General features: G+C 36.5%; 8 protein-coding genes, 2 long non-coding RNA genes, 1 other non-coding gene and 6 pseudogenes across 14 annotated transcripts; 13 read left to right on the top strand and 4 right to left on the bottom strand.

The window, feature by feature from the left end:
- Positions 1-1462: 1462 nt before the first annotated feature.
- LOC125204471 (Nucleoside diphosphate kinase family protein) lies at positions 1463-4105 on the top strand. The gene is made up of 5 exons (XM_048103135.2): positions 1463-1684; positions 2619-2843; positions 3109-3216; positions 3335-3444; positions 3739-4105. The coding sequence occupies exons 1-5, from the start codon at positions 1608-1610 to the stop codon at positions 3765-3767; spliced, it is 549 nt and encodes a 182-aa protein (XP_047959092.1). The 5' UTR covers positions 1463-1607; the 3' UTR covers positions 3768-4105.
- Positions 4106-7878: 3773 nt separating this feature from the next.
- LOC148922987 (protein DEEPER ROOTING 1-like) lies at positions 7879-9002 on the top strand. The gene is made up of 4 exons (XM_089060215.1): positions 7879-7942; positions 8090-8625; positions 8728-8899; positions 8983-9002. Exons 1-4 carry the CDS (start codon positions 7891-7893, stop codon positions 9000-9002), a joined length of 780 nt encoding a protein of 259 aa, XP_088916341.1. The 5' UTR covers positions 7879-7890.
- Positions 9003-9723: 721 nt separating this feature from the next.
- On the top strand, positions 9724-11624 carry LOC148922986 (sm-like protein LSM1B). The gene is made up of 5 exons (XM_089060485.1): positions 9724-10124; positions 10782-10850; positions 10935-11050; positions 11127-11189; positions 11271-11624. The coding sequence occupies exons 1-5, from the start codon at positions 10064-10066 to the stop codon at positions 11346-11348; spliced, it is 387 nt and encodes a 128-aa protein (XP_088916611.1). The 5' UTR covers positions 9724-10063; the 3' UTR covers positions 11349-11624.
- Positions 11625-13842: 2218 nt separating this feature from the next.
- On the bottom strand, positions 13843-16091 carry LOC148922985 (exocyst complex component EXO70A1 pseudogene; annotated as a pseudogene).
- Positions 16092-20747: 4656 nt separating this feature from the next.
- On the bottom strand, positions 20748-24274 carry LOC148922984 (uncharacterized; annotated as a pseudogene). The gene is made up of 2 exons (XR_016132626.1): positions 23485-24274; positions 20748-22102 (listed from the first exon to the last, which is right to left on the bottom strand). The product of XR_016132626.1 is annotated as an uncharacterized LOC148922984 (transcript).
- Positions 24275-26953: 2679 nt separating this feature from the next.
- On the top strand, positions 26954-29249 carry LOC148922983 (uncharacterized). The gene is made up of 2 exons (XM_089060198.1): positions 26954-27574; positions 28338-29249. Exons 1-2 carry the CDS (start codon positions 27005-27007, stop codon positions 29016-29018), a joined length of 1251 nt encoding a protein of 416 aa, XP_088916324.1. The 5' UTR covers positions 26954-27004; the 3' UTR covers positions 29019-29249.
- An 8988-nt stretch (positions 29250-38237) lies between these two features.
- On the top strand, positions 38238-40222 carry LOC125208203 (uncharacterized). The gene is made up of 2 exons (XM_048107786.2): positions 38238-38979; positions 39403-40222. The coding sequence occupies exons 1-2, from the start codon at positions 38419-38421 to the stop codon at positions 40075-40077; spliced, it is 1236 nt and encodes a 411-aa protein (XP_047963743.1). The 5' UTR covers positions 38238-38418; the 3' UTR covers positions 40078-40222.
- A 10543-nt stretch (positions 40223-50765) lies between these two features.
- Positions 50766-51357, top strand: LOC148922982 (uncharacterized). The gene is made up of 2 exons (XM_089060360.1): positions 50766-50858; positions 50974-51357. Exons 1-2 carry the CDS (start codon positions 50766-50768, stop codon positions 51355-51357), a joined length of 477 nt encoding a protein of 158 aa, XP_088916486.1.
- Positions 51358-64281: 12924 nt separating this feature from the next.
- LOC148922981 (uncharacterized) lies at positions 64282-65412 on the bottom strand (annotated as a pseudogene).
- Positions 65413-67886: 2474 nt separating this feature from the next.
- On the bottom strand, positions 67887-72144 carry LOC148922979 (uncharacterized; annotated as a pseudogene).
- On the top strand, positions 71636-71742 carry LOC148922980 (small nucleolar RNA R71). Its single transcript, XR_016133082.1, has one exon. It is a non-coding gene; the product is annotated as a small nucleolar RNA R71 (small nucleolar RNA).
- Positions 72145-83487: 11343 nt separating the features above from the next.
- Positions 83488-91491, top strand: LOC148922978 (uncharacterized; annotated as a pseudogene).
- Positions 91492-103215: 11724 nt separating this feature from the next.
- On the top strand, positions 103216-112233 carry LOC125205094 (uncharacterized). Its single transcript, XM_048103909.2, has 2 exons — positions 103216-103773; positions 111397-112233. Exons 1-2 carry the CDS (start codon positions 103216-103218, stop codon positions 112075-112077), a joined length of 1239 nt encoding a protein of 412 aa, XP_047959866.2. The 3' UTR covers positions 112078-112233.
- Positions 106747-108544, top strand: LOC125204150 (uncharacterized). The gene is made up of 2 exons (XR_007173499.2): positions 106747-108136; positions 108241-108544. It is a non-coding gene; the product is annotated as an uncharacterized LOC125204150 (long non-coding RNA).
- On the top strand, positions 108711-110369 carry LOC125204151 (uncharacterized). 2 transcript variants are annotated; one of them, XR_007173500.2, is made up of 5 exons: positions 108711-108838; positions 108942-109003; positions 109799-109871; positions 109980-110022; positions 110101-110369. It is a non-coding gene; the product is annotated as an uncharacterized LOC125204151 (long non-coding RNA). The 2 variants fall into 2 exon arrangements; XR_016132789.1 differs by lacking the exons at positions 108711-108838; positions 108942-109003 and having other exon boundaries at positions 109597-109871.
- A 6375-nt stretch (positions 112234-118608) lies between the features above and the next one.
- Positions 118609-120663, top strand: LOC125208349 (uncharacterized). Its single transcript, XM_048107941.2, has 2 exons — positions 118609-119252; positions 119757-120663. Exons 1-2 carry the CDS (start codon positions 118683-118685, stop codon positions 120438-120440), a joined length of 1254 nt encoding a protein of 417 aa, XP_047963898.1. The 5' UTR covers positions 118609-118682; the 3' UTR covers positions 120441-120663.
- Positions 120664-135494: 14831 nt separating this feature from the next.
- On the top strand, positions 135495-136891 carry LOC125205090 (uncharacterized; annotated as a pseudogene). The gene is made up of 2 exons (XR_016132788.1): positions 135495-136090; positions 136680-136891. The product of XR_016132788.1 is annotated as an uncharacterized LOC125205090 (transcript).
- The last annotated feature ends 7288 nt before the right edge of the window (positions 136892-144179 follow it).

Genomic DNA, 144179 nt, shown 5'->3' with positions numbered 1-144179 from the left:
GGGCTTTATTCTTAAACTCTTTTATGTGCAAATTTATGATTGTGGAGAGATAAGGGTGGTTTAAACTGTTATGCTATGCCTGTGATTGTTTTGACGATGTTGTGCGCCTGATGCCTAGTTTGTGAGTTCCCTCCATTGGGCTATAGGGCTGTGGATATGTATAAACGAATTCGGGTCTGAGTAGGGCCGCAAACCCTACCAGGCTAGTGTACACGGTGGGATCGGGAGCCGTCCTTGCTAGTCGGCCGGTCTCGTGGGCGAAAAGTGTGGCCACACTTTCGTCGCACTATGGAAATGTTGTGATTGATGGATTGTTGAGAAAGTGGGGAGTTTGTTTGACTGGCCAGTCTATGAAAATATTTTTGTGATACTCGATGATCTTTCTTTTGATAACTGCAAAACTCGAGTTCACTATGGTAAGAGAGGCATAAGTATTAAAATGTTTTGGCACGAGTCCACTGGGTATTTCAAAATACTCAGCCCTGCATGTGTTTTCCTTATGTGCAGGTTGAACGGCGACGAGCGTTGGCGGGCGTTGAGCAAATTTAATTAAATAAGATGGATATTTTGAGCTTCGAGTGTGGTCGTGTCTTCATACATGGCTTCACTTTCTCTTGGTTGCTTCCACTGAATTATGAAACTTATTATTATCATTTGGTTGTTTTGAACTTATTCCTTTTGAATTAGAAGGTCGAGACATAATGTGTTTTGTTGAATTTATGTCAAACCCTTGACTTTAGATCATAGTTTATGGTATTCATCCTTCATTGATTTTCTTGAGTAAACCGTTGACTTACTACTTTGATAGTTCGTTTAATACCTTGGTCAAATCTCTTTAAATGAAACCCTAGCCTATGTTCTTAGTGCTTTTAAGTTCGTCTTGGTAGCAGTCGCCGTATTTATTGTACCCTAGAAATTCGGGCTGTTACAGTATTGGTTAGTTTGATTCGATTATTTAAATTATTTGTTCACACCTAATTTCATGTTCAATTTTATTGAATGAAGATAATCCCATATATTTCTTCATTTTTATACTTTGGGTTTTTAGTTATCACGTATGTAATTGTTAATCTTCAAATTAAGTATTAGGATCTCAGGATGAGAGGTGTGCGATCAAATACTAACTAAGTTACAGTATATACTAATAACTAATATCAATTTTGTATGTTAAAAATATCAATACAAATACATCAATTTATCAATTTTCTTGTGTTAATAAATTTATGTCTTTGTGTTGATATTTAAATTGTATTGATATAATTATACTTTTATGTCGATAATTTTAATACATAGAATTAAAAATTATTAGTTATTACTATAAATTAGTTAGCACAACGTAATCATAGTATGAGATCAAGAAAGTTATTAAAGGCCCAAACAAAGGTGAAAACGGCCCAAATGGTAAGGCCCAAAATGGAGCTTTCAGCCCATCACTGGAATCTCGGTATGGTGTCAGTCATCAGTCATCACTGATTCTCTGAACTCTCTCTTTCTACCTTCTCTCCCCATCGGAAGATAATCATTTGATTTTTCCCGCTCTCGCGTATCAGTATTTCGTGTTTGCTGCTAAAAGCAGTTTGCTGCGTGTGATCTCGGTTTAAGTTTCTATGGCTATTCGTTTTGCGGCTTTCTGCTCAAACAATTGCGTTCTCATCTGCCTTCTGGCTCTGGCTTTCACTTGCAGGTGAGCAAACATCTGCTGAAATTGCTTTATTATGAATTTAATTTTACATTTTTACTGGTTAGTGAATGTTGATTTATGTTGCTGGTGGTGTTTTTGATTACGAGTTGAATCTGATACGATCGCTCGGATTGGGTGAGATTGCTCATTAACTGAATTGAACTTGTGAAACGGCTTAGAGAATGGAAGATTTTTGTTGTTTTAGCTTTTGACGTTACTGTTCTAGCTGCGTTTGTTTGATTCCTGATTTGCTGAATCGGAAAGGATAACAAATGTATGATGATTATTGGTCCTCAGTCCTCACATCGTCTTTCCACTAACAATGGAGGCCTTTGATCATGTAAATTACACGGAGATTGCTGTTCGTGGAATTGCAACGGGGAAATGCATAGTATAACCCCTATTTGTAGATTACAATTTAGCATTTGAATTTCCTTGGCATACTTTCTTGCCTTTTTAAGACCAGCAGCTAAGCAATTAACACTCACAGAATATTGATTATATTGATCTCAAGAAAAAAAGGAATCATACTATGCAGCAGGCTGTGGCGGTGGTGGAGATCCTAATGTTTGGCGCCTCTTCTGTTAATTGCTTTTTTCTCCCGGGGCTTCTTCCATTCTTCGTGCTTAGTTTTTGGATGAGATTAGGTTTTAGCTGTAAAGGAAGAGACATCATAGTGCCCGTATTATATGTATGCATATCCACTTTGTTGTGCACAAAAGGTTGATAGATATAGTGCACGGTAATGTATGCACTGCTCTTGAAATGTTTGGGGATCATCTGTGGCTTACCATAGTTGTAGTGCATATGATTAAAAAAAAAGGCTTTGTTGATAGAAGCATTTTTACTTGGCTGGATGTTACTTTGTCTAAAGTTTCTTTTTAGTTAAAACTATTTCCGTTTGACTGTTTATAAACCTTCAAATGTTGGACTCTAGAGCATCATCTGATGTGGATGGCTTCAAAGAGAAGACCCTGGCAATGATAAAACCGGATGGAGTTGAAGGTAAATATGTTGATGCTATAAAGGAAATTATCTTGGATTCTGGCTTCAGCATCACGCAGGAGATTGAGCGCCAATTAGATGAGGATACAGTGAAAAGTTTCTATGCTGAGCATGCTTCAAAGAGTTTTTTCTCAAACCTTGTTCAGTACATGACCAGGTAAACTATCTTTTTTTTTTCTGACTTCATTTTGAGATAAAGGCATTCAGTTTAAAATCCTAAACACATCAATACTGCTTGTCAAGATTAGCTGGTCTGACCGATAAACAAACAGAATGGTTCATATAGTTTAATAACAGGCATAATATTTTACATATTTCTGAGTTTGTGGAATATGCCACAACAAGGAACAAATAATTACTTTCATCAGTTTTACAATCTTTCCTTATGACAGAGACTCCTCTTAACTGTCATCTTTAACCAGTGGGCCAGTGCGGATAATGGTAATAGAAAAGGAAAATGCCATAGCTGATTGGCGTGCTTTGATTGGACCTACAGATGCAAAGAAAGCTAAGGTGACTGATCCAGACAGGTTAGTAGCTTTGCTAGTTTATCACAGTGCTTTGTATTGTCCAATGAGGAATTATGTTCCGTTCCTTGTTTCCATTTTCTATTTTCTGTTTATTACATTATATTTCCTTTTGACGCAGTGTCCGAGCATTGTGTGGACTCAACTCAGAAAGAAACTGTGTGCATGGTTCAGATTCACCACTATCTGCTGCTAGAGAGATATCTTTTTTCTTTCAGAAGTCTGAATCAGGTGAAGCATATGTTGTATCTTATACAATCTTCAGTGTGTGTGAATACTCTCCTTATTCTAATATCTTGATGTTCGTTAGCATTAATTATCGTTGCATCGGCTTTATGTTGGTTTTTATGGTGAGAACGTGTTTTTCATTGTGTATCATGCATTTTGCTATGCGGTACTAGTACATCTAATAAGCGTGTATCAACAAATGAGGACTGCAAATGCATCTATTTTCCACATAACGACTGTCTGTCAGCAATTCTGAGCTATATAACTCTAAAGCTGTATTTGTGTTTCTGGCTGCAGGTTTTGTCCCAACGCATGATGAGTTATAAAACTGGAGAAATCATATTCAAGTTTCTATCGGCAGCGCCTCTTTGCTGATAGAACTCACCAATTATTGACCAACTCTTGTGATTAGTTTGGGTAATATCCATAGGTGCCTTGCCCTAGGCTTTTCATCACCCGTCCCATTTTTTCTTGTTTTCTACTCCTTGTGTTTATTGGTGGAAATATGAGAGTTACATTATCAATCCATGTTAAAGAACTGTTGACTTGCATAGTTGCATGGATAATCTATTACTATTGACTTGCATAGTTGCATGGATAATCTATTACTACTTGAACGAATACAATGACCAGCCGTGATTCATGTGGATAAGGCTGGAATTTATCTACTAGATATTATAAACCATGTATCCAATTATGATAGTAAATGCAAGAACATCACTCCTCTTTCCGTTCGAAAAGTATTTTATCGTTGTGTGGTTGGCATACAGGCTTGAAATGTATTTTCTGGTTTTTACATCAACTGTTTGCATTCAGCATTTATCTCTCTGTCCAAACACCAGTTACCATGTTCGTGTAGTTGACCGCTTTCAAACAATGGACTCAATATGTACTTGAGATAGCTTCTTGGTTGAACCTGATCTGTGTTTCAGCATTTTATGTGTGGACTAAAAACATTTTAATTTGGACTCGGGCAAGGCTTTATTAGTAAGAATGTCATTATATATATAGTTTTGATAGTAGTATATATATTTTGTATTGTCCTCTGTTTCATATTCAGGTGATGATCTTACTTTCCATGTACATATAATCACTGAGGCTTTCCATGGTAGCTTGGCCATATCCTTCCAAGTAAGTCTCTCTCTCATATTCGGCCATGCTTCATTCATCTACGGAATACTGTCTAGGTACATTAGTCTTGTATACGCGTAAGGGAAATGAACTGTTGCCACATGTTATGCAGTACAACTTTGTGAGCACAAATCAGGCCAAGTTGATGCAGAAGTACATTTTTGTGATCAAAGATTATTTAGCATCCAAGATCCAATGAGATTTGCACTGTTAGTCAACTAGCATTAGAGTAGCCACTTTATGGAGGGTAGTAGTCCACATCATTCAGCACCCTTTGTTTAATCAAAGCTAAGGTGTTGAAACAGCAAAACATTCCATATTTGGCAACTTTTCGAGTTTCGATTCCACAACTTATGGCAATGGGGAGTTGGATTTTCTCAAATTCTAGACATTTGCTAGTTGTACTCATTCTCACATGGCTGTGGCTTCTTTTCCTCTTCTTTGTTTATAGAGGGAACGTATAAAATAATGGGATCATTTTTTCTTTCTTGATTGGTGTGATTTCTTGAGGTTTCTTTAACCTTCCTTTCCCCTTCTCTTTTTACATGCATCTCGAGGGATATCTGCAAATTCTATACAGAAGCTTAAGGAAGTTTGAATTAGAGATGGTGACGGTGTGCATGACGTTTTACTTGCATTGAGAGAGAGAGAGAGAGAGAGATAGAGAGAGAGAGAGATTATGTAGCAGCCAATGTGAAGCATTTGAATATTAGTTAATCTTGTTAATTGTTGTATGCAATTAGGATGAATTTTGTACTATGATTGGATCTGGAAAATGAAATTCGTGGGGTCAGAGCTGCTGGATGTGGGGTCGATGACAGCTTGAAAAGCCGGATTTAATAGAATATGTAAGTACTTATGGGGTCGATGACAGCTTGAAAGGCCTGATTTAATAGAATATGTAAGTACTTGTGGGGTCGATGACAGCTCGAAAGACCGGATTTAATAGAATATGTCAGTACTTGTGGGTCGACCCTACGTGACCCCACCTTTGTTCGTCTCAGGTGAGAACCCCCGTCCGCTATCTTTGATGTGCACTAGATAACCCTTCATTCACCCTCGTCTGCTACTTTTTCATGTGCACTAGATAATCCTTCGTTCTTGTTAAATACTAGTAGATTGCAAATCATACATAAGTATAGGTAAATTTATTTGTAATTGTTTGTAATTATAGGGTGGTTCAAAGTTCAAACTAATTTATCAACTAATTTGTGGAAATTCAGTGCTATAGTTATTTCATCATATGTAAAATGTAAACAATATTTATCAATATTTTAAAGGGATGAAAAGAAAGATCAAATTAAGCATTCTCAAAAGTTAAGGAGCACGATTATTTATTTAAGCAACGCGATTAAGGGCTTAAAGAATAGCCATGTAAATAAGAAATAACAAGGTTATTTAGTAATGTTATTATTAAATGGGTTGAAATAATCCAATGATCTGCAAGAGTGAAACCACACACAAGAGCAAGACAGGTATTCATCGTAAATCCAAAACCAATACATTAGACTTGCTTTAATTAAATTTAACTTGAATTGATTAAGAATTTTTGCTAATATTGATGACACTTGTCCTTCTTCCCGACCTATTGGGACACGTGGAGATTTTGTGTCCCACTTCTTATGTTTTACACTACTTATCATATCTCATCTCTAAATTAAATATTTAGAACAATTGAAATTTTAAAGATTTATTAATCATATTTTTGAATATATCTTTCATAATTAATATCCTAACATAAGTCATAATATATTCTAAAAATAGTAATCTTGATTTTTTTTCCATTTTTTTATTTTATATGAATAATAATAACAATAACAAAGTGGTAAATAAAAGTTAGTAATTATAGTATAAATATTGCGTTTATATAGTCTACAGCACATTTAGTTTAAGAAAAACGTTTGAAATAAAAAAAAATTATTTTTTGAAATATAGAAAGAGAGAGAACATGAAATATCCTACATCAAAGCATAAGATCACTTTTAGAAGTTTTAGGATGATTTTGATATAGACATATCAGATTCTTGTGATCTTAGTTGGTCAAAATTAGCTGCATATATATTGGTTTATCACGAATTATAAATGCATTTTTTAATTTAACATTCGACCTTTTCATTTTTATTTCTTTAATACTTCAACTCCAAAAGATGTGATTTTTCAATTTCCAAGAACTCTTAGACACCAATTTCTGATGAATTCACCTGCCTCTTCGGATTAGCTAGAGATTAATAGTAATAACCCAAACCATGGGCTGTATTTTCCATTTTTGAAGTTTGTAATGTTCTTGGAGCTTCTAGTTCTATTCCTACTACAGTTTTATTACAACTAGGCTTGGAGAAAAAATATATTTTTAATCCCACATAATTCTTTGATTTTTTATTTTTTTTATAGCCTACAAGTGCTAACAAATATGTAAAGTTATTGATCAAAATTTGAGGGAAGAGTCCAGCCACAAATTAATTTTAAAGTAAAACTTCATGAATTTATTAGGAAAATTAAAACTTTTCGTAACTTTTGAGATTTTACATTATCTAAGATTGAAACGATTCCTAATTTTTTATCATAAGAGATGTTTTCAACTTGAAACCAACTCAAAATGATTGTTCATATAAGAAGAACCAAGTCAAAACATTTTCTCCCAATCAAGAAGTCAACACCTGAGAATATTCCTCTTGTTTATTCTTTCTTAGTTGAGATATTTGTAGTTGTAGGCTTTATTAGTAATTTAGTGGTGATTAAGAGCTTAATTCCACAAGATTAGGACGTGTAAAATTGGTGGCCTTGTCTCACGTTTCGAGATTTTAAAACACTAATCTTTAACTTAATTGCCTCAAGATTAGCACTAATCTCTTGGATTAGAGAAGTGCCACGACTGTTTATGTTGCCTTTTGTCACAAAAGAAACATCCTATATTCTTAAAACAAAAAAATATATTAATAATCTAGTTATATATACACATATATATAACGTTGTTTTTGCATGGGACTTGAACATAGTATTTTGACATTGAGCTTTGATCTCCTCTCTTGCCAAAAAGAATTCAAGATTGACTTTTTTATACATATATTTTGGAACTTGAACCAATAGAAAATCAGCTTCATATTTGTTAGTGCTAAAGCTCAAATTTCATTGGCTTCTAGGATCTGCTTATTCAAAACCTTCTTTTTTCCCTACCAAAACCTCTTCACCCCACATCTCTAAAGTCATTCTTGAACAATGAAGGTAAAAGATTGATCAATTTAAGTATATATCTTGACTCTATTTTCCTCATTTTGTTATGTGACAAAATATGTTCTTTCTTTGCAGTTCTTGAACTGGATGCAAAGCAAGTTCCATGGAGAAAAGAGACATAATTCAATTCCTACTACAAGTTAGTGTTCAAGATCCAATTTTTATTCATATTGCAAAAGTAGAATTTTCAATTTAAAGATTCAATTTTTATTCAATTGTGAAACATGTCATACTCCTTTATAGAAGTACATTTTTAACCAAAACTAACACCAATTTTCTTTGGCAGATCATACAAAGAAGGAGCCTCCAAAGGAAGAGTTCAACGACTGGCCCCACGGCCTACTCGCCATCGGGACATTTGGCAACACAGCCCCAAGAGAGAGCAAGCAAGAGATCCAAGACAGCCAAATCCCTCAAGAGGAGCAATGCTCATCTCCTGATCTCTCAGAATTCACAGCTGAGGAAGTGGGGAAGCTGCAGAAGGAGCTAACGAAGCTCCTAACGCGAAAGCCAGCTGCTGAGGATCAGCCGGCTGATCTCCCATTGGACAGATTCCTCAACTGTCCTTCTAGCTTGGAAGTGGACAGGACTAACTCAAACAGGTTCAGCACGTACTCAGACGACAAAGATGAGGATGAGATTGATCGGACGATCAGGATCATTCTAGGCAGATGTAAAGATGTGTGTGAGAAGAAGAAGAAGAATACGACAATTGGGAAGAAGTCATTATCCTTCCTTGTCAAGAAAGTCTTTGCTTGCAGAGGTGGCTTTGCACCGGCTCCCAGCATTCGAGACACATTGCAAGAATCAAGAATGGAGAAGGTATGAGCCTTAGAAACATGTTCTTGATCAAGATTTTGTGTCAAAGTTGTCCTTTTTGGACAAAAATCCTTACTTTACATGTCTGTTTTTTTTTGTATGCAGCTTATGAGGATAATGCTGACCAAAAAAATGAACTCTCAAAAGCCTTCAAGAATGGCTTCATCAAAGAGATGCATAGAGGACTACAGGGCTAAATCCGATGGAGACGAAGATCAAGAATCGCGGTATGAAGGTGGAGAGGGATCATCTAAATGGGACAAAACTGATTCTGATTGTGAGTTCTCTTCTTGAATTTTGTTCATGTGTTTATAAATATGAAGATTGAAGACTAATAGTTTTAGTGTTTTTTGTCTGCAGTTATTGTGCTAGAGATTTAGAGACTGCTGAAGTTCATCAAGATTTGAAGAGATAAAGAAGGGGACTTAGAAAATACTATAAATATGGATCATGGGAATATATATAGGCAAATATTTCAATAAAATTGAATATTTATTTTACAAGTGAACATGTATGTGTTCTTCTTGATGATGGGAAGGAAACTTTCTTTCTCTTTTTTCATGTGTGTGTTCATCAATTTGGATGGATGCAACACATGTTGTGTAATATTCTCATCGCTTTTTCTGTAGTTTACAAAGGTTTTGATCTAATCCCTATTTTCATCCTCGTATTTAATTTCATTAGTATCGGTTACATGTTAAATTCGTCTATAGACATGTTGGATACATTCGATGAAATAAAATACGAGATTGAGAAACGGAACAAATAGAGGACATGGTGTGTGTGGGGACATTTTCTTCATTTGTAAGACAATGTATACAATTTTCTAAAGCCCTTTAAACATTGTAAGTTCCTATAATGTTCTTGTTTTATTATTCACATTTTTTAAACATTCAAATGATTTCTTATCATAAATTGCACACAGCCTTGAGGTTTGGTGCATTTATATATCTTAGAACTCACTCAAACTTCCATAAATATGAATTATAAGTAAAAGTACCCAATTCACTCTAAACAAGATTAAAGCTCAAGAGATATAATAATAAGTTAATAAACAAATAAATAACTGAAAAGGATCAAATACAGCTAAAACTATAGGGGTCAAAATAGAAAGTCACGAATCACAATTAAAAACGAGAGCCTCGAAATAAATCAAGAAGGGGGCTTTAATCATCAGCTTCTCCACATTGATCTCAGCCTCCCCCCTGAATTTGGGGGATTAGGGTTTTTCCCAGATCAGATCTTCAACGAGTAGTCATCATTGCATCTCCCCGATTCAAATCTTCATCCAATTTCACAAATTTCTTGAATTAGGGTTTCAAATTTCCGATTTCTACTCAGTTGGGGGAGAGTGGATTAATTTCGTTGGAATTCCTGATTTTATTCGGTGGGTTTTTTCGTTTATAACGAAAAGGTTCGAGCTTTGATTTGGCGTTCATCAATGTCGTGGGCTGGCCCTGAAGATGTCTTTCTCTCGACTTCTCTTGCTAGCTATCTTGACAGTGAGCTTCTCATTTTTCCTTTTATTTTCTATAAAAAATCAAATTTATTACCCAACTCTGGCTTTGGTTTAATTCGAGTGAAATTTTGTAAATATATCAAATTTGGAGATGAAGATTGAATTTAGATTTAGTTTTGCATTGGTGGAGCTCTTGGATTTGCTGTTTTTGTAAAACATTTGTCGAGGTTAATTTTTGTAGCATTATTCTATGATTTTTCTATGATCAATGTTATGATAACTACCAATTTGTGAAAGGATTAGTATCTGTATAGTGTATGCATTATGCTATAATCATCAAAATTTGTCAATTCCTCCAATGCCGTTTGAGGCGAGTGATGTAGTACGACGAGCATATTACACTCGTAAAGTGCATTCTGATCCATACAAATCCTAGATCACTTGGTATATGCCATTGTGTTTCACATTTTTTTGCTTAATACAATGAGCATTTTACTAGTCAAATGCACTCTGCTATGTGTCATTTCGTTTTACATTTATTTCCTTAAGGTTCTTGTAATATGGTTTGGTGATTCGCAATTTTTTGCTATTCTAGTTCTAGGATGAAGGCGGGAACGCTTAGATATAATATGTTTTTTGGATGATAACACTTGTTTAGATTGAGTTCTTACCTTTTGACTTGAAATGTTTCTCTCCACAGAGAAACTTCTTGTATTACTTCGAGATGGCAGGAAACTATTAGGGATCCTTCGTTCCTTTGACCAGTTTGGTATGTCTGTCTGTCAATATAACACTAGAATCTGGCACAATTGGATACTATTTCGTCTAACAAATCTTGATATCTTATATGTAGCCAATGCTGTCCTTGAGGGCGCGTGTGAGCGTGTTATTGTAGGCGAAATTTATTGCGATATCCCATTGGGTCTGTACATAATTCGTGGAGAGAACGTTGTCTTAATCGGGGAACTGGTACATACCATTGAAAATCGCTCTCTCGCTTCTCGTTTTATTTTACCTTTTACTTGAGCATGGTTGGTTTGGTTAGGACTTGGACAAAGAGGAGCTTCCTTCTCACATGACTCGCGTTTCATCGGAAGAAATAAAGAGGGTAAGTAAGCTCCATTCTTGATATCTAATTATCTATTGATAGACGTCAAGTTAATATCCGACTGCATTCCTCTTTGTGCAGGCGCAGAAGGCAGAAAGAGAAGCTTCGGAGCTCAAGGGTATGATGAACAAGAGGATGGACTTTCTCGATATGGATTGATTTTGATGTATCTGCAACGATCCAGTTCCTCAACGCTGGGGCTGCTCTTCTGCAAATATTATCGCGGATGCTGGCTTCGTGGAAGTATAAACAGGCCGGATGGTTGCGATTCTGCTTTCGTGTAGAATCTGACCTTGCTAGTTTTTGTTAATGGTGGATTTGGATGAGATGCATCAGTATGGGATTTGGAAATTATTTACTGCTAAAAACGCAGCTTAAAAATGACTTTTGTGTACTATCTGAAATAATATTTGAATATATTTCTAGTTCATTTTATTTAGGAGACAAAAGGTAAGCAGTTGTTGAGAAATATCGATCCATCAGAATATATAACTCGGAAAATGTTGACTAATAATACGAAGAATATAATCATAGTATTATTTTCGTGATCACCGGCAGACATGCATTCCATTTCCTTTATATACGACAAATAATAATCACAATAAAATAATTATGTCACAAAGCTCATCTCATCAAACTATACAAAGTCAAAATTAGATGAAGTCTTCAGAATATTTACATTACAATAAAACATTAGAAAAACCCACGAATATAATGTGGTAGCCCCAAATAATAGTGTTTTATCATGATTTCTTTAGTTTAGTTTTTTTTTTTTTGTAATTATTAGTGTTTAAGTATAGAGCATATTCTTTTGTATAGATTTACTTTTTTATTAGTGAGCTAAGTTGGTTGTTTTTTATTACTAAGATTTATGTGATCTAGTAAAGGTTTAGTTTTTAATTCCTAACTTAGCAATTGAGGTTGTTGGCTATTATTATTATTATTATTATTATTATTATTATTGGGTCTCAACAAAACAAAAATAAAATCGAAACATATTTTTAAATTATTCGATCCATAACTCTCCCTTAAAACATCAATTCATTGAAAAGAGAAAACGTGACGCAACTAAGCCTCGTGATAAATTTTCTATACCCATTTTTGAGATATTGCTTTTCTTATGCATATGGTCGTATTCAAACAATCCAAGAATATACGAAACCTAATCTTTAAAATATGGCGGCTTATCTCACTTTCCACTTTGAAAAGTAGATTAAAGTTGCATATTTTGAAAATAGGATATGCACACAATCACTTAAAAAATCGAAGATATTGGATAGTGATTCATCCTATTCAAATGGCCGATGAAGCATCACAATCATTCGAATTTTAAATGAACTAATTAAATTCCCACGGTTGGACTAAGCCATTGCTAATGAGGTCCCTCCCGTTTTTGTCCACCCGCGACGGGGGCGTGGGCCCACCGGGACCGGACTTCTATCTTGAGAATGAACAGACGAGATCATATCGGTCATCTCTATAGAAAACTCGACCAACATATACACATGACATGCATTGATACAATTAGCAATCAAGGCAAAACAAGAACGAACGAGTGAAGGCCCACCGGGTGTATATGTCATCACGAGGGACCCCGGGCTTCTATCACAGACTATGAACAGATGGGATCATATCGGTCATCCCTATAGAAAGCTCCAACAAAACAAGAAAACACAGGCATGGACCACCGCGTGTATATATATCACGTAAGGGACCGGGCTTCTATCTCAATTACGAACATACGAAAGCACATACGTCGTCCCTATAGAAAATTCTGACCAACATATACACATGACATGCATCGATACATTTAGCAATCAAAACGAAGCAAGAACGAACGGGTGTGGGCCCACCGGGCAATATTATCATCTTGGGGACCGGCCGGCTTCTATCTCAACGATGAACAGATAAGATCATATAGGTCATCCATGTAGAAAACTCGACCAACATATACACGCAACATGCACCGATGAATCTAGCCACCGAACAAAATAAAATCGGAAAAAAAATCACAAGTCAACAAGAACATTTTGAAGGAAGTCAATGATCATCAATATAGTAGTAGTTGATTGAGACTAGTCTCTTGTATTGAAGAGAATAGTCCTCTACCCTTTCTAGTCAGCTTTGGGCTATTTAAGACTATCATAAATGAATCAACACTTGCAATTAGTCAACAAAAAGAGTAGAAGAACTCAAAGTCTACTTCAAGTTTATATTGGTCAGCAAATTTACCAAACTGGTATTCCACACTAACATAGGTAATACCTATGAAAATTTGACAATCTACATAGTAAAGAAGCCTATTCCAGCAACAAAACAAGAAATGATCTCTATTACACTAGGCTGTATTAATCCAAACTAACCATAGGTATAAAGAGCTAAAGTAACCTAATAAAGAAATATGTTCCTAAGTGAAAACAACTAGAGAGTTAAGCATCATTTCATATATGTAGATATGTACTAAGCGAAATTCGAACCAACGGAGCAGTAACTGAAGTGATAGAGATGAGCAGGTAAGGAAAAACCGAGGTTTATAATCCCGTGAAACGAACTCATCAAATAGTCACTAGAGTTTCTAAATCAATGCTTGATTAAATACTGTGACTTCATATCAAATATATCAAACCAAATGAGAAGATAATAGAAGCTCATCTAATCATTCAATGGCTTACTAAATTTTCTTTGCAGATTATAGCAATTGCATGTGACAATTCATAAATTACAACAAATACAACCAATTTCACATATAAACAGATGGAAACAAAATCTAAAAGCTGAAGTACAAACAACACATGCTTACAGGGCAGAAGCATTTGAGAGGGAGGCTATGGACAGTCCGAAAACAGCATCTTTGGAGACGATACGGTCGCCTCATCCCATAACACTCCACCAAAAATTCAAAGAATGTCGTCCTACAATCTACGTGGCAAGTAGTTCCACTCGGGTCACTCAGATCGCCTCCTCAAATGCTGCGACACAGGGGACCCCTCGAAGAAGTCCAAGACTGCATTTTCAAGATCCTCGACTGAGTATTTGATGTAATTCTCGGGGTGCCTCCCACTCTCAATATGACCTCTGAACCTCCCAAGAAACGATCTATACGCGGGGATGAGCTTCTCCGATATGGAAATCCTCAGCTCCTCCCGGAGCTGGATATCGGGTATCAACCACATCGCCTGAGTTCTATGCACCTCATCGAACATGGAATTGAAAGCCTTAAACCTCTCTCTCAGAGCACTCTTTGACACACCGGAGGAGAAACTCCCAGTCACGTGCAAACCCTCGTCTCTCAAGCAATACAACACTCTCACCCACGTTGCCCGTTCGTAACTAGTTGCAGAGAACCGGAACTTCCCCGTCATCTTCCTCAAGTAATTATCCCCGATCATTTCCCTCAACTCGGGAGACCCCTTGATCTTTTGCACAATGTAATGAACATTATTCATCATAAACAGATGGGCTAATGAAGTATCCTTATAATGCTTAGACTTTCCATCCAAGTTGAACTGCAAAATCACAATGATCCAAATCAAATGAAGCGCCAACGTCGAAGTCTGGCCTTCGTACTCGGAGAAATCCATATCCGGAACATTGGGATCGCTCGAGTACCTCGGCCCGGTGGAGGGCTTCGACACGATCAATTCAATCAAAGTCTGCTTATAATCAGAAATCAAGCTTATGTAATTCATCACATATCTAGTCAACGGGTGAATCGTACCGCCGGGAACCGGAATTCGAGAGGGCTCGCGAAGGATAGCGCTCTCGAATTCCGATAGTATCCCTCGGGCGGCTTCGGCTAGCCTAGAGAGGATTTCAACGGCCTGAACCCTAATTGACTCGCTAGATTTCGATTCGAAGACGGAATCAATATCAGGCATCAAATCGGATAAAGCATCGTGCAAATCGAGGATTTTAAACAGTTTCTCAGGCGATCGCTTGCTAATACTAATCGCTTCTGCGAAATTGAAGAGCTGAATTGCAGGACCTTTGATTGTTTCCATGAAGCAGGCGTCGTCGGCGCCGGGGGATCCGGAATCCTCGAAAATCTGCTCGCAGAGGCGGCGCTCGCTGGCGAAGAGGACGCGGACGGAGATCCTGGCGGCGCGGATCCAGCGGCGGATCTTCGTCTCGAGCGCCTCCCACTCGAGCTTCTGGATGTCGCCGATGCTGAGCTTCTCGACGCTGAGGCGCCTGAGGCTGGCGTCGACGGCGGATTTGCGGACGCTGGCGTAGACCTGGATGCACTCGCGGAGGTAGCCGGCGGCGATCATCCGCTCGGCGATGCAGCGGAGGTCGTAGGCGGCGGAGGCGGGGATGAGATCTATCTCGCGGATGCTGCTGGTGGACTTGTAGCAGTAGCTGCTGGCGGTGCTGGCGTTGCTCTCCTGGTGGTCGAATTGCTTCACGCTCTCATCCTCGTCCTCGTCCAACTCGGAGTGAGTCGACTCGGAGATGGAGAAGCGGGAGTGAGTCGACTCGGAGAAGGAGTCGGAGTGGATGGGGGAGGTGTGGGAGAGGAGGATGGAGCGGAACTCGTCTTCGAGGCGGGCCATGGCGATCTGGAGGGCGGGGGAGGGGGAGGGGGAGAGGGAGGCGGCGGACATGGATTTCTGGAGCTCGTCGACGGCGTCGAGGTAGCGGTCGATTTCGGGGCGGTGGGGGGAGGAGAAGATCAGCTTGTCGCGGGAGTGGGAGGAGGGGGAGGAGTCCCAGCGGAGGATGAGGTTTTCGGCGGCGGAGAGGGGGGATTCCGGCGGCTCCATGGGTGGTCAATGGTGGGGAGTGGAGAGAGGAGAGGTGTATAATTTTTTTTGGGGAAAAGGAAGTGATGATTGATTTTGATGGTGGAGACTGGAGAGGGAGAAAATTGATTGTGGACTATGGAGAGAGATGGGAAGGCGGGCTCTGCTTCTTCACTGGCGGGCCCTGCTGCGGGCTTTATATCTCTTCTCTTGTAGAGTGGTAAATTTCTATATTAGTTTTTGAATTTCTAAAAGATAAAATTATGTTTCTTTTTGTAGTAATTTAGAGCGTCCTCGTCCGTACTCTTGTAGCAAAGGTGATGCGGTCACCCTGGCCGCCCCCACACAACCCACTGTCCTGACAGGAGCCCATCTCCCAAGGCCTCACACTTGTGCCTGAGAGATGGAAGCTCCCACACGCCAGCCCGAGAGATGGAAGCTCCCACACGCCAGTAGTGGAATTCGAACCCAGCTCCTTGTAGCAATATCTGCTCCCTCGGAACCAACTGCACTAAGCCCTTGCAGTCAGTAAAATGGGCAATGGTTAGGTAAGTAATTAGGAATAAACCCCCCCCCCCCCCCCGTCCGTACTCTTAGCTAAGAGCATGGAGGTGCCCACTTTTACTCCTTGTCCTTAACTAAGAGCACAATACCCACATTCGTGCTTTTAGCTAAGGACAAGCTCAATGGTCCCACTATTCTAGTATTCAATTTAAATATTTCAATTACTAAAAACATTTTTACATTATAAAAAATATATTAAAAAATAAAAATTACATAATTAAAATTCTAAAAAATAAAAATACATTATTAAAATCCTAGAAAATAAAAATACATAATTAAAATAAATTAAAAATTTCTATAATTAAAGTGTTATGAGAATTTTTTGTATTGAAGTGGGGGTATTTATAGATGAAAATGTGAATTTTGGGGGAAAAAAATTGAAAATAAATTAAAAGTGGGTAGAAAACGGATATAATTTGTTGGGAAGTGGGAAATATTGTTTTTTTATTTAAAAATATTTTTTTAAATAAATTTCGAATTTAAAAAAAAAATAAAAATAAAAAATCGAATTTAGCCGTTGGCCAATAAGAATACGCCACGTAGGGCTGCTCAGCGGCACGGACGTGCTCTTAGCTAAGAGCAGCACCATGCCGCTGGCACGGACGGACAGCTCACAGCAGCGGACAGACGAGCTCGTGCTCAGCGGCACGAACAGACGGACGCCACCGCTGCGGATGCTCCCACATTTGCGAATAAATGAGTTTGTAGTTAGTAAATTAATTAAAAAATGAATTTAGTAGTCAACTTGTAGCAGGAGGCCGACACTCACACGTGCAAAAATGCTCGCACGTACACTAAATGATTTGCTTAAAATAACTTTTGTTTCAATATTTTATTTATCATCAATATTAAAATGAGATGATTGTAGTGTTTGCCCAATTCCAAAAATAAAACACAAAATTATACTCCAATCTATCTGTTTTTCGTAAATTGGTAATCCTACCACTAAGTGGAGTGATGGATCTTATTTATAAGTACATATAATGTTGAATGTTGCTTAAAGAATTCAATTCAATTCAATTTCTTTGTTTTAGTGAAGGTCATTGGTGATTTTATTCATAACTCATAATTTTTCTCACTATAGCCTCACATATAAAGTGATGAAAGAATACTATTGAATTCATTATTTTTTTCCTTGGATAATTCTAAATACAAGTTGCAATTTTCTTACTATATATAGCCCTTATGGTTTCATTACTTTTATAATGGAATGGCGTGTCTTGCAAATAGATTGTTGTATGTACATATATAGCTTGACAAGCATGGAAGGAGAGGTTTTACATGGAAACATATAAATGGGTTGAGAGAGATTGTAAACAACATTTGCAACATCGATCATTTCTCCTTAACAGTTCTGAATTCTTTCATGTCGATCATTCTTTTACCGCATTTGTAGAGACATATACGCACAGTAAAATCCAAGACGCTCATGCCTATCGTCACCACAAATGTCGCAGTAGAAATCACCAGGACGGTTGAGACTTGAGAGTGGCGTTGTATGTCAGAGGCAGCAGGTGGTGCTCGTCCCATCTAGCGCTGGTGACTGATGCCGGCAGCAGAACGCAACCAATGTGCACAATGAAGTCACATGAGCTGTTGCTGCACTTGTAACAATCGCAGCTAAATGCGTCATTTCCACAATCAGCAGCACACGGTAAGCGTCGCCCTGGGTGCACATCTTTTCTTAGAGAAGACTTAGTAAGCACGTGATTCAGGAGATGTTGCGGGTGGGCTGCGTGATATATGGTATCCGGCATACATACGCACTTTATGTCTGCTTTGAAGCCGCACTCTCCACAAGCGTAAAACATCCCATTCATAGGATATCTACAGACACTGCAGTCTGCAATTCCAAGGTTTAAGGTTGTCGGAAGACCGGAGAAGTAGGTGGTGGCGACAGTCTCGGTGGAGGTGTGGAACGGAGGAAATGTGAGGTGGCAAGTGAAAGCACGCCACGTGGAGATTATATTTGCATTCACTGCAACTCATATAGTAATACTTACTACTTGTTGAACAAGAGATAGGAGTGATGCACCCGTCACATATTAATTCCCATCTTCTTTCATAATTCTCCTCATCTTCTTCTTGGTTTTGATCGTCGTGAGGTGAAGATGGGACTAAAGTGAGTTGATGTTGGTGATGACGGAACTCATATTTCACATTCACCATCTCATCATCATCAATATCATGAGATATGGTAATGGGTGGTATTAATGTTCCTTCTCCTTTTCTCATCACAAAAGGTGTAATTAGCTTCTCGGCTACCTCATTAGTCGGAAGATGGATAATGTTTTTTCCATCTGCAACATTTCTGTTGGACATGACAATATCATAGACAAGTGCAGGATTATATATTAAGTATCTTTAATATTGTTCATATTTTTTCAAATTTTGAGTGATTTATTTCAGATGAAACGTAAATTCATTATGCAAATAATAATGATGATCATATGTATATAACACAATTATTTAAGTATATAAGAAATTGCCAACAAATCTTATAAATTCAGGAAGAAATTCATTGCAAATATGCATATTTAAGACGACATTATTGATTTGTTGCAATTTTCGATTCATCAAAGGAAAACAAATGACTGAATTTCTTAAATGGTTAAATTTTGCTCTAGATATATATATAGATGATTAGAAAAGTAGTAAGTAACACATACTCAATGGTCGGAGGCAGCTTGTTGAAGACACACTTGACGTGGACAATAAATCTGCAGATTTCACAATGATACATCCAATTTCTGGGCTGCAGAAATTTGCTGCATACATCACATTTGTAGTAAAATTTGATATATTCAGCCGGCATATAAAATGAAAGAGACAGAACGTGATGGTGGTCTTCCCTTTTGATGGTTAGAGCCAAGGATGCACATCTCTCGTGGATCCAGTATTGACAAGCTTCATCGGTGCATGTATACGAACTCCCCTTGCGTGTGGTGCCACAAGCATCACAGTAGAAGGAACACCTTCTCCTCAACAACTTCAATTCATGTTTGGGGTGCCTTGGATGGCGTATGATGGCGCGCCTTTGTTCATGATCATCATCGCCTATGATGGCATACATCATGCCACCATCTTGCGCGCATCTCAGGTGCAGCATGTACATTCGAAACAAATGCAATAAAACATCCGTTTACATACTCCACGATTCATAAAATAAAACCAGAACGAGGGACGTGGGGGGTGTTGTTGCATGAGTATGTGTTGAGGATGCAATGGATGGCGCATCTTTCTCGCCATCACTGCACATTCTTCATGTAATAATTTGGAATACTGACATGCCTTGACGCTGCATCCATAAGCTTGCTCTCCGCTACTGAATAGCTGTTCACAACCATAACATGCCTCTCTTCTTCCACGAGTTTCCACCAAAGTAAGCGGATGCTCGTGGCTCCAATGATCAATCATCTCTCTCTGCTTCTCCTCCTCCTCCTCATACATCTCCTTTTCTTTTCCTTTCACACTCATTATGTGTTGTATTGTTAACAGACTTCTCTGATAGCTGACAAAACTATCTCTTACATACATTTTAAAGGTAGCATTTTAAAGTATTTCACTCAAAGAATCTCCCTTTTCTTTAATTGCCATCTCTTTGGCTTTTTTCATAATGATTGGTCTAGTTTCAAATTGTGGGATACTTCTTTTAATGAAGCATATATGTGACTAAATGTTTATGAATTGTGCTTTGAGGATCTCTTTTTTTTAAAGAGCACAATCTGTAATATGTTCTCATTAGGCCTAATATAGAGATTTTTTTTTGTTTTCTAGTCATACCTTTGTCATCATCTCCCAAAAGATAAAAAAGAAAAAGGTAAAAGAAAAAGAAAAAGGAAAGTAATGTAATCACATAAACAAATTTAATGAGAGCAAAAAGGCAAAAGAATACTCATGCACTTTTGCTCTCAAGTTTTGAATAAATAGATTCGCTTTGGAACCCACTCCATTTATTTATTTATATACTCCCTCCGTCCCGGATAATTTGATCCAGCATTCCATTTCGGGCCGTCCCACATAATTTGTCCCATTTCACTTTTTACCATTTTTGGTAGTAGACCTCATATTCCACTAACTCATTCCTACTCACATTTTATTATAAAACTAATACTTTAAAAGTAGGACCTACATCCCACCAACTTTTTCAACTCATATTCTATTATATTTCTTAAAACTCGTGCCGGGTCAAAGTGTCCCAAATTATCCGGGACGGAGGGAGTAATTCTCTATTTGCAATAGAATAGGTTTTCATATTGATCAATTGTATTTTACCTCTAGGTTTTACTCCTTGTTATAGGAGAGAAATACGTGTACAGAAATGAAAAGATCACAACCAAAAATACAAAAACTATACTATGATAACCAATCCCTGATTTAATGAGTTTCTGTAACATCTCCATTCTGGTGATTGCTTCAGAATCACTTGAAACTGAAACTGATATAATGTCTTTCATGTTGATCATTTTTTTACCGCAGGGAATGAGACAGATGAAGAAGTTGCACGATGCACAGTAATATCCAAGAAATCCATGCTTGTCGCGCTGACAAATGTCGCATCGGCGTTTTTTGGTGAGAAGTTGAAAGGTGAGTGCGTGTGGGTGAGCTTCCTCATTCACATACTCCTGCCCCAGCTTCATGTTTCTGTACCTGCCCAATGTAGTTTCAAAGCATCTGGGATGGAAGGATACATCGCAGTCGCGGCAGTGATACATCCATTCCTTGGGATTCATCCCTGTTTCGCACTGGTCGCAGTAGAAATCACCAGGATGGTTTTGAGCGGCGTTGTACGTCAAAGGCAGCGGGTGGCGCTCGTCCCATCTGGAGATGGCGACGGATGCCGGCAGCAAAACGTATTGTGTGTTCACAACGAAATCACATGAGCTGCTGGTGCACCCGTAACAATCATAAAAATACGCGGCAACAAAACTGGAAGCACACAACAAGCTTTGTGAGTACGGGTCTTTGGATATTGAGAATATGTTGCGGGTGAGCTGCGTGATGTATGGTATCCGGCATACATGCGCACTTGACGTCCGCTTTGAATTGGCAATCGCTACAAGCGTAATACAGCCCATTCGTGTAATATTCACAGACGTCGCAATAATGGCACTCCCAAGGTTTAAGGATGTCGGAAGATTGAAGAAGTAGGTGGTGACCATCTTCGTGGACCGAAAGAGAGGAGACCTGAGATGGCAAGTGAAAGCACGCCATGTGAAGATTGTACTTGCATTCACTGCAACTCATGTAGTAGTAATATTTACTATTACTACTACATGAGATAGGAGTGATGCACCCATCACATATTAATTCTCTTTTTTTCCCATAGTTCTCATCGTCTTCTTTTTTTTCTTGCTTTTGATTGTCATCAGATGATGATGAGACTAAACTGAGTTGATGGTGATGATGAAGGAATGTATATTTCACATTCACATTCACGTTCATTTCATTGACTCATCATCATCATGAGCTTTGATGATGGGTGGCAATAGTGTCCTTCCTCTTCCACCTTCTTGTCTCATCACAAAAGGTGTGATTAGTTCCTCTGCCAACTCATTAGTTGGAAGATGGATAATGTCTTTTCGACTGGACCCACTTGCTTCATTTCTGTTGGACATAAAACTTATATAAGTAAATGATTGATTATAAATGATTAAATATTCGAAACGTTTCTTTTAAGTACAATATTTAATAAAGTAGTGTCTAGTGAATTAAATAAAGAAAATAAAATAAATAATTGCAGAGGGAATAGAGTAGAGTGAGAATTTGGTTTTTGTCCAAATTGAACTGAATCGGAAAACTAAAATTTTGTCAATTTGAAATCAATCTGAATCGTAAAATCTGAAATTGCACAAATAAATTGAAAAAAAAAAAATCCAAAAATCAAAACCCAAACTACAAGAACTGAATCAAAAAACCGAAATTGCAAAATATATATAAAAAAAGGTAACCCAAAAATAATTATCTATAATAACATAAAACAAGGGGCATGTTAGAGTGCCACCACCCCTTAAAATAACACCATACCACCATTCATAGCCAATCATTTGTACACGTGGACGAATAATAAGCTGCCACGTGGCAAAAAAAAAATCTGAAAAAGACGGTCAGCAATTTGCTGGTCTTTATCCAGCAATATTTCTTGTCCAACAATATCCGACACACTATACAGCAATCTATAGATTGCTGTGTAGTGTTTGTAATATTGCTGTTTAGCGTTTACTACCTCCATTCCTGAAAATTTGATACAGTTTACTATTTTGGTCCGTCCTTGAAAATTTGATACATTTCACTTTTTACCATTTTTGGTAGTGGACCCCATATTCCACTAACTCATTCCTACTCACATTTTATTATAAAACTAATACTTTAAAAGTAGGACCCACATCCCACCAACTTTTTCAACTCACTTTCCATTACATTTCTTAAAACCCGTGTCGGATTAAAGTGTAGCAAATTTTGGGGGACGGAGGTAGCATAATATTACTGTATAAGTAGTGTCACGGTGTCATTTTAAGAGGGATTGTCATTTTAGCACAACTAATATATCTAAACAATTATAATCTTCATAATAGCTTATGTGTAGATATTAGAGCGTAGAGTTACTTTGACGGAGGGTCAGAAGATTGGTTTATTTATGAGTAGATATTAGAGAAAGTTAACCTAATTGATTCTGATTAAGTAAATAACTTATCTTAGTCCCAACAGTCATAAACGGCTAAACCTAATTAAAAAAAAAATTCTAAATAATAAATTGAATATTTGGATAATACTCAATGTCTCATACCCACTTTATCTTAAGTTTCATTGCCCGGTCCCATAAAATTGACTATTGTAGGTATATCCAATACCCCGTTACGAGTAAACTCAATATTCGGTATCCATATTCACACCCCTAATTTCGCTCATACAGTAAGAAAGAGATAAAATGTTGTTTTTTGTTATAAACAAAAAAAATGACTAAATTATAGCGGAACAATAGCACTTACTCAGTGGTGTGAGGCGGCTTGTTAAAGGCACACTTGATGTGGACAATATATCTGCAGAGTTGACAATGATACACCCAGTTTTCAGGCATAAAAAGTTTGCTGCATACATCACATCTGTAGCTAAATCTGATATACTCAGATGGGACCTGAAATGAAAGTGAAAGAGAGTGATGGTGGTCTTCCCTTTCGACTGTAAGAGGCAAGGACGCGCAAGTCTTGTGGATCCAATACTGGCAAGCTTTATCGGTGCATGTATACGAACTCCCCTTGCGCGTGGTGCCACAAGCATCGCAGCGGAAGGAACACCAACTCCTTAACAACTTCAATTCATGTTGGGGGTGGCTCGGGTGGCGTATCATGGCGCGCCTCAGCTCATCATCATTGGCTGCCACATCCACCACTGCGCCACTTCCTCGTGCGCATCTCAGGTGCATGCTGATCTGACATCCCGAGCTCATACCTCCGTAACCAAGGCCAAATATACGCTTATCGCAGAATTCACAAAGCCACTCGAATGGGTCTTCGTATTGTTGGATGAGCATAAGTTGGGGATGCAATGGATGTTGTATCACTACCGCCATCGAGACACATTCTTCGTGTAATAATTTGGAATACTGGCAGCCCTCGATGCCTCTGCATCCATAACCTTGCTCTCCGCTACTAAACAGCATGTCGCAGCCATGACACTCGTCTCCTCTACGAGTTTCCACCAACGTAAGTGGATGCCTGTGGCTCCAGTGTTCAACCACCTCTCTCTCATTTTCTTTCTCACTCATTATGTGTTTTTACTAACTTCTCAAAATACAGATATTTCCCATTTTTCAAACATTTTGGAGCAAACATTTATATAATACAAAACTTCCAAACTCAGCAAAGTACAATGTATAACAATTACAAAGTATTTCACTAAAAGAATCTACTTTTACTTTGGCATTTTCTTTGTCATTTTTATTCATAATGATTGGTCTACTTTCAATTTGTGGAAGTAATCCTTTTCTTGATGATATGTATTCTCTATTAGTAGTATTATATTTTGCTTTGAGGATTTCTCTTTTTTAAAGAGTACAAACTGATGAATCACAGTCTGAAATATATTTCTCGATCGAGCAATTCAAAAATGGTTTAGATTGAATGTATTCTCGCTTTCATTTATGATCTTTCAGTGATGGATAGTTCATCTTCCCAAACTAAAATCCTGCTCATCTTCCGTCATGCCATATGCCATGTGTTCATTTTGTTGGAAATTGATGTTCCCGATGCAGCTACAAATTACAATACTCGCTCCGTCTGCCATTGAATGTCCCATTTTTCCATTTTGAAAGGTCCATTACACGTGTTGTTTCACTTTTTATTAGATTCCATACATATTCCAATAGTTTCATTTCAATTACATTTCATTATAAAACTAAGGTTAACGTGCAATGAAGGGAAGGTATAGTAATGCTATGAATGATCCCATATCGGAAACCGGTAATAATATATACCCACAACAGAACGTTCTCCTATGCTTCGCTTCCCGTCACACGACATACTCAGTCAGGTCCACATGTTCTTGTACAATCAAGGGATCGATTCCTTAAAATATGAGATCGGTAAAAGGGAATCACTGTGGATCTTTAGTAAGTACTCATGTTAGGATTTTCAATAATGTACTCACGATATATGAAGTGGGATCCACGTTCACAAACATTTTGAAGAACATTGAACGAATAAAAAAGAAAATATTTACAAGAATATGTTTTTGTTATCTTTTTACCTCTTTTTCTTGGTGTATTTGAATTTTGAAAATGATACACGTGTGCGTAACTCAATATCCTATTTGCCCAAAAATCGTTATGGGACAATTGCAAATTTTTGAAACTTCATGATTTATCTTTCAAATTTTGAAATGTGTTGACTAAACTAAAATTTTACTAATAAACTTCAAAATTAAGGCCGTGGAAACTAAAGTAGTGCATACATATTGGGTTCAAATCAAATATCTAGCATAACATTTCTTTTATATGTACTCCCTCCGTCCCATTAAATATGCAACATTTGCTTTTCGGCACAGGATTTTAGGTAGGGTTGTTTTGTGAGTTAATGAAGAGAGAGTAAAGTAAGAGAGAAGAAAAACTAGAGAGAGTATTGTTTCCATTTTTGGAAATGTTTCATTTTTAATGAGACAAACTAAAAAGGAAAACGTTTCATTTTTTAATGGGACAGAGGGTATGCTTATATAACGTATCCAAGAGATGTAACTTGTGAGGTCAGAGCACATACGTGGGGTTAACGGCGGCTCAAAAAAATAGATTTTAATGAATTTTTCTGATACTCGCAGGCTGACGGTGGGGCCATCCTAGCCCGCGCAACCCCACCTCGTCTGTCCCATAATGTATATCTATTTTCCTTTAAATAAATTTAAAGGGAGATTTCCGATTGGTTGTCTCTAAATATTATCTCATTCACTTTCACATTCTTTGTGTGCCTTCGTAGAGAGTGAGTTAAGGGTTAAACATGGCGGCTCTGGTTTGTCTAATTCTGATGTGGAAAAAACTTGCACAATGATTTGATCGATCAATGTAATATCATCTTGCCCACATATATAGATTATATTTTGTTTATTTGGTTGTGTTTTTTTTGTCCATTTCTTGAATAACTTGAACATCTTCTTTTGAATAGTCTCCTAGGGTCATATCCTTGAGAAATTGGAAATTAGGCAGAATCTTCTTCTATATCTGCCATAATAGGTCTTTTTCAAACTTTCCTAGATTAGTTTGTTGCATTTGCAAGTGTGTGCGACTATGCATGTCATATATAGAAGAGATCAAATAGAATCTGTCTTCCTAATAACTTTATTTGTTTGATAATTCCTTTTCAGTTTAATACTCCGATTTATGATGTATTATTTCTGCGGTATTATTACATCAGCTAGGGATATTAGTTGCATACAATCCTATCTATAGTGCATGATTTGTGTTAAAATGACAACACCTCTTAAAGTGACACTGTGACACCACATCTATAGCAATATTATAAACTCTACACAACAATATTTTAAACGCTACACAAAAATCTATAGATTACTGTATAGCGTGTTGGATATTGCTGGCCGAGAAATATTGCTTCATACAGTGTTGCATATTGTTGGCCAAGATTTTTACCCTTTTTTTTGCCACATGGCAGCTTATTATTCATCCACGTGTACAAATGATTGGCTAGAAATGGTGGTATGGTGTTATTTTAAGAAGTGTTGTCATTTTAACGCACCCCGTATAGTGCATATTTTATTGTTCTCATTTGTAACTATTTATACATTACACAATATAACTTATGGTTTTGTATATATAGAGACAATGGATTCTTGTAATGTTGTGAGACTTAAAATACTTTTCTTCAGTCAATCTAATTAACAACATTTCCTAGTTCTTTCTTGCATGATAGAGGGAGAGCTTGTACTCTATATATATGTGTGTAATTAAGTGCAAGATGCATTCACACATCACTACCTTGTTATATAAAAGAAAAAGAGTGAAAAAGAATGGCAGAAAAGGAACTGTACGATGCTGCAACAATTGGAGATGTAGCAACACTCAAACAACTCCTCCAAACAAACCAACACCTTCTTGATGTAGTTTCATTAACCTCATGTCTGAAAAACGTGTTACACATTGCAATAAAGAAGGGACACGAAAGCATCGTGGCAGAGGTGCTGAAGATCAACCCGGAGCTCGCTCTCGAGCTCGACTCCAACAGCTCCTCGGCTCTCCACCTCGCGGCCGCAAGAGGGAACGCGGGGATCGCGAAAAGACTGATGGAGATAGCCCCGGAGATGTGCTGGTGGCGAGACGGCCATGATATGAACCCGCTTCATGTCGCGGCCGTCAAAGGGAATGTGGCGGTGCTAGAGGAGATGCTAAGGCTGGAGTCCTTTGCGGCCACGGCCAGGCTGCATCGCGGACAGACTGTGCTGCACTTGTGCGTGAAACATCGTCAGCTCGGGACTTTGAAGGTTTTGGTGAAGGAACTTGGAGACAAAGACCTAGCGAGTGCAAAGGATGATGATGGAGAGACATTGTTGCATTTTGCTGTCAGGACTAATCAACTTGAGGTAATTTACTTTTTTTTAATTATATTGTCGGAAAAATTATGAGATTAAGCCAAATTTTAAGAATCATTTACTCCCTTCGTCCTAGATAATTTATCCCATTTTTCCATTTCGGTCTGTCCCACATAATTTCTCTCATTTCACTTTTACCATTTTTGGTAGTGCACCTCATATTCCACTAACTAATTCTTACTCACATTTTATTATTCCCTCCGTCCCCCATTAGGAGTAACACTTTGACCGGACACGAGTTTTAGGAAATGTAAAGAAAAGTTGGTTAAAAAAAGTTAGTGGAATGTGGACCCATTTTTTTATATTGGTTTTATAATAAAATGTGAGTGAAATGAGTTAGTGGAATGTGGGATCTACTTACCATTTATGGTAAAAATGAAGTGCTATTCTTAATTGGGGACGGACCAAAATAGAAATTAGTAACTCTTATTCGGGGACGGAGGGAGTATAAAACTAATATATAACAGTAGGACTCACATTCCACTAACTTTTTCAACTCATTTTTCATTACATTTCTTAAAACCCGTGCCCGGTCAAAGTGAGACGAATTATCCAGGACAGAGGGAGTATTTGCGACTATATCTTCTGGTATAATAGTAGAGAAATCATACGTGACATCACTATCGATGAGTTAAACGATTGATCAGTCTATTTATAAAGAAAACAACGTCGTTTGATATTAGAACATCAACAACATATTGCATGTAAACTGCTGTAGAATTTAATTTGAAGTAATGAAATGATCCTATTTCAGGTTTTAGATTACTTGAATGAAAATGTGAAAGGACTGAGGCTGACAAAGAATTCCGCTGGCAAAACAGCACTGGATGTGTTGAACCATAGCTTTCGAGAGACAAGTGCATATTCCGAAATGAAATCAATCCTGAAAAGATTTAACAGTCGGCCAATAGCCCTAAGCCTGCCTCGGTTCGCGGAGATGACGATGGTGGCGGCGGTCCTGATAGCGACCATGGCCTTCCAGGCGGCCGTCAGCCCCCCAGGCGGCGTATGGCAAGAAACCAAGCCCCATCCAACGACGGGCGTATTACTGAAAGCCGGGCAGGCAGTAATGGCTACTGAAGAGCCCGGTAAATACAAGCAGTTCGTTCGTGTTAACATCGTGTCCTTCATTTCGTCTCTCGTGGCGATCTTGTTCCTCGCCACCACCGGCTCCTCGGACCAGTGGATCTTCCCGCTGCTCGCGACGTTCTCGATGCTGGTGTCGATGGCATCTATCGGAGTGACTTATGGAGCTTCGTTCATCATGACCAATCCTTACATGGAACACTTTGGACTGACAAACTCTGTTATTATATCAGTGTGTGTGTTTGTTGGAGTCATGTTATTTATCTTTGTTATTAGCTCTTTAAGAAGTGGGAGGGGAAGAATGAAAAGGTTTGTCAACAAGGCTAGGCCGACCTACAACTTTGTGTAGCTAAGTCTTGGATTGTGTGTTGTTATCGAGTAGTGGGTTACCATTACATGTACTCCCTCCGTCCCTTAAAATTTGGCACCATTTGACCCGGCACGAGTTTTAAGAAATGTACTCACTCCGTCCCGCTTAAGATGACACGTTTTCCTTTTTAGTTTGTCCCAATTAAGATGACACATTTCCTTTTTTGGAAAATTTCTTTCTCCAATTAATACACTCAACCACTTTTTCTCACCCCTATTAAAATATTCACCTTTCTTTCTCTCTCCATTTTAATACTTTCACCCACATTTTCTCTCTCCAATTAAACACATTAACCAATTACTCATAAAACCCCGTGCCGGCTAAGAAATGTGTCATTTTAGCCGGGACGAAGGGAGTAATAGAAAGTAAGTTGAAAAAGTTGGTGGCATGTAAGTCATACTTTGAAAGGTGACAAATTTTTGGGGACGGACAAAAAAGGAAATAAGTGACAAATTTTCAGGGACGGAGGGAGTAATTTGTTTTATGTTTATATGTAACTTTAGCATTTCTAATTTTGAAAAGAAATATTTCTATCCATGTTGTTTGTTTTTTTTATTTATTGAACAAAGAGTCCAGGTATTTTGGATTGTGCGGTAATTGGTAATTGCGTTATCATAGGTGTTCGGTTTACAAGATTGTATCCGAGATTAAATTTGTAGTGCGTATGGTTTATGAGATTCATCCCCACGACTCAATCCTAGATGAATAATCATGAGATAATTAGTCATAGCTAATCCTTGATTGTATCTTGGTATTATTTAATCTTGCTAACCGAATACCACCTTAGTGTAGTATAGCACTGAAAGGACCTCAAGATATAAATTTTTTGTTGGTTAATGCGTATAACAACATGGAGATCTCTCTGAACGTCTCTGGTTGGTTTGAATGGGGTGACATTGCCGATGATGATACCGGTTTGTTTTCAATATATTGAGGCTCTACTTCAAGAAAGCTGCGAATTGGGCAGCAAACTTGACTGGAAAGTTCACTGTTTAATTGTAGGTCTTAGTCGAGAAAGGTAAAGGGGACCGAGAAGGGATTAGGGCAAAGTATATATGTTAATCAAATAATCTCTTTTTTCTAGTCTTTGTCTTTTTTCATAATGATTGGTCTAATTTCAAATTGTGGAATGCTTCTTTTCTTGATGAAGGTGACTAAAGTGTTAATTGATTCTCAACTATTATGAATTGTGATTTGAGGATTTCTCTCTTTTTTAAAGAGCACAAACTGAATGCCATCGCATCTCAAATGAAAAAAGAGAAAAAATATGACTAGTTGCGAGTGACATTAATCAAAATTTGTCATGAAGATATTTGGTTCTATGCATTAATCACTCTACGTACCACTTAATTAACACACATTATAATGCAATGTTGAGTTAATTATAGTTATACATCTCAATTACTCATCCGTTCCATAGTAATAGAGGCGTTTCATTTAGCGCACTCGTTTTAAAAATTTAATTATAAATAGTTAAAGTAGAGAAAAAGTAAAATAAGAGAAAAAATAATGTAGAGAAAAGTCTTATCTATAATAATTTCTCTCTTACTTTACTTTTTCTCCACTTTAACTATTTATAATTATTTTTCTAAAATAAATGCCCAAAATGAAATGTCTCTATTGCTAATAGAATGGAGGGAGTATTTGGTATTCAAGTTTTACATAATCTAAACCCAGTAAAAGAGAAACACATACTCCTACCACTAATAAAATAAGTTGAGATAAAAGAGAAACACATACTCCTAGGAAACATAGTAAATGAGTTGAGAGATTGTATACAACCTTTACAATATCATTTCTCCATATATAAGAGTGCCGAAAAAATCGGTTGAATAGAACTCCATTGTATGTTACATCTAGGTTTCACTCCTTGTTAAAGGAGAGAAAATATGTGTATAGAAATGAAAATGTGACTACCAAAAATACAAAAGCTACGCTATGATAACCAATCCCTGATTTAATGAGTCTCCATAATCTCTCCATCCACCACTGCTGTAACACCTCACTTTTTCGAACCCTAATTTTAGAGCCGTTAAATTTCTTAATTAATTTTGATGACTTAGGAGACGCGAATTAAATTAGGAACGACTTTATGACCGAGTTGTGTCTAGGGTTGCGTCGGAGTTGAAAAGTCAACTCGTTGAGTATATGACGTGGCTTATGAATATTTGAATTAAAGGTGAAATTATGTGGTGAATTATTTGTTTAATGATGAGTGAGATTTTTTATGATATTTCCATAAATACTATAACCACATTTTTATTCTTGAAATTTTCGATCCCTACCTTATTGGAGAAAATCCTATTTTTCCGGATTTAATTTAATTCTTGGGATATTTATCCAAATTTAATCCAAAACCCAATTATTCTCTATTTCTTATTGAGAAATATCGACACCCTATTGATTCTAGGTGATTTTCGAAAATCACCTATTTTTGGGAAGGAGGAATTATTTTATTTGCTTAATTGATCCCTTATTGATTTCCTTCCATACCTAAAATTAAATATTCTAGCAAATCTTACCATACCTCAAGGAGATCTTGCCATATCTTATTTTAGTTAATATTCAAAATCCATTCCTTATTGAATAGCTATATTACACGCCTATTTCCTACTTGGATGGGAGGATTTTTATTTTTTTTATTTTGCTCCGTGATATTTTATTCTACTCCGAAAAATATACCAAACAAAATCTTGGCTAAATAAAAGCCATAGATTTCGAAAATTTCCATGCCTTGAACTCTAGTTCACTTTTTTTTATTTCTTCTTCTCTACTCCACAATATTTGTTTTATTTAATTGTGTAGAATCAAATCTTCCCAAATATTCTATCTAAATACCTAAAGAATTTATTTAACCCTATAAATAGGAGAGAAACCTAACCCTAGCCCCCAAAGAAATCGCCCCCCCCACCCCATATCACACGCCCCTCTCTCTCTCTTCTCACTCTTTCAATTTTCTTCTATAATTCTTCATCTTTTGAGAAGAGTTAGAGTTTGAGCCTCAAGATTTTTTAAGAATCAAGTCTCTACTTTGTTTCTACCGTTTGTTTTGACAAGAAAAGGTACCTACATATTTATCTTCTTCTCCTAACCGATTAATCGGTATTCTTGAACCCCCCATGCATCTAGATTGAGTGAAAGTGGGTTAAATGGGATATGAAAAATATGTGTGCGCGCGTGTGTGTGTATGCGTGCGTGCGTGTGCGTGTGTGTATGCGTGACATGTGAATAACCCTCATGTGTGACATAAGTTGATGTTAGATCTAAGATTGTTGAGTGAATAAACATATATGATGAATATGTCTTGGTTTGAATGATAAACGTAAACTGGATTGGTGGGAAAAAAGGGAAGCGTTGGGACATGCATGATTTAGGAGTTGATGTTGAAACTAATACATGATATGTGCATATGTGATCAAAAGGTGAAACCTTGGTTGCGAAGCAGGATAACAAAATGGAGAAACATACTTGAAATCTAAGCAGTCAAGGTGGGCTTTACTCACTAAACTTCTTTATTTCCAAAAATATTGATTATGGTGTTATAAGGGTGGTTTAAACTGTTATACCATGCCTGTGATTGTTTTTTTATGATGTTGTGCGTCTGATGCCTAGTTTGAGAGTTCGCTCCAATGGGCTATAGGGCTATGGATATGTATAAACGAATTCGGGTCTGAGTAGGGCCGCAAACCCTACCAGGCTAGTGTACACGGTGGGATCGGGAGCCGTCCTTGCTAGTCGGCCGGTCTCGTGGGCGAAAAGTGTGACCTCACTTTCGTCGCACTATGGAAATGTTGTGATCGATGAATTGTTGAGAAAGTGGGGAGTTGTTTGACTGGCAAGTCTATGAAAATATTTTAGTGATACTCGATGGTCTTTATTTTGATAAATTGCAAAACTCGAGTTCACTATGGTAAGGGTGGCATAATTAATAAAATGTTTTGGCAACGAGTTCACTGGGTATTTCAAAATACTCAGCCCTGCATGTGTTTTCCTTATGTGCAGGTTGAACGGCGATGAGCGGTGGCGGGTGTTGAGCACATTAGTAAAATAAAATGGATATTTTGAACTTCGAGTGTAGTTGTGTCTTCATACATAGCTTCACTTTCTCTTGGTTGTTTTGAACTTATTCCTTTTGAATTAGAAGATCGAGACATATTGTGTTTTGTTGAATTTATGTCAAACCCATGACTTTTGATCATGGTTTATGGTATCTATTCTTCATTGATTTTCTTGAGAAAATCGTTGACTTATTGCTTTGATAGTTCGTTTAATACCTTGGTCAAATATCCTTAAATGAAACCCTAGCCTATGTTCTTAGTGCTTTTAAGTCCGCCTTGGTAGCAGTCGCCGTATTTATTGTACCCTAGAAATCCGGGCTGTTACAACTTCGCCACTTCCTCGTGCGCATCTCAGGTGCAGGCTGAACTGACATCCCAAGCTCATACATCCGTAACCAATGCCAAATATAAGCTTACAGCCCTCGATGCCTCTGCATCCGTAACCTTGCTCTCCGCTACTAAACAACACTTCACAACCACAACACTCGTCTCCTCTACGGGTTTCCACCAGCGTAAGTGGATGCTCGTGGCTCCAGTGATCTACCATCTCTCTCTCATTTTCTTTCTAACTCATTTTGTGTTTTTTACTAACTTCTCAAAATACTTGTATTTCCCATTTTTCAAACATTTTGGAGCAAACATTTATATAGTACAAAACTTCCAACCTCAAAGCACAATGTATAACAACTACTAAGTATATCACTAAATGAATCTACTTTTACTTTTGCATTTTCTTTGTCTTTTTTATTCATAATGATTGGTCTACTTTCAATTTGTGGAAGTAATCCTTTTTCTTGATGATATGTAATCTCCATTAGTGGAGTATTATATTTTGCTTTAAGGATTTCTCTTTTCTCTTTTTTAAAGAGTACAAACTGAATGAATCACAGTCTGATCTCTCGATCCAGCAATTAAAAAGTGGTTTAGATTGAGTGTATTTTCGCTTTCATTTATGATATTTGAGTGATGGATATATTATTTTCCTCTAAAGACAGCTCATTAAATCCAGTTCATCTTCCCAAACTAAATTCCTGCTCATCTTCGGTCATGCCATATGCCATGTGTTCATTTTGTTGGAAATTGATGTTCCCAACGCAGCTACATTACTCGCTCCGCCTGCCAGTGAATGTCTATTTTTTCCATTTTGGAAGGTCTGGCATTACGTGTGTTGTTTCACTTTTTATTAGATTCCATATATATTCCAATAGTTTTATTTCAATTACATTTCATTATTAAACTAAGGTTGGCATGCAATGAAGGGAAGGTATAGTATGCTATCTATGAATGATCCAATATCGGAAACCGATAATAATACCCACAAAAGAACGTTCTCGGCCTATGCTTCGCTACCAGTCACGCGACATGCTCGGGTCCACATATTCTTGTACAGTCAAGGGATTGATTCCTTAAAATATGAGATCGGTAAAAGGGAATCACCGTGGATCTTTAGTAAGTACTCATGTAGGATTTTCAATAATGTACTCACGATATATGAAGTGGGACCCACATTCACAAACATTTTTAAGAAAAATGAACGAATAAAAAAGAAAATATTTACAAGAATATGTTTTTGTGATCTTTCTTCCTCTTTTTTTCTTGGTGTATTCGAATTTTGAAAATGTTACACGTGTGTGTTAACTCAATATCGTATTTGCCCAAAAATCATTATGGGACAATAGCGATTTTTTGAAACTTCATGATTTATCATTCAAATTTTGAAATGTGATGAACAAACTAATACTATTAAACTAAACTTCAAAATTTTAAAGGAAACTAACCGAATAAATAAGGCCATGGAAACTAAAGTAGTGCATACATATTGAGTTCAAATAAATTATGTAGCATAACATTTCTTTATATGTTTATGTAACGTATCTAAGAGATGGAATTTGTGAGGTCAGAGCACATACATGGGTTTAACGGCGGCTCAAAAGATAGATTTTAATGAATTTTCTGGTAATTGCAGGCTGGCGGTGGGGCCGTCTTAGCCCGTACGACCCCACCTTCATCCGTCCCATAATGTATATCTATTTACATTTAACATAAATTTAAAGGGAAATTTCCAATTGGTTGTCTCTAAGGCCATGTTTGGTTGGCGAGAAAATAAAGTTGGCAAGAAAAATGATTTCTGGGAAAATGAATCCCGAGAATATGATTCCTAGTAACTTTAGTTTCCTATGTTTGGAAAATATCAAGATTTTAAATTTATATTTAATTTAAACACCAACTAAAAATATACTTATAATTTTTTATTTATAAAAAAGAATAATATTGTAAAGTTTTTAATAAATTATTAATTATAAATAATAATTACTATATTATTATATTTATTATTACGATGGATAGTTTAAATATGGATTATCCATCATAATATATAATAATATAATTATAATTATAGTTACATGGAGTATTATACTCATTTATTATAATAATAAATATAATAATCATTATATTACAATTTTAATATTTATGGATATTATAATTGAATAAATTTTATAAATTAAAAATGCACTATGACTTTATTGTTTAATTATTAATTTACAAAATATAATAATTTTTATTTATTATATAATTGATATTATATAATTATATTTTAATTATTAATTATTAATAAATTATTATTTACTATTATGAATTATATAAAATATAGTTATAATTATGATAATTTTAATTATAGTTATTTATTATAGTGAAATTAAGTATGATTATAATTTTAAATTATTTTTAAAACATTATAATTAATAATAATAATAATAATAATCTATACAATATATAAAAAGGGAGTTGTGGGTGTATTTAGGGAATATCATTTTGAAATAAATATTAGTATTATTTAAGTAAAACTACTTTTTAGTAAATATTTATTGCTATCGGTTAAATCAGCAGGGAGTTATTTAAAGTTAGTGGAGAGTTATTTAAGTTAATAGGGAGTTAATGGGTGGTTACATCCGACAGTTATTATCTATAATAATTTATTTATATTTGCCAGTTATGTTCAGGCAACAGCAGTTTATAAGGTTGCATCAATCGCGGCTGAGAGCGCTGTGCCAGTGATTGGTTCCAATGAGAAAAAAATTTGAATTTTGATTAAAAAAATTCTCTCTTCAAAATTGGATGCTACTGAGATCACATCTTATGCTTTGTTCCACTCCACCAATGATCATTTTAATACATATTGATTATTTATTTTGTTTTTAATTTTATTGTAGTTTTATGACGAATTGTGAAAAATTGAAGGTTTTAGTTTATAATGATGAGATTGATTTTAATTTTAAAGTTAATGTAGTGTATAAAGAAGTTTTAAAAATGATGAATAATTATCCATTGTGTTTAATTCTTTATTGTGATAGAATTTTATCTTCCTACTTCATGATTTAATGTTTAAACATTATGTTATGTGATTTGTTTCAAATTTATTATGCTTCAATGTTGATTTGTATAGATTTTTTATTCTCATATAACTAAAATTGTTACTCATATTGTTCATTGTTAATATTGATTCTAATTTTGTTTAATTAATTTAAAATTTAAAATTAATGTATTAAAAATATATTAATCTGTGCATAGCACAGACGTGATACTAGTAATAATAAAACCATACTATATTGCTTAAATATGTAAGAATCCTAAAACTGGTAAAAAGAATACCTAAGAAAAGTTAGGATTCAGAATCCTGGAAAATTGTACTAACTTTCCTTGTTTTCGGATTCTGATTACTTTCTCAGTTTGATTAAAAACCGAAACAAATACAGGAATTTAAAATTTAAAGAATCAGATTACTTTCTCAGACAGAATCCTGACAACCAAACATGGCCTAAATATTATCTGTTTCACTTTCACATTCTTTGTGTGCATTCGTAGAAAGTGAGTTAAGGGTTAAACATGGCGGCTCTGGTTTGTCTAATTCTGGTGTGGAAAAACGCCATACAACTTGCACAGTGATTTGATAGATCAATAATAATATTACAAGTTGTAATATCATCTTGCCCACATATATAGATAATGGATAGTATTTTGTTTATTTGGTTGTGTTTTTTTTGTTGTCCATTTCTTGAATAACTTGAACATCCTATTTTGAATAGTCTCCTAGGGTCATATCCTTGAGAAATTGGTAATTAGGCAGAATCTTCTTCTATATCTGCCATAATAAGTCTTTTTCAAATTCCTAAAGTAGTTTGTTGCATTTGCAAGTGTGTGCGAATATGCATGCCATATATAGAAGAGATCAAACAGAATCTTTCTATCCTAATAACTTTATTTGTATGATAATTCCTTTTCAATATAATACTCCGATTTGTGATGTAATATTTCAGCGGTATTGTTACGTCAGCTAGGCTTTGGAGCTATGGATATTTGTGTGCAATATTCGGGATCGTATATTTTTTATTTATAAGGATTCTGTATTTATAATATATAGCAATTAATGATTTTAATCATATGATTACATATATTCAAACATAAATAATTTACCATTATAAAATATAAAGAAATGGCATTCGATAAGAATGTTGTTAATAAATCTTGAGTTTTTGAATGATTTAACATATAAGAATAATTTATGATAAATGATGTCATGTTAAAAATTTAATTCAAGATTTTTAAATTAAAATATAAACATATTTTGATAAATTTAGTATTTCAAATTTGAAATAATTTTCATAGTGAACTTGGATTTATCAATTCATTTGTCTATTAAACAAAACTAACCCCCCACACATATATGTATACATAATAGAAATTGAATGGTTAGTTTTGTTTGTGCAGTCATTCATTTTTATCAAAATCTATCATTGATGTGTCGAATCAGCTGTCAAACAATATGAAAAAAAGATTTGCAATAGCTACACGTAGAACCAACCTATCAGGTTTTATGGCTGCCTTACTTGAATTGCGGGTTAATCAGGCTGGAATTTTGTCGGGTTCGAAATTTCCAATTCCAACCCCACTCACATAAGTCGGGCTGCACTAGCATCCCTACTTGGAGTCCATAAGCTTTATCTATTTTATCCCTATTAAATGCAAGAATTAGGGTCACGTAATTGGTGTAACTTAAATGTTTGTGTAATACTATCTCTCTATAAACAATTCTATGGTGCATATTTTATTGTCTTCATTTGGAGACTTAAAACTTTTCATCAGTCAATCTATCTTAACAGATAGCTAGCTAGACTTAAATGATCTTTCTTTGAACATTTCCTAGTTCCTTCTTCCAAAAGAGATGGAGAGCTTATACACTGTATATATGTGTGTGATTAAGTGTAAGATGCATTCATACATCACTAGCTAACTTGTATGCAAAAAATAGAGTGATTTAAAAAAAAATGGCAGAAAAGAAACTGTACGATGCTGCAAGAATTGGAGATGTAGCAACACTCCAACAACTCCTCCAAACAAATCAACATCTTCTTGATGTAGTCTCATTCCCATGTCTCAAAAACGTGTTGCACATTGCAATAAATCAGGGACAAGAAGGCATCGTGGAAGAGGTGCTGAAGATCAACCCGGAGCTTGCTCTCGAGCTCGACTCCAAGAACGCGTCGTCTCTCCACCTCGCAGCTGCAAGAGGGAACGTGGGGATCGCGAAGAGACTGCTAGCGATAGCCCCGGAGATGTGCTGGTGGCAAGACGGACATGATATGAACCCGCTTCATGTTGCGGCCATGAAGGGGAATGAGGCGGTGCTGGAGGAGATGCTTCAGCTGGACATTCTTCCGGCCACGGTGAGGCTGCATCGCGGACAGATTGTGTTGCACTTGTGCGTGAAACATCGTCAGCTTCGGACGTTGATGGTTTTGGTGGCTAAGTTGGACAACTTAGTGAATGCAAAGGACGATGATGGGGAGACATTATTGCATTTTGCTGTTATGGTTAATCAACTTGAGGTACTTCATTTATTTTGATGTATTTTGTCTTGTGTCATCAAAATAAAAAATCATAAATTTTAGCACATAAATGAGTTATATGTGAGTCAAATTTTGACCGAAAAAGAATCATGAAATTAATTTGTTCGTAGCTGTCCCTGTGGGCTCGAAGCTTTAGTGGCGGACATATTAATAGCCCTGACAATTCTCCTTGGTACTCCCTCCGTATATGAATTGTCTCATATTTGATCGGCTCAAATTTTAAAAAATTATTTGACTTGTAAATAAAAAAGGATAGGAAAGTCAGCGGAACATGGATCTTGCTTTTATATATTAGTTTTATAATAAAATGGGAGTGGAACGAGGGATCCGCCTACCAAGGAGTATAGTGATTTTATTGCCAATTTGTCCAACTAATGAAATTACCCTATGAAACTATTTCAGATTGTAGAATACTTGAAGGAAAATACCAAACTAGAGAAGCTGACAAAGAATTCTACTGGCAAAACAGCATTGGATATCTTGAACGAAAGCTTTCGATACACAAGTACATACACAAAAATGAAAAAAATCCTCAAAAAATATTCTTATCAGTCCATATTCCAACACTTGCCTCGGTACACTGAGATGACGATGGTCGCGGCCGTCCTGATAGCGACCATGGCGTTCCAGGCGGCCGTGAGCCCCCCAGGCGGCGTATGGCAAGACGACACGAAAGACGAAACAACCGGCCTCATAACACGCCATGCTGGCTTTGCGGTCATGGCTACTAAACATCCCAAAACATACAAAAACTTCATTGCTGCTAACGTTTTGTCGTTCATTTCGTCTACCATCGCAATCTTGTTGCTCTCCACAGCCGGCTCGTCGGACCGGTGGCTTTTCGTGTCAGTCTCGACGTGTTTTGTGTGGGTTTCGATGGCCGCTATCGGAGCTACTTATGGAGCTTCCTTGGTCATGACCAATCCTAATATGGTAGAATTTGCATTTCGCAACGTTGTTTTTATAGTACTCTCTATATTCGTTCCAGTCATATATTATCTATTCATCTCTAAGGTAATGGGGAAAAGGGTTGACAAGATCAAGCCCAACTGTGTCAATGTGAGGGTTGATCAGTAATTATGTTACTACTCCCATAATGTTGGATATATTGATGAGCAGTTGGGTTTTCTTTTCGGTTCTTTCCCATAATGCTTTTGTTGAACCGATGTGTTTGTGGTATTTCTCATGTTTAATAAAGTAGATTTTGACTTATTTTTTAATCTTTCTTTTGTGTGTTTAGGCTCTATTGCAGTCTAGAAACACTGCCTTGAATAATGGGCCTTATGGGCCTAGTCCCAATCAACAAAAAGTAATGGGCCCATAACATTTCCAGTAATTAAGTGATAGTGTGAAGATATTATTTTTTAAAAAAATACTCTCCATCTCATTATAAATAAATATTTGCTTTTATTTTATACTATTATACTAGAACTAAATATATGGTCTAACACAGAACGGAAAAAGAAAGTGGGTTATTAAAAGAATCAACCTTTGGAAAATGGTTTTGCATTGAGTATTACCATTGAACATAATATCCGGAATGTATTTAAAAATGTAATATAACATATGATTTGAAATTAAAATTTTGAAAATAATAATTATATATATATATAGGGGCATGTTAGGATGCCACCACCCCTTAAAATAACATCATACCACCATTCCTAGCCAATCATTTGTACACGTGGATGAATAATAAGTTGCCACGTGGCAAAAAAAACCCCAAAAAAAGACGGGCAACAATGTGCTGGTCTTTAAACAGCAATTTTTCTTGAACAACAATATCCAACACGTTAGACAGCAATCTATAAATTATTGTCTAACGTGTTGGATATTGCTGTATAGCGTTTATAATATTGCTGTATAAGTGGTGTCACAGTGTCATTTTAAGAGGAGTTGTCATTTTAACACAAACCTATATTATATATATATATATAGGGATGTATTCATATCCTTTTTTTCTTTTTTTGTTCTTTTTCCTTCTCAATCTCGGTCATTCAATTCCAAGATCTAATGGCTCAAAATAAGGTTGTTTCTATTTAATTAAAATGATTTAAAAAATCCGAAAAGGTCAAATTGGGTATACACTAATTAGTTTGTTATGGTAATTCCCTTAATTATCTCTATTAAAGTTACAGCAGTTATTTTTCACGATTACACTCTGCAATCTTTCTTCTCTCCCTAAACTTTCAGTGTGAGTTCTCCATTGATGACATTCGCATTCCTAATCTTTTCTCTCTTTTCTAAATCGAATAATTCTGGGTTTATATTTCTTCTCGAAATATACCGATTAGTGAGAGCAGTCGTTCATTTCTCTCTCTTCTCTCCCGAAATCTGGTGGTGTCCCTTGATTCCTTTCGGTTTTTTCAACAATGGAAGAAAGTCATTTAATTAATTCTTTCATCGATTTTGAGAATTATTGATAAATTTTGGTAGAAAGTTATTGTATTAGTCGTGTAATTGACATCAATGGTTTTCTGTATTTGTTTGTGATTAGTTCGTTCTTGTATTTACTATTATTTTGCATCAATTGTCGTTTTATTTTCATGAAATCTGTCTGACATTTACAGATTTTCATGTTTTTTTTCGTAAGTTACAGCTTGTATATGTTTGCTGAGAATATATTTTTTGTGATTTTTTCACAGTGGTTGTTGTCTTAGTCTTGTTAGTCCATCCTCCGGATGTGGTCAAGACCAAGGGCCACACTAGCAGCTCCGCGAGTCGTCTGATTTCCAAGAGGGAAAAAGACTATAAAGGAGGCTACCAGGCGTCTTAGACGGTGTGAGGCGTGCGATGAGATGTGACATCACGACCCTAGAAACTGTCCAATGCTTAAAGAGATGGTGAAGGAGAAAGAGCTTCGTAAGGGCAAGAGAAAATCTTGATGTATCTTGTTTTTCGGTTTAGTCTTATTATTCAATTCGTTGTCTTAGTCTTACTAGTACTACCACTGTCAACATTTTATGCATAATAATTTTACATTTTTACTTTGTTAATGTACATTATTGTTAATGAAGTTGTACGTTATTGTTTACTACCACTTATTCGAGTATAGTTCATTGTTAGACGCATTCTGTACATTAAACATAATAACTTTGCATTATTAAACTGTTAACGTACATTATTATTCATGAAGTTGTACATTATTGTTCACAAGGACTCAACTTACTGTACATTATTATTCCAGTTCAGTTCGTTATTAAGTCCATTTTGTACATTATTCGGTTAATTACATCCATTATACAATTTTTTTTCATTTTGTTGTACATTAATATTAAAATCCAGTTAACTTGTTCTGCATTATCTTCTTCCTTTTTTACATTATTAACCAGTAACGTGACATTATTCGATACTTTACATCCATTATATGTTTTGTATTAACAACATCATACGTACCAAAATATGCTTCTTTTTGCAAGTAAACATGCCCATTAAAAATTGTTCAAAACAGACCAAACCAAAAGTCGGCTATTTTCCCTTCCAACATCAATTATAAAAAAAACAGAGAGTTCAAAGTAATATAAATATCGTATGCGATCATTATCCGTGGAGTCAGGGTTTTTAAACAGCTCAAGAACTCGGATGGGGTCCGTCGACAATAGAGATGGTCGACTTTCTACCCCCTCGGCTTCCTTTTCTCTGCGCCTTCATGAGAGGTACTAGTCTCGACCCTTTGCTCAGCCAATCTATCCCTGAACATTTGCACAATCGCAATTAGAAGAACATCATCACCGCTTCGTCAATGTCCAACCTTGGCTGCTTCGCTGCTGTCAAAAAATCAGTTATACATCGCATTAATGCACAACACTAACTATATAATGTACAAATATAATTAACTAATGCACCAACGAATATTACATTCTCTCAACCATTGACCTTTTTTAAATCCAATGCATCTGAATTAAAACTGATATCATAATGTACACCACTCCCTACAATAATGTACATATAGCAGCAAATAATGTACAAATGAAAATTAAAACAACAAAAAAACTTTTGTACACCACACCAGACTATAATGTACAAATGACAGCAAATAATGCACAAATGAATATAAAATTCATTCATTTACATTCATGTTATCAAACAGATAGATGTAGCTTCAATCAAAAACATAATGCACAAAACTTACTACAATAATGTGCACATTCCATCAAATAATGCACAAAATTATATAACGTTTACTCAACCAAAAACCATAATGTACACCAATCCATACAATGTACAGAACAAATAATGAATACCAATGGCAAAATCCAGATTTATCTCACCTGAATTCTGGGTGGGTTGGCTTTCATACGGTCTTCCTCTTTTCGTCATACATGTTCTGGCAGAAAAAACACAATAAAAAACCAATTAGATTTCCTCAACAAAATCCACCAAACTATATGTCTGAAGGAATAATTAACTACTACATTGTTCAATAATGACAGAACCATAACAAAAAATCAATAAAATTTAATGAATTACGCAAACATCGACCAAGGGTTTGTGAAAATAATGACATAGTTCGGGAGAATACAGTGAATCGTCGACTAGGTTGTGTTTTAACGCCGATAATCGATGATTAGATGGGAATCTTACCAAAAGTTGAAGCTTTTATAACCCTACTCGGTTGTCGAACACAGTGAATCGTCGACTGGGTGGTCGGGCGCGGAGGGAGACACACTTCAACGGTGAACCGTCGACCGGAGGTTGTTTCCGCAGCGGGGGAAATTGGGGGCGACCGATTTCAGTGGTGTTTCGTGTATTTGGGTGGAGGCTAGGGTTTTGATAATGGGGAGAATTGGAGGCGACCAATTTTGATCGTGGGTTGAGGAGTGAGAGGTTTGGAAGGGGAGAGAGAGTGAGAAGATGGAAGGTCAATCATAATACCGCTTAATTTTCGCACCTGCCATTTTGAATCGTGTGTCATTCCATGTTTTTTTACAGTATTACCCTTATAATGCACCAAATATATGAAATAATGCAACACGAGATTAGTTATTAAATCATCATCTGGACCGTCCATCATTTACATCTAATGGTTGATATTAAGAAGGAAATAGTATCTAAAGAGGTAAAAGGAGCTTAAGCTCCCCTATATATATATATATATATATATATATGGATGTGATCATATCATAACCCATATTTATGGTGATAACCTAATAACCCTCATTTTATGGACGAAAAATATCATTTTATGGAATAAAAGTATCATTTTATGCATGCTGAAAAAATATCATTTTATCATGTATAAATATCATTTTTAGTAAAAATGATACTTTTAACCATAAAATGATAGGGTTATTAGGTTATCACATAAATATGAGTTATGATATGATCGCACCCCTATATATATATATATATATATATAGAGGAATGCTATGTTGAGCGACTCAAAATGAGCGCCTCCTTCATCATCAATTTTTTTCCTTTTTCATTCCTCACTATAAGCCACGTCGTTTCCTTTTATACTCTATACTATCGTTATTTTTTTTTATTGATATTTACATTTATTTATTTCTGGAGTACTTTTCTTCTTTCCCCTTGCTTCTACTATGAAATTGTCTTTCCCACCTCCCTAATTCACTCGTGCAGCTCCATGCTTTGGCCAACACCACCCTCTCATTGACTTTTTTGAACTCAGGAACTCATCTCCGTAATCTCTCCTCCATTCCTTTACCAAATTGAAGCTCCACATATTTACAAAATCAATCCTCTACTTCTTTGCTCAAATTCTATCTTTTTTGCTCACTCACTCAGATTTTTTTCTTTTCTAAACACATCATAATCAATAAACACCTCCCTTACTTCTTTGTTACAATGAATGCCTCCACAATCCAATTCACCCAAATCCGGAATTTCAACGCTGTCACCCGAATTCTCCCCAAATTCCAGACTCTTACAATTTCAAATCTATGACTTATGAGCATTGAGTTTGAATTTGGTATACCAACAATTTACCTCTAACTAAACTTTTCTGGAGTATTCGTCCAATATTTCGTATCAAGTAGGCAAAGACACAGATAAATCAGAGCAAAGACATAAAATTTTTTACTACTCCATATTATCTAAAGTGAATCTGAAAATAACGAATAGGATTAAGATTGGCTTTAGAGAAAGAATGATTATGTAATGTGGAATTTCATTCGGAGGACATTGACGGAAAGGAATTGAGTGAAAAAGAGTAGTCGAACTCTGAAAACAAATGCTTTCCAAGAAAAAAAAAAAGGTTGGGAAAATTAAAATGCATAACAAATAGGGAGACGATTGAAACTTTAATAGAATCATTAAACTGGGGTGGAGGCTTGCCGAAATTATGAAGGTGAGAAACCATGGTGAAATAAAATTAGGAGTGATGGGGATTCTCAATCATGGAAGTAATCGATGAAAACGTAAGAGTGGTAAATAAAAAAGGAAAAAAATTGATGATAAAGGAGGCGCTCAGCTGGCGCTCATTTTGAGTCGCTCAGCAGAGCATTCCTCTATATATATATATATATATGGATGTATTAAGATGACAACACTCTTTATTGTAACATCATGCCACCATTTTAGGCCATTTGATCTGAAAATCGTGTGCTTGTCATGCTGCCACGTGTAAAAACACGGAGGGGTAAAATAGGAAATTTCTAATTTTACGTTACCAGATTGCAGTGCTGTTCATTGAATATTGCAGTCTTACCACAACAATATTGCAGTTTACCACGACTGCAATATCTAATACAGTAGACTGGAATATCTAATACAGTAGACTGCAAACCCGTGGTTTTTCACGAAACTTAATCCTAGGCGTCCATAAATGAGATCCAAGGCCTAAAATGGTGGTATGGTGTTACAATAAAGAGGGTTGTTATCTTAATACATCCATGTATATATATATATATATAGGGTCTTGTTAGGTTGAGATTATTTAGCTAAATTGAGAAATGAGATGCAATATGGGCCACTAATCCACAAGCTAAACAAAATGTCAACAAATACAACATTATGTCAACAAGGGGGTAAAATTGTAATTTCATAAATAGAAAAAGCTTGAAACATCAAACTGATTTCAAACTCTAAAATCTCTCGTCAAAAATCTCTCTCGCTGATCTTCATACACTTCGAATCCTTCAAAATCTGCAACAACTCGGTGATTTTCAAAATTCAAACCAAAAACATTGAAAATCTCGCTGATCTAAATGACGAACGAAGAGGAAAATCGGAAAGAATCGGTTGAAAAATCGATTGAAGCTGAGGAACAGCAGTCAAAATCGGCGACGCATGAAGCTACTTCTTTAGGTTAAGAAATTGATTTATATTTTAAGTATATTGCTTTGATTTTGGTGTTTTAATAAACATATCGATTTCGTTTTTTATGAATTCGATACTTGCTGAATTTTTTTGTTGATTTGCGATTGTAGAATCGGAAAAGATGCCAACGAAAAATGCTGCTGTAATAAAAGGAAGAGAAGAATCTTCATCTTCCAGTTAAGGATTTGTTTAAATTTTTAAGATTATTGACATTTTAAATACTAGCTATTGACATAGCTATAATAATATACTGTTGACAGTAATGACAGTAGTGTATGCTTGTTTGAATAGGTATTGACATAATAATATTGACATATTGTATGATTGTTAGAGTGGCTGTAGAAAACTTTCAAATGTATGGCTGTAGTTGTATGTCAACAACTATTGACATAGGGTATGCTTGTTTCAATGGCTATTTGGATGGCTGTAGAAAACATATGTGTGGTTATAGTACTATATCAATAGCTATTGACATATTCTAAGCTTGTTTAAATAATAGTTGACATAGTCATATTTATATAAACAGAGTATACTTGCCATAAACTTTATAAGATAATCAACATGTTATGTCAACTTTAACTGTTGACATAATAGTAATAATATAATTGTTCTAACTATACATGGAAAATACCTTTTAATGATAGAGCATACTTAATGCCTGAAATTCTGTTAATTGTGATTGGTATATCTAATGAAATAATTTTAGTAATATACACACACTTGATGTCAACAGAGTACACTTGTTATTGTCATGATACTTTGTCTAATTGATATAGATTTATTATGTTTGATTTTAAACCAGAAAACAGAAGAACATCCAAGCGAAAAAGGAGTACCTCAGTATCTCAGAAAGAGTTAATTATTGTTAAGAAAAAGCAAAAGAAAAGTGTAGAAGATGGAAAACAGATTGTTATTGCTGAAAATCTATCTCAAAGGCTTCTAGTGAAAAGGAAGCCAATGTATTTTGTTGATGCAATAAGCAGACTGAATGAGGAACAGATTAATTCTGTGAAGGAGTTGGGTTTCGAGAGTGTCCTACATTTCAAGATTGATTACATTCCTAGCAAATTAGCATTAGTATATTAAAATTTTTTGAAGAGAATAAGTGCAAGATAAAGCTTAACAATGGTAAACAAATTCATATCACTGAAGAGGATGTGGAGCTTGTATATGGATTCCCAAGAGGTGACATTACTTATTCTAGAGATAAGTGTAAAAGTAATGCAACTTTCATGAGGAAGATAGCAAAGAAATGTGGTACAAAAAAAGAAAGTGTGAACCATAACGATGTTTTAAAGGTTATGTTCAATGATCTTCAAGGAGGAAGTCAGTTTAAGACAATGTTTTTGTTATTGCTAGAATCAACATTGATTGAGCAATCAACATGTGGAATGGTAAAATCTAAGATTGGAGAGATAATTGATGATCTGGATAACGTGAGAAATGTAAATTGGTGTTCGTATGTAATATCTGTTCTCAAATTTGCAAACAAAATTGGTCAATCGCAGAGAAGAATGCATTTGCTGGACCACTTCCCTTCCTTATGGTATGTTTTACATTTTGCATTGTTGATTATTAACATAATTACATTAGGTTGTGTGTGTAGTTGATATAGCTCGTACTATAATTAACATAGACTGTATTAGTTATTTTAAGTGGCTTTTGAATTTAGTTGACACGACACAATAGTAATTGACATGCATTTTTTAACATATGCAGCTCTGCTACTTAGACAGAGTTATACAAGACAAGCGTCCTGTTCCTCGGATATTTCCATTAATGAAAGGATGGAAAAGTGAGCATCTTCAGGCTAGAGAAGATAGAGAGATCAGTGCAGGAGTTTTTGGTTTAGGAAATGTAAAGAAGAGATACATTCGAAATGAAGAGCAGCAGCAAGAAAATGAAGAACAAAGAGTTGATGTAGATGACAGTGGGGTGGGGTCTTCTTCTCAGAACATACTACCATCAGATATGGTGAAAAATGTTTTAAAATACATCAATCAGATAAATGATGGAAGGACCAATCTTGTTAGAGTCCTCAAAGAAGCTTCTTCACAGATCAAGAATAATGATTTATTTGGATTTATTTGTGACATTGCTAGAAGTGCAATTGGAAACCAAAAATCTCTGGTCGTATCTGTGAGTGACACTTTCCTGCATTTGTCCCAGTCATTTCATATAGACGACAATGTTGGTGTTGATAACTGGAAAGCGGTATTTGACTCAATACGGAATGCTGAAAAAGAAAACGAAACACTTGAAGATTTGAATGAATTTCCAACTTTCAGAATGGGAGATTTCTTCGATAAAGTAAGCACATAAACAACCTATATTTAAATTAATACATCATTTTGTTGATACATTGTTGAACTAATTTTTGAACAGGCTGTAGAAGAAAGAAATAGAGAAAATTTACCTACATCACCAGTTGATAATCCTGAAGAGGTTAGACAAACTGTTGAAGGAGATGAACAAAGCAAGGAGAACATGATGTGTGATGGTGATAATGAATCAAACTCTCCTATCTTGACAGCCGTATTAGGATCTCCACACACAGCATCCCCAGCTCTCCAACAACAAGAAGCCAATGCTTCAGAGCATGTCAACAAGCAAGCATCAGTTTTAGGATCTGAGAAAAAAGGAAGTGAGATGGAAATTCAAGTACAAGTTCAAACTGATAGGGCATCACCAACTGCTGAATATGCTGGACATGTCAATACTCAAGAATCAATTATGGAATCTGAGAACAGTGGAACTAAGTTGAAAATGCAAGAAGAAGTTGAAGCTGATAGGGCATCACCAACAACTGAATCTCCTGGACAAGTCAATAATCAATCATCACTTATAGAATTTGAAAATAGGAGTAGTGAGTTGGAAATTCAAGCAGAAGATGAAGCTGATAGGACATCACCAATAAATGATCCTCCTGCACATGTCAATATTGAAGCATCAATTATAGGATTTGAGAACAGGAAAATTGAGTTTGAAATTCAAGCAGAAGATGAAGCTGGTACAGACTTAAGAACACAAAATGCCTTGTATCTATTATCAAAAGCATGTACTGACTTTGAAATCAGCAACAATGAAGAAGCAATCAAGGCAACAAATGTTATTGTTGATATCATAAATGAACAAGTACAGTTTATAATGATTATATTAAACTCTTGAATATTTTTATATGATTTTATATTAGTTATTGACATTGTGGATATCATAGTTGACATAGATTAAAATATAATTGACATGGTATAGCATGGAGTTTCAGGAAGACAGGGAGGATGCAGCTGCATGCTCAATTGTTGAGTATATGATGAGAGAGGGTATTGAAACACTGGATGACACTCCTCCTGAATCCAACATACAAATACAAGAACATAAAGGGAAAGAGAAGATGCATGAGGAAAAAGAAAAAAACTGCTGAAAACACGGAAAAAAGAATGATTGTTTACAAGGTAAAAAAATGAATGAATTATTGTTTACATTGCTTGTAATAGTTGTTAAAATGTAATTGACACTGTTATTGACACGATATGTAGTGCAGTTGACATGATATGTACTGTAGTTGATATAATCATATTAAATATTGAATCAGTTAGTGTAATATATTTGACAAGATTTGTAATTGCAACTAACATTAAATTCACTGACAACAGCATCTGAATCCTGTTCCGATCTCTGAGATTCCACTGGTTGAAGTTAGAGAGAAATGGACTCGTGCAGAAATACGTCCTAGCCCAGTGCTACGCTCACCATTTGAAATACGAGCTGTGCATATGAAAGCAACCCTGAACCCAGACGAAAGAGATATGTACTACTACATAGTAGAAACTGAAGGAACAAAAGAGTATGCATAATTTAATTCTTTGAATAATCTCTACAATCCTTTTATATTTACACACAGTTGACATAATTTATGAATGATATTTAAATGTTGTCTGCATGCTTTCATGTCAGTGATTTATGTGTCTACACTAATGGCTTTGTTTGGGCAAGCAAAGGAGTGTTTTCATCTCTGAAACCCCATTCAGAAATCAGTACTGGTGTAATTGATGTATGGGCAGCACACCTGAACTACAAGGAAAGAGAAAGGGCAAAATCGTCACCTCCGCGCCTGTTTCTGACAACATCCCCATGCGTGAGTAATCTAAATTTCTGTGTCAACTATTTTGATGACAAATTTCACTAACAAAAAAATGTTAAATGCAGTATTTGAATATAACAAATCGACAGCCTCATTGGGATCCATTACAATCCCAGAACAACTTTGTGTCGCGAATTCAACAGGAGATAAGAACAATAGAAGATTTCGACTGGAGAAAGATTGATTTGGTAAAAAATTTATTTTTGTGTTAAGATCTCACAGTTTCACCTACATAGTTTTCTACAGGAGTTGTCAAATTCTTTTCTCTAATTTTATCTAACATACAATACAGGTATTCTTCCCTGTTTTTAAAAGTGGCTATTACTATCTTGTGGTATTCTGGATGAGGATGAACAAAATTGAGATAATTGATAGTGCCAAACCACCTAGAGACAAGAATCCCTTGGAAAAGTATAGCTTTGATGTTGCAATACTGGTATGCTTTTTTAAATATAGCTAACATTATGTTTAGATTTTTGTTGACATAATTTATGTATCTTGCTAAAATGCTTTGTATGCAAATTTTAATTTAGTTGTTTATATATTTGCAGAAAGATATGTTTGAGGCATACTTTGTAGAGAATAACATGACAGATCTATCACAGAATATAAAGAAGTCTCCTTACAAGGTTATTCCTTTAGATTGGGCCACAAGCACCAATAAAGAAGACAACGGTGTTTATACGATGAGACATATGGAGACATACTTTGGCAGGAAGGGAAGGGATTGGGATATTGGCTTTACTCCACGCGGCTTAAAGATTCTACAGGTACTCAGAGGAAGATATTGCGAAGCAATGCTTACATCAGAGAGCAACAAGAAGTGTATGGATATGATATGTCATGCTAACATCTGGATGAATGCAAACAGTCAAAGATTATCTGCGTTACAGAACAAGTATAAGGAATGGTTTAGCTGTAGAACCAATAAGTAAACAGCTGTTTTATTTTGATTTGAACAAAGACTCGTTTGAATATTTGATATTATAATGTTTTTTAGATGGATGTGTGAAACAATTATTATATATCGATTTGAACTACGCAGCCTGTAATAATATATCAACTATGAAATGAGTAAAGTAACTTCAATAGTAATGTCAACAACTTGAATTTTATGTCAACAGCTCAAAAACAATTGTTTTAACTAAAAAAAATGTACAACTATTTTTCTTTATTTTTTAATTTTAAATATGTAATGGCATCATTATCATAAAAAACATGTTAATAGTTTCCATATAAAAACTCAACAAAAGTGAACAGCTTGTCAATAGGCTTCATATAAAATTTCAGATAACTCAATATTTTGAAGATATTGATGAATTATGGTCATACAATACATTTCAGTATAGAGCAAATTAAACGTGAAAAACAAAAAAGAAAATATAAATAAACTCTATGTAATGGCAATAACTAAATAATTGTCATGTCAACTGCCTTTTTTACAAATATTAACAATGTCAACTGCCTTTTTTTCTAATAAAACGGATGAAAAAAAATATAATTGAAAACCATCTACCTTGACACCTATTCTCTCACACATAGATTACCGCTAAGTCATAAAAAAGCAGAATAATAAATATTTCTCTAACACCTACTCTCTCACACATAGATTACCGCTCAAAGAAATTTCTGCTTCTCTCTAATATTCAAACCCTTCGTCTAACCAATTTCATCTATTTTCTAGGTTTCTAAATCGATTTAGTGTATTAGGAATGTCAACAGAAGAAAGAAACACAAGTGATTCAGTGTCGTCGACCGTTCCTGGTAAAACGATGTCAGAAATGGAGGTGAACAGTAAATCAACAGATAGTACTGAAATGACTCATTCAGGTTAAAGATTTCTTTGGTTTATTAATTGTATGACTTCAATTTCAGTTTTTAAAAAAAAAGTTTTATTATCTAAAAGATTTTATTTTTAGGTTTCATTATTTAATAATCTGATGAGTTCGACTTTTGCTTTTTTAAAACACCAGAAGAATAATTTTGAGGTTAAGTAGTATGTATTTAAATTTTTATGATTATTGACATTAGAAGAAGTCTGTTGACATAGTAGTATTGACATTTTATAAAATAAATGTTAACATAATGTATGCTTGTTTGAATTGCTGTTGACATAGTCATATGGTTCCTATAAAATAGATATGTTCTGTAAAAACAAACTTGAATTCATATGTGAAGTGTCAGAGGATTACAAAGTATATCAATAGGTTATGATGGCAATTGTCATATGTATGATTGCAGTTGCTATAAATTTTGAAATGATAATACTGTATTGTTGACATTTTGTTGAAATAGTGATATTGAAATTTTATACAATAATTATTGACATAATGTGAACTTGTTTGAATGGTTGTCAACATAGTTATATGGTTAACATTATATTACTGTATTTTTAACATTTTTATTATACTTGCTTTTAAACCAGAAAAAAAGAACACAACAAAAAGATAAAGAAGTACATCAATTGATGGGGATGAGTTGACTAGATCTGAGATTAGAAGTAAAAGAAAAAATGACAAGAGACCATTAATTGCTTATGAGATTAGAAGTAAAAAACAGAATGAAATGTATACAGAGGCTAAGGAACAGAAAAAGAAAAGTAATTTCTTTTCTAAAAGGCTTCTAGTCAAAAGGAAGACGTGGTATTTTATTGAAACACTGAGAAAATTAAATGAGGCCCAGATTAATGCTGTCAAGGACATGGGTTTTGGGAATGTTTTTCATTTCAAAATCGATTACATTCCTACCTATTTGGCATTATCTTCAGAAGATATGTCCGTAATCTGGAGCAGGAGCAGGAGCCTCAACAACAGATTCCACACGTAGTTGACAGTGGGGTTGGGTCTTCCCAAAACATTGTCCCAAAAGATATCATGCAGAATGTAATGAAATACATTCTTCTCATAAATTATGGGAAGACAAATCTAGTAAAAACCCTTGAAGAAGTTCCTACACACGTCCAAACTAATCATCTATTTGGATTAGTATGTGATATTGCTAGATCTGCAATTGGAAGCCAAACAACTTCTGTTCAATCTGTGGAAGACAAGTGTGTAAAATTGGCAGAGTCATTTCTTCAAGACAAAAATGAGGCATTTGACAACTGTAAAACAATCTGTGAAGCACTAGTTACTGTTGAAAAGAAAAAGGAAGAACTTGAAGATTTGACTAAATTTCCAACTTTCAAATGGAGAGATTGCTATAACAAAGTAAGTACATCATTTTGTTTATATACCTTTTCTCTAAGTTGAAATTAATATAATATTAATTATAAATAACCTTTTCAATAGACTGCTGAAGAAGAAGTACGTGAAAAACAACAAAGTAAAGGACAAGAAGAATAAGAAGGATCAAAAGAGGACAACACATGTGGCATCAATAATGAAACATCGTCTCCTATATCACCTCCTGTACTAGAGTCTGATAACAAGGAGAGTGAGACAGAAAACCAGAAAGACCTTGAACAGGTACAATTTACAATTACTATCTTAAACTATAAACATATTATGCATTTTATAGAAAAAAATATAATTAACATAACATAATGTGTTTCAATTGAAATAACAGGAAGATAAGGAGAACCAAGATGACACACATGGTGAACCGGACAGAGAAAATCCACTGGATAAAGAAGATAATATTGTTGAGGTAACTAAAACTAAGATTAACCTGTATATTATTTTTATAAAATAAGTGAAGTGTTGTTGACATGACTTGATAGTGTAGTTGATATAAGTTATAATAATTATTGACATGACTTCTACGTGTAGTTGACATGGACCATTTTATTTACATACATTTCTCAAAGCTGAAATTAATTTAATATTAATTATAAATTACTATTTCTATAGACTGCTAATGAAGAAGTACATGAAGAACAAGATAATGAAGAACAAGAAGAAGGAGAAGCATCAAAAGAGGAAACAACATGTGGCGTCAATAATGAATCAGTGTCTCCTATGTCAACACTTGTACTAGAATCTGGTAATAAGAGGAGTGAGATAGAAAATCAGAAAGATCTTGTACAGGTACAATTTACAATAATTATCTCAAACTCTAAAGATATTCTGCATATTATAGATAAAAATATAATTGACATAACGTAATATATTTCAGTTGAAACAACTTGAAGATAAGGAGAATGAAGATGACACACATGTTGAAACGGACAGAGAAAATCAAATGGATAAAGAAGATAATATTGTTGAGGTAAGTATAACTAAAATCCATTATATTATTTTTATAAAATGAAAGAAATGTTGTTGACATGACTTGATAGTGTAGTTGATATGATTTATAATAATTATTGACATGGCTTTTACTTGTAGTTGACATAACTTATAAGTGTTGTTGACATAGCCTCTATGAGTAGTTAACATATTATGTACTGTAGTTGACAAGAGAAAGAAACAGAATCCATATCCCTACATTGCCAGTTTCTGATCCTAAAGGGATGAGCCAAATCTCGTCTTTTGTTATTTAGAATTAATTATAAATTACTAATTTAATAGGCTGTTGAAGAAAAAGAAGAAGAAGGAACAAAAGAAGACACAGTGGGTGATAACAATAGTGAATCAGCCTCTACTATTTCACCACCAGATGCAAGTTCAATGGATGACGCACATGTTGAAATGAACAAAGCAAAGCAACAGGAGAAAGGAAAAGAGAAAGAAGAGAATATTGTTAAAGTAAAGTAACTGAAACTAAAATTAGATATTGTATTGTTTTTATGAAATGGCTTGAAAGTGTGGTTGACAATTGGTTATTATTGTTATTGACATGATTTGTATGTGTAGTTGACATGTCTTATAATTGTTGTTGATGTGAATTTTATTTGCTGTTAACATGTATCTATGTGTAGCAGACATAGTATGTACTGTAATTTATATAACTCGTATGTGCGGTTGACATGATATGAACCATACTTGACATAATTATACTAGTTGTTGACATGATTTTTAATTGAAACTAACATGAATTTTATTTGCACTGACAGAAGACTGTTGTTCCATGCTCTGAGATTCCACTGACAGAAGCTAGTGTGAAAGAGTCTGATGATAAAATGCATTCCGACCCATTCCTAGGCTCTTCAGTTGACATAAGAGCTGTAGATACAAAAACATACCTGGAATCTTATGAAAAAACTGTCTACTACTACATACTAGAAACAGAAGGAACAGATGAGTATGCATTATTTAATTATTTCATTGATCTAAAAAGTATTTTTATTTTTCTATGTAGTAAACATAATTTATAAATATTTTTCACATGTCATTTGTATAACTTCATTTCAGAAATGCATGCGTTTATGAAGATGATTTTACTTGGGCGACCAAGGAATTGTTTTTATCACTGAAGCCCCATGTTGAAATTAATGTGGGTGTAATAAACGCGTGGGCTTCACACCTGAACAACAGAGAAAATGAAAGGCCAACAACATCACTTTCACGCTTTTTTATGAGTACATCTCCATGTGTAAGTAATCTTAAATTATATGTAAACTGTTTGAGTCACATGTCTTCCTAACCAAATATGTTAATTGCAGAACTTTAATGTAACAAATCGGCAGGAAAATTGGGATGCTTTGACAGCAAAGAGAAATTTTATTTCTCAGATAGATAATGAGGTTGAAAGAAGACCAAATTTCAACTGGAGAAAAATTGATTTGGTAATAAGATCTAAAAATGATATCTATGTTAGAATATGAACAAGTATTCTATGTATATAATTATATATTTCATGTCATACAGGTCTTCTTCCCAGTTTGTGCAGATAACCATTACTACCTTGTAGTATATTGGATGAAGAAAAACATCATTGACATCATAGATAATATAAAGCCACTTAAAGATACAGATCCGTTGAAGAATTATGATATTGATATTGGCTTACTGGTATGCTTTTATCTATGTTATAGACATATTCTCTACATTGTGTTGAAATGCTTTATACATGTAGTTTAATTTAATTATTTATATATTTTGCAGAAAGATATGTTCGAAGGATACTTCATAGAGAAGAAATTGCTAGATCTTTCAGAAAATATAAACAAGTCTTCATTCAACTTTCTGAATTTAGAATGGGCAACAACCACAAACATAAAGGACTGCGGTGTCTATTTGATGAGGCACATGGAGACCTATGTTGGGAAAAAGGGCAGTGATTGGGATATCAGCTTCTCTGCGCGTAGTCTGAAGATTATCCAAATACTCAGGGGAAGATATTGCTGCACGATGATTGCATCAATTTACAATAACCAGAGATCAACGATGTTACAACTAGCTCGTGATTGGATGGAAGCAAACATGGAAAAATTGCATAAGCTAGACAACAAATACAAGAAGTTGTTTAGTTGTAGAAAGAGGAAGTGAACAAAAACAGATTTTAATGTATGATGTTAACTTATTTTGTGGATTGGTTTTAAAATGATTATTATGTATTCTGACTTTTGTTGACATGGCTAGTATTTGTAGTTGACATGACTTAAAATTGTTATCAACATGTTTTCTATGTATTATTCACATGGATACGTAAAACAATTATCACAATATATTATTTTTATAAAATGAGTGAAGTGTTGTTGACATGACTTGATAGTGTAGTTGATATGAGTTATAATAATTATTGATATGGCTTCTACGTGTAGTTGACATAATTTATAAGTGTAGTTGACATGGCCTCTATGAGTAGTTGACATAACTTAGAAGTGTAGTTGACATGGCCTCTATGAGTAGTTAATATATTATGTACCGTAGTTGACATTAGTTTTAGGACAACATATGAACCGTAGTTGACATGGCAAGAATTTGTAGTTGATATGAAATTTATGTCCATTGAAAAAGAAAAGCCAACAACTTCAACATTTGAACAACATTGAAAAAAAACCTATGCAATCTTTAATAATATGTCAACTATGAAATCAGTACAGCAACTTAAATTGAAATGTCAACAACTTGAATTGAATTTCAACAGCTCAAAAACAATTCTTGTAACTAAAAAATATTTACACCTATTTTTCTTAATTTTTAAATTTTAAATATGTACTGGTAAGATTATCATAAAAAACATGTTAATAGTTTCCATATAAAAATTCAACATTTTGTCCATACCTTAATTATCAAATGTCAATAACTTATAGGAAAAATTTGAACATCTTATCAATTGGCTTCATATAAAATATTCAGAAAACTCAATATTTGGAACAAATTTATAAATTATGGTCATACAACACATGTCAATATAAAGCAAATTAAATGTCAAAAACAAAAAAGAAAATATAAATCATGTCAACTGCCTTTTTTTATTCAAAAGTTAAAGATGTCATTGTCTTTTTTTCTAATAAAATGCCGGAAAAAAATTTAAGTCATAGTAATAAATGCCAACAAGAGAGAGATAACCTACACTCTATTCTATCTTCTTCTCTCTCACAAATACATTACCGCTCAAAAAAATTCGACTACTATCTCATATACAAACCCTACATCTACTCGACTTCATCTCTTTTCTAGATTTCTAAATCGATTAAGAGTATTAGGAATGTCAACTGGACAAAAAAACACAAGTGATTCAACTGGATCGTCGGGCTTTCCTGTAAAAACGACATCAGAAACGGAGGTCAACACCAAATCAACAAATAGTACTGAAACGACTCATTCAGGTTAAAGATTTCTTTCGTTTATTAATTGTATGACTTCAATTTCAGTTTTTAAAAAAAAAGTTTTATTATCTAAAAGATTTTATTTTTAGGTTTCATTATTTAATAATCTGATGAGTTCGACTTTTGCTTTTTTAAAACACCAGAAGAATAATTTTGAGGTTAAGTAGTATGTATTTAAATTTTTATGATTATTGACATTAGAAGAAGTCTGTTGACATAGTGGTATTGACATTTTATAAAATAATTTTTAACATAATGTATGCTTGTTTGAATTGTTTTTGACATAGTCATATGGTTCCTATAAAATAGATATGTTCTGTACACACAAAAATGAATTCATATGTGAAATGTCAAAGGATTACAAAGTATGTCTATAGAGTATGATGGCAATTGTCATATGTATGATTGTAGTTGCTATAAATTTTGAAATGATAATACTGTATTGTTGACATTTTGTTGAAATAGTGATATTGACATTTTATACAATAATTATTGACATAATGTGAGCTTGTTTGAATGGTTGTCAAGATAGTTATATGGTTGACATTATATTACTGTATTGTTGACATTTTTATTGTACTTGATTTTAAACCAGAAAAAAAGAACACAACAAAAAGAAAAAGAAGTACATCAATTGATAGGGATGAGTTGATTACATCTTAGATTAGAAGCAAAAGAAGAAATGACAAGAGATCATTAATTGCTTCTGAGATTAGAAGCAAAAATCAGAATGACAAGTATAGAGAGGCTAAGGAACAGAAAAAGAAAAGTAATTTCTTTTCTAAAAGACTTCTAGTCAAAAGGAAGACGTGGTATTTTATTGAAACACTGAGAAAATTGAATGAGGCCCAGATTAATGCTGTCAAGGATATGGGTTTTGGGAATGTTTTTCATTTCAACATCGATTACATTCCTACCTATTTGGCATTTGAATTGGTGAAATGTTTTGATGAAAAAGAGTGCAAGATAAAGCTAAATAATAAAAGGAGTGTTAGTATAACAGAGGACGATGTGGAGCTGGTATACGGATTTCCGAGAGGTAGGATAAATTACTCCAGAGATAACTGTAAAAGTAATGCATCTTTCATGAGAGATATAGCCAAACATTGTGAAATAAAAGAAGGAGGAAATGTTAGCCATAAAGCTGTGGAAGAGCTTATGTTAAAAGATAGTGAAGGAGGACCATGGTTCAAAAGATTGTTCTTGTTACTATTAGAATCAGGATTGATTGAGCCATCAACATGTGGAACAATAAAGTCTAAGATTGGGGAAATAGTTGACGATCTGGACAATATTCGAAATGTCAACTGGTGTTCATATACATTGTCTGTTCTGAAGTTTGCAAAGGAAAATTGGTCAAAGAAAAAGATGAAAGCTTTTGCAGGACCACTTCCTTTGCTCATGGTATGTTTTATGTTTCACATTAAAGATTATTAATAGTGAATATAATGTAAACATATATCAACATATGTCGTGACATATGTCACTGATTTAGCATTTGTTGATATATGTTTCTCTTAATTAACACTGGATTACTCATACAGTTTACAAAGTAAGCACATAATGTTGTATATGTAGTTGATATAGCTTATAATTGTATGTATTTTATATGCAGCTCTGCTACATGGATAGAGTTTTACAAGCCAAACGTTCAGTTCCTCGCACATTCCCATTAATGAAAGGCTGGACAAGCACACATCTCCAGGCTAGGGAAGATCGGGAGATAGATGTGGGAATATTTGGTAATGGAGTTATGTTCAGAAGATATATCCATGAACAGGAGCAGGAGCCGGAGCAGGAGCCTCAACAACAGATTCCCCATGTATTTGACAGTGAGGTTGGGTCTTCCCAAAGTGTTGTTCCAAAAGATATCATGCAGAATGTAATGAAATACATTCAAATGATGAACTATGAGAAGACCAATCTAGTAAAAACCCTTGAAGAAGTTCCTACACATGTCAAAACTAATCATCTATTTGGATTAGTGTGTGATATTGCTAGATCTGCAATTGGAAGCCCAACAACTTCTGTTCAATCTGTGGAAGACAAGTGTGTAAAATTGGCAAAGTCATTTGTTCAAGATAAAGATGAGGCATTCGACAACTGTAAAACAATATGTGAATCACTAGTTACTGTCGAAAAGAAAAAGGAAGCACTTGAAGATTTGACAGAATTTCCAACTTTCAAATGGAGAGATTTCTATAACAAAGTAAGTACATCATTTTGTTTACATACATTTTCTCTAAGTTGAAATTAATTTAATAATAATTATAATTACTATTTCAATAGACTAGTGAAGAAGAAGTACATGAAGAACAACAAAGTGAAGAACAAGAAAATGAAGAACGACAAGGATCAAAAGAGTACAGCACATGTGGTGTCAACAATAAATCAGCGTCTCCTATATCACCACCTGTAATAGAATCTGATAACAAAGGGAGTGAGACAGGAAATCAGAAAGATCTTAAACAGGTACAATTTACAATAACTATATTAAACTATAAAGATATTCTGCATATTGTAGGTAAAAATATAATTGGCATAACATAATATGTTTCAATTGAAACAACAGGAAGATAAGGAAAATCAAGATGACACAAACGTTGAAACAGAGAGAGAAAACCCACTGGATAAAGAAGATAATATTGTTGAGGTAACTAAAACTAAAATTAAACAGTATATTATTTATATAAAATGAGTGAAGTGTTGTTGACATGACTTGATAGTGTAGTTGATATGAGTTATAATAATTATTGATATGGCTTCTACGTGTAGTTGACATAACTTATAAGTGTAGTTGAAATGGCCTCTATGAATAGTTGACATATTATGTACCGTAGTTGACATAGCTTATAAGTGTAGTTAACATGGCCTCTATGAGAAGTTGACATATTATGTACCGTAGTTGACATTACTTTTATGACAAGATATGAACCGTAGTTGACATGGCAAGAATTTGTAGTTGACATGAATTTTATGTCCACTGAAAACAGAATATTGCTTCATTATCTGATAGTGAAGTGTTGTTCACATGACTTGATAGTGTAGTTGATATGAGTTATAATAATTATTGACATGGCTTCTACGTGCAGTTGACATGGCCTCTATTAGTAGTTGACATAACTATAAATGTAGTTAACATGGCCTCTATGAGAAGTTGACATATTATGTACAGTAGTTGACATGGCAAGAATTTGTAGTTGACATGAATTTTATGTCCACTGAAAACAGAATATTGCTTCATTATCTGAGGATGCACTTCCAGAAGCTAAAAACAAATCAGAACTCAACAAAGCAGAAGTAAATGATGTTGATATACTGCTGACTCATGCTAAACTTGCAATCAAAATGTCACCCACAAGTGTATGGGGGTATGTAGCACGTGGCAAGTTAAAATTATCGATCCTCGAAGACTAAGTGCCGGCTTGAGTACTACGATGCAATTTAGAACACTATCTAGACTATTAGAAGGGTTTTTTTTTTGGTTTTTCTACACTAAGATCAAAGAACAAGTAAGAAAGTAAGAGCAAAGGAAATTAAGACAAGACAAAAGATAGTGTTCACTCAAGTTGGAAAGATAGGGATATTGATCCGTTGGTATGGATCACGGGTGTTCACCTAGGGATCATGCTCATCTAAATGGTCTTATGTGTGGCTAGGAAGGTCGGGTTAATTGGTTAGACCCCTTCTCGGGTGCACCTAACACGTTGATCGGCCTCTAAGGTCGGAGTCTCCTCCCTACACTTCGAAACCAACTCCTACAACCTACGGACCCAAGCCCTCTCTCTAGCTATGTCTCTCTCGAGCACATACAACGCACGGAGTTGTTGGTCATTTAACTATCTAATTAAGCATCTTTCAACGACAATAATTAGAATAAGACATATCAAACTGGTAGCTAATCAATTGGATAATGAAAAAGCACAACAACCAACAAAACCACCACATAAGACATAGATAAGCATAAATCAAGATTTAGCCCATGAATTCCATACAAACTTCACCAATATCCCTAATAAGAACTTAGCTACTCATAATGGAAGCTAAGACAAAAGAAAATACAAAAACTTCAAAGGAAAACATAGTAAGAAAAGGTAGAACTCCCTAATGTAGACTTGATGTTGGGGAGGATCTTTCTTCTTCAATCTCTTGAAGATGGAAGCCTCCTTGCCTTCAATGACTTGTATCTCTCGATTTTTTCTCTCAATTTGTCATGGGAAAGTTAGGGTTCTAAATTGAGTTAGAACCCCTTTTATACTCGGAGTGAAAATCAGGACAAATTAGCAAACACCCGGTCGGGTGATTTGTAGGTGACAAAACACCCGACCGGGTTTTCTTCCCCGAAGCCCGCTACTTTGCAAAATACCCGACCGGGTTTTCCGAGAAATGGAAAACACCCGGTCGGGTTTTCCTCCTGGGGTCCACAACGCTACTTCAAAACACCCGACCGGGTGTTCCGAGAGATGGAAAACACCCGGTCGGGTCTTCCTCCCGGAGAACTCCTCGAATTTCAGCTTCGGCTCGTTTCAACCTGTTTTCATCACAAAACTACGACAAACCCATCAACTCACCTAATTAGTGTATATGAGGTGAAAAACTTGTATTTAACATCTTAAACCATCAAAAGCACTCTTTAATCACCCATAAAACAAGCCTAAAATATGAGTTTGTCAACTCCCCCAAACTTAAACACTTGTTAGTCCCTAAACAAGAAGAAGAAAATAAGAAGACAAACTCATGTAAGGATGTTGGAGTGTCATCATTGCCTCAGTAGAAATAAAGTATTCAACAAGTATCAATGGCCTCGTATACAAGTATAACGTTATAAAGTATTGCTTCAAGCTACTATCATGTACTCAACCTTGCCAATTCGCCCTCACAAGGAGAAAATGCAATGTGCATTTTAGAAATTTCACTCACTCTCAAGGTGTATAGGCTCATGACATAACTCTCAAATCATCAATTCATGCATAGTTTACCATATGCTTGCTCGAAATCTACGCTCTCCTCTACTTCGGTGTGATTAAAGGTCTAAGGTCCGAAAGGTCTTTTCTATAGGTTGTAATGTAGGCTCTTTGGATAGGTGAGGTAATTTTTGGCTAAAGTGACTTTAATCCCCAAGATATGACATATTCAATTTCACCAACTTTCTTCCCCAATCTTAGCTAGTACTAGGCTTTGCCTAGACTCTTCCCATCTACCAACATTCCACTTTTGTTCAATACCTCTTTTTCAACATTCAAGGCACCCCTTTTTCACCAAATGTAAATTGTTCACCATTTTTCGCTTCCATTTTTTTTTCTTTTCTTTTCTATTTCCTTTTTTTTTCCTTTTCTCCATGCTTCGCATGGTATCATCACTATTTTTTTATTATTATTATTATTTTTTTCTTTTCTAACTCAACAAACTTGTTTTTCATTTGCCAACACCACTTTCACATTTCTCTTTGATTTTTCAAAAGTACCACATGACAATTCCAACCCCTCGGTTTGTCAAAGAAAAGGTTTATAGGCTCAAAGTGGGCTAACAAGGATTATTAACATAACGGGTGAAACTAGGATTTGGCTAATAAAAATGGCCTAACATCCTCCCTTATCTCTATAGCCACTATGTAGACTGAAGGAGATCGCGAGCAAGTTCTAGAAACATATGACATGCTTGAGATAAAACACACATTTAGTGATAGTATAGGCTTAATTCTTACAAGGTCATTTTGGCAAAAGACAAGGCACCATGCGATTCACTTTAGGCAATTTGAAATGAAAATTACATGTTACTTAGCCATATCAACAAGATTTTCAAAAATTTTTGCACAAAATCATCATTGGCAACTCCTCCAACAAATCCTCACACTCGTTCAAACATCACTTTCTCTCACCCTACTATCATTCTACCCAAGGGAAATTATTAAACACACTAAGAAAACAAGAAAAACATTCCTAAAAAGAAACAAAAACACAAAAACAATTGGAACAAAGAAACAAGGAAACACTCCCCAAAATCCACAATCAAGAATATCATGAGTTAAGATTACATGCCCACATATCATCATCAAATAGCATCAAAAGAATAGGGGTACAGACGGGGTATCATCAAATAGAGAGAGATAGAGATAGAAGAGGGAATCCACTAGACACCCCCCCAAACTTATTCCAAGCAAAGCTAGGATAAGTTTGAAAGAGAGTGGATCTCCCATGGACCTTCACTGTGGAGGCGGAGGTGGATACTGCCAAGGGCCGCGAAATTCATCGAACCGAGCATTGAGGTTGGCCCATGGTGTGGTGTTGAACTCGGTAAATTGACTCCAGTTCTCCTCATACCGGTTCCATCGCGCATCATTTTGAGCTTCGAACTGGTTCCACCTCGCCTCATACTCAGTCAGCCGTGCATCGTTCCGGGCCCACTATTCTTCTTGCCGAAGCTCCATACGTGCCATCCTCTCGTTGATCGAGCTGTAGTCCTCTTCTTCTCTCTCTTGGCGGCTTCTTGTCCTCTGAGCGCTTGTCCCGGCTCCTTCATCACCATATGGTGGTTCCTCGTGAACCTCATCTTCATCTTCATTTTCCTGCCCTATCATCAAGTGCTCGGGGGCCTCGGAAGCCTCAGGAAACGCCGCATGTTCAAATCCTTCATACTCATCTAGATCAACCTCTTCAAATCTTGTGTTCGAGAATCGGGCTGTGATGGTTTGGTGGATTGGAGAATTCATTTTCCAATTTCTCTTCTCCACGGGCCCATTGATGTACGTGTTGATGGGGTCCGGAAGAGGGAAGTGATCCTTCATCCTTTGCAAGAAAAAGGCCTGGCCTCCATCTACTCCAAGATCATGTGATCTCCGGAGTGCTTCAATGTCCATAACCGTAGACCCTATATCCGGCTCAAATCCCTTTGTACTCACACCCAAGTGACGCGCAATTGCGCCCACCACAGCACCACAACATATAGTCCCCGTATTCCTCTTCGATGCTCGCTCTATGTTTTTCACCATATAGTGAACCATATTCATTGGCTTTTTGTGTACAAGGCACCATAGCAAAAATAGCTCATCTTTTTGTACACTCCCTGTTTCGGCACGTGCAAAGGGATGATTGTTGCAGGCCTTCTGAATCATCCGGAGAACTGGGTTCCGGATCATGGAGCTCTTGGCCCGGGCAGCCTTGAACCCGTCTGTCTCAAGAGTGATGTCGTTCCAGAATCTACTGTTCTTGAACTCCATCGGCATGTCATACTCATCCGTAGTGATCCCATAAATCTCCTTAAGCGCTTCCATGGATAGCTCGTATTCATTGTTCCTTAGCCGGAACCTTATGGCCACAATATTCCTTCCTCGCATTTGTACCACCAATGTGGTTAAGAACTCAAGAGTGAGACGATGGTAGGACACGATCTCCCTTGTGAAGATTCCATTGAGTTCCCCCACGTTACATAGCTCGTCAAAGCATTGTAGTAGGCCCAAATTATGTAGAAGTGCTCGACAAGGTTGCCTCGCAACCTTGTAATCTTGTCGGGCCAGAACCTTCCATTTGGCCCGCTCTTCTGCGGTTCTTAGTGCGACCGAGCATGCTGATGCTGAAAGAACCATTGTACCTACAAATGCCAAGTATTAGATGGCAATGTAATCAAACCTAGAAAAATCTATCAACCAAAGTAAAAGTACTCCCCCAAACTTAGCTCAAGGCTAACATTCAACAAGTTATCATCATGGAGTACTTTTCACTAATCTCTATCATCAAACTAATCATTTAAAACACAAGAGTAGGCATCACCTCCTAATAATTTCTTATATATCAACAATCAAAGCATATAACAAAAGAAATTAATCACAAAATCACAATTGAAGCTCAAGAGATGCACAAATTCATCCTATCCTTGTTCTAACATGTAAAGCTCAAAGATTTCACTTCATATCCTCATGCTTGTAGCCAAATTCTCCCCCAAGACCAATCAATTCAAACCAAAATTACTCACAACTACACCATCCTTTGATAGTATTATCATTCAACAACCCAACTCTTCATCAACATTTAAAACAAATGAGCAACAATGTCCAACAAGGCAACATATCAACATATTCAACTTCACATTATGCAAACAAGTTCTAAATTCTCACCCATTCTAGCAATTCTACAACAAATCCGCTCTTAATCCTCAAAAACCCACAATTATGCACCAAATTCATCATAATCTTCCATAAATCACTCAATAAACAACAATAATACTTGGGTTGAGAAGAATAAAGGAAGAAATTCATACCTTTAGGGCTTAATTCAAGTAGAACTCAAAAATTAGCTTCTTGCCTTGTTCTCACAAAATTCCACCAATTAAATGGTTTAAAATATGTAAAAGATGAAGTAGAGGATGAAGTAGAAGAGTTATTAGAGTGTAGGAGTGAGATTGGAAGGGAGAAATTTAGAGGAAATCACCGAAATTCGGAAATTGGGGAGCTAGGGTTCGGAATCGGCGTCGAGTGTTTCTGTCGGGTGATTCTGCGACGCCAGAATTATATACGCGACAAAACACCCGACCGGGTGATTCGGAAATTCGAAAACACCCGGTCGGGTTTCCTTCCTGGAATGCGACGGTGTTTTAAAAACACCCGCCCGGGTTTTCCGAGAGATGGAAAACACCCGGTCGGGTTTCCTTTCTGGACTTCAACCTATTTTTCCATTTCTTTCATTTTTCACTCTTTTGTTCCCATTTTCCTGTTCCACACACTAAAACAAAGAAAAATCCTACAAGTGAGAGAAAAACACATTGACACAAAATAAAATTGTACCTACTAGGGGTTGCCTCCCCCATAGCGCAATTGTTTAACGTCGTTTGCCCGACGGTCTTCAACCTCTCATCATTCGGTCAAGGTCACGACGAAGACCTCATCTTGTTGCTCCCTTGTGTAGAACCTCTTGATGTTGTGGCCATTTGCCATGAAAGTGCTTCCATCGGCCCCAATAAGCTCTATTGTTCCATTGGTCATCACATTTTTGATAGTGAATGGCCCCGACCATTTAGATTTGAGCTTGCCCGGGAATAGCCTCAATCTATGATTGTAGAGTAGCACCGCATCCCCCGGGAAGAACTCTCTTTTTTCAATCATCTTGTCGTGATAGGTCTTCAACCTTGCCTTGTAAATAGAGGAATTGACATAGGCCTCATTCCTAAATTCATCTAGCAAATTGAGGTGAAGCATTCTTTCCTTTCCGGCCTTCAAGAAATCCAAGTTCAATTTCTTCACACCCCAATACGAGCGATGCTCCATCTCTACCGGAAGGTGGCACGACTTTCCAAATACCAATTGATATGGCGACATCCCAATGGGTGTCTTATAAGCCGTCCTATATGCCCACAATGCATCATCAAGTTTATGTGACCAATCCTTTCGATTTGTGTTGACCGTCTTCTCTAGGACTTGCTTCACCTCCCGGTTGGCTAACTCGGTTTGACCATTAGCTTGAGGGTGGTAGGGTGTTGTTACTCTATGCTTCACTCCATATCTAGTAAGCACACTTACCAACCATCGATTATGGAAATGGGAACCTCCATCACTAATTAGGGCTCGTGGGGTGCCAAATCTTGTGAAGATATTCTTTTGGACAAACTTAATCACAACCTTAGAATCATTGGTGTGGGTAGGAATAGCCTCTACCCATCTAGACACATAGTCCACCGCCAAGAGAATATATTGATAGCCACATGATGATGGAAAGGGGCCCATGAAATCGATCCCCCAAACATCAAACAACTCAACTTCCACAATAGGGGTCATAGGCATTTCCTTCTTCTTTGACACCCCCCCCGGTCCTTTGGCACTCATTGCATTGCATCACGAACTTTTGGCAATCTCCATAGATACTTGGCCAATAAAGGCCGCTTTGAAGCACCTTCATCGCGGTTCGGTTTGCTCCAAAATGTCCCCCACTTGGTGCGGAGTGACAATGCATAATAATGGATTCCCATTCCTCTTGAGGAGCACATCTCCTAATCACCATGTCGGCACATCTTCTAAAGAGGCAAGGCTCATCCCAAAAATAGAACTTCACATCATGGAAGAACTTCTTCTTTGCATAATCCGTGAGCCCATCCGGAACTACCTTAGCAACAAGATAATTCACTATGTTAGCATACCATGCCACCTTGCCTTGAGCCACATAGAACAAGTGTTCATCCGGGAATTCTTCATTTATGACCAACTTCAACTTCTCTTCTTCATTAGCATGTTCCAATCTTGATAGATGATCCGCCACTACGTTCTCACACCCTTTTCTATCTCGGATATCAAAATCAAATTCTTGAAGAAGCAAGATCCATCTTATAAGTCTTGGTTTTGCATCTTGTTTTGCAAAAAGATGACGGATGGCGGCATGGTCGGTGAAGACAATAGTCTTGGCCCAATGAGATAAGGGCGGAACTTGTCAAATGAGTAGACCACCGCAAGCATTTCCTTCTCGGTAGTGGTGTAGTTAACTTGAGCCGAGTCCAATGTTCTACTAGCATAGTATATCACCCGGAATAACTTGTCTCTCTTTTGCCCCAAAGCCGAGCCTACCGCTACATCACTTGCATCACACATGATCTCAAAGGGTTGCGACCAATCGGGAAAGATCAATATTGGAGCGCTCACCAATGCCGCTTTGAGCTTCTCAAACGCCTGCACACATTCAAGAGTGAAATCAAATTTTACATCTTTAGCTAGTAAATGACAAAGAGGTCTAGCGATATGTGAAAAATCTTTGATGAAACGCCTATAGAACCCCGCATGGCCTAGGAAGCTCCTCACGGCCTTCTCACTAGAAGGAGGTGGCAATTGCTCAATGGCCGCTATCTTGGCTCTATCCACTTCAAGTCCCTCGGATGAAATTTTGTGCCCTAACACGATCCCATCTCTAACCATAAAATGGCACTTCTCCCAATTGAGAACTAGATTGGTCTCCTCACATCTCTGCAAAACCTTGGTTAGATTATCCAAGCACATATCATATGTCATGCCAAAAACAGAGAAGTCATCCATAAAAACCTCCATAATGTCCTCAACCATATCATGAAAAATAGACATCATGCATCTTTGAAAAGTAGCCGGGGCATTACAAAGCCCAAAAGACATTCTTCTATATGCATACACACCGTAGGGACACACAAAAGCGGACTTATGTTGATCCTCGGGGGCTATCAAAATTTGGTTATAACCCGAGTATCCATCAAGAAAACAATAATACTCATGTCCGGCTAGCCTATCCAACATTTGATCAATAAAAGGGAGGGGAAAATGGTCTTTCCTAGTAGCCGAATTTAAAGTACGATAGTCAATGCAAACTCTCCATCCGGACACCACTCTAGTTGCTATCAACTCATCATTTTTCCCTTTTACCACGGTAGTACCCCCCTTTTTGGCTACCACTTGAGTAGGACTCACCCACTCACTATCGGATATAGCATAAATGATCCCGACATCTAACCATTTCAACACTTCTTTTCTAACAACATCTTGCATAATAGGATTTAATCGCCTTTGGTTTTGTACCTTAGGCTTGTACCCCTCTTCTAAGTGAATCCTATGCATGCAAATGGTTGGGCTTATTCCCTTAATGTCCGATATGGACCACCCAATAGCACTCTTGTGCTTTCTAAGAACTCTCAACAACTTATCTAACTCGGAACTAGAGAGGGAAGATGATACAATTACCGGAAAGATATCATTCTCTCCAAGGAAGGCATATTGCAAGTGTGATGGTAGTGGCTTCAACTCAATCTTCTTGCTTTCCACTTCTTCCTTGCTATCTTCACTTTCATCCCTAAGAGGTAGAAATTGTGGACGACGTGATCTAGGAACCTCCTTAGCCGAGTCCAAAGCACCTACAAATTCCAACAACTCAAGGTTAACATCTAAAATATCAAGAGAGTGAGAAGAATAAATAGAGTGAGAAATGCATCTCTCCAATTGATCATCCAAGTAAGAGGCCGGTGCCACTCTTCCAACACACTCATCCATCACGGTCACAACATTGCAATGTTGAAGACTTCCTCCCGGTTCCACATCATGCCTCTTCAAGGCCTCATAAATCGAAAATGTCACACTCTCATCATTAAGGCGGAGTGTAAGCTCTCCCTTTGAAACATCTATCATGGCCTTCCCGGTAGCAAGGAATGGTCTCCCCAATATAAGAGGTACAACTCTATCCTCTTCCATATCCAACACCACAAAGTCAACGGGGAATATGAAGTCATTCACCCTCACCAAAATATCTTCAACTATGCCCGAGGCGTATGATATAGACCTATCGGCCATTTGTAAAGTAATGCTAGTGGACTTCAACTTGCCAATATTCAACTTGTTGAAGAAGGACAATGGCATAAGATTGATGCTAGCACCTAGATCGCACAAGGCATTCTCCACAAAGCAATTTCCAATAGTGCACTCAATAGTAAAGCTCCCCGGATCCGACTTCTTGGCCGGTAACTTCTTTTGAATAATTGCACTACAACTTTCCGTCAAGTTGACCGTCTCATATTGCCCCCATTTCCTCTTTTATGAGACAACATCCTTGAGGAACTTTGCATAGCTCGGCATTTGTTGAAGTGCTTCAACAAGAGGGATGTTGATTTGAACTTTCCTAAAGATATCCAAAAATCTTGAAAATTGTTCATCCTTCTTCTTCTTTTGTATCATTTGAGGAAAGGGAAGCTTAACTTCCATGGGTTTGGGAGGAACAATTATCTCGGGTTGAACCTTAGGCGAGCTCTCCGGTGGTGTTTCCATCTCTATTTCCTCTTCTTCTTCGGGTTGAACAATAGCTTCCTTTTCGGGCATAGAGGGACCCTCATAGCTTGTTCCACTCCTCAAATTAATTGCCTTGCACTCTTTTGGGTTAGGAATGGTGTTGCTTGGAAATTGCCCCGGTTGATGAAGTTGACCCACAGTTTGAGCAATTTGACTCATTTGGTGCTCCAAGGCCACCATTCTTGTAGCAACTTCTACCACCGCCGTCTCAACTTTATCAATTCTCTTGGTAGAGTGTTCCATAATCCCATCGGTCTTCTCCATCAAAGCTTTTAGAAGCTCATTGGTAACATCACTTGAAGACTTTGAAGTGCTAGGTGAATTGTTAACCCCACTTGGTTGAATAGCATTATTCGGATTCCCATACGAAAGATTTGGATGTGTATGGAAGGATGGACGATAATTACCACCCCCATTGTTGGGGCGATAATTGTAGAAGTTCCTTTGATTTCCTCCTTGATGCACATAATTAACATCCTCTACGGTAGGTTGAGGCTCTACATTGGGTGCCATCCCCAAACTTATGCTATCCACCTTTTGATTGAGAATCATCATTTGTTGGTTGAGGAGATTGAATGCATCCGAATCAACAACCGAAGCTACCGGCATAGAGCCATCTCGACCGGAGCTCCAACTCTTGCTAGTGTAGGCAAGCCTTTGAAGCATCTTCTTGCACTCATCGACCCCCTTGTCCAAGAATGATCCCCCCGAACCAAAGTCTAGTTGACTTTTGATAAATTCCGAGCATCCATTATAGAAAAGGCTCACTTGATGGCCCAGAGGCAACCCATGGTTAGGACACTTCTTCAACAAAGCATTGAATCTCTCCCATGCTTCGAACAAGGACTCTTGGCTCTTCATTTTAAAGTGGGAGATCTTCGCTTGTAGGTTGAGAGTAGAGCTAAGAGGGAAGAACCTCTCCAAGAACTTTTTGGCTAAGTCGTCCCAACTTATAACCGACTCCGGCTCAAGGTTATCAAACCAATCTCTAGCATATCCCGTTAATGAGAATGGGAATAGCCTAAGCTTGATTGTATCTTCAGGAACCCCATTAAGCTTGGTTGTGTTGGCAATCTCCAAGAATTTGGCTAAGTGCATATTAGGATCCTCCGTGGGCCTTCCCGAGAAAACACGTTGCTCCACAAATTGGATCAATGCCGTCTTTAACTCAAAATTGTTGGCATTTACTCTTGGATCAATGGGTGGCATTGGGATATTAACGTTCCCAAATGCATTTCTAACTGGTGCCTCTCTTCTCCTTTCCTCCTCTCTTTCCCTTCTCATCTCCTCCATTTGTTGTTGTAATTGGAGGATGATTTGATCTTGATTAAGGGGAGGTGGAGGTGGAGGTGGTACCTCCTCGTTGTTCCCATTTGGATTTTCCACAGGCTCAACTAAATGTTGAGCTCGTGCTCTCCTCCTTCGTCCTCCTCTTCTTCTATTGGCGGCTTCTATCTCTAAATTAATCGGCTCAAGGGGTAGATGCCTTGAGCGCGTGAGCATAAAAACCTACACAACACAAGAGAGGAAACAAAGGGAAATTAGAGCTAAACTAGAAAACTAAACTAAATAAAGCAAGTAAATGTCTAAACTAGTATTCTCTATCTTATCAAAATATCAAACACAAAAGCAAATTAGTCCCCGGCAACGGCGCCAAAAACTTGACTCATGCTAAACTTGCAATCAAAATGTCACCCACAAGTGTATGGGGGTATGTAGCACGTGGCAAGTTAAAATTATCGATCCTCGAAGACTAAGTGTCGGCTTGAGTACTACGATGCAATTTAGAACACTATCTAGACTATTAGAAGGGTTTTTTTTTTGGTTTTTCTACACTAAGATCAAAGAACAAGTAAGAAAGTAAGAGCAAAGGAAATTAAGACAAGAAAAAGGAGAGTTTTCACTCAAGTTGGAAAGATAGGGATATTGATCCGTTGGTATGGATCACGGGTGTTCACCTAGGGATAATGCTCATCTAAATGGTCTTATGTGTGGCTAGGAAGGTCGGGTTAATTGGTTAGACCCCCTCTCGGGTGCACCTAACACGTTGATCGGCCTCTAAGGTCGGAGTCTCCTCCCTACACTTCGAAACCAACTCCTACAACCTACGGACCCAAGCCCTCTCTCTAGCTATGTCTCTCTCGAGCACATACAACGCACGGAGTTGTTGGTCATTTAACTATTTAATTAAGCATCTTTCAACGACAATAATTAGAATAAGACATATCAAACTGGTAGCTAATCAATTGGATAATGAAAAAGCACAACAACCAACAAAACCACCACATAAGACATAGATAAGCATAAATCAAGATTTAGCCCATGAATTCCATACAAACTTCACCAATATCCCTAATAAGAACTTAGCTACTCATAATGGAAGCTAAGACAAAAGAAAATACAAAAACTTCAAAGGAAAACATAGTAAGAAAAGGTAGAACTCCCTAATGTAGACTTGATGTTGGGGAGGATCTTTCTTCTTCAATCTCTTGAAAATGGAAGCCTCCTTGCCTTCAATGACTTGTATCTCTCGATTTTTTCTCTCAATTTGTCATGGGAAAGTTAGGGTTCTAAATTGAGTTAGAACCCCTTTTATACTCGGAGTGAAAATCAGGACAAATTAGCAAACACCCGGTCGGGTGATTTGTAGGTGACAAAACACCCGACCGGGTTTTCTTCCCCGAAGCCCGCTACTTTGCAAAACACCCGACCGGGTTTTCTGAGAAATGGAAAACACCCGGTCGGGTTTTCCTCCTGGAGTCCACAACGCTACTTCAAAACACCCGACCGGGTGTTCCGAGAGATGGAAAACACCCGGTCGGGTTTTCCTCCCGGAGAACTCCTCGAATTTCAGCTTCGGCTCGTTTCAACCTGTTTTCATCATAAAACTACGACAAACCCATCAACTCACCTAATTAGTGTAAATGCGGTGAAAAACTTGTATTTAACATCTTAAACCATCAAAAGCACTCTTTAATCATCAATAAAACAAGCCTAAAATATGAGTTTGTCAACTGCCATACCTCGAACTTCATGAAAGATATCTCTACTACTACATAGTAGAAACTGGAAGAATAGATGAGTATGTATAATTTAGTTTTCTAAATAGTTGACAAGATTTATGATTGTTGTTCATATATTATTTTTATAACTTCATTTCAGGAATACATGTGTGTATGATGATGATTTTACTTGGGCATCCAAAGAATTGTTCAACTCACTGAAGCCCCATGAAGAAATCAAATCTGGTGTTATTGACTTATGGGCTTCACATTTGAACAACATTGAAAAAGAAAAGCCAACAACTTCACTTGCACGCTTTTTCATGACAACATCTCCAACTGTAAGTAATCTAAAAATTTATATAAAATATTTGAATTATAGATCTCCTTAACCAAATATGTTAATTGCAGAATTTCAATGTTACAAATCGGCCAAAAAGTTGGAATACTATGATGGCTACAAACAAATTCATTGATGAAATAGAGAATGAGATTAAAAAAAGACTAGAATTTGATTGGAGAAACATTGATTTGGTAATTAGATCTAACAATTAAATTTTTGAGAAAATATTAGGATGTGTTCTTTGAATGTAATTTTATCTTCAATGTCATATAGGTCTTCTTTCCAATCTGGGAACACCGACGTTACTACCTGGTAGTATTTTGGCTGAAACAAAGTAAGATTGAGATCATAGACAACAAAAAAGTTAATGGCATGGAAGCATTAGAGGAGTATGGCCATGAAATTGGTTTACTGGTATGATTTTTTTTTATATTATTGAAACAGTCTCTACATTCTGTTGATATAATTTATGCACAATGTTAAAATGTTTTTTATTTGTAGTTTTATTTATTAATTAATATATTTGCAGAAAGATATGTTGGAGGCATACTACAAAAAGAAGAACTTGTTAGACATATTCGAAAATATTAACAAGTCTTACATTGATATTCTTTCCTTGAAGTGGGCTAGAAGCAGTAACATAAAGGACTGTGGTGTCTATTTAATGAGACACATGGAAACTTATGTTGGAAAAAAAGACAGTGAATGGAATGTTGGCTTCTCTGCACACAACATAAAGATACTCCAGGTGCTGCGTGGAAGATATTGCTACAACTTGATTGCATCAAGTTACAACAACCAGAGAGTGCCCATTTTAGAAGTAGCTGATGCATGGATGCAAGAAAACAAGCACAGATTGAATAGTTTAAACAACAAATACAAAAAGTGGTTTGTTAATAGAAAGTAGTGAAACAAAATTTGGGATGTATTTAACGTTTAATGTTGTTAGCTTTCTTGTTTTGGGATGGATTTCAAAACAGCTACTACTGTGGTTTCTAACTTTTGAACTTATGAAAATGTATATTTTCTGTTAATTTTGTTATGATTCACATGACTTATTATTATTGTTGATATGGCTTATAATTGTTATTGACATGACTCATAATTGTTGTTGACATAATTCTATAGATACTTAAAATAGTAAATAATATAGTTGACACAGCTTTAACGTGTAATTGACATGACATTTATGTATCGTTGACACTATATGCACCATAGTTGATATAATTGTTTTTAACATGACTTATAATTGGTGTTGACATGGCTTATACTTATTGTTGACACAGTTCTGTGCATAGTTGACATGACTTATAATTGTTGTTAAAATGATTCTGTGCGTAATTGACATAGTATGTAACGTAATTGAAATGGGTCTATACGTAGTTGACATGACTGACATGATTCAATTTGTATTTAAAATACTATGTAATATAGTATACATGCTTATATATGTAGTTGACACGGCTCTAACGTGTAGTTGACATGAATTTTATGTACCGTTGAAACGATATGCACAAAAGTTGATATAATTGTAAAACTAATATAGTTGACATGAATTGTACGTGTAGTTGATATGGCTTAAAACATAGTTGACATGACTAGTATATGCCGTTGACACGAAGTTCACCATAGTTGACATAATTATATTAGTTGTTGACATGGCTAGTACGTATAGTTAACATGGTTGGAAAAATAATTGACATAACTTGTACTTGTAGCTGACACGATATGTAGCCTTGTTGACATGACTGGTATGTGCCGTTGACACGATGTGCATCATAGTTGACATAATTATATTACTTGTTGACATGGCCAGTATATATAGTTGACTTAATTTTTAAGTGGTTGACATGTGCACATTAAAAACATGAAGGAGCATCAAAGCAAGGCATGTCAAACTTGTATTGAAATGTCAACAACTTATAACCAAATGTCAACAATTTGTATAAAGGTGTACAACTCAGAAAACAAATCTTATAATTAAAAAAAACAGAATCATAAATAGATGTCAATAGAGATTAAAATCAGATATAAACAACAGATGAGAAAATGTCAATAATTTGTAGTCTATGTCAACAAATAAAAAAAAAAAGCCTGACTATTAAAAAAAAAAAACAATCATATCTCCTTTCTGCCACAACTTCTAGCATTATGATCAGTAATTTTGTGACACTTTCCACAACGCTTATGAGGTTTATTTGCTTTTTCAATTGCTTTCTCTATGCTTGACTTAATCCTGCTTTTCTTGTCACTTGCACCTCCTTTTGTACTAACCACATCTGGAGCATGGGCAGTTATTTCTTCAGGAACAGCAATACCATATATGTTCATGATTGAATCATTTTTATCAAGAGAAGACGATCCAGCACAGTCATCTTTAAAGATTTGAGGACCAATACCCGCAAGCAAATTATCCAAAGCAATCAAATGATCTTTATTTCTAAAAGCACGCTGATATAGACCAAAGTAACGACCATGACATCTGTTAGCAATCTTTAGTTTGTCATCTCTGTTAGAACCTGCGCATATATAAAATGTCAACAACATATATAAGATGTCAACTGTCTATATAAGATATGTCAACAGCTTAAACAACACATGCTAAAACTTAAACTGAAATATGTATAGAAAACAGTTTGCATACCTCTGTCAGACGCACTTTCATCAATTGTGAGACCATGAACTGCCTTTAGTAATTCACTTTTAAGCCAACGGTTACCAACATATTTCTCTGGAATATTGTTGACATCTTTGTTTCTGAGGATGAAAAAAAGGTGGCTGCATAGATAACCACACCTTAAAAATAGTTTACACTCACATTCATATGACTCAGTCTCTATCTCATGTCTAACTGTAAAGATCTTCTTTCTAGCATCAGAAACTTTGAAGACCTCGATGTTCTCCAATGTGGACATGCTAATCATCCGACAACTCTTATCAGCCTCAACAATCAAATCTTGTACCACTCTAAACATCCTATCTGTGTAAACAGATCCCAATTGCTTCTCAAATGCTAAATCAGTGACATATTTTGGAGTGATTACAGAATCATAATAGTCAAGCCTTTCAGTTTGATTCCTTTGAGCATCAATGGCATTGTTATACTGAAGAGTGACGTCAGCAAAATTGAACAACGGTTTCGAGTACCTCTTAAAAAAACTGTTTTCAGATTCTGAAAAAGATGTTGTTCTCATTAAAGAACCCATAGGAACATCTCTAAAGAAGGCTGGGATCCACATCTGTCTGATCATAAACATATCCTTAAACCACTTATGATCTTCTACACTATATTTTTCAACAATACTAGTCCATAATATATCAAACTCATCCGGATCTAACAACTCTGACCAAACACAAGACTTAAACTCCTTACTAAACTTTTCTCTATCAGAAATTGATTTAGGTATCTTCTCAAATAACTTGCTCATAATATGCCACATACACAAACAATGCCTTGTACCAGGTAATACCTTCTCAATGGCAAGCCTCATTCCCCAATCTTGGTCAGTGATTATGATTCTTGGAGCAACACCCATGCATTCAACAAATACAGTGAAAAGCCATGAAAATGCATCACAATTCTCACCGGATACGAAACCAGCTCCAAATGCAATAGGACAGCCATGATTGTCTTTCCCGGTAAATGGACCAAACACCATACGATACCTATTGAAAAAATACATCAACACAAAACATCAATAATGTCAATTATAGGTATATGCTATGTCAACTATTAAATCAGAAATGATGCAAAGTACAAATGTATGCTATGTCAACTACCATGTCAACTACTATCTCTGTCAATTACTAAGTATAATAAATAAACTACCTGTTTGTTGAATATGTTGTATCAAATGCTACAACATCTCCAAACATGTGGTAATGCTTCCGAGACTCAGCGTCAGACCAGAACAAGCTAATTAACTTATTATCTTCAGGTGATAATTGATATTTGTAAAAAAACCCTTCACAAATTCTCTTCTTCTCTTGCATCTGATTTAGGATCATTTGCACATCCACTTCTTTTAATTTCTCTTTAATATCACGTGAACAATTCCTAACATCAGTCAACGTACACCCAACAACATCATAACCACCGAAAAACTCCTTTAATAAGTTAAAAGTAGAGGTAGGACCGATGTTAGCTTTGGTGCAATCTTCAACAAACTTGTGATGAAAATCATTCAAACTCCGATTACCTTTCATAAATCTCTTATGATCTTTGTCAACCATAGTATGATTGTGTTCCTCAACAAACTGATGCACAAGGTAATACTTATCACCAAAATCAGAAAAAAACATAAAACTAATTCTCGCTCCACATCCACACCTTTTCGTGCCACGTCTACGTCTCTTCTTTGAAGATACTTCATCATCATCAGATACATTACCATCCTCAGATACACTAACATCAACATCCAATGAATCTACCGTATGAAATCCTTGTCTATTGCAAACAATATACTGAAAAATAATAACACCACCACTAGACCTATTTCCAAATCTTCGACAATCAAAACAACACTCCTGAGCATACTTTTCATAAAATGAAATTCCTTCCTCAAGAGAAGAAAATTTTTGACCTTCATAAGGCCTCAACTCAGGCTTGCAAATTGGAATAACAGACCCTACAACATAGAATATTTACCAAGGAACATAAATCATGTCAACAGATTTTCAAGTCATGTCAACAGAGAATAAATCAACAACATAACAGCTTTAGTTATCTATAAAGAGGTGGTTTCACTCTAGTAAAATTCTTAGACAATTGTTATAAGTTATGTAAGCCAAAATATCAGAACAACATAGAATATTTACCAACTAACATAAATAATGTCAACAGATTTTCAAGTCATGTCAACAGAGCATAAATCACCAACATAACACAAAAAAAACATATTAATGAAAATCAAACCAAACTACCTCCACCATTCATAAATAATGTCATCAGATTTTCAAGTCACGTCAACGCAAATCAAAAGACTTACGTAAATTACCCCTATAGTTATCTCTAAAGAGGTGGCTGCACTCTTGTAAAATTCTTAGACAATTGTTATAAGTTATGTAAGCCAAAATATCATAACAATCTTCAAATTACAAGGATCAAAATGTCCAGTTGAATTAGAATACACCGATTGAAACACACGATGTCAACATAATAATTAAAAAGTACACATAAATCATGTCAATAGAGCATAAATAACCAACATAACACAACAAAATAATGAAACAGAAAGTGAACAAAGAGCATGGCAACAAAACATAATATTTGCCAAGGAACATAAATCATGTCAACAGACTTTCAAGTCATGTTAACAGAGCATAAATAAAAAACATAACACAACAAAATAATGTTAATGAAACAGAATGACAATAAAGAGCATAGCAACAACACAGAATATCTACCAAGAAACATAAATAATGTCAACAGATTTTCAAGTCATGTCAACAGAGCATAAATCAATAACATAACACAACAAAATAATGTTAATGAAACAGAATGTCAACAAAGAGCTCATAACCCATACTTCTCCCTTGAAAGCTCAAAACTGATTAAGAAAAAAAGGTTTAAACAGTCTCCACCTAAAGTATCCATGGATTCCAAACTCAGCCATGATTCTTAACCTTATCAGGCCTTGTGATCATTTGCTTAACCAATAACTAACCAATTTTTTTATGTCAAATTAAGGACTCTCATCATGGTTATAACATATGGACTTTTACATTCAAGAAAATCCAACAAAACCTTGATCCACTTAGACTAACGTTTACTTCCTCGGTCAAGAATTAATGAGCTGATTTCTCAAGTAGCTTCAATTAAAACAGAAAATTACCCCTATAGTTATATCTAAAGAGGTGGCTCCACTCTTGTAAAATTCTTAGACAATTGTTATAAGTTATGTAAGGCAAAATATCAGAACATGCTTCAAATTACCAGGATCAAAATGTCAAAAACACGATGTCAACAGAATATTTAACAAGTACACATAAATCATGTCTACAGAGCATAAATCAACAACATAACACAACAAAATAATGTTAATCAAACAGAATGTCCACAAAGAGCATAACAACAACATAGAATATTTACCAAGTAACATAAATCATGTCAACAGATTTTCAAATCATGTCAACAGAGCATAAATCACCAACATAACACAAAAAATTCATGTTAACGAAAATCAAACCAGACTACCTCCACCATTCGTCGACGTAGACTCGGAATAAGATGAAGAATCCATCAAAGAACACTTAGCGGTTGATTACGAACTGAAATCGAACCTAGAGATCAGAAAATCAAAAAAAGAAAAAATTGATTAGGAACAAATTCGACTGGAGATTAACAAATAGAACATAAAAACAGAATCAAAGTCGGAAAAATCGACCGAAAAATTTAAAAATCAACACAGAAATCAGTCGAACTGGTCGTCTATTTTTCGAAAATTGAATCGCAAATCTGCTATCGTTGAAATCGTTGAAACCGTCTGAGTCTAATTTTGCAAATCAATTGAATCATAAATCGTTAAAATAGATTCAATGAGAGATATGATTCAATTGTTCAAATCTCAGCAGAATCGTCGATCAAAACTGAAAGATGAAGAAGAACCCTAAAATTAAAACGCAAAAAGACAGTTTTACCCTTTCATATTAAATTAATCTAATAATATTTATTGTGTGGCAAAATCTGGACCACTCATTTAATAAAAATGAGTGGCTGATATTGCATCTCATTTCTCAATTAGCCTAAATAATCTCAATTGATCATGATCCTATATATATATATATATATATATATATATATATATATATATATTTGTGTTAAAATGACAACTCCTCTTAAAATGACACCATGACACCACTTATACAACAATATTATAAACGCTATATATATATATAGAGGCATGTTAGGGTGTCGCCACCCCTTAAAATAACACCATACCACCATTCCTAGCCAATCATTTGTACACGTGGACGAATAATAAGCTGCCACGTGACAAAAAAAAAAAAACCCCCTAAAAAGACGGGCAGCAATGTGCTGGTCTTTAAACAACAATTTTTCTTGAACAGCAATATCCAACACGTTAGACATCAATCTATAAATTGTTGACTAACGTGTTGGATATTGCTGTGTAGCGTTTATAATATTGCTGTATAAGTGGTGTCACGGTGTCATTTTAAGAGGAGTTGTCATTTTAACACAAACCTATATATATATATATATATATATAGGGGTGCGTTAGGCTCCTTTACACCCTAAGTGTCCTATTTCCTTCTTAATCTCAGCCCTTGGATCCTTGAATTGGATGGTTGTGATCAATGCATTATTAGTCTATAATGTTGCATTATTAGCCGCTGTGCATTATTAGAATGAAAATGTGCATTATTAGTCTATAATGTTGCATTATTAGCCGCTGTGCATTATTAGAATGAAAATGTGCATTATTAAATGACACGTGGCATTAATCTAACCGTCAGATGACAAAATTGTGGGGCTAAGATTAAGAAGGAAAAAGGACAAGAGATATGAAAAGGATTTGAATACATCCCTATATATATATATATATATACCTATATATATATAGGTATATATATATATACCTATATATATATATAGGGGTGTATTCAAATTAATGTGTAAAAATCTGTTAAAAAGGAAAACTAATCTCATCCATTGATTAGGTGTGATCTGATGGCTGATATGGAAGCCACGTGGAATTTAAAAATTAATAAAATAATCGAAAAGGGTAAAAATGGTAAAGCACAATTATACATGATTTCGATACATGATGTAGTTATATTTGTACATTATGTTCTATTAGTACATGATGTTAATGTATGAAAATTGTATTTTAATGTACAAGTCTCAAGCTTTAATGTACAACATACCCATGATAATGTACCAGGGTATGAATTCGCGGATGGAAGCTATACTATATAGCATCTACGAAATTCACAAATGCATACCCCGACGGAAAGTGATGTACGAAATACCAGTGATAATGCACGATATAACCATGATAATGCACGATATACCCATGATAATGTACCGGGGTATGAATTCGCGGATGGAAGCTATACTATATAGCATCTACAAATTCACAAATCCATACCCCGTCGGAGAGTGATGTATGAAATACCAGTGATAATGTACGATATACCAATGATAATGTACAATATACCCATGATAATGTACCGGGGTATGAATTCGCGGATGGAAGCTATACTATATAGCATCTACAAATTCACAAATCCATACCCCGTCGGAGAGTGATGTACGAAATACCAGTGGTAATGTACGATATACCAATGATAATGTACCGGGGTATGAATTCGCGGATGGAAGCTATACTATTTAGCATCTACAAATTCACAAATCCATACCCCGTCGGAGAGTGATGTACGAAATACCAGTGATAATGCATGATATACCCATGATAATGTACGATATACCAATGATAATGTAGCATCGTATTACACATCGGGCCCAAAGTTAACATCATTCACCAAGGGTTTAGTAGTCCATGGGGCTAGGGTGTAGTACCATCATATTAACATAACGTTCACTAACCGGTGGAAGTTAGATCCAGTCCCCTAGGGTTAACTCATCCATAGGGCTAGGGTATAGTATCCACAAGATTACCCTAGTGAACGTTGTGTTACTGAGTCGGTATTACACCCTAGCCTTATGGATTACTAAACCCTTGGGGAATGGATATAACTTTCGTCACTTAGTAAAAAATTATAATCTACATTACGTAGAAGGGGCATATACATTAAAACACATTAATGTACATTATTAACACATTAATGTACAAATTAAGTTAATGTACTAATCCATATAAATGATGTAACAGTAGTATACCCAAATTTCCCTTTAATGTACGAAACTGGTATAATAATGTACGGCGATGCTTTTAATCAAAGCCATTAGATTAATAGATCCAAGGGCTTATATTAGTCCTATGTTTTATACTAGGGGTGATAAGGAGGGTAATGCACCCCTATATATATATATATATATATATATATATATATATATAAGGATGTACTAGTATAACAACTAATTTTAAAGTTACAACGTACATCCAACCACGTGCTGCCATGTGGCACGAAAAATGCAATATTGTATATAGAAAAATGCAATACACATTTGTAGAAGCTATAAATAAATTTCAGCGGATTGCATTTTTTATCACTGATAGGCTAGCATTCGTCACCATTTTGGAGTCACTTTTCATGCTATATTGTTGAAAATTTGCATATAAAGATGCATGTTTTGGCAGGAAATGAATGGAGTGGTCCGACGAGCATGCTAATGGAATGGATTCTGGATTACATGCAAAAGTAGAGGCAAATTGGATACAAATTCAGCATTTGGAGAAGGAAGGAATCCACAAGACACAAACTGCCCAGTTTGATGGATTGGCCAGTGTCCGAGCAATGCTGACAGCTCTTCAAAGTCGCATTTCAAAGTTAAATTGACGAGTCTTTGTGCTACCAATGGCCACAAGAGACACTTTTGAAGGCAAAAGAAGCCAACTACCATCATTGGGAGTGGAGAAGCTTTCCACATCAGATTGGTTGGAAGATGTGTAACAAAAGAACAACAAAACTTATCTTTTGGCCTAACTTTTGGGGACACCACCTTTTAGCTAGCTTTAGTTAGTTTTATTTCCTCTCTCTAAGCTTAGTTTTCTCTCATCCTTGAAGTAAATTTCGAACCATAGGCAGCCATTGCCACTTTTGCTCACCATGGGGTGATTATGTAGTGCTTTAATGCTTTGAATGATCTAGATCCTTGTTTGTACTCATTTTCCAGCATCTTAACTCTCTAGTTAAGGTTGTTGGGTTGATCTTAAAGAGCTTTTGGTGTATTTAAATCTCTAGGTGTTTAGCATTTATGTTTGGTTGTTGGTGTTCTTGAGCATTTAGTTAAAATCTTGCCTTGGTTCTACTATTTTCGTTCTCTAGCTAGCCTTTGTCCTTGTTGATTCCTTTTCTTGTTTATTTGAAGTTTTTTATGCTTTTGAAAGGGTCTTGCAGGGGCTGATTCTACTTGAAGCTTTTGATTGAAGAAAAGAAAAAAAGAAATAGTGGTTGTTGCTAGTTTAGTTTTACTTGCTTAGCTTGTTTAAATTTCTCTTTTTGCATCTTTTTTCTTTGATCTTTTCTAAGTGTTTAGGTCAGCTAGTTAATCCTTCTTTTCCATCCTTTTAATTTCGAAAATCAGTAAAAAAAAGAGGAGAAAACGTTTGTGAATTTAAGTTGCAATTGTTGGTGATTTTCCCTTGCTTAGTAGCTTTGTTCTTGTATGCTAGCTAATGTGTTTTAGTTGCTGCAGTTTCTTTAGTTATTTCTATCCTCCATTGTTGAATGTTCTTAAGCTTGTTCATCCTCTCCAAGTTGCTGATTTTCAGCTTTTTATTTGGTGTTTTCAAGGCATAATTAGGTAGTTAACTTGTTGATCTTGTGTTTCTCTAGCATAGTTAAGTGTGTAGAAGTCTTTTAGTCTCTCTTTTATCATAGTTTTCGTGCCTTAGTGTATTTAGGAACCCAAAAATCTGATTTCAAATTGCTAATCCTTTTATCCTTTGTTTAGTTTAGTTGTCTACTACTTTTGACCATTGGATAATAGCCCATAGCAAGCAACTAGTACAATCCCTTTTCACTCTTTGACATGGAGCCTCCAAAATCAGTTTTAAACTCTCTCTCTCTCATGCTTTTCATGTCAGCTTAGTCACCTTAGGAAGTCTCCAAAATAGCTAGGTAAGTAGGCTTTTAGATCCCACCTTTTAAATGTCTCTTTCCTAGTAAATTAGCTTCTCTAGCTTTCATTTAGGTGTGAACATTTAGAATTTAGTTAGCAGCCTTTACTTAGTAATTTTTGTGGCAAAAGCTGGTTCCTTTCCCCTTATTCCCTTTATTCCCGAAAATGTTATTTTACAAAGTGTTGTTATTTTTCTCGCCACTATTCTGATTTTGCTGCTAAACTGCCCAGTTTACTTACTTGCCCAGTTTAAGTATCAGTTTATTTGTTTTGTCTCAAATTCATAGTTTGCTTGCATTGTTACCTTATTTAAACTTTAGTTCCCACTATGTTCGTAAGTATGGTTTAATTTCTGTAGTTTAGTTTCCTCCTTCTTTAAATTAAAGCGTGGCGGCATCGCCAAACTCTTAAGTGTTGAAATACATAACGGATACGACCGTTCCTCGTGGGATCGACATCCGACTTACCACGTACTAATTAATAGTATTTTGGGAAGTGGGAACGTATAAGTATTGTTGAATAGGAAGAACACGCGCCTACGACACGCGTGCAAAATCCCTTCCTTTCAAATGGCGCCGTTGCCGGGGAACGGTGTTGTTGTCTTGTTATGTTTTTCTACACTTATTGTATATAGTTTTTGACTTGTTTTTTTTTTTTGTTGTTGTTTTTTCTCTTTTTTTTATTTTATTTTTAGTTTATGAGCAGGTCCTCTTCTCCAAGGCTGCTGTTCGATATTGAGATCGAGAAGACGGCGAAGAGGCTGCGCAAGGAAGCACGTTTGAGAAAACAAGCTGAAACTGAGTTCTCTAGCCCGGGCAGTTCATCGATTTTCCCAGTTCAGCAGATTGTCCAATTTGTCGAGTCAGAGGGTTCGGAAGATACCGACGCAGAAACCGAGTTGGGCACAGACACTGAGAGTGCTACACCATCAGTGGACAGTATGGAGATGATAGATCCAGATCCAAGGATATGTGACCTTACTAGTCATGTAGCCGATGATCCAAACAGCCCGATCAAGTTGCCCGATGGAACTCCAAACATTGAGATTAAGATTCCATTGCTCAACGTGTTGCCGAAGTTTTACGGGAAAGCCGGGGAGGACCCCTACAACTTCTTGAGTGAGTTCACTCGCTTATGTAGCATTCAAAAGAGGCCGCAAGGAGTTTCAGAGGATATATTTCGATTATTTGCCCTCCCCTTCACATTATCGGGAGAGGCGAATGCTTGGTTTGGAGGATTACCACCTGATTCTATCACTTCATGGGCTGACATGAAGAAGACATTCTTGGAGCACTTCTTCCCTTCCACAAAAACCAATGCCATCAAGATGGAGATCACAAGTGTACGACAAGAATATGATGAATCATTGAGTGCATATTGGAGCCGTTTCAAGAGATTGGTTGAGTCTTGCCCCAATCACAAGTTCTCAGAAGGAGATTTGCTACAATACTTCTACCAAGGAATGACCTTTGAGAACAAGCATCTTGTGAATTCATCAAGTGGAGGGGGTTTCACGATGCAAAGAGTTAGTGAGGCGAGGAATCTCATTCAACGTCTTGTGGATGCGACACGAGAATATGAGGATCCACAAATGAGAACAATGAGAAGAGGAGCATTTGTGAGTGCTAACACCGCTGATCTTGAGGTCAAGCTTGATGCCAAGATAGGAAAGTTGGAGAAGCTTCTCACAACGGTAGTGGAAAAGGTTGGGCAAGCACCAAAGCCCGAGATTGTTTGTGGAGTGTGTGGGAAAGGGGATCATACCACACCCTATTGCCGAGTCGAGGAAGGGCAGCCTATGGCCCAAGTGAATGCCGCGGGGGATTGGCAACATCGAGGCCAAAAGAGAGATCCATATGCACCTACATATAATCCCGGATGGCGTGAGCATCCCAATTTTAAATGGACTGACCCGAACCAACAAAATCAAGGGCCACCACCACAAGCACATTACCAAGCTCCACAAGGACCAAATCAAGTAGGAAATCATGCTTATAGGCCGCCCCATCAAAGAGGACCTCCACCTGGTTTTCAGCAGCAAAACCAAGGCCAAAATCAACCGAATCATGCTCCAAAGCCACCTAAATCCTTGGAAGAAATGATGGGAGACTTGATCTCCTCCCAACAATTCATGCAAAACAACTTGCAAGCCAACAATGATGTGGTTCACAAGCTACAAGATGCACAACGGGAGCAAAAGATTAGTCTTGACCATCTTGCACGCCAAATGACACAATTGGCGACTTCTATCAATGAGATACGTGGGAATTGGTGGAGGAATTCCGGCTCAAGTGCAACCACCGAGGAAGGAGACCCTAAATCAGATTACCCTTAGGTCCGGGAAAGAGTTGAAAGCTTCATTCAACAATAACTCAACCAACGGACCAGGGGAAACGTCGGAACAGGGGGCCAGGTTGCCCAGCACTGCACACTGCCCCAGTCAGGAAACTGCCCAGTTTGAACAGGTAGAGGATAGCGATGAAGAGATCGAAGTGAACATCATCATTCCACCCGATGGGCCTACACCCATACCTTTGAGACCAGAGGCTGAATTGAGTGGAGTAGAGAAGGAGGTGCTCCAACCAATTGCTAAGGCCAAACCTCCTTTTCCGGGGCGATTTGCACAAAAGCCAAGGAAGACTGACCCGATGGATTTCATGGCTATTTTCAGCAAGTTGGAGGTCAGCATACCATTCATGGAGGCATTGAAACTGCCCTCGGTCAGCAAATTCATCAAGGATTGCATTTCTGGGAAATCAAAGGCGGATGGGAAGATCGTGGTAGGTGAGAATGTGTCCGCCGTCATCCAAAATCATCTTCCATCAAAATGCAAGGACCCGGGTATGTTTTCACTTCCGATTACTATTGGTGATGTTCATATCCCACATGCAATGTGTGACCTTGGTGCTTCTATAAATGTTATGCCTTTGTCCATTTATAATCGCTTGGTTGGAGTTGAAATGTCCGAGACAAAGGTTGTGATTCAACTAGCCGATAGGTCTTGCATATGTCCCGAGGGTGTGCTTGAAAATATTATTGTGAAAGTGCATGAATTTCAATATCCCGCTGACTTTTATGTGATTAGAATGAATGATATGATGTCTAGGGAATCTAATGGTGTGTTGTTAGGAAGACCATTCTTGCGAACCGCTAAGAGCATGATCAATGTGTTTGAGGGTACTATTTGTTTGGACTATAATGGTGAAAAATATACATTTGGTATTGATGATGCTATGAAGAGACCCTTGGATGTTGAGAATGCAAATTCTCTTGATATCATTGACCCGATGGTCCAAGATTACCTTGAGGCCGAGTTTTTGCAGGATAGGTACCCTACATCCACCATTGAAGAGCAAGCCGAGTTGGAGGCAAACGGTATGAGTGAGTTATTTAGCTCACAAGGATTGACTGATGAGGAGATAGAGGCAGCCATCATGAAGTGGTGCAACAAATTGGAGCATGCAAAGTCTGCCAGCAACCTGCCCAGTCCAGACGAACTGCCCAGTCTGTGCAACCTGCCCAGTTTGAGGGCAGAGGAGGAATTGGTGCCATCGGAAGTTCGGCCACCGAAGTTGGAATTGAAGCCGCTGCCTACCAACCTCAAGTATGTATACCTGGGGGAAAATGATACTCTTCCAGTTATAATCAATAGTGGATTGGAGAAGGGCCAAGAAGAGAAGTTGATCAAGTTGTTGAAGGGGCACAAGAAAGCAATTGGGTGGACATTGGCTGATATCACGGGTATTAGTCCCGATGTTTGTATGCACTACATCAATTTGGAGGAAAATGCCAAGCCACACCGTGACCCGCAAAGAAAGTTGAATCCGAATATGAGGGAAGTTGTAATGAAGGAAGTTCTCAAGCTATTGTCAATAGGGATCATCTATCCTATTCCCGATAGCAAGTGGGTCAGCCCCATCCACATGGTGCCGAAGAAGTCCGGAATTCAAGTTGTGGAGAATGCAAATAATGAGTTGGTCCCCACAAGGTTGGTGACGGGGTGGCGCATGTGTATTGACTATCGGAGATTAAATGAAGCCACACGAAAGGATCATTTCCCACTTCCTTTCATCGACCAAATGCTCGAGAGATTGCCCGGCAAAAAGTACTTTTCCTTCCTTGATGGGTACAGTGGCTATTTCCAAATATTTGTCAACCCCGATGATCAAGAGAAGACGACCTTCACTTGTCCCTTTGGCACTTATGCATATCGGCGCATGCCATTCGGATTATGCAATGCACCCGGAACCTTTCAAAGGTGCATGATGAGCATATTCTCCGACCTTATTGAGGAGTGCATTGAGATTTTTATGGATGACTTCACCGTATATGGGGACTCCTTTGAGAAATGTTTGAGCAGCCTCGACTTGGTACTTGCACGATGTGAAAAGAAGAGCCTTGTGTTGAATTTTGAAAAGTGCCATTTCATGGTAGAAGAGGGGATAGTTCTCGGCCATGTTGTATCTGGAAGAGGAATTGAAGTCGACAAAGCGAAGGTGGATGTCATTGCCCAACTACCGTATCCCACAAATCAAAAGCAGATACGCGGCTTCCTTGGTCATGCCGGATTTTATAGGAGATTTATTAAGGATTTTGCTAAGATAGCTCGACCATTGACACGCCTCCTACAAAATGATGTGGAATTCGAGTTTGATGATGAATGTAAGTGGGCATTTCAAGCTTTAAAAGACAAGTTAGTCTCGGCACCCGTGATTAGAGGCCCGGATTGGAGCATCCCTTTTGAGATCATGTGTGATGCAAGTGATCAAGCCGTTGGTGCCGTGCTCGGCCAACGTGTAGGGAAGGAAAGTCACGTGATATACTATGCTTCAAAAACCTTGAATCAAGCTCAAGGTAATTATGATACCACCGAGAAAGAGCTCTTGGCAGTGGTCTATGCGTTTGAGAAATTTAGACCATACCTCCTTGGGTCAAAGATCATTGTATACACCGATCACGCCGCTCTCAAATATCTTTTGTCAAAAAAGGAAGCCAAACCGCGGTTGATTCGATGGGTGTTACTACTTCAAGAGTTTGATTGGGAGGTAAGAGACAAAAAAGGGGCTGAAAACAAAGTGGCTGATCATTTGAGTCGAATAGTGAAAGATGGAATTCATGATCCGGTCGACGATGCATTTCCGGAGGAACACCTGTACACTGCCCAGTTCGTTAAACTGGGCAGTCTGGATGCACCAGTGGGAAAACCAGCAGAGAACAAAGAGCCTTGGTTTGCTGACATCGTGAATTATCTTACCACTGGAGATCTGCCTTCTTCACTGATCATCACCAAAGCTCAAAGAATGAAGATCCGTAGCGAAAGCAAATACTACTTTTGGGATGATCCATACCTTTGGCGAGTGGGAGCCGACCAAGTGATTCGACGGTGCATCCCCGAGCCCGATCAAGAAGATATCCTACTGCATTGCCATTCATTAGCATGCGGGGGACACTTTGGACCAAAGAGGACAGCGAGGAAGGTGTTGGATAGTGGATTCTTTTGGCCGACGCTCCATCGTGATGCTTATGAATTTTGCAAAAGATGCCCTCGTTGCCAATTTATGGGAGGACTTTCGGCTAGAGATGAGATGCCCCAAAACCCCATTATTGTGTGTGAGATCTTTGATGTGTGGGGGATGGATTTCATGGGGCCTTTTCCGAGCTCATTTGGGAATTCATATATCTTGGTGGCCGTCGATTACGTCTCCAAGTGGGTTGAAGCAAAGGCTACAAGGACTAATGACTCACGAGAGGTAGCTTCTTTCCTCAAGTCTACCATTTTTAGCCGTTATGGGGTACCAAAGGCCGTCATAAGCGATCAAGGTACACATTTTTGCAATCGCACAATTGATGCTTTGATGAAGAAATATGGTGTGCATCATCGTTTATCCACCCCGTATCATCCACAATCCAACGGGCAAGCCGAGATCTCCAATCGGGAGATCAAGCATGTGTTAGAGAGGACGGTGAATCCCTCAAGGAAGGATTGGAGTGCGAGACTAGATGATGCACTATGGGCTTACCGCACGGCATATAAGACGCCAATTGGGATGTCGCCGTATCGCCTCATTTTTGGCAAAATGTGCCACCTTCCCATTGAGATTGAGCATCGCGCTTATTGGGCCATTCAAAAGATGAGTATGGAACCGGGAAAGTGTGAGGAGAGGAAGCTCCAACTCCAAGAGCTTGAGGAATTTCGCCTTGAAGCATATGATGCCGCGATGTGGTACAAAGAAAAGACCAAGCTATGGCATGACAAAAATTTGAGGGGAAAGTCGTTTGGAGTTGGGCAAAAAGTTCTCCTATTCCAATCAAGGCTCAAAATCATGCCGGGAAAATTAAAATCCAAGTGGACCGGTCCTTACATCATTCGAGCAATTCATCCAAATGGAGCCATCGAAATTCAGGGAGTTGACTCTAATTCTCTACCCTTTGTTGTGAATGGTCATAGATTAAAAATCTTTTTGGAGCCTTCGGAAGCATATACGGTGGAAGAAATTCCATTGTATATGCCTCGGATTTCGAATTAGGGTGATAAAACTTTTCATGTAAATATTTGTTTTTACTTTTTTTTAAAGTTTTTTTTTTGTTGAAAAAAAAAACGAAAAAACAAAAGAAAATTTTTATTATGAAAGAAAAAAAATTGATTATCTTCACTGTTGAAATATTGTAGTAGGCTTATGTGTGAGTTTTTTTTTTTTTTTTTACTCGTGCTGTACTAATATAAATGTTAGGGGCTGTACTCAAATTTAAGTTAGGAAAAGTGGGCCCATTTGAATCACTTTGAAAGAAAAAGAGACGGCCCATTTGTTTTGTGTGATTTAAGTATGGCCCATTTTCTACTTCTAAGCTTTTTTTTATCAAAAGCGTGAATTTTGGGGGAGTATAGGATTGCAGGGATTTATACTTAAATATTGGGTTTTAGTCTTCACATTTTCCAAAATTTCTCTAATCCCTAATTTCTCTCCCACTTTTCACCGCCCCTTCATTTTTTATTTTTTTTATTTTTTTTATTTTTTTCTCTCACGGTAATTCCTCTTCCTTTTCAAAATTTTCAGAGTGTCTCTTCAAATTCCCGCCACGACACTGCTGACCGTCGTTCACCATGCTGCCCCGGCGATTCAAGAGGACGCCGGAGGAAGAAGCTGCTCGTAGAACAGATGCACCACCGCCAGACAGCCCGTCTCCCTCTGATGAACCGGCGAAGAAGGCACCCAAGAAACCTCTGGTGAAGCCCAACCTCAAACCCAAATTGCTGGAGGAAGCACCCATCACGCGGCGCACCGCCACAACAAGGAGGGCTGAGACCACCACTGCCACTCAGGCAAAAGCCACGGTTGAGATTCCGGCAGAATCTGTCCTTCAAGAGCCGGGAGAAGATGACGCTGTGATGAAGGAGATTAATGAGTATAAACTTGATGCTGCACCACCGCCACCTGCCGCTTCTGCTCATACCCCCCGCAAGAGGCGGGGGAGGTGATTTCTATCCAACTCTCTCTTCCATTTGTATATATATGTGTTCTGTGTGACGTATGTGTTTACTTTGATGTTTTTGTAATTGTGGCCTTGCCGGCCTTGTTTGTATATATTGTTGCCTTGTCGGCCTTGATGCATGTGTTGTTGCCTTGCCGGCGTTTGTAACTGTTTCGTGATGTTAGCGGGGTTCTTTCCTAACACTTCAATCAAACTTGCTTGAGGGCAAGCAAGGTCTAAGTGTGAGGAGGGGGATCATTTGTTATTAGTGGTGTTGTTTTTCGTTGTGCAGTTTGTGAAAATCAGTTTGTTAAGAAAGTGTCAGTTTTTCTAAAAAAAAAAAAAAAAAAAAATTGTTTTTAGTCAAGCCTTGATGCATAAGCTTTGCAAAATATCTTCCCTTAAAACGAGCTTGAATGCGGTTGTTTTGCAAAGTTCTCTTTCCAAATAATGGGTTGTTGGATGACGTTTGTATGACGGAAAAGTAGAGCACTACTCATTTGTTTAACCTCAGTATTTGTTTCTAAAAGTAGAATACTTTCTACTATCTTTTTGTGAGTGTTATTGAGTGTGTGTGACTTGCACAATCTTGGATATCGCTTGGTCATTTTGGCAAACGTTAGAGGGCATTAGGATAGCCACTTGAGCCTTAATTTTGTTGATAATCCTACCTAATGAGCTATCCCTAGTGACCCATTTTGAAGACTAAGCCTTGTTCATTCATAGCCAAGAATATATTTTTTTTCCCAAGCCATATGAATGCCTACATCCACACCCCAACTATGCATATTACACACTTGCTTAGTCAAGCCAAATGTGGTGAATCTTTTCCCGTTTGAAGATGAAGAATGGTGTTGCCTTTTGAGAAAAAGATGAAGAAAATGACAGAAAAAAAAGAGAGAGAAGAAAAAGAAGAAGCAAACAGAAAACAAAAAAAAAAAAAAAAAAAGAAACAAAGAAGAGGAGAAGTACAGGAAAAGAAAAGGAAAAGAAAAAAAAAAGAAAAAAAAAAAGTATGAGACAGAAGAAGAAAACAGAAAAAAAAGGAAGAAGAAAAAGAAGAAAAGAGAAGGAAGCACAAAAAGCAAGAAGGAAGTTGAAGTGCGACAAAGCCATATTTGAAGATCATAAGTTCATCATGCTTCGGTTTGATTTTTGTAAGTGTGTACACACTTCAAATGCATGGTTTCACTCTCTACATCAAGCTTAGGACCCCTAGGATCCATCCAATGCAATTCAAAAGGTCCGTAAGCCCCATTACAACCCTCTCAAAGCCCCTTTCGAGCTATTTTGACTAAGTGATATCTTTTTGAGTGCTTGTGGTGAGCTTTGAGTGAAACACTTTACACTTTGAGAGGTAACCTAAGTGAAACTTGAACTTATATGTAGTGCTTAACGATCTTGACAAAACTGACAACATGAACCATATTTTGAGGAGAAAAATCAGTTGGGTTGCATTCTTGCTTGAATTTCGGGGAGGTTGAGTATGGTTTGTGTTTCATAAGCTTGACTCAAGTGTGTAGTTTTGTGTGTTTTCGATTGAGTCTTCTTTTGTGTTTGCGTCTTGTACATGTTTGTGTTGTGTGTTGTGTGTTGTTTTAATTAGTGTGTGTTGAGAGAGGGGGTGACTTGAGCTAGCACTGGAGTAAAAAGCTCAACCACATACTTGGGACAAGTATGAACCAAGTGTGAGGAGGTTTGATAGGCTAGCATTCGTCACCATTTTGGAGTCACTTTTCATGCTATATTGTTGAAAATTTGCATATAAAGATGCATGTTTTGGCAGGAAATGAATGGAGTGGTCCGACGAGCATGCTAATGGAATGGATTCTGGATTACATGCAAAAGTAGAGGCAAATTGGATACAAATTCAGCATTTGGAGAAGGAAGGAATCCACAAGACACAAACTGCCCAGTTTGATGGATTGGCCAGTGTCCGAGCAATGCTGACAGCTCTTCAAAGTCGCATTTCAAAGTTAAATTGACGAGTCTTTGTGCTACCAATGGCCACAAGAGACACTTTTGAAGGCAAAAGAAGCCAACTACCATCATTGGGAGTGGAGAAGCTTTCCACATCAGATTGGTTGGAAGATGTGTAACAAAAGAACAACAAAACTTATCTTTTGGCCTAACTTTTGGGGACACCACCTTTTAGCTAGCTTTAGTTAGTTTTATTTCCTCTCTCTAAGCTTAGTTTTCTCTCATCCTTGAAGTAAATTTCGAACCATAGGCAGCCATTGCCACTTTTGCTCACCATGGGGTGATTATGTAGTGCTTTAATGCTTTGAATGATCTAGATCCTTGTTTGTACTCATTTTCCAGCATCTTAACTCTCTAGTTAAGGTTGTTGGGTTGATCTTAAAGAGCTTTTGGTGTATTTAAATCTCTAGGTGTTTAGCATTTATGTTTGGTTGTTGGTGTTCTTGAGCATTTAGTTAAAATCTTGCCTTGGTTCTACTATTTTCGTTCTCTAGCTAGCCTTTGTCCTTGTTGATTCCTTTTCTTGTTTATTTGAAGTTTTTTATGCTTTTGAAAGGGTCTTGCAGGGGCTGATTCTACTTGAAGCTTTTGATTGAAGAAAAGAAAAAAAGAAATAGTGGTTGTTGCTAGTTTAGTTTTACTTGCTTAGCTTGTTTAAATTTCTCTTTTTGCATCTTTTTTCTTTGATCTTTTCTAAGTGTTTAGGTCAGCTAGTTAATCCTTCTTTTCCATCCTTTTAATTTCGAAAATCAGTAAAAAAAAGAGGAGAAAACGTTTGTGAATTTAAGTTGCAATTGTTGGTGATTTTCCCTTGCTTAGTAGCTTTGTTCTTGTATGCTAGCTAATGTGTTTTAGTTGCTGCAGTTTCTTTAGTTATTTCTATCCTCCATTGTTGAATGTTCTTAAGCTTGTTCATCCTCTCCAAGTTGCTGATTTTCAGCTTTTTATTTGGTGTTTTCAAGGCATAATTAGGTAGTTAACTTGTTGATCTTGTGTTTCTCTAGCATAGTTAAGTGTGTAGAAGTCTTTTAGTCTCTCTTTTATCATAGTTTTCGTGCCTTAGTGTATTTAGGAACCCAAAAATCTGATTTCAAATTGCTAATCCTTTTATCCTTTGTTTAGTTTAGTTGTCTACTACTTTTGACCATTGGATAATAGCCCATAGCAAGCAACTAGTACAATCCCTTTTCACTCTTTGACATGGAGCCTCCAAAATCAGTTTTAAACTCTCTCTCTCTCATGCTTTTCATGTCAGCTTAGTCACCTTAGGAAGTCTCCAAAATAGCTAGGTAAGTAGGCTTTTAGATCCCACCTTTTAAATGTCTCTTTCCTAGTAAATTAGCTTCTCTAGCTTTCATTTAGGTGTGAACATTTAGAATTTAGTTAGCAGCCTTTACTTAGTAATTTTTGTGGCAAAAGCTGGTTCCTTTCCCCTTATTCCCTTTATTCCCGAAAATGTTATTTTACAAAGTGTTGTTATTTTTCTCGCCACTATTCTGATTTTGCTGCTAAACTGCCCAGTTTACTTACTTGCCCAGTTTAAGTATCAGTTTATTTGTTTTGTCTCAAATTCATAGTTTGCTTGCATTGTTACCTTATTTAAACTTTAGTTCCCACTATGTTCGTAAGTATGGTTTAATTTCTGTAGTTTAGTTTCCTCCTTCTTTAAATTAAAGCATGGCGGCATCGCCAAACTCTTAAGTGTTGAAATACATAACGGATACGACCGTTCCTCGTGGGATCGACATCCGACTTACCACGTACTAATTAATAGTATTTTGGGAAGTGGGAACGTATAAGTATTGTTGAATAGGAAGAACACGCGCCTACGACACGCGTGCAAAATCCCTTCCTTTCAATCACTGAGTTTTGCATTTTTAATATTGACTGTTTAATTTGCATTTTATATATAGACGAATTGCATTTTTATATGTGAAAATGCAAAACTTAACAATAAAAAATGCAATTTATGTGAAAATGCAAAACTCAACACTATAAAATGCAATTTACATACAACTAGAATGCAATCTGCGAAAATGCATATACAACTAGATTGCATTTTTGTGTTTAAAATATTGCATGTTTTGTGCCACATGGTAACACCAGATTGGATGTACGTTGTGACTCTAAATAAGGGGGCACCCTAGTGCTACCATATATATATATATATATATAGGGATGTATTCATATACTTTTCCCATCTTTTGTTCTTTTTCCTTTTTAATCTAGTCCATCCATTTTCAAGATCTAATGGCCCAAAATAGGGCCTGATTTAATCTATTTAATTCATTTTAAAAGTAGAAAAGGGCTTTTATGGTATACACTTTCATGTTTGTTATGGAAAGTGCTTGATTCTCTCCATCCCAAAAGATTTCAGCGATTTTCTTCTCAGATTCCACAAATATTTTGTCTCTTACACCGATTATTCTCCCATCTTTCTCCATTGAATTCTTAAATTTCTATCGAGAGTTAAATTCGTTTAGTATCTGCATATTATCGTTTTGTTGTTGTTCTTCAACAATGGAAGAAGATAGTTCTTCAACAATGGAAGAAGATAGTTCTTCAACAATGGAAGAAGGTTGTTCTTCAACAATGGAAGAAGGTATTCTTATTAGCAAAGTTTTTGTTGAGATTATACCCATAACTGCACTTGTAAACCGTTTGGCTGGAGTTGTCGTTCTTTGCAAAATAGATTTTCCCAAGTTTTGAAGTCTATGATAATTTTTTCCGACTTTTCCTAATCTCATTGATTTCGAGAATTATTGAAATTTTTTGGTGGAAAGTTATTGTATTAGTTGTGTAATTTACATCTGCGGTTTTCTGTAATCGGCCAGATTTGAAAAGTAATCCATCGCGTTGATCATGAGAAAGTGAGTTCCGGCGCCGGTGACCGGAGATTTCGACGAATCCTTCTGGATCGCCGCCTCGAACTCGCTCATCGCGGCACGGGTGAACTCGCTTAGTTTCACGAGCGAGTTTAGCGCCTGCAATTTGATGATTGCGGTCGATTCGGAGGAGAAGATCGATTCGATTTCCGGCCAGTGGTTGGCGATTCTGGTGTACATATCGAACATTTACAATTTTTTGTGTTTTCTTTTCGTGAGTTACAGTTTGTAAATTTTTGACAAATAATGTACTATGTTAAGCATATAATGTAGATTGTATTAATGTACGATTATAGTTGTATAATGTATATGTCGTCTTTGAATAATGTAGATTACAATGGGTTTAATGTTTGACAGAAGTTAAATCTATTCCCAAAAGGGTTTAGCAATCTATAAGGCTAGGGTATAGTACCGACTCACTAACAAAACCCTGACTATGGAAAGGGAGTTAGAGTCATTCTCATAGGATTTAACAATCCATAGGGCTAGGACATATTACTATCCCATACATCAAAATTCATTTTTGAATCAAGTACATGTTTGAGGGATTAATGTTTAGGCTAAGTAGAACTAAATAATGTACGCCAAGTCGCCTATAATGTACGTGTGTAATACTAAATGATGTACTTGTGTAAGTATTTAATGATTGGCGAGAGTTGAATATGGCCATTTGGGTTTAGCAATCCATGGGGCTAGGTTGTAGAACTCACTCACAAACGAAACCATCACCAAGTACAGAGAGTTTGAATCATTCCCATTAGGTTTAACAACCAATGGGGTTAGGTTATAGCACCACCACATGAATTACATTTCATTTTTTAATGCGTTTAAGATTTGGTACAATAAATAATGTACCAAAACTATCTAATAATGTGCACGAATCAGTGAATAATATACAGATTGAAGAGAATAATGTTGAAAGAAAATTGAATTCATTCCCCTTGGGTTTAGCAACCTATGGGGGCTAGGCTATAGCACCACCACATGAGTTAAATTTCATTTTATAATGCGTTTAAGATTTAGTGCAGTAAATAATGTACCAATAGTATCTAATAATGTACACGGATCAGTGAATAATGTACAGATCGTCCATTACTACAGGACACAAATCGTCCATTATTGAGTAAATAAAATCCATTACACTGAAATTTTTGTACATTATGTTTATCAGTTAAAACTACTCATACAATTACAACAAAAACGTCTCATAAACATATACATTACAGGACTCAAATCGTCCATTACTGAGTAAATAAAATCCATTACACTGAAATATTTTCACATTATGTTTATCAATTAAAACTACTCCCTAACGTAGAGGATATCTGAACCCTAGAGGTATGACTGGAACTCGTGGACTTTGTGCTATCGCAATAGGAATAACATCATTAACCGCTTCCTCAATATCCAATGTAGGGTGCTTCGTTGCTGTCCAAAATACGACATCAGTACATGTTTATAATCGAAGGTATCAATAATTTACCGCATTAATATTATGTAATGCATACTACTTGATAAATAATGTACAAAAGCAAGCAAATAATGCACAAATGAATATCATAATGTATAGCATCTGAATTAAACAGATGGATGTAGCTTCAATCTAAAACTTAATGCATAGAACTTCATACAATAATGTATACATTCCATCAAATAATGCACGACATAATGTAACATTCACTCAACCAAAATTCATAATGTATACCCAGTAATGCATAAACGAATATTAAACCAATAGCAAATTTTGTTAGCAGCTCCCTACAATACTGAACAAATAGGACCAAATAATGCACAGATGATAACAACATTCACTCATTTACAAGCTTTTTATCAAACTGATTTATGTAGCTTCAAATAAAAACAGAATGCACAACAATTCATACAATCATGTACACATTGCATCAAACAATGCACGAATAAATACAAGATACACTTAATTACATGCATATTAGACTGTTGACATACTTGGATTTTACATGGTTTTAGAGGGTGATTTTGTATGAATTTGAGCATATTTCGTCTATTATTAGGAGTGTTGATATCTACTTCTCTATTATGTTGGTATGTTGACCATTTTGTTAAGAATGTGTAGAAAAAGGTACAAAATATGTGGATGTGCAGCAGCCTTACTTTGAGACAATATTTACTGGATATTTTGAAGTCCAATCAGCCCCTAATGCATATCAATCTCTTCGTCTTCGAAAGAGCTTCGCGTGGGTATCTCGCACGCCTCAATCGGAGTTCGGTAGAAGAAGTTATGGCCGTTATACGAACACTGCGCTGTCAAGAAAATCTCACCCGGCCGGGTGAATTATTACCCTATAACTCCACCCGGCCGGGTGGCGTAATTATGCCTGCGAGATTCCAGAAAGTACCAAAGAAGTCCCACCCGGCCGGGTGAATTTCCAGTGGATTAATTCCACCCGGCCGGGTCCGTCATTTTGGCGTTTTTTAGAGCTGAAATGCAATTTTTTGAAGAGAAAATAAGAAGGAAGAATTAGGTCAATTCTATTCATTCTCTACAAGCGACAAAACACATCTCTCTCTTTGTGAAGAACTCTTGGAAGAAGATTGAAGATTCAAGCTTCAATTCTTCCACCAATTGCAATTCGGATCATGATTTCCATTGTTTTGCTTAGTTTCTTTTTGTATTCTACCATGAACATGAGTAGCTAAACATCTTTTATGTAGAATTCTTGGTGAAGATGCATTGGTTTACAGTTTTAATCTAATTGACTTCGTTTTTATCTTGCTCTTGCAATTGTTTGAATTATTCTTGTGCTTTTTCCTAACAATTGCTTGATCACCAATTGGGAGTGTAGGGTTTCTTAGAATAATCGGGAGATGAAATATTTAACCTTGAAAGAAGAATTATTCACACCTTAATTCAATAAAACTCGGGAGAGTTGAGGTTTTGAGTGGGATCTTTAATCTAATCGAACTATTAGGAGTTAGGTCTAAAAATTAGAATGGAACTTCAATTATTACACCTAATCTACGGATTTCTCACCTCGGGAGGGGGTTTAATCTATATTTGTGATTGATTCAACAATTCTGGAGACTTTAAATGGTAAATCGGTTTCAATTGGGTTAGGCTATGAGTTTTGCATCGGATCCTTGAATTCTGCATATTTCTCTATCATTTTTACAACTTGCTTCTTTGTTTTCTTATTTAAGTGCTTATTTTAATCTCTGGTTTTTATATGCTTTTAGTAGTTGTTAGTTTAAAATCAAAATTCCCGATCGTCTGGATAGTAGTTGAAATTGGTTCGTGGTACTTAGGTCTTGCTTGCTATTTGCTACAATAACCCTGTACACTTGCAGGTATTATATGGGTAAAATAAAGTTGAGTCAACTGTCAACATTGCTCACCTGCAGTCTGGGTTGGTTGGCTTATGAAAGGCCTTCCTCGTTTCGTCATCCTGGTTTTTGACACAAATCAGAAATTAAATCGGATACAATTTTATAAAAATGCAAACGATGTCATGCTTTAGAGAATAACCGACAGAAACCTAAAACAAATGAACACAAATTCATGATTTACAGAAATATCGACCAAATGCTTGTGAAAATCGTGAAATTGTTTAGTACAAAACTGTGAATCGTCGACTATGTGGTGTTTTAATGGCGAAAATTGACGAATAGAAGTGTCTCTTACCAAAATCGGAACTTTTGAAACCTTCCTTGTTGACGACTGCAAATCTATCATCACGCGGCGAAGGAATCACATTAGAACTGTGAATCGTCGACCGGCGTTGCTTTTCACGGCGAAAAATCGGCGGGAGTGGTGGTGTCTCTTCAATTTGAGTAGCGGCTAGGGTTTTTCCTAGTTTGAAATGGGGGAGACGATTTGAGAATCGTGGGCTGATGGGAAGAGACGTTTGGAGTGAGAGAGAGTGAGCAGATGGAATGATTGCTTAAATCTCGCTCCTTCCGTTTTAATTCATGATTGTTTTACAATTTTACCCATATAATGCACAGAATGAACCAAATAATGCAACACGGGATGATTTTGTTGGGTTTCATCTAGTTCATCCATCATATTAATCTAATGGTTGATATTAAGAAGGAAATAGTATCTAAAGGGGTAAAAGTAGCTTTATGCTCCCATATATATATATATATATATAGGGGTGCGATCATATCATAACTCATATTTATGTGATAACCTAATAACCCTATCATTTTATGGGTCAAAAGTATCATTTTTACTAAAAATGATATTTATACACGGTAAAATGATATTTTTTCAGCATGCATAAAATGATACTTTTATTCCATAAAATGATATTTTGTTCTATAAAATGATATTTTTCATCCATAAAATGAGGATTATTAGGTTATCACCATAAATATGGGTTATGATGATCACATCCCTATATATATAAAAACTATGCAGCCACAATGTGATTTCCCATACAAGGAAAAATTTAGCATACATTAACTTTTAATAAATAAAAACTTTATTAGGTAACTTTAATTATTGTTAACTAAATTTAGCAGTATTTTTTAAAATTAAAGGGAAACTTGCCAATTGGTTGTCTCTAAATATTTGTATGATTGTATCTATTTACTTTCACATTCTTTGCGTGAATTCATAGAGTGAATTAAGCATGGGCTGCATGGCGGCTTATGCAGGTCAGATTTGTCTAATTCTGGTGTGAAAAGCCGCCATGCAATTTCTACAATGATCTGTCTATCTGATCGTTTAATTATAATATTACAAGTTGTAATATCAGCTTTTCCCATATATTGATGTTTATCTCAACTTGTTTCTGCTATGTTTATTACTATAGTACGTATACTTGGTCCTTTTTTCTTGAATAACTTAAGCATCCTCTTTTGAATATAATCTCCTTGGGTCCTATCCTTGAGAAATTGGAAATTAGGCAGAATTTTCTTTTATAGTGTCTACTATTCCCTCCGTTCCGCCTTAACAGGGGCGTTTCATTTTCTGCACTCGTTTTAAAAAAATAAATAAATATTCAAAATGGTGAAATAGTAAAGTAAGAGAGAGTATTAATAGATCATGTTTTAAACTTTGCCCAGAGTAGTTTGATGCATTTGCAATTGTGTGCAAATATGCATACTCTAGAAGAGATTATGTTACAACTTAAGAGCTAGGCGGGTCAGCTCATCGAGTTTGTCCGTTCTATTTGAAGCTGTCTAATTGAATGTGGACAAACCGAGTTTGAATTTGATTCGGTAAAAATGTTTTACCCCTAATTCTAGAAAAAGGTTTCGGGCTTTTCCAACAGACTAGTTGAATTAAAAGGTAAAAATTACTTATGGTCACGTAAATGTTTTAACTTAAATGATTATCCAATCTCCTATAGTGAATATTTTATTGTTTTCGTGCGCCCGTGGTTTCTACCATTTGTAACTATTTATATCATTTAGGGTAAATAGCTATTTAAATCACCAAGTTTGGTTAAAAGTTGGTCTATCCCACAGAGTTTGAAATTCGCTAATTTTATTATAAAGTTTTAATTTTTCTAGTTTATCCCATGAGTCTGAATTTTAGGTGGTATCTTTGTTGACGTGGATAAAAATATTACTCATGGAATAAATTAACTGAAAAATTGAAACTTCGTTATTTAACTAATAAATTTTAAACTATGGAATAGACCAGATTTTGAACAAGCTCGTGATTTAAATAGTTATTTATCCTAACATTTATAGGTTCAATGGATCCTTCTTATGTTTGAGACTTTAAAACTTTTCTCCAGTCAACCTTAACATATAGACTTAAACGATCTTTCTTTAACATTTCCTAGTTCTTTTTCTTAAGAGAGAGCGCTTGTACACTATATATATATGTGTGTGTGAGTGTAAGATGCATTCACAACTCACTTATTACAAGCGAACTTGTTTGTAAAAGAAAGGGTAAATTGAGAAAAAAAAAAAAAAAAAGGAATGGCAGAAAAGAAACTGTACGATGCTGCAACAATTGGAGATGTAGCAACACTCAAACAACTCCTCCAAACAAATCAACACCTTCTCGATGTAGTCTCATTAACCTCATGTCTGAAAAACGTGTTACACATTGCAATAAAGAAGGGACACGAAAGCATCGTGGCAGAGGTGCTGAAGATCAACCCGGAGCTGGCTCTCGAGCTCGACTCCAACAACTCGTTGTCTCTCCACATCGCGGCTGCAAAAGGGAATGCGGGGATCGCGAAAAGATTGATGGAGATAGCCCCGGAGATGTGCTGGTGGCGAGACAGCCATGATATGTACCCGCTTCATGTAGGGAATGAGGCGGTGCTGGAGGAGATGCTTCGGCTGGATTCCTTTGCGGCCGCGGAAAGGCTGCATCGCGGACAGACTATGCTGCACTTGTGCGTGAAACATCGTCAGCTTGGGACGTTGATGGTTTTGGTGGATAAACTGGGAGACAAAGACCTAGTGAGTGCAGAGGATGATGATGGAGAGACATTGTTGCATTTTGCTGTGAGGACTTATCAACTTGAAGTAATTTACTACTACTTTTTTAATTATATTGTCGGAAAAATCATACGTGACATCACCACTACAATAAATTTATCTTTTAAGGACGCAAAATTAAGGACGCAATCATTTGCGTTATAAATTTTTACAAATATCCAAAATTTAAGACGCAAAAGATAAGCGTCCTTAAATTAGAGACGCATTAAATACATGCGTCTCTAAATATATAAATTAGGGACGCTTTTAGTAAATGTCTCTAAATATATAAATTAGGGACGCTTTTAGTAAATGTCTCTAAATCAGGGACATTTATGTCTCTAAAAAAGAAATGAATTTGAGAAATTAAATTAGGGACGCTTTTAGTAAAATGTCTCAAAGTGAGGACTATAAAAAGTGCCATTTCTCAACGGAATTAGTGACGGAAACTTGTCCCTTTATTTATTGGCAGATTTTAACAATAGTGACAGACATATGTCCGTCAGTAATATATTCAGATTTTATATTGTTTTATTTTATTTTTCTATTCCTCCATAGTGAGAATTGAGAAATTATATTTACAGTTTAAAAATCCATTTAACACTCTTTCCCCTTTTCATCTTGATTTAACCCTAATTATCACTTTTCACCACTGCCCCCCAAAACTCCCTCAGCACCCACCCCTAATTATCACTTTTCACCACTGCCCCCCAAAACTCCCTCAGCACCCACGATCGCCCGCCCCAATCTCTCCTCCACCACCCATGACCGCCACAAAATCCAATGCCCTACGTCATCTCTCCCGTCTGGTTCCCTGTTGTGGCTTCGCTGCCTCATCCGCCGCCGCCCGCTGCCTCCGCGATCAGCGCACAGTCCTCGCCTCCGTCGATCGCTGCCTCCAGCGGCAAGTTCGAATTTCTGGTGAAACTATTGCCGACTCCACGACGGAACTCCACTGCGAGCTGCGGAGAGGCGATGTTGTCGAATTGAGCTTGGCGGTTGGTGGCGGTTTCAATTTTAGAGGAAATTGAGATTGCAAAGTGAGTGACTTTTCAGATTTTCGCTAGTTAAAGTAGAAATCTGCAAATCTATACTTTAAGATTTATGAATTTATTTACAGATCTGCACATTTAAATTTTTAAAATGTTTTACTGAGATTTCTTCAACAGATTCTCACGAATATGTATTTATATTTTGTTAGAAGCATTGCTTTGGTGGAAACTTGTAAATACCTAGATTTTAATTTTGATAAACATGATTAATCATAATTGGGCTATTTGGCTGTCGAAAGTTGTGGTGAAGATTCAATGCATGATAGTTTGAATATGATACACTACTATATTGCTTTGACTACCTTTTTTCAGTTTTGTTGATTAAAATGGATGTAATATGCTTTGAAATCCAAATAATGGTACTGTCAATTCCTCACAAAGTTTATATGATTTCATAGTATTAATTTATAGTATCTTATAACTTGTTTTTTTTGAAATCTTCATGCAGAGTAGTTTGCAGGAAGCTTGAAGGTATTTCCTATTTATTTCTGTTTCTGTATGTAATAGCAAAATCTACCAATGAGAAGAAATCTTCATGCAGAATAGTTTGCAGAAAGCTTGAAGGTTTCTGTTTCTGTTTCTGTATGTGATAGTAAAAGCACAACATTGTGGCATTGTCACGACCACAACTCCCTAGTGCTAGTGAGCGTAGCTATTTCGTGACTAAACAATTCTCAATCATCAAGGGACAACATAAAAAGGATGAAATCACTCAAATCAAAAGTATCAAAAGCATATGGGTACATAGTCGAAACGTGATCAGAGTAACAAGACTAAGTTCAAAACTGGCTAGTACATAATTCTAGGTTTGCAGCGGAAGAGTCCAAGACAAAATAGCACGTATGAAGACATGCTACTTTGGGCTACCTAACTACTTATTTAAAAATGTTTGTCCCAACACCTTCGCCTGCTCGTCCACGTTCAACCTGCACATTTGAAAATAACATGCAGGGCTGAGTATTTGGTATACTCAGTGGGCACATTGCCAAAAATAGTTCTATATTTAATTGTCAATGCCACAGTTGAGTGATCACGGGGTTTTACTTAAAAGACCCGAGTCACTAAAATACTTTTCCTTTAGTAAAGATTTGATTGCGCAATCACGTAACATAGATATACCATATCTGAAACTGATGTGAACCGGGAATGTGGCCACATTCCACGACGATCACTGGACCGGCCAACCCCTTTTGTTATCTCACGGTCCCCTTATGTGTACACTAGTCCGAGTAGGGTTTGCGGCCCTACTGGGACCCGATTCGATTTAACTAAATTGGCATAGCCAAGCAGATAGGTAATCATAAAATAAAACATGGCATGACAATATACTTGAGCAAAGATTCACATTTTCATACTGAAATCACATTTTGAAAGAAATGCCCACCTCAAAAGCTAAAGCTCCTTCCGAAATTTCCTTAACTTGGTTTTAGATGACGTTCGAAGACGTCCCTTTAGAAAATAAAATGATACTTAATTAGATTTTGAGATATCCATTAAACTTAAACATGAATGCATCCTAAGTGCGATGATCATTTTATTCTTTCTCTAAATTTTCTAGAAGAGTTCTAAAATTCTTGAGTATTAATTAAATCAGTAGATTTAATTAAATTGGGAAAATTATTCGCTTAGCTAGAGGGTGCTACCTCCTATGCTATTTATTCAAGTACAAAAATAAGCTCGAGGTCTATTCACCGTTAGCGTACCGTGTTTTCTTAAATTTCAATCGTTAGGGCACTTATACTATATTCCGGAAAATTAGACTTATCCTTGTGGAAATTTACTTACGGACTATTAATTATTAAATCCGTAGTATAGGAAAGCCATGATTTAATTAAATTCCTAGTCCAATACTTTATTTAGTTGATAGCCCAACACAAAAAAATTAAAGGCCCAGCTGATAAAATTTGGGAGGCCCAACAACTAAAGAAAAAGATGAGGGAAGGCCCAAAACCCTCCTACATCCATCGGTCTTCCCTTCCTCACATTCCCATTCTCAAATTCCACATTCAAAACCCTAAATCGAGAGAGAGCTCGGCGGCGCCTCCTCGTCTACCGCCGCCGGCTGCTCCGATCGGCGTCCCCCTGTGCATCGCCGGCTAGCTCGATGCCTTCCCCTCCTCTCTCTACCTCATCGAACACAAAACCCCCAAATTATACACAAACCCTAACTCCAATTCTCCCTTCCCTCTCGGCGAATCGCCGCCATCCACCGCCGCCTCGTCCTTGGCCGTCCGACGAGCAGGGCATGCCGCCTGCGGCGTCGCTCGGCGCCGCTCCAGGGTATCTTAGAGCCGTCGCCGGAGGTGTTACCGTGCGAGGCAGCTTCTGTTTTGGCCTCTGCAGGCTCTGCCCGTCTCGCCATCCGGCTCTCTGTCAAGCTGCGGCTCTGCCTGCGGCTATCTCAGCCGTCGCAGCGTGAGGCTGCTGCGCGGAATAGCGGTCTATGCTATCGGCATCCGGTTCGCCGGCGTGCTTGCTGCCACCACCGCTCGTGAGCCACACCGCTTCGTCGGGCAGTAGCTAAGTGCTTGACCTCTCTTCCTTATCCTCACTTTCTTTTCTTTTATTTTCTTAAGTTAATAGATATGTTAGGAGGCAGTAGCACCCCTATTTGGGTTGTGGTTTTGCTTATCGAATTGTGAAGCTAGCACCTTGATTTGAACTCACTGTCGGCTACTATGAAAAAGTTGTGGATGAAGCATTTCAAGTAAAGCTAGCATTTTCTTTGTGGATTTAACACTTAGCATGTTGTTCTCTGGGTTTCCCTTGTTTCATCTATGTGTTAAGGCTCTAAATTTTCTTATCCTAAGCATGGCATTCGAAACAAGGCAGGGGAGTGTTAAAGGTTTCATTGTTCTTCCATTATCCTATCATGCTGTTAAGATCTGAAGTGGTGGTGCTCTTAACATGCTTGTGCTTTATTTACTACATGCTAACATGAAATTTTGATTGGGAGGAGGGTGGAGGTGTATTACCTCTGAAAATCGAAGGAGTGGCTGACTTGCTGCTGCTCACTACTTGCTCTACCCTCTAACTCTCTGTTTTTGCTGAATTTTGAAGTGTGTGTGAAAGGAGTTGGTGTGTGGTGTGGAGGGGCCTTTATAGGCCGAGCTTTGGTGTACTCTTGAGCCTTAAATGGCTGCTGTACCATTTGTTGCTATGTGGCAGAAAATCTCACCTTTAGTGATCCTCATGCAGCACTCTTTAACTGAGAATTGGTGGTATTCTAAGGACATAAGGACTATGCATTCATGCCATTTGTTGTCTTTCTTCTCCTTTTTGCAGGGGCTTGTTGAGGGGTCAAAAGTTGCAGCTGTTCTTGCCTCTTTTGGCAAGTGTTTTGGTCTACTCTAACAAAGGTATCATTGTCATCTTCCTTAAGTGAAATCTGTTGGCTGCTTTAGTACTACTCAATTTCCCTCTTGTTCCCCTTGCATCTAATATACTTGTTTGTCTTTTGTAGGAGAAAGAGACAACTTGCTGCCACCCAACTGTCCCGGGAGGTAGGCTCGCTGCCTTGGCTCACCGGCTGACCGGGTGGGGTCGCGGTGGTGTGCGGCTTGGGCTCGGAAAAGAAGAGGCCCAACGTGTAGTAAAAGAGTCGGCCTTAGCTCTTAGCCTTTTAGCCCATACTTGTAAATTTGTGTACTAGCGTTCTCATTTCCCTTTTTCTTAAACTCACGTGTACTTAATTAAGTAAGCTAAAGTGTAATTTGGAAAGTAGTTGCACTTTCTTAGCTAGAAAGTAAATTCTTCACATTCTTCTTCGTTAGATGTGTATCGAACATATTTTTATTTTGCATCTAATCGGCACTTAGTAACACAAATTAACGAGTTCTTATTTATTTCATCATAAGAAGAGAGTGACGAAAATTTCCAAGTTGGTGAACCTTTACAACTTAACTCAAAAGAAAAACGAGCGGGTATTACAGGCATTTTGTTTGCTAACTCTTGATTTCTTTTAGGAAAATTTTAGGCTCTGAAAATTTTAAAGAATCAGTTGTATTTAGCAGCTGAATCAAGAAGAAATGATTATTGCAAAGGCATAGCATAAATACAAGGTATGTGAATTTGTAAATGAATAGTTATATAATATACCTAGTCGTGCATATCTATATATTATATCGATTTTGTTACGTCATTTTGATCAGTTGCTGGTTTCAGAATTTTATCGTGCATAGTATGAAACTAGGAGCTCCGCCTCCTGGACCTCCCTCGGATATTTAGTAAGCCAATTTTATTTCATTTTGTTGTTTTGTTTATGTTCATTCAATCTTTTCCAATTGCATAGCCTAATCCCTTCAAATGAACACAAAAACTTTAGCTAAGAAGGTACTCTTGTTTCTTTTATTCTCTACTCATTATATTATTATTTCCGAATCCATCATTCCATTAAATTTCTGGAATTAGTAAGAAATACTTATGTATGACATTTATGGTGCCTCGATAACTAAATAACCCTATGTAATTGTCGTTTCAGGCTTTTGTATGTGTATTTCTTTCAAATTACTCTATGGATACTTTTGACAAATTAGGTTTTAACTCATTAACAACTCTTGCTTGGGAAATATACCATTTCAAGAGCTACATTTGAGAACTATCGAATTGTACCTTTTGATTGTCGTTCTGAGAATTGAGTTATTGACTAGTGAAATTGGATTCATGTTGATTTCTCAGTCACTATTGAACAATTTGAAATTTGTTGTCCTCAACTACAGTGCAGATGCATGTTAAGAAACCATGTTGTTTAAGAATTTCATTCATGGAATGTCGATTGAGATCATTTTGAAATTCATGAATAACTCTTCTTACTTTTCACATTTATAAGGTTCATCATTTATCTTCATGAAATCCCTTGTTACAAATTTATATGCATAAATTTTTTTCTTGAATCTCTCTTTTTTAGGACATTGCAGGTACATCCATAAGTTCTGATCCGCACACTTATGCATATTCTTATTAATGTATGAAACATGGTTACTCACAAGATATTTTGCTGATGTTTCTCAATATTTTTGTAGGCAATCTAAAATTGCACAATAATTGTGTAAGCAGATGACCTCAAGTTAGATGTTTCTGTCCATGACTGAAGAGGTAAATTATAGCGCATATACATCACATATAGCTAATCTTGAAAGTTACATGTAAAAATTGAGGATTGTTTTGGCTGATTTCTGAATATGTGGATGGGATATTTTGCAGTTTGATATGAGTGATGTTCTCATCGGGGGTAAACAGAGTAGTGGTATGTCACACCACATTTTTCACCACTTTTTATAGATTTGATAAAAAATGTGAGATACCTGTTGTGTGCATTTTGTAGACTATTGCACCTAAGGATGTTCATCGTTTCCAGATTCTGGGACTTCTCTTATAGCCAGTCCAACGATATTTGCTATTCTTTAGTAATCAGACTAGTAAGGTGTTTGACTAAAGCTATTTAAAGATGTTTGTAGATTTATGTTAATGGATCATTTGTTGTAGACTAAGATAGCCATGATCAACCATGCCATAGAAGTATCTGGAGTGGTAAATCAAGAATGCAAGTTTGTGGTTCAAAAATATGGCTCATCTATTATGGATATTCTCTTGAAAGAGGTAACTTTTCTTGTTTTTGATGCTCTACATTTGTTCCCAATTTTTGATGTTGCTCTCACTGAAACATGGTTAGGAATGTCTACAGATGCAACCAGATAATATATGTGGCCAACTCGGGGTGCGCAGAGCCCATGGAGCAAGGTTAGTGCTCGTCTTCATAGATAGTTGAGCTTAGATAAATTAAATATATGATAATTGAGGTTTGTGTGGATGGATATCTGATTTCAGATTTATGCACAAGCTTTGCTCAATGATAATTGGAAGTATTGAAGAGAGAGAGAAAAGGTAGAGATTTTATCAATCAAAGAAGCTCCTACTGTCCTTCCAATCTCGATTTACTATTTTTGAAGCTTACTATTTTTGAAGCTGTAATTTATTTATTGCGGGGTTGAATAGTGTTTGAACTTAATCAGATATTGTATTGGTGAATGTTTTCTTAATTATTGATCAATAAATTTATAAATTAGAAAATAAAATTTGAGGTTTTTTTTTTGAAATATGGATTAATATTAGCGACGGATTTTTCCGAGTAACAAAATTTGTGGTTTACTATCAAACTTTTACGACGACGCAATTCTGTCAGGAATCTGTCATTAATCTCTACCTGGTAGATTTTACTGACGGATATTTCCGTCACTGATTTCCGTTTATTTTTTAGTGTACACTATTTAAAAGTGTCTCCAAATACAAGTAAAAGCGTCCCAAATATATTGGAGACGCATGTTAAAAGCGTCCCAAAAATTAAATCACCGACGCTAGCTAAAAGCGTCCTAAATTGGATTTGGCACGCTCCCAGTAAGGACACTTTTTAAAGCGTCGGTGATGTATTTAGTAACACAAAAAAATGTCCTTAATTAAGCAAAAAAGCATCCTTAGAGCTCTATTTTCTTGTAGTGCACTATCGATGAGTTAAACGATTCAGTGTATTTATAAAGAAAACAATGTCGTTTGATTTTAAAACATCAACAACATATTGCATGTAAACTGCTAGATATTAAGTAATGAAATGATCCTATTTCAGGTTTTAGACTACTTGAATGGAAGTGTGAAAGGACTGAGGCTGACAAAGAATTCCGCTGGCAAAACAGCACTGGATGTCTTGAACGATAGCTTTCGAAAGGCAAGTGCATATTCCGAAATGAAATCAATCTTGAAAAGATTTAATAGTCGGCCAATAGTCGTAAGCCTGCCTCGGTTCGCGGAGATGACAATGGTGGCGGCGGTCCTGATAGCGACCATGGCCTTCCAGGCGGCCGTCAGCCCCCCTGGCGGCGTATGGGAAGAAACCAAGTTCAATGAGGAGATGGGCGCATTGCAGAAAGCCGGGCAGGCAGTAATGGCTACTGAAGAGCCTGGTAAATACAAGCAGTTCGTTCGTGTTAACATCGTGTCCTTCATTTCGTCTCTCGTGGCGATCTTGTTCCTGGCCACCACCGGCTCCTCGGACCAGTGGATCTTCCCGCTGCTCGCGACGTTTTCGATTCTGGTGTCGATGGCATCTATCGGAGTGACTTATGGAGCTTCGTTCATCATGACCAATCCTTACATGGAACATTTTGGATTGACAAACTCTGTTATTATATCAGTGTGTGTGTTTGTTGGAGTCATGTTATTTATCTTTGTTATTAGCTCTTTAAGAAGTGGGAGGGGAAGAATGAAAAGGTTTGTCAACAAGGCTAGGCCGACCTACAACTTTGTGTAGCTAAGTCTTGGATTGTGTGTTGTTATCGAGTAGTGGGTTACCATTACATTACATGTACTCCCTCCGTCCCTTAAAATTTGACACCATTTGATCCGGCACGAGTTTTAAGAAATGTACTCACTCCGTCCCGCTTAAGATGACACGTTTTCCTTTTTAGTTTGTCCCAATTAAGATGACACATTTCCTTTTTTGGAAAATTTCTTTCTCCAATTAATACACTCAACCACTTTTTCTCACCCATATTAAAATATTCACCTTTCTTTCTCTCTCCATTTTAATACTTTCACCCACATTTTCTCTCTCCAATTAAACACATTAACCAATTACTCATAAAATCCCGTGCCGGCTAAGAAATGTGTCATTTTAGCCGGGACGGAGGGAGTAATAGAAAGTAAGTTGAAAAAGTTGGTGGCATGTAAGTCATACTTTGAAAGGTGACAAATTTTTAGGGACGGACAAAAAAAAGGAAATAAGTGACAAATTTTCAGGGACGGAGGGAGTAATTTGTTTTATGTTTATATGTAACTTTAGCATTTCTAATTTTGAAAAGAAATATTTCTATCCATGTTGTTTGTTTTTTTTATTTATTGAACAAAGAGTCCAGGTATTTTGGATTGTGTGGTAATTGGTAATTGCGTTATCATAGGTGTTCAGTTTACAAGATTGTATCCGATATTAAATTTGTAGTGTGTTTGGTTTATGAGATTCATCCCCACAACTCAATCCTAGATGAATAATCATGAGATAATTAGTCATAGCTAATCCTTGATTGTATCTTGATATTATTTAATCTTGCTAACCGAATACCACCTTAGAGTAGTATAGCACTGAAAGGACCTCAAGATATAAAATTTTTGTTGGTTAATGCGTATAACAACATGGAGATCTCTCTGAACGTCTCTGGTTGGTTTGAATGGGGTGACATTGCCGATGATGATACCGGTTTGTTTTCAATATATTGAGGCTCTACTTCAAGAAAGCTGCGAATTGGGCAGCAAACTTGACTGGAAAGTTCACTGTTTAATTGTAGGTCTTAGTCGAGAAAGGTAAAGGGGACCGAGAAGGGATTAGGGCAAAGTATATATGTTAATCAAATAATCTCTTTTTTCTAGTCTTTGTCTTTTTTCATAATGATTGGTCTAATTTCAAATTGTGGAATGCTTCTTTTCTTGATGAAGGTGACTAAAGTGTTAATTGATTCTCAACTATTATGAATTGTGATTTGAGGATTTCTCTCTTTTTTAAAGAGCACAAACTGAATGCCATCGCATCTCAAAAGAAAAAAGAGAAAAAATATGACTAGTTGCGAGTGACATTAATCAAAATTTGTCATGAAGATATTTGGTTCTATGCATTAATCACTCTACGTACCACTTAATTAACACACATTATAATGCAATGTTGAGTTAATTATAGTTATACATCCCAATTACTCCATCCGTTCCATAGTAATAGAGGCGTTTCATTTAGCGCACTCGTTTTGAAAATTTAATTATAAATAATTAAAGTAGAGAAAAAGTAAAGTAAGAGAAAGACTAATGTAGAGAAAAGTCTTATCTATAATAATTTCTCTCTTACTTTACTTTTTTTTCTCCACTTTAACTATTTATAATTATTTTTTCAAAACAAGTGCCCAAAATGAAATGCCTCTATTGCTAATGGAATGGAGGAAGTATTTGGTATTCAAGTTTTACATAATCTAAACCCAGTAAAAGAGAAATACATACTCCTAGGAAACATATAGTAAATGAGTTGAGAGATTGTATACAACCTTTGCAATATCATTTCTCCATATATAAGAGTGCCGCAAAAATCGGTTGAATAGAACTCGATTGTATGTTACATCTAGGTTTCACTCCTTGTTTAAGGAGAGAAAATATGTGTATAGAAATGAAAATATGACTACCAAAAATACAAAAGCTACGCTATGATAACCAATCCGTGATTTAATGAGTCTCTGTAATCTCTTCATCCACCACTGCAGCACTTCCTCGCGCGCATCTCAGGTGCAGGCTGAACTAACATCCCAAGCTCATAGATCCGTAACCAATGCCAAATATGAGCTTAATTACAGCCCTCGATGCCTCTGCATCCGTAACCTTGCTCTCCGCTACTAAACAACACTTCACAACCACAACACTCGTCTCCTCTACGAGTTTCCACCAGCGTAAGTGGATGCTCGTGGCACCAGTGATCTACCATCTCTCTCTCATTTTCTTTCTAACTCATTTTGTGTTTTAACTAACTTCTCAAAATACTTGTGTTTCCCATTTTTCAAACATTTTGGAGCAAACATTTATATAGTACAAAACTTCCAACCTCAAAGCACAATGTATAACAATTAGAAAGTATTTCACTAAAAGAATCTACTTTTAGTTTGGCATTTTCTTTGTCATTTTTTATTCATAATGATTGGTCTACTTTCAATTTGTGGTAGTAATCCTTTTCTTGATGATATGTATTCTCTATTAGTAGTATTATATTTTGCTTTGAGGATTTCTCTTTTTTAAAGAGTACAAACTGATGAATCACAGTCTGACATATATTTCTCTCGATCCAGCAATTGAAAAGTGGTTTAGATTGAGTGTATTCTCGCTTTCGTTTATGATATTTGAGTGATGGATAAGCTATTTTCCTCTAGAGACAGCTCATTAAAATCCAGTTCATCTTCCCAAACTAAAATCCTGCTCATCTTCCGTCATGCCATATGCCATGTGTTCATTTTGTTGGAAATTGACGTTCCCGACGCAGCTACAATACTCGCTCCTTCTGCCATTGAATGTCCCATTTATTTACATTTTGGAAGGTCTGGCATTACCTGTGTTGTTTCACTTTATATTAGATTCCATATATTCCAATAGTTTCATTTCAATTACATTTCATTATAAAACTAAGGTTAACGTGCAATGAAGGGAATATATAGTAATGCTATAAATGATCCAATATCAAAAACCGATAATGATATATACCCACAAAAGAACGTTCTCCTATGCTTCGCTTCCAGTCACGCGACATGCTCAGGTCCACATATTCTTGTTCAGTCAAGGGATCGATTCCTTGAAATATGAGATCGGTAAAAGGGATTCACTGTGGATAATCTTTAGTTAGTACTCATATAGGATTGTCAATAATGTACTCACGAATCACGATATATGAAGTGGGACCATGTTCATAGACATTTTTAAGAAAAATGAACGAATAAAAAAGAAAATATTTTCAAGAATATGTTTTTGTGATCTTCTTTTCCTGTTTTTCTTGGTGTACTTGAATTTTGAAATGTTACACGTGTGCATTAACTCAATATCGGATTTGCCCAAAAATGTTATGGAAAAACCGCGAATTTTTGAAATTTCATGATTTATCATTTAAATTTTGAAATATTCCGGAAAAACTAAAATTTTACTATTTGAAATATTCCGGAAAAACTAAAATTTTACTAAACTTCAAAATATTAAAGGCAATTAACCGAATAAATAAGGCCACGGAAACTAAATTAGTGCATACATATTGGGTTCAAATAAAATATGTTGCATAACATTTTTTTATATGTATATGTGTAACATTCGTAACCCGAAATATGCATTATTTTGCATATTTTGGCATATTCAATCCTTACAGCTTATGTATCCTTTATTGGCATAAGACATTTTAAATGGATATCTAAGAAGAAAATATTTAATTACTCATCAATATAACTAAATTTATAATGATATATATCATATCATTACGTGTTAAAATTAGTACATGTATTTTTTTTTATTAGTTAGCAAAAATCAAAAGCAAAAACAACAGAATAAAATAAAAAAAAACTTGACTATAGTTTAAAGTGACGTATATGCTTAAATGCCATGGAAACTTTAGAGTACTTAAATATTTGCAAATTTATGTTATTAATTAAACTTAAATAAGTAGTACTTATCTTGGTATGGGTACACGTATGTATATTTATACGTGTCAGATTTTAAAGATATACAGCAAACAAAATTTTGGTAATGGCTCCAACTTTCTCATTAATTTAAATTTATCCATTGTGATTTCATAAGTTAGGGAGGAAAAACATAGTGATGGAGGAGCTAGGGAGAGAAAAACAAAAAGCCGGAGAGGTGAGTTGAGAGAAATCAGTCAAAATAAATGGTGAGTTATATGAGTTGTAGAATAGGAAATAGAATCGGGAGTTCGAGTAGATCACTTGTCAGGTCTGTATAAATCACACTTTTAATTTTATATATTTTATGTGACTGATCGTTATGTGTTAAATTGGAGTGAATATTTGAATTATATAATGTGAGTTTGAAATGGTTGTGTTATTTGATATTGATGGTGTAATATGATGTGGATATGTGATTTGTAAAATGGATATATTTATCTATATTATTTGAGTTAATTGATAGAACATATGGATATGTTTGATATATGTTATTGTCATTATATGAATCATTTGACTAAAGAGGATATGTGATAGACTTGCCCTGGGTCGCAATGGACCTACGAGTCATATACAATGGCAATGGACCTTCGGGTCATATATATTTATACAATGGCAATGAGACCTCCGGGTCATATTATACAATGGCAATGGACCTTCGAGTCATATATATATGTACAAAGGCAATGGGACCTACGGGTCGTATACAATGGAAATCCTGGGCAGATACCGGACTTGATTTGTCACAGAATAATAAATTGAACATAGAGGCATATGCATATGCACATGGATATGAAACTGTTGATTGTTGATGATATTAAATGTTTGTGGATTATGTGTGCTGATGTAGAATATTTGTAAATAAGCTAATAAATTGTGGATTTTTGTAATTATGGTATTTGGATGGTGATATAATTAATAATATATGATTTCTTTACTTAAATTTATACATTTTTTTATTATAAGTATATATGCCAAGGAGGGGTTGAGGTGTGACAATATGTATATGTTATGTACAGTATTCAAGAGATGGAACTTGTAGGGTCGAAACACAAACGTGGGTTTAACAGCGGCTCAAATGATAGATTTTAATGAATTTTCTAGTACTCGCAGGTTGACGGTGGGGCCATCCTAGCCTGCGCAACCCCACCTCGCCTATCCCATAATGTATATCTGTTGTCCTTTACTATAAATTTAAGGGAAATTTTCAATTGGTTGTCTCTAAACATTATCTCATTCACTTTCACATTTTTTGTGTGCATTCGTAGAGATTGAGTTAAGGGTTAAATTGCGACTCTGGTTTGTCTAATTTTATGTGCAAAGCCGCCATACAGCTTGTACAATGATTTGATCGATCAGTACTAATGTTACAAGTTGTAATATCATCTTGTCCACATATACAGATTATATTTTTTTTATTTGGTTGTGTTTTTTTTGTCCTTTTTCTTGAATAATTTGAGCATCCTCTTTTGAAAAGTCTCCAAGGGTCCTATCCTTGAGAAATTGGAATTAAGGCTGAATCTTCTTCTATACCTGCCATAATAGGTCTTTTCAACCTTTTGCTAGATCAGTTTGTGGCATTTGGAAGTGTGTGCAAATATGCATGTCATATATAGAAGAGATCAAATAGAATCTTTCTTCCTAATAACTTTATTTGTTTGATAATTCCTTTTCAGTTTAATACTCCGATTTATGATGTATTATTTCTGCGGTATTATTACATCAGCTAGGCCTTGGAGCTAGGGGTATTAGTTGCATGAATTAGGGTTGTTGCAACTTAAGTGGTTCTGTAATTTCTCTAGTCTCTACAAACAATTCTATAGTGCATATTTTATTGTTTTCATTTGTAACTAGTTATACATTACACAATAACTTATGTTTTTGTATATATAGAGACAATGGATCCTTGTAATGTTGTGAGACTTAATTAAATACTTTTCTTCAGTCAATCTAATTAACAGATAGCTAGCTTGACTTAAATGGTCTTTCTTTCAACACTTCCTAGTTCTTTCTTGCATGATAGAGGGAGTGTTTGGGAGATTCAAAATACTGAACAGAAAACAGAACAGATAATCTGAAAGTCGTGATGAAATCACTTTCAGATCAAATCAATTTCGGTAGTTCTACCAAAATATTTGATCGGATAAAATTCAGAGAAAACAGAACTTTCTTATGTTGATGTCTAAGAAAAATCATGTCAGAACCAAAAGGAATTGATTAGTTTTATCAGTTTATTTCATAACCGAAAATAACTATTTTTCAAAGGTTTCCAAAATTGCAAACTAGTCCTTAAACTTTCAGAAATTACATTTTCGGATGAACTTCTTGCACAGCTCGACCCCAGCCAGGGCTCTACCCCTTGGACCCCGTCAGGGGCTGCCGCCTCTTGGACCCCGCTACCCGGGGGCGCTGCCCCCGGACCCCGTTCATTTGTTAAGGGGCTTCGCCCCTAACATCATACTGAATTCACATAAGCGTGCACTCCGCACCTTCAGACTTATATGATGTTTCATTATGATAATACTAATCAATCAAGTTAATCCAATTACACTAAAATATCCAACGGGGAGAGCCCGTACTCTATATATGTTTGTAATTAAGTGCAATATGTATTCACAGATCACTAGCTTACTTGTTATGATAGTAAAAGAAAAAGAGTGAAAAGAAAATTTGAAAAAGAATGGCAGAAAAGAAACTGTACGATTCTGCAACAATCGGAGATTTAGCAACACTCAAACAACTCCTCCAAACAAATCAGCACCTTCTTGATGTAGTTTCATTAACCTCATGTCTGAAAAACGTGTTGCACATTGCAATAAAGAAGGGACACGAAAGCATCGTGGCTGAGGTGCTGAAGATCAACCCGGAGCTCTCTCTCGAGCTCGACTCCAACAACTCGTCGTCTCTCCACCTCGCGGCTGCAAAAGGGAACGCGGGGATCGCGAATAGATTGATGGAGATAGCCCCTGAGATGTGCTGGTGGCGAGACGGCCATGATATGAACCCGCTTCATGTTGCGGCCGTGAAGGGGAATGAGGCGGTGCTGAAGGAGATGCTTCGGCTGGACGCCTTTGTGGCTGCGGCGAGGCTGCATCACCGACAGACTGTGCTGCAATTGTGCGTGAAACATCGTCAGCTTGGGACGTTGAAGGTTTTGGTGGAGGAACTGGGAGACACAGACCTAGTGAATGCAAAGGATGATGATGGAGAGACATTGTTGCATTTTGCTGTCAGGACTAATCAACTTGAGGTAATTTAAGTACTTAATTTGTTTTTAAGTTTGTGCATATGTTGTTAGTTTGTGCTTGCATGTCTTGCCAATTGATGGAAGTGAAATTGTTTGATAATTAAAGGATGGATTGTCGGAAAAAGTATGAGGTTAAGCTAAATCTGCGGTGTCAGAATGATTTGAAATTCGCACGAGACATGCGAAACGCAATTTGGGATCGAACTCGCGATGATGGATGATGGATTTTGGCCATCTGACATGGGCGAAAACTGCAATTTACTGTTTTTTCGGGTTTATTTTTAATTTTTAATTTTCTGTTTTATTTCCTTTTGAACTTCTAGGGTTTTTTAGACGCTTATAAATAGCGTTGCTTTTATTTTGGGCCGCAGTTGAATTTTGATAATAATATTTCGTTTTCATTGAAACTAGGGTTTCTCTGAATTTCTTCTCCGTTCAGTCAATTTCTATACGTTTTGCATCAATATATGTCTTGCCAGTCTAACTAATGAAATTATACTATTTCAGGTTGTAGAATACATGAAGGGAAGTGGCAAAGTAGAGAGGTTGACAAAGAATTTCGCTGGCAAAACAGCACTGGATATCTTGAACGAGAGCTTTCGAAACACAAGCACATATCCAAAAATGAAAACAATCCTCAAAAGTTTTTCAAGTCGGCCAATAGCCCTAAGCTTGCCTAGGTTCACTGAGCTGACGATAGTGGCGGCGATCCTGATAGCGACCATGGCGTTCCAGGCGGCCGTCAGCCCCCCAGGCGGCGTATGGTCACAAAACAAGCCCAAGGATGAACCCGGGGCGATGTACTACGCCGGCCAAGCAGTAATGGCTACTATCATGCCCAGTAGATACAGACAGTTCATTCGTGTCAACATCGTGTCATTCATTTCGTCTCTCGTGGCAATCTTGTTCCTCGCCACGGCCGGCTCGTCAGACCAGTGGATTTTTGCACTGCTAGCGCTCATTTCGATGTTGGTGTCAATGGCATCTATCGGAGTAACTTATGGAGCTTCGTTGATCATGACCAATCCTTTCATGAAAGATTTTGGATTGGATAACTCTATTATCATATCTGCCTGTGTGTTCGCAGGAGTCATGTTTTTTATCTTTGTTATTAGCTCTTTCAGAAGTGGGACGGGAAGCGTGAAAAGAATTATCAAGAAGATTGGGCCCACCTCCTGCAACTTTGTGTAGCTGCCGGAGTTATGGAATTCACCTTTGAGTAGGGTTGAATAGTTATGTTACTTTAATGTTGGATTGTGTGTTGTTATCGAGAAGTGTGTTTTCTTTTCGGTTCTTTCCCATGATGCGGTTGTTGAATAGACATGTTTGTTATATTTTTACGGTGAAAGCATGCTTTGCGCTTCTTGTTTGTATGTGACTTTCTTTATCAATTGTAATAAAAATATTTCTATCATACTGTTTTTTGTTTTTTAGTTTATTTGAACAAAAAAGTCCAAGTATTCTGCATTGTGTGGTAAATAGTGATCCCGTTACCACTAAAAGTTTTCTTTTACATTTTTTGAAGAAAGAAATAAATATTTACAACCTAAATCAAAATGGACTACTTATAGCGAACAGTTAGCAGAATTTAGCCTAAAGTCTCCCAACTTTGGGGCTATGATTTGCCACGTCCGAATTTTCTGTTGTCAATATCCCTATTTAACGCCTAGGCCCAGAAGGCCAGAACACTTACAGTGTGAAGATATTACTCCCTCCGTCCCATAAAAGTTGAGACAAAACTTTTAGGCACGGAGATTAAGAATTTATATTAAATAAATAGGAGAGATAAAAAAAGTAGGAAAGATAAGAGAGAGTAAAGTAAATGATGGAATAAAGTAAGAGTGATTAGATGTTTTGTCTTTGTTAAAAAAGGAAATGACTCAACTTTGTTGGGACGGACTAAAAAGGAATACGACTCAACTTTTATGGGACGGAGGGAGTATTCCTTTTTTTTAACAATTTAATTTATGGCTCTAGCTTATAGGGTACTGATAAAATGCAAACTTATATATTGTACAAACTCAAAATTTTTCAACACAACTTCAACACAGTTTCTATACAATATCAATATAGTGTAAAATTTCAAGATTTTAATGTCAACACAGTATCAACACATCATCAATCATTGACTACAGTTGAAATTCTATTGACATTTTCAAGTTGATGCTTTTTTGTTATCTGTTGACATTTTTCAATAGTCAGATCATAGTTGAGTTTGTACAATATTTAAAGTTTTCATTTGATCACATCCCCTGGCCTATAGGTATAAACTATACTTATATGTATATTTATTTTTTTAAATAAAGTAACAAAACTTATCGTTGGAAAGTGGATTGTATTGAGCAATACCATTAACAATACAACAAACATATCTTAACAGGGCACATAAATATTGATGGAATTACTAGCGTTGAAAATTTTGAGAAATATTCAAGATTTAGGACACAAAGAAAAATGTCCTTAAGTTCAGGACATAATAGTCTATAACTGTCATGACCGTCCATTCTAGGGTTAATAAATGCGGGTGGTCGCGAATAATGAGACTTTAAGAACGAGAAATTATCTAGGGTTTCAATAAAGAGCTTGACCGAAACATTTAATATTCAAATAAATGAGGAGACATTAGAATAATGTCTTGACATTAAATCCAGAGACAACGAGTATCATAATCAATAATTCAGCAGCAGATAGGGTTCAAAACGTAATTGTGAATGATAGTAATTTCTGAGCGGAAGCGTTCAAGAGAAGGAATGAAGTCATGTGTGTAAGATTTTATGGACATTTATCTTATTGGGCTTGTGTTATTCAACCCAATCAAAATTAAATGAAGGCCCAAAGTCTTGGCCTGCTTTGACCGTGACATATAATCCACGACTGAGATCTAGCCACGTCGCAGCTCACACGGATCCTCGATTACTGCCGTTGGATTCAGGGTTTCTTTTGATATTGTGAGGCAAGTGTGTTTGTTTCTTCGTTCATTCAGAAACTGTCACTCTCTCTCTTTCGATGGCAATTTCTGGCGATCTTCTCTCTTCTCTCTTTTCCTTCCTCCGACGACTCTCCGATGACTTCTTCCGATGAAATACTCGGTATTATTGAGTATTGATCCATGACGGCTTCAGCTACGGTAACCACTTTGGTTTCCGCATGTGACGACGACGAATGGCGATGATTTGTGAGATCTGTGAGGGTGACCTAATTTCAACGGTGAATCGGTGGTTGATCCGGTGTTTGAGGAGGCGATGTGGCTAGATCGGTTATGTGACGATGTCTGGGTTTCTGATCTTCTGTGTTCTCCTTGGATCTTGATTCTGGTTGAATAACTTGGTGCTATCGGCAGTGTCTAAGCCGATAACTTGTTTTCTTGAGCTTTACTTTAGTTTCTGTCTTAGATACGAAAGGATCATTTGTGGTTTACTAACTTCTTTACCTAGTGTGCAGGAACTTCGGGTCTAGGGTTTTCCAGAGGTGTCTCGGGAACAAGTGACTAAAGTTTGGCATGTTACTTTGTAATAGTTAGGGGCTTTGTGCTGTAATTGAAGCGTTCGTTCTTGTATTCAATTACTTGTAAATAAGCCGCGTGGGTGAGGGTCTGGCTTTGCCCTCTTGTAGAAGAACAAAGAGGTCCTGATAATTAGTGAATCAAACTAGTACTTAGACCCAACAATGTGTGAAGACATGGCGACATTCAAAGATCAAAGAAAACGACAACCAGAACTTCAGCACTCAACACCACCAAGCTCGTCGCCGCTCAACCTGCACGTAAGGAAAACACATGCAAGGCTTAGTACCATAAAAATACTCGAATTCGATTAACATACATGGCAAAGCCACTTCAGATAGGTTTCAAAATAAACTTGGCGTGATAAACATATCTACCTCCTTTTCAAATTCAAAACATAATTTTGGACATAGTCCTTATTTAAAAGAAGGTCCACATCGTTCGCTTAATTTTCACAAGTTAATTTATTTCTTCGACCACAACTCCCTTGCGAGGAAACACCTTTAAAAATATAAATATAAATACAATCATCAACACAATGAATCAAAATAAATAAGATGCATGCATCCTAAGGCTTCGATTATTTTATCGATCACGGGAATTTTCGGATTCGAAACTCAACTAATTCATACGACTTAATTCGGCAAACTTATAAAATAGTGAATTTATTTATTTCGATTAATTTGCGGAAGCCCAAGGCATCGCGACGACGCCAGCCGGCTGCTTGCGTCCCAAAAATTTCTACGAAAGAAAACCGGCTCACAAGGGAATTATTTAAATCAAAATCAGCCCAAATATTTTATTTGAACACCACTTTAATTACTAACATAATTGCAGTTCAGCAAATATTATTGCAGCCCCTTTTGGACAAAAAAATTAATTTCCAGCCCACTCATTTCCATAAGAAACCCAAAAAAGTAGGCTCCGGCAGCCCAAAAAGAAAGAAAAAACACTCTTCAATGCGTAAATCAACTACGGCGGATTGACCAAAAGGAAAACAAAGAAAAACACTCACTCCAAACCCACGCACACACCGTCGCCTGGGGAAGAGGAACGTTCGCCCGCCCGATAGATTGGGCGAATTCGTTCCCAAATAGATATTGAGTCTTTTATTTTATTTTTCTTTTATTTCTTTTCTTTTGAATAATTAGTCTTTTGTTATTTATTTTTGAATAACTGTAGAGCATAATTATAAGGTTCGTTTTGGGTTTTCTTTGTTGATTCTTTTCCGAGATGAATAGGATTAGTTCGAATCAACCTAGGATCCTTAGCCTATAAATAGCGCATTTGTTCGTACTTCACGATTATGAATAAAACAATAATACGCCCGACCCTACGTTAGGGCGCCGGAAACTCTACAGATCGACAAAGCCTAAACCGCCGATCACGGTTAAGGAGGGAGTCCTTAACAGAAAATTGGGTGAAGCAGATTGTGACATGTGAGATTGCAGGTTGTGTAAAAGAAAGTGAAATAGATAAGTATAAACTCATTGGAAAGGATTAATTGCCATGTTTGTTTGACATGTATTGTGTATTGGGAAAATAATCTAATTCCCAATTGTAACATTCTAGTGTTTGTTGAAAATGGGGAAGTAATATGATTCATAATTATTAAATTCCTATGTTTGGTAAAATTATAAGAAAATAAGGAAAGGAAACTAATTCCTAAAATCTAGGAAATATATGTAGAAATTTAAGGATTCTTTTTCCTAACCTAAACCTAGGTATTCTTTTTCCCCTAATTTGAAAAGACTGTTTCTTCCACTACTTATCAAATACGCCTCATTTCTCTCGCCCATAACTAATTTATTTCCACTAAATTTAATTAATTCTGATAATCTACATTGCGGATTTGATTATGTAGAGATGAATATTTTATATATAAAAAAAATCAATCATGCCTCCGTCAAATATTTGAAGATTCTTTTGATTAAGTTTGCTAGTATTTTAGTTTTTTTTAGCCGATTATATAGATTATTTATTTTTATTTTTATAATTTCTATTTTAAATTTAATGTAAAATAATAATTCAGTTAATGAGAGTATTTTATTATATGTTTTACATTTTTTTATTCATCAAATTATTTTAATAGCAGTTCAAAATCCTGACATGTTTCCAAACACAATAATCATATTTTTCATTAATCATATTCTATATAATCATTTTTCTCCGGAATCATAAATCACAGAAATCATAATGCTAGAAATCAAAATCCTAGTAATCATTTTCCTTTACAATTTTACTTTCCTTGCAAACAAACATGGCCGGAATTTTGCAGATTGGAGAGCTGTTAAAAAAAACGCATTGAAAAGAGTCTTTGGACTCGAGATAAAAAATCTAGGATTTGGGCTAAGGATAGGTTAGGATCTTAATTCAATTCATTTGGGCCCAGGACCCTTGTATTTTATTTATATACTAATTGCAGAGATTGTATGTCGAAAGATTGGACTTCCATTATTTATTTAATTATCACACTTGTTACGGAATTGAGTCAAATAAATAATCCTCAAGGAAAGGATTATTAAGTTCCAACTGTGATTGCACAATCACAATTCAAATTTGTATAACAAATTATTTAGTGCGCTGGTGTTATTCCAAGCACTTAAACAACCTTTATACTCTCTCCGTCCCGCTTTAAGAGTTCCGGTTGATCAATTTTGAGCGTCCCGCTTTAGGAGTCCCGGTTGAGATAAATTAATAAAAAATGCCTACAAAGTGTTAAAAGTGGGTCCCAACATCCACTACAACTAATAAAAAAGTGTTAATAGTGGGTCCCAACATCCACTAAAACATTTATTTATTGGACACTCAACTAAAAGTGGGTCCCAACATCCACTAAAACATTTATTTATTACACATTAAACACTTTTTTCCTAAAACATGTGCCCGACCGGGACTCCTAAAGCGGGACGGAGGGAGTAGTATTTAAAATTCACTTCGCACGAACACATAAAAACACTAGATTACTCGATACGCCTCCTCACATTATAAATGGAATTAATTAAGTCAACCACAATCAACCACTTAATCGAATTAGGACAAAAAAATACCAAATACTAATATCATGTAAACATTCTACTCATGACATTTATTTAATTGACTCCACGGAATTCAATAAAACATTAAATGTGAAAATTAGGGTTAAAAATATGGGGCGTTACAACTACACCCTTTTTTGCATTTTTGGGAGGCTTTTTATTGCGTCCCTTAATTTTAGTTGAAACAAAAAAAATTGAGGATGATTTTTAGTGTAGACTAGTATGACACCCGTGCTATGCACGGTCTATATTATTTACATCAAATTATAAAGTATCTATATAAAATAAAAATAATAATACTCTCTTTGTCCCTCTGTAAGTGAGACATTACTTTTCGGCACGATTTTAAAAAATGGAGTTTTATTAGTTAAATAGAGAGAAAAAAAACAATTTTATTATATAATGAAAGTATTGATAACTGTGCATAAATATAGACAAAAATTTGTAAATGTAGAAGTTTGAAAATAATTTCAATGTACATATATCCATACTTTTAATAAATATTTACTAAAATTAAAATATAATTATTACATTTTATTCATAAAATTTTATATGCGCATTTTTTTTCAAAATAACTGCGAAAAAGAATTGTCTCTCAAATAACGTGGAAGCAGAGGGTATAATATATTTTCAATGTTTTACTATATGTTATTCATATTTACAAAGAAAAATGTTTACTTTTCATTATTGTCGCAAAGTGAATATAGTCTGTTCAACAATATTTGTTTGGTGCCTTACAGAAACATGAAATTTTTTTAAAAAAATAGAACAATAAAAAATAACTAAAAGTTACCGATGATATATCCGAGTACATATCAAATGGTCCGTTAATATCACCAATCCCATAAATTAAGTATGAATTGACAGTTTGGCATACATTAAACTCGCTAATTGCCAATCATCAATCAACAGTTTACCCATTAATCAATCTCATTTCCTTAAATTCAAAATTGCTTATTAAATGGCCGTTAATTTCAATTAAATTCTATAAAGTGAGACATTCATTAATTTCATTAATTGCCAATCGTCAATAATTCACCGATAATGTTATATTTTCTTTTCAGTTTAAATTAATCAAATTAAAGATTGATTAATTTATAAACTTGTATTCCATTTTATGATTTTTAGTTCTTTTGTCAATTATTCTTTAATTTGTAAACACACTCAGTTTATAAATAATTATGTAGTAAAGTCTCTTTTAAATATTACACCACAAAATAAAGAACATGCAAAAAATAAAGATAGATGAAAGAAAAGTATTCTAAAATTGTACAGTTTGTTGAAAAACAGAAGAAAGTTTTTTTGTATAAAATTGTGAAGAACACAAAAACTTAAATGAGTCAAATACATTAAGATGGATTAAATTAATAAATCATCAAATGAGTTAACTATTCGGTAAATCCAATAACTTTAAACAAATAAGTGATAAAAATAATCACTTAAAATAAATTGAATATAGCAATTGAAACTAATATACTATGGCTCATTGTTCATTTACCATAGAACAACAATTAATTAGTAAGAGAAAATATACGATGGCCTATTAATCTTAAAACCCTTTTCTCTGAAGACACGAAACTTGATAGCATTATGGCTACGAACGGTGGCTCGCCGGTTCCTATGATCGCTCTGATTTCTGTTTCAGCCAATGCAAGAGGAAGCCGAGGTCCAGCCCGTCCTACTCGTGATGGACGGCTGGCCTAGTACTCCTCAAAGGCCATCTCCAGATTCTCGGATTTATCTCATCGAAGCACATCTTCCGCCGCCAAAGAGACCCCCCTACAGCAATTTGGAGGAGTCTTTGTGAACTGTCGGATAGTTGGCGTGCCTCCACCTGAATTATGGTACCCATATGTCATACTATATTTTTAGCTCACACAAAATGTCATAATCATCTTTAGAACCTTTTCATTTCCTCTATTTTATAGCCTTTGAACTTACTCTTAAAAATCATTCATTGCATTGCTTAACCCTAATTTAATGCAAAATATAAAAACGTCATTGTTCCTACCGACAGATCGTGTCTATGTGCACACATAAAGTAATCATTCGTTGCCTTAATTGCATTGTTTGACTCGTCAATTAGAAACTGCCAACTTTAATGCAATAATGACGGGAATTTATATTTTTTAATTTCATCAAATATATAGTAAGTTTGTTTGAGCAATGAATTACAAATATATACTGTGAATGCGATCGAACAAGAAAACAATAAACCACAAGGAACACCAAGAAATAACGTGGTTCGGCCGTAGCCTACGTCCACGGACGGAGAAGATGATTTTTGTATTGATCTTAATCGGAGATGGAGTTACAAAGGAAACAACTAGCTCTAGATTACAACAAGAAGAACATTCAACTCTCTCTACTCGCTTCTCTCTGAATCACACAGACGAGAACTCGCAAACATGGATGAAACTCTCCTTTCTCTCTTGTGTATAATCTCTCGGATGCTATCTGAATCTAATCTTCTGCTCTCACACACTTTGTATATATACTAGTGTGTGTGTGTGTGCGGTTACTCCAACCAAAAACACAGCTCAGCTCCTTTGAGCTCAAACCGTTACAACCACCAAAACAGAGTCTTCAACAAATATCCAACGGCTAGTTTATTTGAAAAGTTCTTGGCTTCTTCATTCTTGTTCAGCCAAATATTAACAAATCCTCCACCTGGATGATTAAGAATCTCCACATACCAAATCTCCATCAACAATCCCTGAGACACTAGTTTCTGACCACCCCCACCAAATCCAAGCAATGGTTAAACTTGGACTTTGGTAGAGCCTTTGTGAGCATGTCTGCAGCATTATGCTGCAGCATTATGCTGTGTACTGACCTTCTCCACCCTAACCTTCCCCTTATCTATCTCATCCCGGATAAAATGCAACCTCACATCAATATGTTTGCTGCGCTCATGGAAAGTATGATGCCTTGCTAGATAAATAGCACTGCTGCTATCACACTTCACTGCTACACTTTCTTGTCTCACTCCAAAATCACTAGCAATTCCCTTCAACCAGTGACTCTCCTTTACTGCCTCAGTTAAAGAGATATACTCAGCCTCTGTTGTTGATAATGCCACAACAGATTGAAGACTTGACTTCCAACTCACAGCTGAATTGAATAATGTGAATATGTATCCAGATTGGGACCTTCTGTTATCTAGATTTGCTGCATAATCTGAATCACAAAAACCAATCAAAGCATCTTCTTCACCCATGTCTTCTGATCTGAACAATATCCCCAAATCATCATGACTTTTCAAATATCTGAGAATGTATTTTAGAGCCAACCAATGATCTTTTCCAGCACATGACATATATCTGCTTGCCACACTGATGGCATGTGCAATATCTGGTCTAGTACATATCATCATGTACATTATGCTTCCAACTATGTTGGCATAAGGAATCCTACTCATCTCCCTCTCTTCTGCCTCACTCTTTGGACATTGATCCTTAGATAGTTTAAACTGCAGTGAGATTGGAACTGAGGCTCCTTTGCTGCCATCAATTTGGAACTTCTGTATAACTTTCCTTATGTAATCTTTCTGAGACAGCCACAAACTTTTCTTTTTCCTATTCCTCTGTATGTCCATGCCCAGTATTCTATGAGCACTGCCTAGATCCTTTATCTCAAAACCATCAGCTAGCATCTGCTTCACTCTCTGAATTTCTACTTTATCTGGGCCAGATATCAAGATGTCATCAACATACAGTAGTAGATACACCACACTTGCTTCATTTCTATTCTTGAAATAGACACAGGTGTCATACTCAGATTTCTCAAACCCCATTCTTTCCACGTGTTCATCAAACTTTATATGCCACTGCCTACTGGCTTGTTTTACGCCATACAAACTTTTCTTCAATAAGCAAACTTTATCCTCACTTCCATGCATGATGAACCCCTCAGGCTGGTCCATATATATGGTTTCCTTCAAGTCTCCATGCAAAAAGGCTGTCTTGACATCCAACTGCTCCAACTCCCAATCTCTTTGAGCAGCCACTGCTAACAATACTCTGATTGAAGCATGTTTTACCACGGGAGAGAAAACCTCATTGTAGTCAATACCCTCTTCTTGAGTGAACCCTCTTGCTACTAATCTTGCCTTAAACCTGATCCTGTTTCCAGCCTCCACCTTCTTTTTAAATATCCACTTACAACTGACTGGTTTCTGATCCTTTGGCCTCTTGACAAGCACCCAAGTTTTGTTCTTCATCAGAGACTCTATCTCCTCAATCATTGCATTCATCCATTGTTTACTTTCATTAGACTTCATGGCCTCTTGGAAGTTTGATGGTTCAGCATACTCTATCTTTTCTGCCACACATAATGCATACAACAGATACTCAGCCTCACTGTACCTAGAGGAAGGCTTAGGGATCCTTCTTGCCCTATCTCTGGTCAGCATATAATCATTCAGCTCCTGCTAAACAACTCCTGGCTCCTCTGCACTACCACCTAATCCCTCTTTATCAAGAATTGGTGCTTCTTGTTCAGCCTCTTGCTGCCCAGCCATATGGTGCTCAGAGTCAGAAATTTCATCCTCCTCAGAAGCCTCCACCTGAGCTGATCTCTCAGGTTCCAAGAACTCCATTTGCACTGTGCCATCACACTCAGAATTCACCTTCTCTTTAACTGATTCCTTGCTGGCCTGTGCCTTTTCCAGGAAAGGCATTCTACTTTCTTCAAACTGCACATCCCTGGAAATGATGACCTTTTGATTTCCTGGCTCTACACACCATAACCTGTACCCCTTAACTCCCTTCTGGTAGCCAATCATAACACATCTCAGAGCCCTTGCCTCAAGCTTGCTTTGCCTGATATGAGCATATGCCATGCAACCAAAAATTCTCAGATTTGAATAATCCACATTTCTTCCATACCACTTCTGATCTGGAGTCTCAAAAGCTATTGCAGATGAAGGGCTTCTATTTATGAGAGTTGCAGCCATGCTCACTGCCTCTCCCCAGAATCTTTTTGGCATTCCAGAACCAAACAACATGCACCTAACCCTTTCCAATATAGTTCTATTCATACGTTCAGCAACACCATTTTGTTGTGGATTAGATGGAGCTGTCCTATGCCTCCTCATTCCTTTTTCCTTACAGAAAGAATCAAAATCTCTGCTCAAAAACTCTAATCCATTATCAGTCCTCAAACATCTAAGAGACCCCCCCCTTTTCAACCTCAACCTCTCTGCACCATTCCTTAAACCTCACAAAAACCTCTGACTTCTCCTTCAATATGAAGACCCAGAGCTTTCTAGAGAAATCATCAATAATGGACAAGAAGTACTTACCTCCACCTATGGTGACTGGAGTGGCTGGCCCCCATAAGTCACTATGGGCATAGTCCAAAAGGGCTGTGGAACTGTGAATGCCCTTTGGGTATGGGAGCTTCTTGCTTTTCCCCAACACACATTGCTCACACAATCCCAGTTGCTCATTCGGATCATCTATGCAAATCAGATCTCTCTTCATTAGTTCTTTGATTCTAGCCTCACCCAAATGTCCCAGCCTAAGATGCCATGTTTTTAAACTTAGGCTCTGAATTGCATTCACAGCACCAGCGATCACAGATGCCTTCAGATAATACAAGCTCCTTTTTCTTTCAGCCAACATGATCACCTCTCCTTCTTTCATTATCTTCATAACTCCATCAGAGAGAACACAAGTATAACCAGAAGCATCTAAAACTCCTACAGAAATCAAATTTCTCTTGATTTCTGGTATATACCTCACACCAGTGAGCAACCTTATAGTTCCATTGTGAAGCCTGAGCCTAATGCTTCCTATGCCTCTGATTCTGCATATTTTGTTATTGCCCAGTAAAACTGACCCAGTTGCTTCATCCATATCAGTGAACCAACTCTTGATTGGACATACATGGAAACTACATCCAGAATCCACTATCCAAGGGAGCTCTTCATAGTTGTCAGAAACATTCAGAGCTTTGGGAATCTCCAACTCTTCTGCAAAATCAGTAGTGTTCTTCCCAGTCTCTTCTTCAGCTTGCTTCTTCTTCCATGAGAAGCAATTCTTCTTTAAGTGGCCTGGCTTCTTGCAATAGTGGCATGATCTAGTCTCCTTTTCTTGATCTTGTCCTGCCTTTTGAGGGTATGGCTGCTTGGATCCGGCACCCTTCTTCTTGAATCCCTTCTTTCCCTTTGCATTCTTGACCACAAGACTCTCTGCCACTGGATCTGAGTGCCCTTTGCTTCCTTGTTTCTGAAGCTCCTTGGATTTTAAGGCTGACTGCACTTCTTCCATTGTTATGGAGGTTTCCCTCCCATAGAGCATTGCATCTTTCAGTTGCTCAAAAGATCTTGGCAAAGCATTCAACAATATTATTGCCTTGTCCTCATCCTCGAGCTTCACATCAATATTCTCAAGATCATCAATGATCTTGTTGAACATATCAAGCTGCTCCTCTATGCTCCTCTCATCAACAATCTTGAAAGAATACAGCCTCTGCTTGACATACAAACGATTTGCAAGGGACTTAGTCATGTACAATGACTCTAATTTGGTCCAGATCCCAGCCGCGATTGTCTCTCTTGCAACCTCTCTTAAAACTTTATCCCCCAAATTCAGAATAATAGCACTATGCGCTCTCTCGAAGATCTCATCCCTTTTTGCCTTTTCTTTGGGATCAAGCTCCTCAGCTACCTTCGTTTTGTCTTCTCCCTTCAAGGCCTCGGCTAGCCCCTGCTGCACCAGCATGGCCCTCATCTTCAAACGCCAAAGACCAAAATCATTTTTCCCTGAGAATTTCTCAGCCTCGAATCTGGATATCGACATCTCTTCTTCCTTGCGCGATTATGCCTCAATTCCCACAGACGGCGCCACGTTGTGAATGTGATCGAACAAGAAAACAATAAACCACAAGGAACACCAAGAAATAACGTGGTTCGGCCGTAGCCTACGTCCACGGACGGAGAAGATGGTTTTTGTATTGATCTTAATCGGAGATGGAGTTACAAAGGAAACAACTAGCTCTAGATTACAACAAGAAGAACATTCAACTCTCTCTACTTGCTTCTCTCTGAATCACACAGACGAGAACTCGCAAACATGGATGAAACTCTCCTTTCTCTCTTGTGTATAATCTCTCGGATGCTATCTGAATCTAATCTTCTGCTCTCACACACTTTGTATATATACTAGTGTGTGTGTGCGTGCGGTTACTCCAACCAAAAACACAGCTCAGCTCCTTTGAGCTCAAACCGTTACAACCACCAAAATAGAGTCTTCAACAAATATCCAACGGCTAGTTTATTTGAAAAGTTCTTGGCTTCTTCATTCTTGTTCAGCCAAATATTAACATATACCAGCCGTTAAAGAGTTTTAATTAAATTATTGAAATTGATTATAAATATTTGCATTCATGCCCGTAAGTTTTATATATTCAAAATAAAGTCAAAACTCGCTTTTTATATGGATATATGGATATGGATATGGATATAGATATGGATATGGATTATGTATTTAGAAACATAAATTAATGTCCCTCTAATTAAATAAAACATGTCACTGACATTTTTTATTGTAAAATGAATTGAAATTTAAATGTCACGTTACGATAGATTCCAAACATTAACCTTTCTACCATAATGCCAACATGGACACACAAGTTATTAGATTCTTTGTTCCTTATATTCCAATTCTTTATCAATAAAAAAATGCCTTGTTCCTTAACCTTTTTTTTATTTTGTAATGTGAACATAATATCCATAATGAATTTTAAAATGACATATAACTTGAAAATAAAATCAATAATAATAATAATAATAATAATAATAATAATAATAAAAATAATAATAATAATAATAGTAATAATAGTAATAATAGCTGCCCATAAATATGGGTCTTTTTTTGAACAACTTAGGACGAAGGATTTAATGTCATATATTACTCGACTTGACCTATTTATACACAGAAGAAATCAAATAGAACTTTCTTCCTAATAACTTTATTCGTTCGATAATACTAATATTTGTGAGGTAAGATTTCCTTAAATAGTATTGTGATATTATATTAGGCCTTGGAGCATGTTAATCAAGTTGGAATTTGATAGGGTCGAATTTTTTAACTCTAAGGACTCGTTTGATAAAAAAAATGGGATATGAGAAGTTATGTAAAACAAGATAAGAAATATGGGCTTCATGTCAAGATATGCAAAGATATGATTTTTTTTCGTTGTTGTTTGATTGAAAAGAAATTATCTAAATTTGTATAGTACTATAGTATATAACATGGCTTAACTTGACAAATTGGTGGGTTACATAAACATAGTTAAAGTTATAATTTTGGTAAGATTGGATAGGGCCCTTGTCTATTATTGGGCTTTGAATTAAGTTTAACTATGATATCAAACAATTAGAAATGTCCATATATAATTTTCTATATTGGTATTACTAACTTATCAAACATGCCCTAATTATAAAAGTTTGGGTTTCGGCCTAGTCCTATATTTATAATATATAGTACTATAACAATTAAAGATACAATGGTAGGTTTGTATTAAAATGACAACCCCTCTTAAAGTGACACCGTGACACCACTTATACAACAATATTACAAACACTGCACAACAATCTATAGATTATTGTATAGCGTGTTGGATATTGTTGGACAAGAAAAATTGTTGTTTAATGTACAGCATATTGCTGGCCGTCTTTTTTGGATTTTTTTTGCCACGTGGCAGCTTATTATTCATCCACGTGTACAAATGAATGACTAGGAATAGTGGTATGATGTTATTTGAAGGGGTGATGGCATCCTAACATGCCCCTACAATGGTAAACATAAATTCAAATATGATTAAATTCTACTCTCTCCGTCCCAAGATAAGTGACTTGTATTCCTTTTTGGAGTCCCACTATAAGTGACCTATTTCCATTTTTAGCAAAAAGCTATCTCTCTTATTTTATTCTCCACATACTTTATTCTCTCTTCTCTCCTCTACTTTTTCCTCTCTCGTACTTTACTCTCTCCACTTTAACTTATTTAAATATCATTCCTTAAATCCCGTTTCCAAAAGAAGTAGGTCACTTATCTTGAGACGGAGGGAGTACTATTATAGAATTAAAAAAAAAATTACATTCGACAAGAATGTTGTTTGATAAATGAGTTGTTGAATGATTTAACATATAAGAATAAGTTATGGCGAATAATGTCATTTTAAAAATCTAAATCATTTAATTCAGCTCACGCATTCCCGTTTCTGCTCTCAACTGTGTGGCCTGTATAAGGACAACGACTATGGAGACAGCAGTGCGAGCAGCCGGAGACGACGGAGCACTGCTGGCCGTCGCGGAGACGTTGCAGCAGCGCCTGTGCTCCGCCTGTGGAATTGTAAAAAGGGTGCAAATGGGGATTCCCAAATCTGGGATGAAACTCGAACACTGAACAGCCTATTTTCAATCTACTTATGTGGGACCATCCATATTTAATTCTACCGTGTTTTATTACACGCAAAATCGAAAAGGGAGTACCGAACACGCCCTAAAGTCTTCTAGCTTCTAAAGTCAACTGTCAACCTTTTGAGTAGCTAGCCAGACTTGATCATTTCTTGACAGATTGCTAGCTAGAGTTGAATGGTCTTACTTTAAACATTTCCTACTTCATTCTTGAGAGAGAGCTTGTACACTATATATATGTGTGTAAGATGCATTCACACATCACTAGCTAAATTGTATGTAAAAAAAAAGAAGAGTGAATTGAAAAAAAAAAATGGCAGAGAAGAAACTGTATGATGCTGCAACAATTGGAGATTTAGCAACACTTCAACAGCTACTCCAAGCAAATCAACATCTTCTGGATGTAGTCTCATTCCCATGTCTCAAAAATGTGTTGCACATTGCAATAAAGCATGGAAAAGACAGCATCGTGGAAGAGGTGCTGAAGATCAACCCGGAGCTCGCTCTCGAGCTCGACTCCAAGAACACGTCGTCTCTCCACCTTGCAGCCGCAAGAGGAAACGTGGTGATCGCAAAGAGATTGCTAGCGATAGCCCCGGAGATGTGCTGGTGGCAAGACGGCCACGATATGAACCCTCTTCATGTTGCGGCCATGAAGGGGAATGAGGCGGTGCTGGAGGAGATGCTTCAGCTGGACACCATTCCGGCCACAGCGAGGCTGCATCGCGGACAGACTGTGTTGCACTTGTGCGTGAAACATCGTCAGCTTGGGACATTCACAATTTTGGTGGATAAGTTGGGAGACCTAGTGAATGCACAGGATGATGATGGAGAGACTTTGTTGCATTTTGCTGTGAGGGCTAATCAACTTGAGGTACTTCATTTATTTTGAATTGTGAGAGCACCATAGAGCATATCGTCACAAGTAAAATTCATAAAATTTGTTCAAATTTTGGCACGCCCCGCTATTTTTAAAATTTGTAGAAAAAACACATGAAAATTGAAATATTTGTCCTACGTAGGCTTTGATTTGAGTGGTATCGTATCGTATCGTATCTGATGTGAATCAAAATTTGGACCAGTCCCACTATTTTAAAATCAGTCAAGAACCGTGAAATTTAGTCTTTTTCGTAGCTGTCCTGTGGGCTTAAATAGAGGTGTGCAAAATGAATATCCGAAGCAAACCAAATCGAAATTTAAAATTTGGTTCGGTTCGCATTTGTTTAAACTTTTAGCTAATTTCAGTCTTTCGGTTCGGTTCGAATTAAAAAAAAAAAAACAAAAAATTGAATTCTCTTTTAATATTATACTATATTATACCTTAAAACAAATTCTATTTGTGTTGATTTATAGTAATAAATATAATTGATACCTTAAGTTGTGGGACGAACCCGAAGTTCAAATTTCATGATTTTATCGGCAATTTGTGTAACTAATGAAATCACCCTATGAAACTAATTCAGATTGTAGAATACTTGAAGGAAAATAACAAACTAGAGAAGCTGACAAAGAATTCCGCTGGCAAAACAGCACTGGATATCTTGAACGAAAGCGTTCGAGACCAAGGTACATACACAAAAATGAAAACAATCCTCAAAAAATATTCTAATCAGTCCATATTCCAAAACTTGCCGAGGTACACCGAGATGACGATGGTCGCGGCCATCCTGATAGCGACCATGGCATTCCAGGCAGCCATCAGCCCCCCTGGCGGCGTACGGCAAGAGGACGGATTCGATGAAGAGAAAAGCCGATATTTCAAAGCCGGCTCTGCCGTCATGGCTGTTAAACATCCCAAAACATACAAACAATTCGTCAATGCTAACATTGTGTCGTTCGTTTCGTCTACCATCGCAATCTTGTTGCTCTCCACAGCCGGCTCGTCGGACCAGTGGATTTTCGTGTCGATCTCTACGTCTTTTGTGTGGCTATCGATGGCATCTATCGCAGCTACTTATGGAGCTTCCTTGGTCATGACGAATCCTAATATGGTATCATTTCAATATGGCAACGTTATTTTGATAATAGCCTTTATATTCGGTCCAGCAATACATGTAATCTATATTTTCGGCTCTACGGAAATCAGGAAAAGGGTCAAAAGACTTGTCAAGAAGGTCAGCCCAAACTGTGTCGCTGTGTAGTTGCCGGAGTTATATATGTAGGGTTGAGTAGTTATGTAACGCCCCACTTTTCGAACCCTAATTTTAGCATTTAATGCTTTTAACGCCGTGGAGTCCATGGATTATTTGGCGAGTAAATATGATTATCTGATATTCTTGTGACCTAATTTGATTTAGGGTTTGAATGCGAGTTGACAGAATTAATTTTTTTATTTATGACGTAGCGTGTTGAATAATTGGTGCTTGGTGGATTTAATAATTCCCTTCCGTGAGGAATATTTATTGGACTCAGTTCCATGTTGGAACAATAAATTAAATAAATAAAAATCTGCAAAGATTTCCCCCCTTTCTTTTCACGCGTTTCCTCCTCCCTCCCATGACCTGCAAATTAAATCTTTCCAATTCAAAATCAATTTACTCTGTTTACACCCCCTTCTCTCTCTGCATAACCGTTCCTCTCTCTGTGAGTATATGTCTTTGCGTAGATCCGACAAGGTGGCATACTCTAGGAGGTGGTGTGGGTGAGCTGCGTGATGTATGGTAGCCGGCATACAAGCGCACTTGATGTCTACCATGAAACCGCACTTTGTACAACCGTAAAACAACCCATTCATAGAATAGTAACACACACTACAACCTAGGTGATACATAGATTTAACTTTGTAACAAGATTTGAGAAGCAGCTCATGGCCGTTTTCGTGGAATGGAAGAGAGGAGAGTTGAGGTGGCAAGTGAAAGCACGCTATGTGAAGGTTATATTTGCATTCACCGCAACTCATACGTGATGAAGAAGATATAGGAGTGATGCACCCGTCACATATGACTTCCCATCGTTTTCCATAATTCTCCTCGTCTTCTTCTTCTTCTTCTTCATCTTCTTGGTCGCCTTTTGGTGATGACGAGACTAAAGTGAGTTGATGCTCGTGATGAAGGAATTTACCATCGATGGGTGGTATCAATGTTCCTCCTCCTCGTTGTTTCATCACAAAAGGTGTTATTAGTTCCTCGACCACCTCTTTAGTTGGTAGATGGATAATGTCTTTTGCATTTGCATCATTTCTGTTGGACATGATAAGTGAATGATTTTATAAATATAGATGTCAATGCAGCCCGAAACCCATGCATTGACTAATATCCCTAATTATAAGTAATGATACTACATACCGAATGGCGGACTTGTTGAAGGCACACTTGACGTGGACAATATATCTGCAGAGCTGGCAATGATATATCCAATATTGGGGGAACAAAAATTTGGTGCAAACATCACATTTATAGTCATACTTGATGTATTCAAGTGGGACATGAAAGGAAAGATAGAGAGAGTGATGATGGTCTTCCCTTCCGATGGTTATAGGCAAGGATGCGCATCTCTCGTGGATCCAATATTCACAACCTTGGGTGCATATATACGAACTCCCTTTGCGCGTGGTGCCACAAGCATCGCACGTGAAGGAACACCTTTTCCTTAACAATTTCAACTCATGGTCAGGGTGGCTCGTATGATGTATGTTGGTGCACCTTTGCTCAGCCACCGCACCGCCACCTCCCTGCGCGCATCTCGGGTGCATGAAAAAGCTACATCCCGAGCTTGTGCATTTGTAAAGAATGCCCCAACTTTGCCTTTCACAGAGTTTACATAGCGACCAATATGGTTCGTGTTGTTGGATGAGTATGTGCCGAGGATGCAATGGATGCTGTATCTTTCTCGCCATCGCTACACATTCTTCGTGTAATAATTTCGAATACTGGCATCCGTTGATGCTGCAACCGTAAGCTTGCCCTCCGCTGCTAAATAATTGTCCACAACTATAACATACATCTCTTATACGAGGATCCACCAACGTAAGCGGATGCTCGTGGCTCCAGTGATCAACCATCTCTATCTCCTCCGCCTCCGAGGATGATAAAGATATCTCATTTTCTTTTCCTTTCTCACTCATTTTGTGTGTTAATCAAAATAACTGACAAACTATCTCATCTTTCAAACATACTAAAGCTAACTTCAGCAAAGAATAATGGATCACAACTACTAAGTATTTTACTCAAAGAATCTCCTTTTCCTTTGGCATTCTCTGTCTTTTTCATAATAATTGGTCTACTTCCACTGTGTGGAATCATTTTTTTCTTGTTGCATGTGACAATAAAATAAAGTGCAGATTTGGTTTAGATTGATCTATTCTCACTTTCATTTCTTGATATTTGAGTGATGGATAAAACATATCTAATGTGGAGTATTTATTTTTCCTCTAAAATCCAGCTAATCTTCTGTCATGCAATGTGTTCATTTTGTTGGACTCCGTCCGCTATTGAATGTCTCATTTTCCATTTCAAGAGGTCCTGTAACATTCCTAACCGATCGATGATCAGTTAAATAAGGAAATGTCACAATTCTGGTACCATAAGGTATGGTAATATTTAAAACCAGAATACAAGTATTAATAAGCGAGAGGCGATCCTAATTATTGAACAGATTATCATTAAACATCTATATATACAAGTTAACATAGAATTAATATAGCTTGTGTACCATGATTTAACGTTTAAGAATTATGTTCCAAAGTCTTTTCTTCATCATAATTATTTATATATTTTCATTTTATGCTTCTGAAAATATTCGCCAGCATATATTTTTTTGTAGAATTTTTAATATATAAATCACTAGTATCGTATAGCAATCGATCATATCACATTATAGAAACCAAATTAGAGTGCCAGTAAAGTTCCATTTTCATATCTTTCCTATTCCGAATTAGTCTACTTAATCACACTATTTTGCACATATCTATGCATATTTTAATTAATAATCAATAAATACCATAAAAATCTCAAGATCAATAAGTATATAAAAATCATTAACCACTTGTATTCACCTTCTAATTTAATTCACGAATATTTTTAAGAACATTGAACGAATAAAAAATAAAATATTTACAGAGATGTATTTTTGTGATCTTTTTTCCTCCTTTTTTAGTGTATTCTATTTCGAAAATGTCACACGTGCACATTAACTCAAAATTGTATTTGCCCCAAAAATCGTTATAATACAATTGCGAATTTTTAAAACTTCGTGATTTATCATTTAAATTTTGAAATATGCTGGACAAACTAAAATTTTGCTAAACTTCAAAATTTTATAGGCAATTAACCGAATAAATAAGACCATGGAAACTAAAGTAGTGCATACATATTGGGCTCAAATAAAATTAGTAGCATAACATTTCGTTATATGTGCATGCATACGTAACGGATCCAAGAGACGAAACTTGTGGGGTCGGAGCACATATGTGGGGTTTAACAGCGGCTCAAAGGGTAGAATTTAATGAATTTTCTTATACTCATAGGCCGACGGTGGGGCCGTCCTAGCCCGCGCGACCCCACCTCCATCCGTCCCAGAATGTATATCTATATATATTCCTTCAATATAAATTTAAAGGGAAATTTCCAATTGGTTGCATGTCTCTAAACATTATCTTCACTTTCTTTGTGTGCGTTCGTAGAGTGAGTTAAGGGTTAAGTATGGCGGCTCTGGTTTGTCTAGTTCTGGTGTGGAAAAACGGCATACAGCTTGTACAATGATTTGATCGATCAATAATAATAGTATTACAAGTTGTAATACCACCTTGCTCACATATATAGATGATATTTTGTTTATTTGTTTTTTTTTTTTTTTTTTTGTTGTCCTTGTTCTTGAATAACTCATGAGCATCATCTTTTGAATAGTCTCCTGGGGTCCTATATATGTAACGACCCGCCCATCTAGGGTATAATAAATGCGGCGATCGTTAACTAGGCGGACTTAAATGCATCAAAGATCATAGGCTAGGGTTCCATTTAAAAAGGGATTTCACCGAAACATTTAATGAACAATTAAGTAGGAGAGAAATGTTGAGTTTATTAAACTCAATTGCTTCAAGATTAAGAAAAATGACGAAGCTGCTGCATCACCACCTCGTAATAGTGGTGAAAATTTTGTGATTTCTCATGGCTAAAAAGATGCTTACAAGTCCTCTACGTCATATAGTGGAAGAATAGTTATTTGTTCATGGTCAAAATGAAGCCACAAATCCAATATGTAATAGGCGGTGGAATTTATGGTTAGCATGTGATGGCCTTTCTAATTAAGCTAATCATGACACGTAGTGGAGATGTGTATACTAGGTAGCTAGTTTATCAATCTCCAAAAATCTATAAATAGGTGTAGTTATAGTTCATTGTATCATAAGGATCAATCATAAGAAAAGAAAATGTAGTGAATGAGATTTAGAGAAATGAGCCGTAGCTCATAAGTAGAGAGAAAGAAGAGTGAGTGTTTGTAAGAGCCGAAGCTCTTAGATAGAAAGAAAGAAAGAGCCGTAGCTCAAGTTAGAAAGAGTGAAGAGAGATTTTATAGTGTTGAAGCACTTTTGTTTTTTGTGTATTTTGTAATCCTTTTGTGAGAATCCTATAAATACTTGTCCTCCATATTTCATCTTTGTTGAGTGTTCCTCTGTTGTGTGTCAAATTTCCAACAAGAAATACTGCCTTAGCAAAGATATCCAACAAAAGGCTTATCACAATAAATGCTTATCAAAGTTTCCCAAAATATTCTCAAGTGTTCCATATCCAAAATATTCCCACGGAATAAAAGTATTCATCCCAACCAAAAGATAACAATTTTTCATAATATAGCGGAAGCGATCAAGAGAGAAGTGAGGCTATGTATGGAGACACAACGACACTTTAAGTACCAACAGATCATCTTATTATTCCTTACTCAACACCGTCGCCCGCTCGCCACCGCTCAACCTGCATATAGGGAAAAAACACATGCAGGGCTGAGTACTTATAATCATACTCAGTGGACTCAATGCCGAAAACAGTTTTATCACAATTATAGTTATTATCATGCCATTCTCAAGTGTCCATCGGGGTTTTAACTTTAGAAAGACCCGAGGCACCAAAATATTTTCTTTATCAATATCATGGTCGCGCAACCATTTTTCTCATCGACGTTTACCATATCCTCATTCTACATAACAAGGAATGCGGCCGCAATCCAAGTCACTAGACTGGCCAACCCGTACGCTGACTCTCGGTCTAACATTGGTGTACACTAACCCAAGTAGAGTTTGCGGCTCTACAAGGATCCGAATTCGATTAAATCAATAGTGGCATAGCCACGAGGGATAGGCACGACAAAACAAATCAAGGCATGATAACACATATCTCATTCTCATCAATATCAGTTTAGGACAATGTCCTTATTTTAAAAGAAAGCCCACCTCGTCGGCTTATCTCGCAAGTATTCTCTTCTCCTCGTTTATCACGCTGAGAGCGCGAAGTATCACCTTTAAATTAGGCGTATCACAAATCAGTTTCAATCATTGATTTCAAATCATGCATGTTTCCCATATTTCCCTTTTTCCCATCGATTCATTTTCAAAATCATCAATCAAAATCAAGGTATGATCAACATATCGTTTTTATTCAAATAACAACTCCAAATTCACCATTAAATCATGTCACGCATGAGTGTTCCACACACACAACACACGCACATGATCACAACACATGTGCACGCCGACCGAGGCATGCACACACACACACACGGTCTCACACACACACACTTGCACACATATATCCCAAAATTCATCAATTTATTCCCCCTTCTCTCAATCTAAATGCATGTGGACTCAAGAACACCGATTAATCGGTAGAAGAAGAGGAGATCAAAGATTAAAGTACCTTTTCCAAAAGAACAATCGGTAGCAACTAAGTTATAGCCTTGATTCTTCAATAAAATCTTGAACTTCAACTTGAATTCTTCTCATGAAGAAATCTTGAAGAAAACTTGAAGAAAATTTAGAGAGAGTGGGGGAGAAGTTTCGAAATTCTTGGGAGAGTGGGCGCCGGTTTCTTGATCTCTAGGGTTAGGGTCTTTCTCTTATTTATAGAGTGTCAAATAATAATATCCAATAATTAAATAAATCACGATTTGGAAGATTTGGTAGAGATATAGTAGAGTGGCGTTAAAACCGTTGAGAAGCATGGGGATTTCGAAAATTATAGGCTATTTAATTAGCCTATAATTAAATTCAAATATTTCACGGAGTAGAATAATATATCACGGAGCAGAATAAATAATAATTAAACTCCCCAATTTAATAGGAAATAGGCGTGACTTTTTCATTCTCCAAAAGGGATTTAGTATAAATCCTAATTAAATTAGGATATGGTAAGATCTCCTTAGATTTGGCAAGATATGCTAGGATATTTTAGCATATTTATAATTATTCATGGAATAGAATAAATAAGGGATCAAATAAATAAATAATCCATTCTCCCACAATATATGAGATTTTCGAAAATCTCATAGAAAATCAAAGGTGGAGTTCGAAAATTCCATGTAGGAATTATAGAGTATTTGGACTTTGGATTTAATTTGGATAATTATCCCAAACAAATAATTAAATCCATGAATAATAGGATTTCTTCTCCAAATAAAAATAGGAGGGATCGAATAATTCCACATGATTAAATAATGCTCCTATTAAATTCTCACTCATCCCTTAGGAAAATAATTCGCCCACAATTATATTTCTCCGCATCAAATATTCACACCCAAACAATCATTTCTTCACTTTCACTTCTCTCAACGCATTGACCTTTCAACGGCCACGTCATATTTTCCACATCTTTGACTATTCAATAGCCATGTCATCATTTCAACAAGTTGACTATTCAACTCAATCTCAATTCTCATACGCAATTAGGTCACAAAGACACTATGCAATTAATACTCATCAAATAATCCACATATCATAGCATTTAAGGCATTTAATGCAAAAATTTTGTAACCCG

This window comes from Salvia hispanica, chromosome 6 (assembly GCF_029641045.1).
Source record: "Salvia hispanica isolate PSC_SH4W2 chromosome 6, Shi_PSC_v1, whole genome shotgun sequence".
Classification (NCBI taxonomy): domain Eukaryota; kingdom Viridiplantae; phylum Streptophyta; class Magnoliopsida; order Lamiales; family Lamiaceae; genus Salvia; species Salvia hispanica.
The sequence above is the reverse complement of the archived record's forward strand: the minus strand, read 5'-3'. Positions and strand labels throughout refer to the sequence as shown.

Excerpts from the sequence above, each read along its gene's own strand:
- LOC125204471 (XM_048103135.2), top strand. The coding sequence starts at position 1,608 with ATGGCTATTCGTTTTGCGGCTTTCTGCTCAAACAATTGCGTTCTCATC. Across the intron at positions 2,844-3,108 it reads CTTGTTCAGTACATGACCAG|TGGGCCAGTGCGGATAATGG; the intron begins GTAAACTATCTT and ends ATCTTTAACCAG. Across the intron at positions 3,217-3,334 it reads AAGGTGACTGATCCAGACAG|TGTCCGAGCATTGTGTGGAC; the intron begins GTTAGTAGCTTT and ends CTTTTGACGCAG.
- LOC148922986 (XM_089060485.1), top strand. The coding sequence starts at position 10,064 with ATGTCGTGGGCTGGCCCTGAAGATGTCTTTCTCTCGACTTCTCTTGCT. Across the intron at positions 10,125-10,781 it reads TCTTGCTAGCTATCTTGACA|AGAAACTTCTTGTATTACTT; the intron begins GTGAGCTTCTCA and ends TTCTCTCCACAG. Across the intron at positions 11,051-11,126 it reads TTGTCTTAATCGGGGAACTG|GACTTGGACAAAGAGGAGCT; the intron begins GTACATACCATT and ends TGGTTTGGTTAG.
- LOC125208349 (XM_048107941.2), top strand. The coding sequence starts at position 118,683 with ATGGCAGAAAAGAAACTGTACGATTCTGCAACAATCGGAGATTTAGCA. Across the intron at positions 119,253-119,756 it reads TCAGGACTAATCAACTTGAG|GTTGTAGAATACATGAAGGG; the intron begins GTAATTTAAGTA and ends ATACTATTTCAG.
- LOC125208203 (XM_048107786.2), top strand. The coding sequence starts at position 38,419 with ATGGCAGAAAAGAAACTGTACGATGCTGCAAGAATTGGAGATGTAGCA. Across the intron at positions 38,980-39,402 it reads TTATGGTTAATCAACTTGAG|ATTGTAGAATACTTGAAGGA; the intron begins GTACTTCATTTA and ends AAACTATTTCAG.
- LOC148922987 (XM_089060215.1), top strand. The coding sequence starts at position 7,891 with ATGCAAAGCAAGTTCCATGGAGAAAAGAGACATAATTCAATTCCTACT. Across the intron at positions 7,943-8,089 it reads TAATTCAATTCCTACTACAA|ATCATACAAAGAAGGAGCCT; the intron begins GTTAGTGTTCAA and ends TTTCTTTGGCAG. Across the intron at positions 8,626-8,727 it reads AAGAATCAAGAATGGAGAAG|CTTATGAGGATAATGCTGAC; the intron begins GTATGAGCCTTA and ends TTTTGTATGCAG.
- LOC125205094 (XM_048103909.2), top strand. The coding sequence starts at position 103,216 with ATGGCAGAAAAGAAACTGTACGATGCTGCAACAATTGGAGATGTAGCA. Across the intron at positions 103,774-111,396 it reads TGAGGACTTATCAACTTGAA|GTTTTAGACTACTTGAATGG; the intron begins GTAATTTACTAC and ends ATCCTATTTCAG.
- LOC148922983 (XM_089060198.1), top strand. The coding sequence starts at position 27,005 with ATGGCAGAAAAGGAACTGTACGATGCTGCAACAATTGGAGATGTAGCA. Across the intron at positions 27,575-28,337 it reads TCAGGACTAATCAACTTGAG|GTTTTAGATTACTTGAATGA; the intron begins GTAATTTACTTT and ends ATCCTATTTCAG.
- LOC148922982 (XM_089060360.1), top strand. The coding sequence starts at position 50,766 with ATGAGGATGAACAAAATTGAGATAATTGATAGTGCCAAACCACCTAGA. Across the intron at positions 50,859-50,973 it reads GCTTTGATGTTGCAATACTG|AAAGATATGTTTGAGGCATA; the intron begins GTATGCTTTTTT and ends ATATATTTGCAG.